At 43.7% G+C, this 144,179-nt stretch overlaps 1 protein-coding gene across 4 annotated transcripts; it reads right to left on the bottom strand.

The window, feature by feature from the left end:
- Nucleotides 1–30,500: 30,500 nt before the first annotated feature.
- LOC147445976 (Polynucleotidyl transferase, ribonuclease H-like superfamily protein) lies at nt 30,501–114,186 on the bottom strand. 4 transcript variants are annotated; one of them, XR_015189838.1, is made up of 7 exons: nt 113,957–114,186; nt 99,141–99,198; nt 76,224–76,295; nt 75,992–76,087; nt 68,804–68,893; nt 68,345–68,641; nt 30,501–30,837 (listed from the first exon to the last, which is right to left on the bottom strand). XR_015189838.1 is itself a non-coding variant. In XM_086525304.1 (6 exons), the coding sequence occupies exons 1-6, from the start codon at nt 114,088–114,090 to the stop codon at nt 30,791–30,793; spliced, it is 474 nt and encodes a 157-aa protein (XP_086381430.1). In that variant the 5' UTR covers nt 114,091–114,185; the 3' UTR covers nt 30,501–30,790. The 4 variants fall into 4 exon arrangements, 2 of the variants coding, with proteins under 2 accessions (XP_086381430.1, XP_086381429.1); XR_015189839.1 differs by having other exon boundaries at nt 30,501–30,814; XM_086525304.1 differs by lacking the exon at nt 68,345–68,641 and having other exon boundaries at nt 30,501–30,814; nt 113,957–114,185.
- Between the last annotated feature and the right edge of the window lie 29,993 nt (nt 114,187–144,179).

The raw sequence follows: 144,179 nt of genomic DNA, 5'->3' as shown, positions 1-144,179 counted from the left end.
CCTTAATTTGGGCACCCTACCCAACTAAGGGTTAGAGTCCGCAGTCAAGGGGACCTTTGGATTCAAAGATGCCAAGGGCACTATGTAAAAGGTGCAGCACAAGGAACATTGCAAGGGTTTCTTTGTGAATTTACTTGCATGACCTATAATTCATTACAGATTTCAAAAAATAAACTCAGTAACATCCAATTTGATTTCTTAGCAAGAACCAAAGAACATGAGCAAATTTTTACGGATGGACTCAAATATTTTTCATCGATTGTGCAAGACACAATTGGGTGCAGCCGATCAAATTCTAGGTATTGTGTTATCTATGAGCAAGGATTCCAACCATAGTTTGACACTCAACGGACTTGATAAGAGGGTTTTAGACAAATTTTCATAAGACTATGTGAAAATTGCAAGGTTACAAGATGAAAAAAATATCCAAGGGCCATTTCCTTATAAATTCAACAAGAAAAATTGCATGCGACAGGGCCGAGCACAATGGACCTAAGTACCCCAATCAAAGTTGTACAAGCACGAGGTGTTTTTCCGACGACAAGGCAAGTGGGCATAAGGAATTTATAAGGTACACAATCAATTTTTCCTTTTTTGTTGACCTAGGGCATGCAACAGAAATGTGTGCACTCTATGCACTCAAAGCACACAGGCATGGCTTGTGACATTTATCATAAGCATCTAATCTTGTTACAAAAATTGCTCACAAAGGCCCAGATGCCACATTCAAGCTAGGCTTGAGTACAAAAAAGTCTTGATCAGAAGCACGGCTTCTCTTCAATACCTTGAGCAAGTATGCTCATCAAAGGCTACGTCTTGATGCAAAGGCAAATCCAAATAGGAATGCTTTAAACTCTCAAGGAGATTGGCGTGTCCTACTGCTAGACTTCACGACGGGTGCAAAGTTGCTTGGCATGGCTGTTTATTTGACACCATCCCTAGAAGTTGGTGGCGAATACTTACTATGCGGCACTCATAGAAAATTTCAAGTATGCTTTGTGACTGTAAGTAAGATAAACATCAATTACAAATACTTTCATCAATTACAAATACCTTTATACTGCGATGTGCTATTTGACATGATCGTTTAACTGAAAATGTTCAACAAGATGAATTCTCTTTTGCCATGATATATGTCTGTCGGCATGAGTATTTGTTGTCATTGGCTATGAGCACAAAAGTACTTATGTAAAGCAAGGCTTCAATTTAGGTGTCTTGCATTGAGACTTCCTCGTTTGGAATATGCTATGAGCATACGAACTTGGGGAAACTTGACAAAGATTTCTGCAAGATTTTACATCACACGAGGGCGTATATGATACATATGCTAACTCATGGGAGTAGTACATATGGCTATGAGCCATATTAAACCAAATTACCAACAACCTGGCCAAAAGTGGGTGACAAGGTTAGTAAGTTTCAAGTTCTGCTTATTTCTTCTGTAAATTAACCTTTTATTTGAAAAAGGTTTCTCAATAGTGCAAAGCAAAGTGCTTTGCCACACTTCATGCAAAGCAATTTTTCTCTCATGTGCCAAAGTATTATCGGTTGGAGGCATGAAATATTGTATGTTGGATGAACCTTGAAAGGCCCGCAGCTGCTGCACGCTCCCCTCCCCCCCCTTGCGCCATCGCTCCCTCTCCCCCCCCCTTTTCTCCTCCTAACCCTCACGCTGCCCTTAGACACCCCCCCCCCCCCCCCCCCCCCCCTTTCGCCCTCGCGCCACCCTGCCTAGCCCGCCACCTCCTGCCCCCTGCTGCCCGCCGCCCTCCCCCCCTAGCCCTCCCGCTGCCCCCCCCACTCCTTGCCTGCCGCCCTCCCCCCCTAGCCCTCCCGTTGTACCCGTGCTCGCCCGGCTCTACAACACCTTTTCTTCAGAACAGGTGTTCGGCGTTCTCGGCTGCAGATTTTTCTTCTCCGTCCGCTTCTTCGACTCAGCAGTAGACACAGATGGAGGCTCCAGCTCCGCCACAGAGGGACTCACCTGAAGCCCCCTCGCCCGACCTCGCTGAGCCCACCATTCGACTTCCTCTTTCGCCGACAGAGCAAGCGAGCCTTGCCGCAGAGGTAGAGCGCTTGCAGGCGACTTCTGTCATCTGCAAGGTTCTCGGCACCCGTCCTAGCAGAGGAGAGCTGCGAGACCTTCTCCAGGCCCGCCTTCTCGCAGAGGTGGGCAAGATTTTGGATGTCCAGATCCTCGGACGGGGGTACTACCAGATCGAGTTCGAGACTTCCGAGATGGCCTCCAAGGTCATAGCTATGAGTCCACTGGCTATCCGAGCATCACGCGCCCACTTTCGACAGTGGCGACACGGTTTTGACCCGACTTTGGATGTACTCGTAGAGGAGGCAGACATCCCCATCTCAGTCTGCTTTCCGGGTTTACGGAGGGAGTACCTTCCATTGCTCTCCAAGATTGGCTCCGCCATCGGGACTGTTCTGGAGACACCTCGTACGACAGCATCAGTAGCTGCCAAGGCGGCCGGCATCCCTTCAGTTTGAGTTTTGGTCAGAGATACCCACACGCTCCCGAAGGTCATCCTTTTGCCTCGGGTGAGTGGGGGTTGGTTTAGACAGAGTGTGGAGTACTCGGGTCTCCCGAACCAGTGCTTCATTTGCAGATGGGCCACCTAGCGAAGGCCTGTCCACGGAGGAGACCACGACCTGCACCTCAGCCTCAGCCCCAGCCTGCCAAGGCTAGGCCGCAGCCTCAGCCAGCGACACAGCACACAGATTCTTAGCCACCCTCCGAGCCTGGGGCTCCAGCGGAGGAGGGGTGGCAGCAGGCCCGTGGTCGTTGACGCCAGGGGCCACAGTGACAGTCTGGCACTCAGAGTGGCCCTCAAGTGCCTACTCAGCAGTAGTGGGTTCCCACAGGGAACCGCTTTGGTCCTCTTGAGCAGGAGGAGCCTCCTACGCCAGCCTTCTCTTCCGTTTCACCCTCGCCAGCCCCTCCACCTTCAGATTTCCCCTCTTCCTCCTCATCCCCTCCCCCGCCCTTTGCTCCCGCCCACTCCCCACCTCGCCCCCCTGTCTCTGTCGTCCTGCCCCGCTTCTCTTCTCCTCCGCCCCCCCCGGCTCCTTCTCCCCCTCCTCCTGCTTCAGTACCACAGTCGACTCAGGAGACTGGCCCCTCGCCGGCGGCTAGGAGATCTCTTGGCAGCGCTTTTGCCACGAGTCGCCTAGCGAGAGAGGGTCAGCCCTTCTTGCGGCCCCCTTTGCAGATTCAGACATCTTCCCTTGCAGCTATCCCTCGTGGTCTGACGAGCATTGACCTCCGACGCCGCTGGGACTTCTTCGATTACGGATTCACTCGCTTTCTCAGCGATTCCGCAGCAGACCACGAGGCAGCCTGCTTCAGGGTCCACACTCTGTTCCTCGCCGCTAGGGGGACAGAGGCCTTGGACTCAGCAGTTGGTTTCTCCTTTCCTCTCTGCGGTAGGACCGAGATAGAGTGGTCCCTCGACTCAGTGGTGGGATGGTTGCATACACAGGTTCTCAAGTTCTCGCACCACATGGGAGAACTTGGAGTTACAGATTTGCTGCAGACTTTGTGGCCACTGGCCAAGTTTGCGGTGACACCCCCAGACTCAGCAGGATGTAGGCACATTGTGGTGTACTTTTTTGCTGATACACAGTGTTTGCCTTGCTATGTATACATACATGAGGACTCCTGGACAGAGGAGGTTGCTTTACGCTCAGCTCGCTCTGCTTGGGCTTGGGCCAGGCACTCACTACAGGCTCGCCTATCTAGAGGACGCTCGGATGCGGATTACTCCCCATCCAAGCCTGCCTCGAAGATAGCCTGTCTTGCTGCTGTGGCAACATCTATTCTCTCTCGCTCCCCATGAGGATCGTCTCATGGAACGTGCAGGGATTAGGTGGGCCCCAGTTTCAGTGACAGCGGGGCCAATTGCGGCAGGAGCTTCAGCGTTGCCTTGTGGGAGGAGAGATTGATCTCCTTATGCTCCAGGAGCACCATTTGTCTGAGAGCCGCATCCGGCGCTGTGGTCTGATTTTGCGTGGACGTTATGATACCTTTTGGTCAGCTGCTTTTGGACCTGGAGGCATCCAGGGTGGGGTATGTATGACTATTGCGGACTCATTGCAGCAGGCCACTGTGGGCAGAGGGATTATTGTGCCAGGTAGGGCTCAGTGGATTACTTTGCAGGTTCAGGGTGTCCTTGTGGGCTTCCTAAACATCTATGCGCCCAATGTGGCGAGTGCTCGTGCAGAGTTTTGGTCACAGATTGTTGAGTCTTTGCCACAGGTTGACCATTGGTGTGTAGGAGGGGACTTCAACATGTTGGAGGACCCTTCTGACAGGATCGGAGGCAGCCATGCTACTGTACATGGAGTCGAGTTAGCAGCTTGGGAGTCTGGGGGTGTCACCGCAAACTTGGCACTCAGAGAGAGGGTAGAGGCTCTTTGGACAGAGGGCATGGACAGCCAGGCTCTACCGGCAGACAGAGTGGCCTTAGGCCTAGCTCAGCTTAGCCACTTTTTCTCCAGGAGTCTTTGGCTCAACGGGCCGCAGCGAGAGAGGAGGAGCAGCGTCTCAGACGAGGCATTGCTTCACTACAGAGGATGCAAGAGCAGCATCCAGACAGTCCATGGCTGGAGGAGCAGTTACAGCAGGCTCGACAGGAGCTTGCTTGCACAGAGAAGAGGCGCCATGAGTTTGCCTTTCACCGACAGGCATCTCAGTGGACTCAGGTAGGTGATAGAGTGACAGGTGCCTTTTTTGAGACAGTAGGACCTCGGCACTCGCATGCCAAGGTCACTAAGCTGAGGAGACCCGATGGGTCAGTTGCTTGTGAGCCTGAGGATATGCGTGCACTTTCTACTGACTTTTACCGTGAGCTACTAACGGCTGAGCCCCAGTCAGAGAGACAGGATGCATACAGGGAGCAGGTTTGGGCGCAGATGCCTTGTCTTGTGACTGAGGAGATGTGCCAAAGGCTGGAGATACCTCTTCAACTTGAGGAGCTGCATACGGCTCTTAGGGCCCTTCCTCGTGGTAGCTGTCCAGGTGAGGATGGGCTGACTCCCAGCTTCTTCTTGGAGTACTGGGACTTGCTTGGCCCAGATCTTTGTAGTGCCTTTCAGTACATTCTGCACACAGGAGTGATGCCGGATAGCATGAGTGAGGGCCTGATTTACCTCATTCTAAAGGAGGATGGCTCCTTGGATGAGATTCGACAGTGGCGCCCCATCACCATCCTCAACTCAGCCTACAAAATTCTTGCCAAGGCTCTGAGTTTGAGGATTCAGCCACTTTTGGAGAGCCTTATACATGGGACTCAGACAGGTTTTGTCAAGGAACGCAGTATCCTTGACAACATCTTCACTTTCTGGGAGGCTTCTGCCCTGACACGTCTCCGTGGGGAGGACCTTGTGATTCTTCTTCTCGATTTTGAGAAGGCATACGACAGAGTTGACTAGGACTTTCTAGAGGGCACTCTTCGCAGGATGGGCTTTTCAGATGCTTGGATCAGAGGGGTGTCAGCTTTGTACAGACAGGCTCACAGTCAGGTGCTTTTGGCAGGAGGTAGAGGTGAGCGCTTCATGCTCACACGATCGGTCAGACAGGGTTGTTCTCTTGCCCCCTTTCTCTTTCTGTTCTATGCGGAGGCGATGAGAAGATTTTTGGTGTCACAGCAGGTTGGTTTGAGGGGCTTAGCACTCCCGATACGGGGAGATGAGCTTCTGGACGCTGAGTTTGCCGACGACTCAGCCTTGTACTTAGAGGGCCAGGAGGCCAATTTACACAGGTGTGGGCAGGCTCTTGAGACCTTCTGCTGTGCATCGGGCGCATTGATCAACTGGAGAAAGACAATGGATTTCTCGGTTGGCAGTGCTCCTGTGCCAGAGTGGATGCCAGGAGAGGGTTTCAGGTGGATTCCCCCAGGGACTGCAGTTCGATACTTGGGTTGTCAGGTTGGTTTGGATTTGTCCCCCGAGCAGCATATTGCTCCTCTTCTCCTGTCCATCAGGAGAAAGCTGTTACACTGGAGTTCAGCACGACTTTCGCTGGCTGGTAGAGTAGTAGTTGCCAACCAGGTGTTGTTGGCAACTATGTGGTACATCACTTCTTGCTGGATCTTCTCGAGTTCTTGTATCAGCCAGGTAGAGAGGCTGATCAGGAACTTCCTTTGGTTAGGTCGCGACACTCAGGTTGCCCAAGCCAAGGTGGCTTGGTCGGTCATCACACTTCCTTGTTCTCAGGGAGGGCTTGGGATCATTGATCCAGCACAGTAGAGCAGAGCCCTTCTTGGGAAGTTCGTCGTCAGAGGACTTCTTCCAGGCGAGGAGCCCTGGAAAGAGTTCTTGCTGCAGAGGCTTCGTGCTAGGGTGCCTCAGTCAGGAGGCCCTTGGCAACCTTCGACCAGATGGATCTTTACAGAGTTACGCCGAGTTGGTTTGAGCAGGAGACTGGAGGACCGATTCGCTGTGAGTTTGCTTCGCTCTTGGGAGCTCTTATGGCGTGGCCTAGAGCAGAGACAACCGACATGCACGGAGGAGCGCCTACGACAGCCCCTCGTCTGGAACCCCATGGTTAGCACTCAGAGAGGCCACTTGGTTGGGAGTAGGCCTCATGTTTCATGGGGTCCCATGGCAGCAGGTCCAGCGCGCTCTCTAGGTGACTGGCTAGAGTTCACAGGTTTGTCAGAGGAGGTGCAGGGTGTCCAGCTACAGGGCATGAGAGGGGTTCAGAGCATGTGTCAGGACATCTCAGAGTCATTTCCAGCTGAGTGGCTCACGCCTCTCAAGCCAGTAGCACCCCGATGGATGGGAGCCTTCACACGACTGGAGGTTCTCATCTCAGTTAGGGCTTGTTCAGAGATTGTCCCAGCCCTGTTCTTTGAGCTTCAGGGTGGGGATGTTTACAGCGAGTTACAGTAGAGGCCCCGCAGGTAGCAGAGTGCTGTTTCCAGAGGATCCGAGTTGTGGGCATCTGTGGGAGGACTTGCGTCATAGACCCTGACCCAGCAGCTCTCGAGACAGGACATTGGAGGCTATGGGCTTGGGAGTGTTGTCCACTGGCACGAGTACAGTGGGATCCTGGTGAGTGGCTTTGGAGGGACCCCTTCTCTTCTACAGACCGCCCAGGAGTCCCTTTCTTCCAGTACACTGTTCGGCTTGGACGTCATATACTTGCAGCGCAGAGAGAGGCCCGCCCCGCTGCAGCACGTCATTGGGAGGAGGAGGGTCTCACAGTTGAGTTCTTGGCAGCTTTTTGGCAGAGGCTGTGGGACTCCAGACAGCTGAGGAGCGTCACTTTGTTCCAGTGGTTGGTTGCACACAGAGCCACAACAGTAGGGAGCTGGCTTGTGCATAGTGGTCTCTCGACCGCATGTACAGCCTGTGACCAGTTGGTGGAGAGTTAGCGACACTATCTTTGGGACTGTCCTTCGGCCCAGCAGGTGTGGCTACGAGTTCTTCGGCTGATGCCTGCCCTCTCCACGGCTCGACAGTACACTTGGGGGGCAACGGCTTGGTCCACCCTCACGGGCCCGACACTACAGTTTGAGCTATCTTCCACCAGTAGGATGATAGTGATACAGGGGGGGCGACCTGCACTCCAGCCTGCTACAGACCTTACTCCACAGGAGTGGTGCAGTGAGAGAGAGGAGTGTTGGGAGCTCATCAGCGGACTAGCTCTTTGGTTCATCTGGCGGGCCCGTTGTTTCCGCATCTTTGAGGCTCGCCCTGTGCCACCAGCAGAGATTGTTCGTGACTTTTGGCTAGAGCTGATCCATACTCTCAGAGGATAGCTTGAGGGACTACAGGGCAGCTCCGACCGCATGCGGGAGCGCCACGAGGCTTTCCTTCGACTCTGGCACCCTGGGCCTTTCTACACCATGGTCCAGGGGGTGCTCAGATGGCACTACTGTCCACTTGTGTGGCTCTTCCCTCCTCCCATTTCTTGATTTAGCCCCATTGTATACATGCTGTTTTTTCATTGGGAGAGTCTCCCCATCATGCGTGTTGTAGCCCTCTCTTGCAGAGGTGGATGTAGCCCTATGGGCAGTTTTCATTAACTAATAGAAGGATCTTTTTCTTGGAAAAAAAAAGTATTATCGGTTGACTTCATATCAATGATAATGGCACGCATCTTTGGCACTACATGGATATAAGCTCACAATTTATGCAATGACACACAATGGTATATCCATGCATGTGTAATCGTGTAAGGCACGTATATCAAGGGCTCACATGGTTGAGACTATCATTGAATCCATGTGATTATTATGCTATTATTTGATATGTATGCATAGCATACTAGTACGATGGACGTATGACACCCCATCATTGTATACACTTTTCCACAACACTAGCTACTATGTCAGGATGAGGTCATTTATTGATGGCTTACAATATTTTTTATTCATGTTTATTCACAAGCAAAGTGCCATACTTACGTCACCCTGATATAATCATGATCACATACAAGGTAAGTGGGTCAAGATGTGACTTATGGTACCCCTCTCTAACGAGAGCGTGGTACAAGTACATTGTTGTATGCTTATAGGATAAGCTACCACACAACCATTTTCTCCACAGAGGCATACGCAAGGGGCATACAATACAGTCAAATAAGGGTTTTTTCTCAGCCCAAAACTCTCTCTCTCTCTCTCTCTCTATCTATCTATCTCCTTCCTAATTCTTTACGTGAAAGGTGAAATTAGGCATGGTATTACTAGAATCTTTCCATGTCGATATGGTAATAGGAAGGGCTAAAAGCCATTCATTTTTGAAGGGCTAAGAGCCACCTATTTTGGAATGTCTAAAAGCCATTCATTTTTGAAGGGCTAAGAGCCACCTATTTTGGAATGTCTAAAAGCCATCTGTTTGTAATCCATCAGTGATTTCTTTCAAGATCGAACAATATTATTCATTTGAGTACCCATCCATTCTAATGGAGAAGCAAGAGGCTTGCCATTATTGATTTTTTGGGTGTTATTTTAGCACTACATACTTTAAGTGTGAAGATCACGTTGACTTTTTGAAAGTCTTAAACTCATAAAGGCTTATCTCTACCAAGATGTATAGATGAAGCAAGCATTCCAAATAGCACGGGTGTTCACAAAAACCCGAGATTATGGAATTTTGGGTCTAGAAAAGATCCAGTTGTGAATACAATTCCAACTCAACTAGACCTCCTTTTTTATCTATAGCACTGAGAGTGTCTATACAAGTACAGTTTTGGGGTATGACCCAACTCGTAATTACTAAATCACCAATTAAGTGTTGATGGTCATTTCTTTGAACCTTCACACTTACACTTTCAAGGAAAGAAGTCCACAAGCTACCAAGGGGTAGTGGACAATTTCAACTTCCAAAGTTGACTTTAATTACTATTGGCTGCTAGTTGAGCAGTTTCATTTGGTGATGTAGATTTTAACCAAGGGGTTTAGATTGCAAAGGCAACACCTAGGGTTACATGTGCAATACTACTTGATTTTCTCTAATTCTCAATTAGTGTTCCTAGGCCTTTGCAGGTAGAAAACTTTGGGCATGTGTCTTTGACTAGAGGTAAGTGAACACTATGCTCAACCTCAAGTATGCATGTAATTTTGTTTTTTTTCTTCTTTTAATATGTTTTTGTTTACTTTTCCAAGTGGGGTGCATAAAATTCTATGTTTTCATCCATTTTTCTCTTTAAGAGACATGATGGAAAGGTCATGTAGGAACAAAGTATTTTGGACCATACTGTCCAATGTACATTCATGCATTAGGCAATGTTGTCACATGGGATACAACATGGTCTAGAAACTCAAGGAGTTCAATTTAGCTAGTGTGGAGCAAGGATAATAAGGGTCCCTCTCACTTCCGTCGTAGAGTGTTTGTAGTTACCTCCACACACCAGTACATCTTGTACTTAAAGATGTTATGAGTCTTTGGGACTGACATTGGCGTCCTCTATTTTAATTCTGTGTCATGGCAATGTGCTAGGTGCTGGTCAATTTTTTTTTACAGACCATTTTCAACACGTCGTATCAGAAACAATTCTAGTGGCCAAAAATGGTTGGATACATAGAACGACTTGTTAAGGTTACAAGTTCTACTAAACAACGTTAACGGATGGTTTTTTATGCATATAGCAAGGCTATGTGTTATTAATAAGAAAGTTTCATTGTTTGTACCTAGAAGTAACTCATAATTCACCTTCTATTATGGTTCAAATGTTTCAGCAAGGCTTGCAAGTGATTGCAGTTGAAAGTATTTAGTTTCTTTTCAATATTATTTACACTTCTCTTTCATGTATGCTAGGAGCACCACATTCTTCATAACTATTGGCAAGTATGATAATGGATATGCAAGTTCATATTTGTTTTTTCTAATACATGCACACTAGGTGTTATGGGTCCTAGTATTTAACAAAAATTGATTTGGAGCGGCATGCATATTCATCACATTAGTTGCTTATAAAGAATTTTGCACTCTATGTGCAGTATACCTATGACATTACTTTTGGATCTACCAAACACCAATGGAGGTCATGGCCCGGGGGATTCACTATGAGTAATGGGGAGATGTCACCTGCATGCAATTAGAGAAACCCCCCTATGTATGATATCTTACATGCTAGCTTACCCCCCTACATATGGACAAGATATGGATATTCTCGCAATGAGCCATCCCCCCTCGTACGAATTTCGTACGGAATGTAATGACCCACTGATTTATGCATACTAGTAACAAGACAATTTTAGAAGCACATGATTTTGCAAAAATACATGTTGAATTGCAAATGAACAGAAGTGTAGATTGTAGTGTGTTTTCATTTGAGAGAACAAACCACCATGAAAAGCAACAGATATAATGAATACTACATTAAAATAAACCAACCAATTCAATGTAATTTTTCAAAAAATGGATAGCATTTCTCCTGTAAACTGATACAAATCTCAATGTCAAGAAAAATGATACTAGCCACCTACTTAGTGGGCTTCCCACATGGGATTTAAGGCACATATGAAATGCATTGTTCTCTAAATAAAAAATTATGGCATGCTCATAAAAAACCATGGAAAACTTCACTTATCAAATCAAAACACATTACCAAACAACCCACCATTAAAAGATTAAACTTTTTTAACAAAAACATTGCACTTGAGAGCACTTGCTGCATCAACCTTAAATGATAGATCTTATGTCTACTATGAATTATTGAATAAACCATGATACATTTCTTATACATAATTCTTTTTATGCAAGTACTCTTATCTAGGTACTGAGCACAATACTAAGCCACATATGCTTCAAAGCGTAGTCATCCCTCATCTTTGCCACTTGCATCTAGTAGGCAAGTGGTGGCACTGTCATTGGGAGCAAGGGGCAATTAGATATGGTGTGGTAATGAAGGGCACGTCAATTGGTTGTGTGGAATGAGAGTGGCATGGGCGGGTCAAGAGCAAGGGAAATATGCTGACATAACGTAGCATTGAATCAAGCCATCAAGCATGGAAACAAGCTATGGGCACAATGGCGGCATGCATGGCCAACAATTTGCGCCCATAGTGGTCAAGGTGGTTGTGGATGGGAAGCCTTGGACCATTGCTAACAACAAAGACAAGACAGAGGATGCACGTCCTAACAGATGATGCAAAGGGTGCCAATGCCAAGCGTAGGAGAGGCAAAGGATTTCCCCATCGCAGGGACCGTAGGGGAAAAAGGATTTGCCCATAGCGAGGAGACCCAATTAGGTTTGACTCAAAGTTTTCATGAGTCAAAGAATCCTTCTTGGTCTTTTAGATTTTAACTTTTTGACTCAATAGGCCTTGGGTGTACTAAATATTTCTCTCTCTCTCTCTCTCTCTCTCTCTCTCTCTCTCTCTCTCTCTCTCTCAAACTTCAAATCCACCTAAACCAAAGATATAATGACTAACAGAGCCATTGGGCTTGGGAGAGCTAGATGCTTACATCTATGAGGACCACCGTGACATTGATGAAGCTTCATCATAGGATAAAGACTATTCTAGCACAACATTAGAGTCGTTCAATACAACTATTTATAGAGACAGAAATTAATGATGCCCTTCAAAGACTGGCACAATACATCCTCGGATAGCACCCAAAGTCAAACATCCTAGAACGCTCATGTTCTTTTACCTTTCATTTTACTTTATTTTATTTTAAGCCCAAACTTTGTATTAGCTCCACTAGGATTGTATCAATTTGATGTCACGCCTTTAGAAGACATTCAACATACCATTTCATTTCATTTCATACTCTCTCTCTCTCTCTCTCTCTCTCTCTCTCTCTCTCTCTCTCTCTCTCTCTCTCTCTCTCTCTCTCTCTCTCTCTCTCTCTCTCTCTCTCTCTCTCTTCTCTCTCTCTCTCTCTCTCTCTCTCTCTCTCTCTCTCTCTCTCTCTCTCTCTCTCTCTCTCTCTCTCTCTCTCTCTCTCTCCCCCCAAAATTAAATAAATTGTTGAAAAATGAGCTTGTAGCCAAACGATCCCTCTGGTACACGTGGAGCTACAGCCTACACCTTGTCCTTGGTCGATAGAGCCCGTTAGAGCAGCGGTACATCAACAAAGTTGTGAATGTAGCTGAGGGAGCGATTAGGATATGCGAGGGAGGAAGATGCGGCAGCTAAGTCTTGCAAGGGAGGAAGATGGGTGCAGCAACACGCGTGCATAGGACTTAGATTTGCAAGAGCGGTGTCTTTGCAGCAAGATTAACGAAGCAACAGATAGGACCAAGGCTAGAAAAATACAATTTTCCTAGTCCATGAAAATAGGCCTAAGGGAAAACTCGAAATTCTCCCCGTTTTTTTGGTCAAAATTTGGTAACTAAACTAAAACTTATGTAAATTTCTTGGTTTTCTTAAAGGTAAGCTCTCTCTTGAATAACAGGTCTTGAATTGAACTTTTTTCGTCAGATAGATCTTTAAGGTCTTTTGTGATAGTTTCCTATGACATTAAAATTCTCTTCTTCTTCTCTACCCTATCTCGTACTTGCCCTAACCAGTGTCAGAAAAAAATTGGGGTCTAGTGTATTTTAACCGGCTAAAATTGTAAAATCCCAGTTGGATTTTGAGCTTGGCTTTAAGAAATCCGGGTTATTTACATAATTTTTAGTGTAATTACCGACAAAAGCTTCAAATTTTGACCAAAAAACCAGGATAATTTCAAGTTTGCCCTTATTTTCACCGGTTAGGAAAATTGTATTTTTCTAGCCTTGTTCGCGCGGGGAATCACACTGGTGGTAGTGTCAAAACAAACCCGAGGTCTAGTGTGAACCAACTAATAATAAAATCTTGGTTAGATTTTGAGCTTGGCTTTAAGAAAACCGAGAAATTTACATAAGTTTTAGTGTAATTAATAGCAAAAGATTTAAATTTTGACAAAAAAAACCGAGAGAATTTCAAGTTTGCCCTTATTTTCACCGTTTAGGAAAATTTTATGTTTCTAGCCTTGTTTGTGTTGGCGCCGATCGCGACCTTTGGAGCTTGGTACAATGGTATCTAGAAAAATAAATACTCTAGGTATCGGGAAAAGTCAAAGGACACACGATCTAGGAAAATACTACCCAGGTGCCACCTTTCTATATAGTGGAAACTCCTTGTATTGTTCTAACGACCTTTTGAAGTTCGTCTCTTGCTATTTCGACTTTTGTTAGTGCCAATGCCAAACTTTCCTTACTCAATGTGGCTTTCATCTCTTGCCACCATTTTCATACTCCGAATCGATTTTCCTCAAATATTCATGCAAGACAACAACTTTGACATTTGCTAGTTCCTCTGTTTAAGGTGTTGACCAGGCATGCTCCTTGATAGTTGCTCATTCAACCCAAAGGTTCCAAAATCCAAGTTGGAAAATGCAAAAGGTTTGGATTGTAGCTGTCCACAGAGGAGGGAAAATATTGCCCCCAGTTAGATACACATGTGAAAGCTTTACATCAAGTTACACGGATGGAGCATAGTATACTGAGGAATAAAGAGCCCTGACATGCCTTTGTGTAAGCATTTTCCATAGGATTGGCAACAGTAAACCACGCTATGAAAGTAATCATCGATGGGCACGCACACACACACACATACACATGCCTACTAATTCACAACACACACAAGGCATCAAATACTTGCTATTCTTGGACAACGTATGGTGGAAGAATGATTACTACAATTTTGGCACGATGACAAACAAGGATCATATTACGCTAAGGATGTACAATGAAACCCTACATATCCACATTACCCTCTACACTTGCATGATGTATCCAAATGTGAGCAAAACATGATGTATCCAATTGGAGAATCATGTTTATGCATCCAAATGTGAACCCATGCATCTACCTAAGGAAACCTTGTATGGATCATGAACTGTTGATTCCATTGAGATCCAGGCATGATGTATCTTAGGAAATCCTAGGATGAAATCAGGTTTAAGGGGGGATTGTTAGGGTTTTAAACCTACTTCCATCCTATGCCTATGTGAAAAACCCCTTATGGTGCTATTCTCACACTCTGTAGTGGGAAACATGCCTACACCGAGCACTTCATTTACATGTCGCAAGGAGCAGACACTTGTCCTAAACCTCCTCGTGCACATCACACCTAGCTACTTATGTGGACGCATTAGCATCTAGAACCTCCACTGCTTGTATGTATTACTCCATCTATAAATAGAGAAGCATTGTACAAATAATGCACCTAATCAACTACGTATTTTGTATTTGGCTTGCTTGCGTCATTTAATTAGCGTGTTAATTTAACGTCTTAGTTATGAATGCAACTAACTATTTTCTGCCTTAACTAAGCCTTGCAAGTACCAACATGCAAAGTAGATGCACTAGGGTGCCTCGTAGGTCTGACAGCTAGCTGGCTCCCAGCGCATTCACCAAAAATGACTAAACCCTCCAAGTCTTACTAACATAGTCCAACTATCTCTAATACACTCTAAAACCCAATATGCGTTCTCAAATCTACTAAAACCAAATGCAAAACACATAATAATAATGCATTGCAAACTCCACTTTTACAAGCATTTCTTTTTGACACACACACCAACAAAGATCACATATATGTTCAATATCTCAATGTCTCAAAATATTTTCTTTATCACTAGAATCATAAACACTAGATTACACTTTCAAAATGACATATGAAATCAAAAATCAATAAAAAGTATGTTTTTAAATTTTCACAATCAAAATTTTATGCTCACTTTCCCATACACTTTCTCTTGACACAATAAGCTAATGAAATTTGTAATTTATTTATTCAAATGTTCTGATCTTGTCAAATTTCCCCAATCCCAATGCTTATAATATGCAATATTTTCTCAATTTAGGTCTCTACCAAACACTCATGGTGATGCAAAATCATAAACACATATGCAAATTTGATTCATGTTCAGTTATGTTCCAACTTTTATGCTCAATGTTCAAATTTTCTTATTTATTGGATGATTTTATGTTTTTATTTATTTTATATTTCAAAATATAAATCAATCTTTTGGTGCTTTAGACGTTCTCTTCATGATTTTTTATTGGACCGTCTTCGCAACCTCACTGCTCCATAGTTTGGCTTCAGAACGCTTGCCCATGCCAGGTTTTGTTTATGTATTTACTTTTGCTGATCACTTTTCTCACTTACACAAACTCTCACACTTCTCAACATATCTCTCTCATTGCTATCACTTCTCAACTAGGCTTTCTCTATCTAGAGCCTAATTTCTCTCTTAATTCTGATTACACGGATACATACATACTATGTTTCTCTCTCTACTCATTTATGACACACACTATCCTTGTTTTCTCCTGTGTTCAATCTCTAACTCTTCTTCTCTCACTAATTCTATCTCGCTCACTCTCGTTATTTAAGTGATTCATTCTCTATTTCTCTCATTATCTTTCTTTCTTTCTCAATTACTCTGACAAAAATATATGTGTACACACACATATAATATCGCAAGCAATCACACACTCAGAATTGCAAGCAAAATACTCTCTCTCTCTCTCTCTCTCTCTCTCTCTCTCTCTCTCTCTCTCTCTCTCTCTAACAAACATACATGTTCTCGATGAATCACAAACAATAATAATGAAGCCTACATTCTCCTGCATGCAAAATCAATATTCTACTTTCATGCATATACACACTAACGCAAACAACACACACACTTAATAACCACACAAAATGGACACAATACCTCTCTCTCTCTCTCTCTCTCTCTCTCTCTCTCTCTCTCTCTCTCTCTCTCTCTCTCTCTCTCTCTCTCTCTCTCTCTCTCTCTCCCCCCCCCCCCCCCCCTTAACGCTACAACAAGGAACGAGTTATCTCTATCTCTAACTCCAAAATTGCACATATGGCAATCCTCAGAGGTTTTCTCATTCTCAACCTCAAATAAATTTAATCTCTCTCTCTCTCTCTCTCTCTCTCTCTCTCTCTCTCTCTCTCTCTCTCTCTCTAATTTTTTGCGCTGCAAAATTTTCCTGGGCGATTCTCTCTCTTTCTCAACTTCAACATGGCAGCCTATTCTCTCTCTAACTCTCTCAACACACACACACTGGAAACCTCACGTTCCTATATTCTTCCTCTCTCACTTGCTCTCAATTACCTACAACCTAGTATTGTGGTGAAATTTCTCTATCTGTCTCCTCTTCGAGTGCACTGTTAAGAAGTTTGCGGTATTGCCAAGAAAGCACCGGGCTTTTGGCTGTGAGAGTTTGTGAGAGAACTCCAAAAATTATATGAGGAGTTATACCATAGATTCCATGAAGTCTAGGGTTTGGAAGGAAGTGAAATCAAAGAAATCCCACTCTTTCTCTCTTGCACTCACACGCACAAAGAAAGAACACAAAAGAGAAGATCAAAACAACAGAAAGATGAAAACATCAAGGCTATGGCCGTATCGTATCATGGGTAATATGAAAGGGTTAACATATAAATTAATGGCGTTCAATTTTTGCCAATTGTTCTTTGGAATTGTAATTTTGTGCTTACCATAATATATATGTTTTCTCTAGTGATCGAGATTGATTGTGTGTACATATCCTCTTGGTACATAGCAAGATAACTACACTTACGTCAAAAGAAAAGTTATAGTCTATAAGGTATAGTATGATGGGATCTGGTGAAAGAAGTATTTCATTGAGCCTTTTTGGGCCAAATAGAAACACTATACGTTGTTGAAAGTGTATTTTACAGTTAATCCATACGTTAATTGTAATAGATCGCACAGAGTGAAAGCGATAGAAATTCACATCATGTGGATTATTCATCTAGGATAACTCTAGTATGTGCAAAATGTAGATATGAAAGAAGTGAAGAGAAGAGAAGTTTCTCTCCCAAGCCCTATTCTTGCCCGTAGGCAATAAGGATACTTTAGGGAGAGATGTACATGTAGCGGGGAGAGATGTATCTTCTGCACTAGTATTTCTTTACAAGAAGGTTGTTGATAGAGCATTGTTGCTTGAATGCCTTCAAGAGAAACGATTAGGACACAAAAGAGAGATGGAGATAGGAGTAGAGGTACAAGTAGTAGAAGACATGGAGACATAGGTTGGGCTTAGAGATGAAAAACAAACCTTCAACAAAATAATAAAGCAAAAAAAACCTTGCTTATCAATCCCTTTGAGAGTATTTGCCAATTTGATGAAGATGGCAAGAGGTAGAAGACCTCGGCCTTGATTGACTAGAGTTGATGCTTACAAGGATGCTTTCAAGTTTAGCTAGCCTTTCTCAAAGGCAAGTGTAGGGCAAAGACTAATTTGGCATGAATCCTCTCACTCCCTCTTGAATGGATTTCAAGGAAGAAGAGGTCTCCTTTTATAGGTTAAGGGAACCCCCAAGGGTTGCACAAGAAAGAGAAGAGCCAGTGTGAATAGGAACTGGCAAAGTTTGAAATGGGTTCTCCTTGCATGATGTGGGCTGACTGGGGTCCAGACTGGGGTCCACCATTTTGATCATATCTCTTCAAGCGTGGCACCAAATAAAAAAGTAAAATTAGTAGGGACCAAAGTTTCAGCTCATAAGCTACGACCCTCATTTTATATATTTTTTTCAATTTGGATTGGAACGTTGTGTCAAAAAATCATCAAAAAAGGATACATTTCTAACAACAAAAGTCTTGTTGTGGGCCCCTTAGCTTAGACTTTCATTTGATTGCAATGGACACCTCATGCAATATGAAAGCATGACATTGTTCCTTGACAAAATTTTGTAATCATCATTGCAATAATGCATTAAAATAGGTGTATTTTTTAAAATCATGCAAGCTAGTGTCCCACTATGATTTGATTCCTTCCTAGAAATATAAGAAAAATATATAGAATATATATATATATATATATATATTGAAAATTACCCTAGATATAGGATCTAGCTATGATGTGAGATGATAATGAGATAGTAGAAAGAAAGAACCAATGTTTTTTACCCCAAGTTAAAGAAGAGGAGTTGTTGATGCTTTTTTCCATAGTACTTTCTAATGGTAAATTAAGAATATGTTACCCTTGAGATAAATATTAGGATAAGATAGAAAGATTATTATTATTCTTATATATGCATATGTACATTATAGCAAATATACTTATGTATCTAAAACAACGTTGCAAGATAGATCTTGTAGCATTCGTTCCCACTATCTACGTGTCACAACATGACATCCACTCCCTCTAAACCTGCACATCCTCTGGTATGTGCCATATATGATTTTCTACAGTTTCAATTTCCTTGTAGATCTTTCATGATTTCATCTACATTGATAGCTTCCAACGCTTCGTCTTCACTTTGATCTTCAACTATGTCTTTCTCTTAGGCTCCTTCTCAATATCTACTGGATCACTATCTCCTCTTCTCTTAAACAATTTGATCATTTTTTCTACAATGGGAATCTTTACTTTTGAACCATCAAGTTCAGACAAGGTGTAAGTAGCATTTTCATGCACATGCTTTACAACATACGGTTCAAACCATCTTTTTGAGAACTTACGCATGACTGTGTGTTGGTTATCAAGGCTACTATCATACACTAAAACCCAGTTACCTTTGTCAAATGTTGTACTCCTGAGGCGATGCCACTTATCAAAGTAGCCCTTGCTTTTCAACCTTGCATTTTTGAGTCATTCTTTTGCAGCCCAATGTCTCGAGGTCTTCTCTCTAGTTTCCTTATGTGCAATGCAAGGAGACCTTCCCTGCTAAGCCCTTCTTGTCAAGGTAGTGCATTCCATGTATCTTCAATCGGCATCACTGGCTTTTGACCATACGTCAGCTCCGCAGGTATATAGCCAGTTACTGAGCTATGTGCTGTACGATCAGCCCATAAATCATATGGCAACAATTTTGGCCACTCACGAACTCTTTCTTTGTAATCCTTGGCCAAATCTTTGATGATAGGAGGATGCCCTCTTTCACTCTTTCCATTGACCTCAAGGTTGTAAGTTGTAGTAAGAGAAACCTTGATTCCTAATCTAAAAAAGAAATCCCTTGCTTCCTCGGCATCCAGTTCACCTGTGTCTACAATGATCTTTCCCACACAACCATAATGGCAAATCACCTCATCGAGAAGGAATTTGCACACAGATTCAATGGTTTTAGCTCTTAATGCTCGTCCTTCAACCTGGTTAGTTAGGTAATCTTGTGCAAGAACTAAGTATCTCATCTTGCAGAGTCCTAAAGTCATTGTGACTAGATCCACAACCCATCTATAGTGCATGGCTAGTGGATATGTGGGGTGCAATCCATCACGATGTCGAACATTTGAATATATTTTACAAGTTACACACGAGTCTACAAATTGAGATACATCTTTATACATACCCTTCCATAAGTATTTGTTTTTCAACTTGGAGAAGGTTGCTCACACACCCCTGTGTCTAGCCCATAGACTCTCATGAAACTCTTGCATGAGCTTTACTTGAGTCTCTTTTTTTACATGTAACACTTTGTGGTGTAACACCCTTTTGTTTAGGATGCTTCCACAAGTAACCATCCCTCGAAAAGTACCCATATGCTTTCGTGCGTATCCTCTTGAATTCTTGTTCAGACCAATCATCTTGTTTTGTTAGAGTACTTCATAGAGCTCTTTTAAGAACAATTCAAGTGGATTAGTCATGCAGACATTGTTACCTTTGACATGAGAGATAGAATAGAACTTTGTGACTACATCATCTCCCTTGTCAATCATCTGTGACTCATCTTCATACCTTACCCTTGATAGCATATCTGCCACTGTATTGTTATGCAAGGTGTTTAAACTCGGGATTTAAGGACTTAATGTAGGCAATCCACCGCAACATAGCAATGTCCGGCATTGAGCAGCTTGTAATCATCCCAAGAAGTCATAGACAATTTGTTTCTACAATCACACATGCACCAATTAGGTACTCTTTTCCATTTTTCAAAGTTGTAACCATACCCCATAACTCTCTCTTTATATGTGGATAGTTTCTTTGGCAAGCACTTGGTACCTGTGCTCTAGATCTCACCACATACATGTGTCCTTCCTTGTCATCTTGCCCTATTTCCCATCCAATTCCTATAGGACTGGTGTCTACTGTCACAATTACTGGCCTTTCACACTCATAGTCTACCTATTTCAAAGTTGGTGCTGACTGGAGAAACTTCTTTAGCTTTTTCATGGCTTTCACATGTGCTTCTGTCCATTTAAACTTTTGATTCTTTCTAAGCAATTGATAAAGAGGACCAGCTACATGTGCATAATGTGGAATCCAAATAACATAAAAGACACATGCTCCCAAAAACCTTCTAACCTCAGTGATGCTAGTGCATGTTTCTTTCATTCTTTGGATGGCATCTACCTTTGTTAGACAAGATTTCCTACCATATGGCCCGCACATGTGCCCCACAATGAGCACTTCATTGAGTATGATGGGATCCGGTGAAAGAAGTATTTCATTAAGCCTTTTTGGGCCAAAGAGAAACACTATATGTTGTTGAAAGTGTATTTTATAACTATTCCATACGTTAATTGTAATAGATCACACAGAGTGGAAGCGATAGAAATTCACATCATGTAGATTATTACTCTCGGATAACTCTAGTATGTGCAAAATCTAGATATGAGAGAAGTGAAGAGAAGAGAAGTTTCCCTCGCAAGCCCTATTCTTGCCCATTGGCAATAAGGATACTTTGGGGAGAGATGTACCTGTAGCGGGAAGAGATGTACCTTGTGCACTAGTATTTGTTTACAAGAAGGTTGTTGATAGAGCGTTCTTTCTTGAATGGCTTCAAGAGAAACAATTAGGACACAAGAGAGATGGAGATAGGAGTAGAGGTAGAAGTAGTAGAAAATGTGGAGACGTAGGTTGGACTTAGAAATGAAAAACAAAACTTCAACAAAATAACAAAGAAAAAAACATCTTACTTATCAATCCCTTTGAGGGTATTTGCCAATTTAATGAAGATGGCAAGAGATAGAAGACTTCGGCCTTGATTGACTAGAGTTGATGTTTACAAGGATACTTTCAAGTTTAGATAGCCTTTCTCAAACGCAAGTGTAGAGCAAAAGGCTAATTTGGCATGAATTCTCTCACTCCCTCTTGAATGGGTGTCAAGGAATAAGAGGTCCCCTTTTATAGGTGAAGGAAACCCCCAAGGGTTACACAAGAAAGAGAAGAGCCAGTGTAAACAGAAACTGGCAAAGTTTGAAATGGGTTGTGCCTGCATGATGTGGGCATACTGGGGTCCACCATTTTGGTCATATCTCCTCAATCGTGGCTCCAAATAAAAAAGTAAAAATAGGAACAAAAAATTTATCTCATAAGCTACGACCCATATTTTGTATAGTTTTTTCAATTCGGATGGAACAATTTTCTAATTGAATAACAATGAGATTTGTTGCAAGGGATGGTATGAGATGCATGAGATTCCAAAGACATTGTTTTATAGGTGCGAGAAACAATTTGAAGTAGGAGTGTGTGGGAGCACATGCCATGTGACAAGGTCAAGGGAATAGAACGTGCTATTATTCAGGTGTTTTGTTAAAAATGATTCAGTTAAGATACTAGACTTCAAGAGATTTGTGAGAAGTCATCACCAGCTCCATTTTTTCTCACAAGTGTGGGAGGATGTCAATGCAATTATCTTCCCATGGATGAGAAAGGGACAACCATAGAATTCTAATAGAGTGAAGATCCGAAACCATGTTTTCGAAAGGATCAACATAACATGAACATCCCTTGAAGAAGGATAGGATGTTGATCATGGATTTCTTTTCGCAGTTGACGAGTGCACACCCATGAAACATTCCTTTGAAGTTTTTGACAGTTTATGTAATGCTCTAAAATTTAAATCTAACCCTTTTCAAAAAAGAATTCAAAGGTTGTGTTTACCACATGAGATAAAGACTCTTCTAATAGCGTGTGTGGTATTCAAGGTGTTTATCAATACCACATATCCTATGACATGGTGCTCTTTTCTAAATTAAAAATCATTCTCCAAGTGATTCGAACACATATTGAACAAGATGTCCTCGTGATTGAACAAAGCTCATGGTGTGTAATAGTCTTCAAAGTTTGGCACAATTGGATTTTCCCAAGATACATAGTGGGATGGGTTGAAGTTTAAGATTCCTACTTTATTGAGAATTTCCCATTTTTTCTAATACGATGTTCTTAGCTCTTTTCATCCAAAGTAAAATGATAAAAGCATCATCACAGTAAAATGCACAATAACTAATTATTTTGTCATGCTTTGCTTGGAAATAACATTGCTCAAAGAGTTTCACTCGGTAAATAGAAACTCATCTCTCAATTACGTAAAAAGCAACAATTGTATGTTTTCACGTACACATTTCAATGCAACCACAAGCAAGGCTATGCAACTTGAATTTCACATTGACAAATTCTTCATTTCAAGTTCTGGTCGTCTTCAAAAGCTCATGCTCTAGAAACTAGCTCAAGGAGAACTCAAGTTCTTGTTGTATGTCAAACCTTTCTCTGTATCTAGATTCAACCATATGAGGGTTTAGACACTTCCCTCGTGGTCACTATCACTTGCCCAAGAGGTAAGACCACCTCTTAATCACTATCACTCGTAGGTCACTCTACCTATACCTTATTAGAGAGACTTTCTGATCACGTGTACTCCATCCAATGGGAGGCTCTTGCAAAACTCTTGTAACACTCCAAGCTCTTATACTAACAACATAAAGAGTCTTTTTGCCTAACCTTCATAACACTAGGCTCTTCTACCTAGCATGAGCACGCTCTACTCACTTCACTAGCACCATCACCAGACGCTTCTTAACCTCTCCTCCAGTTGGCATTACCACTAGGGGTTTTTTTTTCTACCATTTCAATCATGTTCACTTTTTTTTTTGTAAACTTTGGCTTGTGGGAAGGGTTGTTTGGTAAACCTTAGCGTAAGAACCACTTCTATACTATGCTTACCATCACTCATGACATACAAAATGATATCATATCCTAAGAGATGCTCACAAAAAAGTGGGATGAGCAATCACGAGATGACCAAAAGAACTTTTTGATTTGTGACGGCAATTAATTATTCTTCGAATCCAACAAGATAGGTAATATAAAAGTGAAGGAATGATGATAGCTTGAATAATCATGAATGCAATATAAGGTGGCCATTCAAAGCAATGCCATGCATCCAACTTAAGAGTGAATTTTACGGTTTACCCAGATTGTGAGTTGTTTGGTGGAGACATCAACAATAATAGGATAACCCAAATGTCAAAAGATATGCTTTTTAGGAACCTTTGTCTCTCCCTACAGAAGATTGTCAAAAATCACCCTACACAAGATCGTCAAAATCAGAGGCATTAATGTCAATTAAGGTTGACTTATTAAGGTGGAGATGAAAACATTTACATTGATTTGGATAAACATCAGGATATAGCTTTAACTTTTGTCAACATCCAATATTCAAAGCATGGAAACTTGATGTTCAATGTTATAAAAACAATGTGAAGAAAACATAATGAATTCTTAGGTGGTAAATCTATATAATTATCTAGGAGGGAGAGAAAAATCCTACAATGACTTAAGAAAGAAGCATACTCCCATTAGAAGCTTCTTCAACTACAAGAGAGTGATAACAAGTTGGAGATAGATGGACATTCTAGATCGAAAGAAAACACTTCGTTTCAAATGGGATATCAAGTGCATTGCAAGCCCAAGACCCCCTTCAACTTGCAAATATTCAAACTGAAAATCTCTCATATCAACATCTACTACCTTCGGAGCATAATCAATCAAGATGCAGAAAAAGTGCTCCTTGCTTTGTCAGAAGAAGCACAAGAACTGCCAAGCAACATGTGGAAAAGGCGGAAATCCACAACATGAGTGCTGCTAACAAGCAAGCAATTGAGGAGGCTTGTGCGGAGGTGGCTAAAGCAGGAGAATTTATGGAAAAGATGCAGGGCTTGATCAACTCACTGCATGGGTTCGGGGTTGAATAGGATTCTGATGGTTATGTGTTGGGTCTTGGAACTTAATTCTGTTTGTATTTCTATGTCAGAACTGTATTTTGTATGGGAGAGTCTCTTGGACGTATCTTGTTCATCTTTTTGGTCCTCCTCATCAGAACTTAAGTTTGTTTGTATTTCTATGCAGAACTGTATTTTGTATGGGAGAGTCTCTTGGACGTATCTTGTTCATCTTTTTGGTCCTCCTCATCAGGGAGGGGTGATAATCTTGTAATTACTGTTTCTTCCTTATATTAATATAATCGTCTCAAAAAAAAATGCCCAAGATCCCCCATTAAACATTGAAGGAATGAGGAAATATGGAGAGAGTATGTCTGTTACTCTTCTTCCTCAACCTAGACATAGCCAACAATTACTTCCAAAAAAAGATCCAGGACATCCAAGGTTAGGTTATAACAACATGCGCTTCAAGCAACCTTTGCCTTTCCTCCGCGTGATGGCAACATGCGTTTCAAGCAGCCTTTGCCTTTCCTCCGCGTGCTAGGAGAGAGCAAGAGTTCTCTACCTCCTAATCTCTCCTGATTCCAGCTATACGTGCCTCAACTTCAAAGTGTAGGTAATCAAATTTACCATGCCGGGCTTTCAAGTCTTGCAGGCATGTGGCTTGCTCGTGTTTCCTTAAGGAGAAAAGAGAGTTCGACCTTGGCATACCTGTTGTAAGCACTATGCGTTGGTTGTAATCCATGGTTAACTGCCGCCCAGTGAGTCATTTGATGTTGGTCTCTCGGCTACCAGCTTGCCTGCATCACTCAATGGGGCCTCACTGGAAGACCGGGTTGCTTTCCTAACTGGCTTAGCCAAGGCTAACAGGCTGGTGATGCTACTAAGAAGGGTAATTCGGAAGACATATACACACACACATACCTCAATGTAGATGCTATATGAATGTCTACACAAAGGTGCACAACGGGTCACTTCAATCTCTCAAAATACACAAACCTGCATGCAATATAGCATGAATGGCAAGCAAACAAAAATGGCAAGCAAAACATTGCAAATTCTTGAAACGTTTGCATTGTCGCTAGGTCAAAATGCATACCATGTTGCTCCACATGATCACCCATGGTTACCCACAAACTCTTACCCTCGCAGATTTACGTTGGGTTCAACAAAAATATGTCAAGAAGTTTGCGGTCTTGCCAGAAAGCACCGAGCTTTTAGCTGTGAGAGTTTGTGAGAGAACTCCAAAAACTATATGAAGTAGTTATACCATAGATTCCATGAAGTGTAGGGTTTGGAAGGAAGTGTAATCAAAGAACCCCACTCTTTCTTTCTTGCACTCACACACACAAAAGAGAATATCAAAACAACACAAAGATGAAAACATCAAGGGTATGGTCATATCGTATTTCTTTACAAGAAGGTTGTTCATAGAGCGTTCTTTCTTAAATGCCTTCAAGAGAAACAATTAGGACACAAGAGAGATGGAGATAGGAATAGAGGTAGAAGTAGTAGAAGACGTGGAGACAAGGTTGGGCTTAGAAATGAAAAACAAAACTTCAACAAAATACAAAGCAAAAAGACCTTACTTATCAATCCCTTTGACGGTATTTGCCAATTTGATGAAGATGGCAAGAGATAGAAGACTTCAGCTTTGATTGACTAGAGTTGATGTTTACAAGGAAGCTTTCAAGTTTAGATAGCCTTGCTCAAAGACAAGTGTAGGGATAAAGACTAATTTGGCATGAATTCTCTCACTCCTTCTTGAATGGGTTTTCAAGGAATAAGAGATCCCCTTTTATAGATGAAGGAAACCCCCAAGGGTTACACAAGAAAGAGAAAAGTCAGTGTGAACAGAAACTGACAAAGTTTAAAATGGGTTGTGCTTGTATGATGTGGACAACAGACTGGGATCCATCATTTTGATCATATCTCCTCAATCGTGGCTCCAAATAAAAAAGTAAAAATAAGGACAAAAAATTTAGCTCATAAGCTACGACCCGCATTTTATATAACTTTTTTAATTCGGATTGGAACCTTGTGGGAAAAAAATCATCAAAATAGGATACATTTCTGACAGCAAAAGTCTTCTTGTGGTCCCCTTAGCCTAAACTTTCATTTGATTCCAATGGACACCTCATGCAATATGAAAGCATGACATTGCTCTTTGACAAAGTTTTGTGATTATCTTGCAATAATACATTAAAATAGGTGTATTTTTGAAAATCATGCAACATGGTGTCCCACTATGATTTGATTCCTTCCTAGTAGCTATTAAAAAGAAATATAAGAAAATATTTAAAGGTTGTGTCTACCACATGAGATGAAGACTCTTCTAATAGCGTGTGTGGTATTCAAGGTGTTTATCAATACCACATATCCTATGACATGGTGCTCTTTTGTAAATTAAAACTCATTCTCCAAGTGATTCGAACACATATTGAACAAGACGTCCTCGTGCTTGAACAAAGCTCATGGTGTATAATAGTCTTCAAAGTTTGGCACAATCGGATTTTCCCAAGATACATAGTGGGATGGATTGAAGTTTAAGATTCCTACTTTATTGAGAATTTTCCATTTTTTTCTAATACGATGTTCTTAGATCTTTTCATCCAAAGTAAAACGATAAAAGCATCATCACAATAAAATGCACAATAACTAATTATTTTGTCATGCTTTGCTTGGAGATAACATTGCTCAAAGAGTTTCACTCGGTAAATAGAAACTCATCTCTCAATTACGTAAAAAGCAACAATTGTATGTTTTCACGTACACATTTCAATGCAACCACAAGCAAGGCTATGCAACTTGAATTTCACATTGACAAATTCTTCATTCCAAGTTCTGGTCGGCTTCAAAAGCTCATGCTCTAGAAACTAGCTAAAGGAGAACTCAAGTTCTTGTTGCATGTCAAACCTTTCTCTCTATCTAGATTCAACCATATGAGGGTTTAGACACTTCCCTCTTGGTCACTATCACTTGCCCAAGAGGTAAGACCACCTCTTAATCACTATCACTCGTAGGTCACTCTATCGATACCTTATCAGACACTTTGTGATCATGTGTACTCCATGCAATGGGAGGCTCTTGCAAAACTCTTGTAACACTCCAAGCTCTTATACCCGAGAACATAAAGAGTCTTTTTGCCTAACCTTCATAACACTAGGCTCTTCTATCTAGCATGAGCACGCTCTACTCACTTCACCTAGCACCATCATCAGACGCTTCTTAACCTCTCCTCCAGTTGGCATTACCATTAGGGTTTTTTTTTTTTACCATTTCACTCATGTTCACTTTTTTTTCATAAACTTTGGCTGGTGGGAAGGGTTGTTTGGTAAACCTTAGCGTAAGAACCACTTCTAAACTATGCTTACCATCACTTGTGACATACAATATGATATCATATCCTAAGAGATGCTCACAAAAAACTGAGACGAGCAATCACGAGATGACCAAAAGAACTTTTTGATTTGTGACGGCAATTAATTATTCTTCGAATCCAACAAGATGGGTAATATTAAAGTGAAGGAATGATGATAGCTTGAATAATCATGAATGCAATATAAGGTGGCCATTCAAAGCAATGCCATGCATCCAACTTAAGAGTGAATTTTACGGTTTACCCAGATCATGAGTTGTTTGGTGGAGACATCAACGACAATAGGATAACCCAAATGTCAAAAGATATGCTTTTTAGGAACCTTTGTCTCTCCCTACACAAGATTGTCAAAAATCACCCTACACAAGATCGTCAAAATCAGAGGCATTAATGTCAATTAAGGTTGACTTATTAAGGTGGAGATAAAAACATTTACATTGATTCGGATAAACATCAGGATATAGCTTTAACTTTTGTCAACATCCAATATTCAAAGCATGGAAACTTGATGTTCAATGTTATAAAAACAATGTGAAGAAAACATAATGAATTCTTAGGTGGTTAAGTCTATATAATTATCTAGGAGGGAGAGAAAGATCCTACAATGACTTAAGAAAGAAGCATACTCACATTAAAAAATTCTTCAACTACAGGACAGTGATAACAAATTGGAGATAGATGGACATTCTAGATCGAAAGAAAACACTCCGTTTCAAATGGGATATCAAGTGCATTGCAATAAATTAAGAAGCCTTACAAGCCCAAGCCCAAGGCCCCCTTTAACTTGCAAATATTCAAACTGAAAATCTCTCTTATCAACATCTACTACCTTCGGAGCAGAATCAATCAAGATGCAGAAAAAGTGCTCCTTGCTTTGTCGGAAGAAGAACAAGAACTGCCAAGCAACATCTGGAAAAGGCGGGAAATCCACAACATGACTGCTGCTAACAAGCAAGCAATTGAGGAGGCTTGTGCGGAGGTGGCTAAAGCAGGAGAATTTATGGAAAAGCTGCAGGGCTTGATCAACTCACTGCATGGGTTCGGGGTTGAATAGGATTCTGATGTTATGTGTTGGGTCTTGGAACTTAAGTCTGTTGGTATTTCTATCTCAGAACTGTATTTTGTATCGGGGAGTCTTCCGGACGTGTTTTGTTCATCTTTTTGGTCGTCCTCATCAGGGTGGGGTGATAATCTTGTAATTACTGTTTCTTCCTTATATTAATATAACCGGCTCCAAAAAAAAAAAAAGGCCAAGACCCCCAATAAACATTGAAAGACTGAGTAGAAATATGGAGAGAGTATGTCTGTTACTCTTCTTCCTCAACCTAGACATAGACAACAATTACTTCCAAAAGAAGATCCAGGTTTCCTTTCCTCCGCGTGATGGAAACATGCGTTTCAAGCAGCCTTTGCCTTTCCTCCGCGTGCTAGGAGAGAGCAAGAGTTCTCTATCTCCTGCTCTCTCCTGATTCCAGCTATACGTGCCTCAGCTTCAAAGTGCAGGTAATCAAATTTACCATGCCGGGCTTCCAAGTCTTGCAGGCATGTGGCTTGCTCGTGTTTGCTTAAGGAGAAAAGAGAGGTCGACCTTGGCATACCTGTTGTAAGCACTCTGCATTGGTTGTAATCCATGGTTAACTGCCGCCCAGCGAGTGATGTTGGTCTCTCGGCTACCTGCTTGCCCGCATCACTCAATGTGGCCTCACTGGAAGACCGGGTTGCTTTGCTGACTGGCTTAGCCGAGGCTAACAGGCTGGTGATGCTACTAAGAAGGGTAATTCGGAAGACATATACACACACACATACCTCAATGTAGATGCTATATGAATGTCTACACAAAGGTGCACAACGGGTCACTCCAGTCTCTCAAAATACACAAACCTGCATGCAATATAGCATGAATGGCAAGCAAACAAAAAGGGCCACTTAAGGATGTACACACGCAAAGTATCAAACATGTCGTAAGTTATGAGGCAGGCATTGACCACTTCAATTAGCAAACCAATCCAAAAAACTTTGCAGTATATTAATACATGATTAGAAAGCCGTTGCAAGGTTTGCAACCTTTTCAATATAATTATGTTTCACAATCGAAACATCTCACACAGTAGTCTGTGTATTACATAAAGGGAGAATGTCCTTTAAGTGCATACATGTCAACAGAAGGAAAGCATATATAAATGGTACATACAAAAATAGTGCGAGTGCGATTACAAATGGGCGTTGTTAATACCCAATGTATGAATGATTAAGAAGACATAAGAGTCCAAGCTACTCTCTGCCAAACTGCACAAAGCCCATGCAAGACCCATACAAGTTTTGCTCTTGAAGAGAAAAGAGAACCTTTGCACAACTTGCACAAGCATATGCACAAAATGCTACTGCACGCGACACCGAACAAATATTTTCAAGCACTTGAAGTTTTATTGCAGCTAGAAGAAGTCCTCTCCATGTCTTGACAGAAGCAAAAAATAAGCATTTAAAGGCACACAGGCCGCATCCAATGGACCAGCCCAAAATGCGGTGCATACATCCATAAGTAATTCATGACATGTAATGATTCAATCTACCTAATGCTCCTGAAAATCAACATTCACTGAGCAACTTCATCATGTTAGAGACGTAGATTACGCACACTTTGAAACCGAGCAAGATACCTTTGTTTCATCGCCAACCTGTACCTAAAATGGTTTTCTTTTGAAATAGTCTCCAACAAGAAGAGAGAGAGAGAGAGAGAGAGAGAGAGTCTCATGTAAAGCTTTGCAATTGCTCCTACAGCACTAACTTAATACCCCAAAAATTGAGTTTATTCATGAAACCATTTCAAAATTGACTCCCATGTGAAGAAGAGCAAAAGTTGCTAATAGCACGAATACTTTGCTTGTATTTACTGATTGTTATAACCAGCATTGTTGAACTAAGATGTTCATTATGTCATGCGACAGCTCATTCAAACAAAAGCTCCTTTTTAAATACTGAAACAGTCTTCTTAATAAGTCCCTGAACAACTGGGCTCACCATCACTTTCATCAGCGAAGTCCACTTTCACAAGTTCAAGTGCTTCAAAGCCTATTCATGCGATCCAGGCAAGTCTAAATAAAGAGAGACAAGCAACATTCTCTCTCTCTCTCTCTCTCTCTCTCTCTCTCTCTCTCTCTCTCTCTCTCACACACACACACACACACACACAAACACACACCCACACAAATAAAATGGAGGGCTTGTACCATTTGTATTACATAAGGCCAAAACTCAACATTACAAAACACGGCCCTAGCCCAATGTCAAGATACAACCATAGGTGAAAAAGGGTCTTCATGGATTACAAAGCTGTGTGGAAAAACCTAAGGAAGAGAATAGAATAATTGATACAGGCATATTATACAAGGCATTATCTGGGGTATCTAGGGCACGAGGACTTCTATAGCAGGCCACTTGACGGGTGCGACATACTCTTGGGGTACCTTGGTAGCACAAGAACAGTGCCATGGTCAATTATTAGGCTACAAAAGCAACATTGAAGAATGAGAAGGTCAAAGAAATCATCCTTGATGTAAAATTAAAGGGCGAGTCCGTCCCACTTGTACATCAAGAACAAGATTCCAAAAACCAGGATTGATGATATCCTTGACATACTATTGGCTTCTTCGTGTTTTAGGAGAATCCTTTTGAAAAGTGGCTATCATCAGATCAGGATGGCTCCTGGAGATGTATACAAGACCGTGTTCACGACACATCCTTCAGATTGTATGAGTACTTGGTGATCCCTTTCGGTCTTACAAATGCTCCTACAATGTTCAACAGGACTTTCAAAGAGCATAGACAGTTTGTGGGCACCTTCTTTGGCGACATCATCATATTCTCCAAGAATGAAGAAAGGAAACATCTCTGTAGGTCTTTTGAGGAATTGCGGAAAACAAATTGGGGAAGAAGAGAGAGTTCGTCCTGCCCAAAATACACTTTTTGAGACACAAAGTCTCAGCAAAAGGTGTATAGATGGATCCGGCCAAGATAGAGACCATTTGGAATTAGCCAGATCTTAAGAATGTGCATGAAGTTCAAAGCTTTTTGGGTGTGTGCTCATATTGCAAGCAGTTCATTAGAAAGTTCGCGAAGATCGCTTCACCGTTGCATACCTCGACTCAGAAAGGCGTTCCATTCACTCGGAACCCTTAATAATTGCAACGTTCAAGACACTCAAAGAGAAGTTGACAACTGGTCCTTTTTTGACATTGCCAGATTTACAGAAATAGTTTCAGGTTTACTGTGATGCTTGTGGTACAGTTTGAGTGCGGTCTTAATGCAAGACAGCCATGTGATAGCTTACAAGGGTAGAATGTTTTCTACACCTAAGAGGGTTTCACAGATCTACAAGAAAGAGATTTAAGCAGTGATCCACGCTCTGACTTAGTGGAGGCATTGTCAGAATAGGTAACAAAAGATGGGATGAAGATAAGAATTGGCCTCTGATCCGGTAGACACCTCGATTCCAATCTAGCTCGACTTTGATAAGATCCCTGACACTAGAGAACACCTGCCCTGCAATGCCACATACATGAACAAGGCAATTGTGGAGGAGAGAGATCATTGAGGTAGAAAGAGATAGGACATCTGAGAGAGAGAGAGAGAGAGAGAGAGAGAGAGAGAGAGAGAGAGAGAGAGAGAGAGAGAGAGAAGTCTCTCCATGCTCATCACAAAGCTGCAAATACAAGTGTCCTAAGGAGGTCCGGCATAGATGCTACATGCCCTCAATGGAAAGCTCCCTGAGACACAAGTGACAACAATGCTACTGACACTGCCAAATACTCTTGCACACGAGACCTCTAGCAACAACTGGGAACCACCCGAGCAAACGTGAAACACAACGGATCTAGACCACCTCCTGGCAAAAGGGGACATGCCTTGAGGATCATCATGTATGGTACTGCTGCTCCGAGTGCCTGGAGAATGGGCTGCAACATATGTGGAAGGACCTCTTGGGAACTCACCGGCTATGCCTCATGTTGCATGTACCCTCCATCTACCGCTCAATCATGGCTGCCCAAAAATGCTGGAGAGACTGATGCCAAAAACGCTAGGCATGGCTGCTGCCTACTGGCCTCCTTTGCATGCCCCCAAGGGCACCCAAGAGAGGTACATCCCCCACTTGGACAATTTTGTCACGTGCACATTTAACTCTGTGTGCATGTGGACAAGTTGTACTTACTTCTAGGGTTTAGGTCAGCCTAGGAAGTGTTCTGGCACCTTTGTGAGCCTATACACAGGACGTGCATGTCCATGCACTTAAAGTAGCTGCATACCCTCTGATTGCACAACCCATTAGCATTAGCATCAATACCTATCACCACGCATCAGCATTTTTCACAGCAAGTGACCCGTCTCTGGAACTGCGTGTGAACCACCTCTTATAGTTTGTTTTTATTAAATGACTTCATTTTTTAAGGTCGTGGGGCTGTTGGGGAGCTTGCTCGAGCCAGCCTGGAGCAAGTATAAAAGCAACCCTTGGGGCAGCGTTTTCAGCCAGAAGAAGCAGGAGAGCCTAAGCATCCCTAGCACCGCTACCCGCAGTACCCGGCAACCTCCTAGCATTTTCTCAGCAAGTACCCAGCGTTTTTGCTCAGCGTTTTTAGCAGCATCAGCGTTTATACCTCTCTAGCAATAGAGAGAGGGCCCCTTGGAGGGGGGTTTGGGACAAGGTGGTGCCAAACGTACTGTACATTGTACATGGCGTATATGTACGTAGTACTATAATTTGTTTTGTACAAGAAAAAAATTTATGTACGTAAAAATACGTACTCTTGTAAAAAAACCACAAAGTACTAAATTTTCTAGGACATTTCCAATAAAAAACAAGAGAGAAGCCAACAACTTATAGAGACATTCAAAGACGTGTTTTACAAGACAACCACATACTGTGTAACTACTGCAAGAGACTTAGATTTATTTTTTTAAATCAGCAGCGTACGGACCCCAACACCAAATAAATAAATAAATAATATATATTAAAAAAAGCCGTACGGATCCATATAGAACGTCCGTATGGTACGGAACCGAGCCGTACGTACGTGTTGATCCAACCTTGGTTTGGGACCATCTCGTGTTGATCTTCCCTCTCTCTCTCTCTCTCTCTCTCTCTCTCTCTCACACACACACACACACACACACACACGCAGTTTTCTAGTCTCTCTTTTGTTTTGGACCATTGCGCAATCTCTCATTAAGCATACACCATCACTCACTTCCGCTGCACACAACAAATTTGCAACACTTTGGATATCTACCCTTGCCCCCCCCCCCCCCCCCCCCCCCCCCCCCCCCCCGAATTAATTACCACCAATGGGGAAATGGAAAAAATAGCCTACTAGCCCATAGGGCCTTGGGAAGGCAAGAGAATTTTTCGGGCAAACTGCCCGAGATTGCAAGGAGCCTGCATGGCCATGATTCTGAGCCAAAACCCTGAGCTAAAGATGGCTAAAATATCCCGACTTGAGAACACTACCTCACACTGGCCGAGCACAACCACAAAATAGCCCTCACTCCCTAACACCTGTCCTTGGGTGAAACTAGGACAAACTGGACAAATCCAAAGAGATTCCATAACTCTAACAAGCATTACTTACTTCGACCAGATTTCACAATGTTTATAGATGATAAGGGTTTGAGATATTCCTTGTCCTAGAAACAAGTTTTGGATAAGTAAATGAGATGGACGAACGTTTTGTCGCACCATTTCTAGATTGTTCACGTTATAGGAAAGAAGAATATGGTGGCCGATGCGTTGTATTTCAAGCCACAAATATCTGCCATCACGGCAATACATCATCAAAACTTGGAAGAAATGTTCGATCAATATGCTACAGATCTCGAGTTTACAGACATCTTTTTATTTTCCGAGAAAAAGATCCTTTTATTAGTCAATAAATCTGCCCATAGGGCTACAACCACCTCTACAAGAGAGGGCTACAACAATCATGAAGGGGAGACTCTCCCAAAGAAAAAACAGCATATGTACAATGAGGCTAAATCAAGAGATGGGAGGAGGGAAAAGCCACAGAGGTGGACGGTAGTGCCATCTGAGCACACCTTGGACCATGGTGAAGAAAGGCCCAGGGCGCCAGAGTCGAAGGAAAGCCTCTCTACGCTCCTGCATGCGGTCAGAGCTGCCCTGGAGTCTCTCAAACTGTCCTCTGAGAGTATGGACCAACTCTAGCCAAAGATCTCGAACAGTCTCTGCTAGTGGTATAGGGCGAGCCTCGAAGATGCGAAAGCAACGGGCCCGCCCGATGAACCAGAGTGTGAGGCTGCATATGAGCTCCCAACACTCCTCTCTCTCACGGCCATGATTAAGGAGAGGGGCTACACAGCAACAACAGAGATTACAGCAGAAGATTCGAGAAATACTCTCTCGACATCCAGAGTGCAGATGAGGATGGATTCTAGTAGTAGTATCTTTGTTCTAGTTCTTTTGTACCCAAACATGGTATTAGATTCACCATTTTGTAACAAATTGGTCTCATAGGTCATTTTGGCCTTTTGAAGACGTTATTATAACATTTCATTTCATCTCTCTCTCTCTCTCTCTCTCTCTCTCTCTCTCTCTCTCTCTCTCTCTCAACCTGCACCCCCTCACGCTGCGCATCCTCTCCCCCCGCCTGTTGCACCCCCCTGTCACAAAGTGATGACGTGTCTGCCCGAGAGCCGAAACCCTAACTGCTGCTGAAACCCTAATTTCTGGAAACCCTAACCCTAAAACCTGCAAACCCTAACCCTAACCCTAAAGGCAGCAGGGAAGGTCCCCGAAATAGCGCAAGCATGATGACGTGGCAAAATCCCAGAATTGCGGCGCTTGTTGCTTTTTGGCATGAGATTTCCAGAAATTACATGGCCAGCTTTTTGCTCTACGCAATTATCATGAGTGAGAGAGAGAGAGAGAGAGAGAGAGAGAGAGAGAGAGAGAGAGAGAGAGAGAGAGAGAGTTCTATTATCGTCCTCGGAGGTCAAATATGACCTATGGGACCAAATGAACATGTCACGTGGTGTGAGTGGAGTTCATAAGTGACTCTCGATGCTCAAAAATGGCTGAAATGAGCGTCGCAATAGAGAGTCCACATCGTGGTTGGGAGAGGAAGGTATGTAGGGAGAGATCATGGCTGAATATATGGGGAAAAGAGGACCTAATGTGGTCAAAAGCGGAGCACTCAAGTAGTGTGTGGTACTCACTCTCTCGCACTTGACGAGGGCAGAAGGTGCAAAGTCGATGACACTCCTCGCCAGTGCCCCAACGTCCTGTCTCGCAGCGTAGAGAATGGGAGCTAAGACGAATGGAGGCAATGGTGCGGATCGCACTCAACGGGATGGGCTCAAGGATGTAGGAATGGGTTCGGTTACCTCGTTCCGAGAAGAAGAGAGATTTGTAGTTTGGGGCAACGTGTGTGGTGTAATGGCTGAAGCGAGAACCTCCGGATTTCTCCCAAGCCGTGATACATTGGCGTTGTAAGAAGGCCTCATTAACTTGGGAGTCGATCAACGCATCCTTGACCAAGTGACATGTATCCCATCTTCCAAACCATTTCTTGATATCAAGCATCCACCCCGAACTTAGTATTTTGCTCTTGCATGTCTTTTGAACCATTTGACTTGCTTCATATGCGATTCTAGGAAGTCGATGCAAAGGGCTACGTTGTGTCTTACGCATATACTCCACAACCCTTTGCATGCCCAAGACCTCAATGGGAAGCAATCCGGACTCAAGAAGTAAGAGCATGGAGGGTGTTTGTGTCTTGACTTGGAGAAAGTTGGTGAGAAAACGCTTTTGGACATTCTTAAACTCTTTCCAAGTAGACTTCCCGATGCTTCCACCCCACACCTCCACTCCATAAAGAAGCACCGGTGTCACCAATGTGTCAAAGAGGTACTTTTTGAGAGCCCAACACTTGATCTCTCCTGCATTGCACATGTTCTCAAATGCATAATAGGCCCTCTTTCCGGCTTCCAAGCGACGCATTGCACAATCCTTCCATTTATGATTGGATGGAACCTCAAGGCCAAGGTACTTGAAGTGATCTACCACTTCAAGTTTCTCATTGTTATATACAATGCATGGATTTTCATCATTGAGGGTCTTTACAAGCATAACCTTGGTTTTGGATCCATTCACGATCAGCCCGCTATGTAGGCAAAAGCGTTCCAAGACACTCATAAGCTTTTGTGCATCTTCTAAAGTATGTGCCAAGAGCACTACATCATCGGCATAAAGCAAAAGCATGATCACCGCATTTCCAATCTTAACCTCTTCTATGCCTTCTTGCTGCATAAAGTCAAGAACCATGTATTCCAATTCATCAATGAGTAGCCCAAAGAGGGTTGGGGAAAGTGGGCATTCTTGTTTGACACCAATAGTGCTTGCAAAAAATTCTGAAATTCCATCTCCCATACGTAATCGACATATCACTTTTTGGTAGATGCGAAAGACTGCATGCATAAATTCTCTCGGCACTTGAAGGCTTTGCATACGTCTCCAAAGATTTCCTCGCGGTACCGTGTCAAAAGCTTTCTTGAAATCCACAAAGCAACAATACAACTTTTTTCCTTTCAATCGAGACGCTTCCATAAGAACTCGAAGAGTGACAAGGTGATCAATAGTGCTATGATGCTTTCGAAAACCTGCTTGGCCAAGTGCACGTTTGCCATTCTTTTCAGCCCATTCACTTATCTTCATCTCCATGATACATCCAAATAACTTTGCCATTAAAGAACCAACCATTATAGTGCGATAGTTGTTCACATTGTTTACATCTCCTCCTTTGTGCAAAGGTTTGATCCAATTTGCACTCCAATCATGAGGCATGCCATACTGAAGTGCAAAGTTAAACATATCGCATATCCAATATCGTGTTTTCTTGCTTGTCCATTTAATCATTTCAGCCTTGACACCTTGAAGGTCACCTCCCTTGCGAGTAGCAAGTTTCTCAAGCGCGCGGCATACATCTTCAATGGTAAAGAAGGGAGACATAAACGGAAGGGAGCTACAACACTCCATCTTATCAACATTGGGTTGCTCATAGAGATTGTTACAATGCATATACATATCCTCAAGAGTCAAGTCACCAAAGCTCTCAACGCGCTTGCCTTTTAGATTTTGCTAAAACTTGCCACATGCATGTGCTTTCTCTTGTGCTAAAAGAAGTTGTTTTTCGACTTCCCACCTTCTCCTCTTCTTTTGAACAAGTGCTTTGTATGTGTGTGAACATTCCAAGTAAACTTCCTTGTCTTTGATTGCATCCAATCTTAGCAAGTGTTTTCGGGCTTGACTACATTCCATGTCAAACCATTTCTTCTTGGTGCTACCCTTCTTAGACCTTTTGCAAGACATGTGTTTCACAAAAAAGCATTCCTTCGCACAAGAGAAAATTACTTCTTTGAAAACTTTCCACTTGCATTCTAATGTTGGGCTCTCTTGATGCTCTATCATGCTTAACATTTGGTCCACCATATCAGCATATATAAGTGCTCGTTTGAAGTCTAGACGTAGGTACAAATGATTCACATCATGATTGGAGACTACATGCTCGGGCCGTTTACCACGCTTGAGGTCAATACATAACATCCTATGATCTGATTCCGGATTCCATTCACCAAGTGTAAAGCTTTGTATGCATTCTAGAGTGGCTTCCGAGAACAACATATAGTCAATCACGCTAGCACCGTTGTGCTTTCTACATGTAAAGTCATTGGTGCCTTGCCATAGAGATACACCATTTGCAATGAGCATTCCGGTACTATTGCACATATGTAGAAGTGACTTTCCATAGTGATCCACTTCTTTTGCATCATTAGAACTTCGATTATACATGTATGAGTCATCCATTCTTCTTGAGACATGTGGCATGTCTACTTGTTGTGTGTCGTGTTGTAGCATATTTGTGCGAGCATTCATGTCTCCAAAAACAATGACTTCACCTTGATCCTTGATCCTTGTAATGAGCAATGTCTTCCTCTAGTTCAACAAAGGGCTGATCTCTATCCATATTCAAGCAAGCATAAAAGTTGGAGTCATAGTGAGGAATGTAGCAACCGGCCACAAACATGACTTGACCATTTGGTGGGCTGATTTTCAGCCATAAGTAGCGTTTATACTTATCTTCTTTGACAATGGAAACATCTTTCAAACCCTTTTTGGTCATACATGCTACGCCTCCTTGGCCTCTTCGTTGCTTTGCATTTTTGGCCCACATCAAAGAATGCACATCGTATTTGTCAAATCCAAGAATTCGTTGCGTATCATGCTCCCATGTTTCGACAAGAAGTATCACATCGGAGTCATTGATAAGCTCATCAATGCCAATTCCCGCATTCCATGGATACCCGTTACAATTCCAAAAGCTTATTCGCAAGCGTGAGTTGGTCTCATAGATCATGTGTCTCTATTTGTTGGGTGGACTTGCATCCTCCTTAAGTGGCTTTTCTTCTTGAGGTGATACCTTAAACTTCTTACTTCTTTCCTCATATGCTTTGCGACGTACATTTTGTTGCATAATAGTGCGATCCTCATATACATTACAACCTGTTCCTTTGAGGTAGATCCAACCATTATCAAGGATGATCTTTCTCTTTACCTCATCAACCATGGTACATACAATAGGTCTTTCTCCCGAGCGAGGGACTCCTTGTTTTCCAACTCGATGTGCACCATAAGCCATGATTCCTGACATGCCAAAGTGGGTAGCAAAAAACTCTTCAATAGCAACTGCAAGAGATTGGGGTGTTTCCATGCTTTCCTCCTTGATTCCACGAATGACGATGTTCTTTGAGCGTTTTTGTCGTTCGTGCAATTCTTGAGTGTCCACATTCTCTACATTCTTTGCTTGGACAACGGCTTGCGTGATAGGAGATGTAGAAACCACATTATCTTTACATATATCAGCCCATGATTTGGATGCATTTCTCATCTCACATACATCATGTCGTATTGTTTCCTCTTTCAATACATGATCACTCTCAACTTTGCTCAAGCGCTCTTTCAATACATTCATGTCAACAAGAGAGCGTTTACATTCTTGAACTTCATTCTCAAGATGCATCAAGCGTGTTGTTTGCATTTCAAGAACCTTCTTGAGGTGCTCATTCTCCACAACGAGAACTCTTAAAGTACCATTCTCTATTGCAAGTGCGCGCAACTCTTCACCTTGTTTGTTGACGGTTTCTTGTAACGAGATCAAGTAAGCCATGATCATTGCTTCCGTTGTTGTAGATGATGTGGTTGGATTAGCATCCAAATTCCTTGGAGATTTTGTATCATTCTCCATGGCGAGTGTGGCTTTTCCACCCTTGCGAGTTTTGTCTGACATTGCCTTCAAGTCGGCAACAAAAACGCAAAGTTTTGACAGTTTTTTCAATTCTGAGATGCTGTTACAGCAAAGCCTTCCATTACACAGAAAAATTCTGTCTTTACATCAATGCGTAGAGGGCTTCGTGCTCTTCGATTGAGGCTATAGATCACCTAAATCGGAGTTTGGACGAGCAAGTTATGGTCAAAAGAGTGAACTGCTGTCTACTAGGTCAAAAAACGGCACAGAGAGAGAGAGAGAGAGAGAGAGAGAGAGAGAGAGAGAGAGAGAGAGAGAGAGAGAGAGAGAGAGAGGAACTTTGCTTTATTTTTTATAAGCTCCAGAGAGCTTGTGAGAGAAAAAGAACCCTTGCTTTATTTTTAAGCTTTTGGGGCTCTGCTTTTGGCATCCCTTGTAAACATTAAATATGAGGATTGGGCTCCCACTCTACAGAGCATCTGATTCTGGACGCCGAGTCTGAGAGTGAGAACCCGACCTACTCTTGTACTTTGAACACTGATTAATACATAAAGAAATACCGAAAGGGGCGCCAGTCTTTGGGACCAATATCTCTAGGCACAGAACTCCGCTGGGCCAGTGCAAATCTATTGTGAACTGTTAACTGTTTTGAAGTGGTTATTTGGTGCTGTCGTGATTGATTCTTGACTTGGAGTGTCCAAGTCTGTTACAGTGGTATCAGAGCACGGCCGATTTCTCTTCTACGGGAAATCCGATCCCCAATTTTTTTCCGCGGCACCTATGGCTTCACGCAAGGATCACTCGACTCCCTCTGCATCTGGAGATGCGGACAGGGATCACAACGAAGATTCCGGCAGAGAGTATGGCCCGCCTCGGCCTACTCAGGCGGAGCAACGAGAGATGAAGCGTCGTCAATTGATCGGCGATGCAACAAAGATGATGCTCAATTTTGCGAAGGACCCAAAATTGGCAAAATATATGAGCGAGACTTCTTTTCAGGAAGTAAACGAGTAGTGGCAGAAAACCACAACACCACCCCCGAAACCCACTCTCAAGAAACCTTCTGCTCACAAGGAATATTCAGAGAAGCAATTAAAAGAGGTGGTTGATGCACGGATTGCTCAGCTTTGACACGCAGGACAAAGCTAAAAAGCACGGCAAAAAGCAAAAGAAAGGCACTAACTTCCCGGGTTATTTGGGTCGTCAATCGACATTTGATAAGGCAAAGAAACAGAAGAAGCGTGTTCGATTTGAAGGAGTACCCAGTTCTTCTTCTTCTTCTCACAGTTCTTCCAGCTCTTCGGATTCGAGCGAAGAAGACAAAAAGCGAAGCAAGAAACAACGCTTCGAAAAGGGCAAGAAAAAGGCAAAGAAGTCTAAATCTCGCCCAGTGAGTGACAGTTCTACAGAGGACTCGTCTACACACAGTTCAGACTCTGACGACGGCAACTTTTATGAGAACAAGAAGAATTTTTATAGAGCCAACCAGTATGACTTTCTGGAAGCTAAAAGCAAGAAAGTCCGAGAGTGGACAGTCAATTACACGTTTTCAGGTTATAAAGATACTTCGAAGGCTTTGTCTTTTATACAGCTATTTGACATCGCTTTCGCAGGAGGAAGCTACTCAGAGCACTCCAAGATTCGGAGAGCTGCCTCTTATTTTAAGGGAATGCTCGAACTTGGTGGTCCACGCTTCTTTTAAACAAGACTGCGCCAGTTAAATGGCTGAAATTTAAGAAGCTTTTTATTTCTTCTTGGCTGACTCAAGAGTATGAACGCGATATACGAGCTGCTTGGAACCATCTTCGGATGACCAAGAGAGATACAGTGGATGCTTATTGCGAGAGATTCTGGAGCTCTTTTCTACCCGCCTCTTCATTCAAGAAGATCTCGTTCAGAGAACAGATTGAGTGGTTTACCTTGGGTCTACCTACAGAGATCCAAGATCACTGCTTGGAAGTCAGCTTCTATTCAAGAGTTGATGAGTCATGTGAAGCGGGGTTTTGACATTCACTCTGGTAGTCTGACCTACCCCACCGATGAGGTCATGACACAACGAGCCGAACAGACTTCAGCGAATGAAAGTAGAAAGAGAAAGAGCAACCCAAAAAAGAAGGATGCACGACCCAAGCTTACTCCTCAGGAGAGAACTCGCTTCATCAGAGAAGGGAAGAGCTTTGGATGCGGGGAACATGGACATATCTCCGCGAAGTGCCCTAAAAAGGCACAAAAAGAACAGAATGACAAGGACGACGAAAGGCCTGAGAGTTCGAGAGCAGCTGAGGAACGTGGCAGAAAAGGCAAGATGAAAACAGGACTGGTTCCAGATTGTGTGGTACCGATCCCAACATCATGGACGAGAGTACAAAACTTTGCCGAGCTTGGGGCAAAGTGAAAGACCAAGAGGCCCTGATCTTCTTTGATGGAGGAGCCAAGGCCAACTTCATTTCACCGGAATTGGTGGCGCAGCTCGAGATCACTCTCGATCGGATGGGACCACTTGCGGAGGCTGTTCTAGCGGCACCCGGCAGGGACGTAGCCATTACACTTGTCATTGGCAAACTTCGGTTGCATTGTCACGGGTATTTGGGGCATGAGGACTTTTCATAATGCCTTTGGAAGGTTGTAATGTTCTCTTACGGATTCCCTGAAACCACAAGAACAACGCCGTGGTCGATTATCGGGCGAGGAAAGCGACATTGACTACAGAGAAGGGCAGAACCATTGTACTTGACATTAAATTGAAGGGCGAGTCTGTCCGTATTGTATCGGCTTCGGCCATTTCTAAATTAATGAAATCCAGCCTGTTTGTTTACTCGATCTTTATGAAAGAATTGAGCGATAAGGATAGGACAAATATGTCTAAACTTGATAAAGAACGCCAAGATTTTCTCCACTCTCACGCCGACTGCTTCTCAGAGGGCCTACCAGGCGAGTTACCACCTGCTCGTCCTGAAGATCATACCATTGATCTGATACCTGGAAGCACACCACCGAACCGGCCACCTTACCGTGTGAGCCGAGCACACAATGAAGAGATTATGAACCAAGTGAAAGACCTCTTGGAAAGGGTCTTGTCCAGCCTAGTACTTCATCGTATTGCTCTCCAGTGTTGTCGGTTTTGAAGAAAGACGGATCTTGGAGAATGTGCATCGATTATAGAGCTCTCAACAAAATCACCATCAAGAACAGATTTCCGATTCCTAGGATCGATGATATACTCGACAGATTACAGGGATCCTCGTGCTTTAGCACGATTGATTTGAAGAGTGGATATCATCAGATCAGAATCGCGCCGGGAGACGTCTACAAGACGGCTTTTCGGATGACTTTTGAGCTATTTGAGTTTTTGGTAATGCCTTTTGGCTTAATCAATGCTCCTGCGACATTTAACCGGATGATGGACATGATTTTTCGAGAGTACAGGCTATTTGTTGGCACTTTCTTTGACGATATCATTGTTTTCTCCAAGAATGAGGCAAAACATAGAGATCATCTGCTTCAGCAGCGGGAGTGCAAATGGATCCCACCAAGATAGAGACTGTCCGTGATTGGCCCGATTTGAAGAATGTGAGAAGTTAGAAGCTTCTTGGGACTGTGTTCGTACTACAGGCGGTTCATTCGGAAGTTTGCAGAGGTTGCTTCCCCTTTGCATATCTTGACACAGAAAGGAGTCCCTTTCTCGTGGGGACCCACAGAGGTGACTGCCTTTCAGACATTGAAAGAGAAATTGACTACGGGACTAGTTTTGACTTTGTCGGACTTGCAGAAGTCATTTGAAGTATATTGTGATGCTTGTGGTCGTAGTCTGGGTGCGGTCTTAATGCAAGAAGGCCATGTCATTGCTTATGAGAGCCGATTGTTCTCAAGGCCGGAAATGACGGCACAGATTTATGAGAAAGAGCTTTTGGCGGTTATCCATGCTCTTACACAATGGCGGCATTACCTACTCGGAGCGGATTTTACTGTCTTTACAGACCATCAAAGTTAGCGCTACTTCTTGTCACAGAAGCAGCTTTCAGAAAAGCAGATGCGGTGGGCGAACATCTTGTCACAGTTTCACTTCCAGATTGTCCATGTGCAGGGACAGAAGAATGTGGTGGCAGATGCTTTGTCTCAAAAGCCATTGATTCTGGCTATTTCCGCGATACATCATAGGAGCTTCGATGATATGGTCGACTAGTATGCCACAGGTACAGATTTTGCAAACGTTTTCACACGGATATGGGATGGGGAGACAGTAGCGGGATATTCCATTCGGGATAGCTACTTGATGAGAAAAACCATGTTGTGCGTTACACAGCCGTTGAGAGAAAAGGTTATGACTGAATGCCACTATCCACCTTTTACAGGTCACCGCGGCATTGCTACCACCATGAAAGGGGTAGAGAGATACTTCTTTTGGCCGAGACTCAAGAAGGATGTGGAAGAGTTTGTGCGCAGTTGCTTAGTATGCCAGAAGGTCAAGTTTGACAGGCATAAAGCACAGGGAGCCTTTACCCATACCCACCCGTCCCTAGGAAAGTATTGCAATGGATTTCATTTTTGATCTCCCAAGAACACAGAGTGGTCACGATGGTATCTGGACTGTTATTGACAGATTTAGCAAACAAGCTCATTTCATTCCAGTGAAGAAAACAGTCAAGCCAGATCACTTAGCGAGATTGTTTGTGGCCCATATCTTCAGATTACATGGCATGCCTGAGACGATTGTCTCCGACAGGGACCCCAGATTTACGAGTTTGTTTTGGAAGGCAATTTGGGAGAACATTGGCACGCGGTTGCAGTTCTCGTCATCGTTCCACCCGCAGACTGACGGGCAATGTGAGATTGCCAATCCAGTGGTTCTAGATTTATTGAAGTCTTATATCTCGGATCAGAAGACTCAATGAGAAAATGAAAAAAAGGCCGGGGCTCAAGAGGAGTAGCAGTGTTATTCAAGGAGGAGTTGCAGCCATTGATACATATAGCCCGCATGGGATGAGCAAGCTAGGTACATGTGGGTGAGATTGAGAGCAGAGACAGACAGATATCTTTACATTGCTATTTGCTACTTTCCCTCGAGTACGTCAGTTTATGCACCACCCAGAGGACAGTCCCCCTTTTCTATTTTGGATGATGACATATGGGAGTTCTCTAGAGATGGTGACATCATCATTCTAGGGGATTTCAATGCTAGAACTGCCCATCATCAGACAGTATTTTATGATACTTCACAGGAGATGCTGAGAGAGTTGGATGTTGCAGAGACGGGCCTATCCAGACTACCACAAGATGGAGAACACACTGAGTATGGACGACACTTGATAGACATGGGGACTGCACATGGATTGGCCATCTTGAATGGCCTACAGAGATTTCCCGCTGCGGGGGGTTTTACATGCTTTCCACACAGACATGGAGCCAGCACAGTGGATAATGTCATGGCACAGCTGAGCCTCATCTCTTGTATCCAAGATCTCACGGTTGGACCCAGACCTGTTGGTGTGGCAATGGACCATGCTCTTGTGTCGTTGACCATCTCTTTTCAGTTTAGTGTAGCACACAAGCTACGGGCAGTAGCCCCTACTCGCTACACCTTCACACGGGAGACAAACTCTGTATACATAGATGGGATCTACAGACGCCTGTGCACAGAGGAGCCAGGGCGACCTCTGGAGGAGCTTACTACTATACTGACACAGACACTACATGATGCAGCAGACGAGGCATACCCACATACCCAGCCTGAGCAAAGATGCCGTTCGAGGAGCATGCCCCAGAACAGTTGGTATGATGAGGAATGCCGGGACACTAGAGCTAGACTTCAGAGGGAGGTGCTTTTGGGGGACATCACTCACAGACAGTCACAGATTGACTTCCGACGCCTAGTGCGGCGGCAGAAGAGGGCATTTTTAGCTCGCCTAGAGCAAGATCTATACCAGCTATTCTTGAGTCAGGACTCACGTGAGGCATGGCGGCTCTTTCATGAGCACTCCCCCCCCCCCCCACCCCCCCTTGCCATCACTTCTACAGAGGCCTGGGGTCAGTATGCATCATCTCTGTACACAGTTCCTGAGCAGCCCCCCCTTCCCGACCCCCCCGATCCATGCCCACACACATGTGCCTTTTTTGCCGCTGAGATGGTGAGGAAGGCCATTGACAGGATGAGGACTGGGAGAGCATATGATCATGATGGCTTAGTGGCTGAGCATTTCACGAATGCCAGAGATTTACTAGCAGAGCTTCTAGCAGTTATGTTTAACCGTGCCATGTGTGAGGGCTTGTCTGATACTTGGAGCCTATCTACTATTGTACCTATCTTCAAATCAGGAGACCCTATGGAGCCTGGGAATTATCGCACTATCATGATTGGACACACATTGGCACAGTTGTACGCATCTATTCTTGAGCAGGAGCGGAGTAGATGGGCAGAGAGGGAGGGGATACGCGCAGCCGGGCAGGGAGGTTTCAGGAGGGGTTTTTCTACTCTTGACCATATCTTGACACTCTGAGCCATCATTGAGGAGGGCAGATCGCGTGGGAGACGGATCTATTGTAGCTTTGTGAATTTTCGCAAAGCATTTGACACAGTGCCCAGAGCTAGATTGATGCGCAGATTACAGCAATAGTACCCACAAAGCCCATTTGGGGGGTCATGGCATTATATAGGTCAGTAGTGGGGCATGTACGCACCCCAGAGGGTCTATCCACACCGGTTTACTCCACTATTGGGGTGAAGCAGGGCTGCCCGCTCTCTCCTACTATATTTGATGTATGTGGATGAGGTTTCTGACTACATTGAGAGAGATGGTGATAGAGGTGCACAGCTGGCAGGGACATGGATTCCACTATTGCTATATGTTGATGATATTGTGTTGATCTCCGACTCTCCGGACAGGATGCAACGTCACTTGGATGCTTTGCATAGAATTGCCCAGGAAAGTGGTTTGTCCGTCAACCTTGATAAAACCAAGGTCATGGTATTTAATACCACCCCACAATGGATTAGGAGTCAGCGCCAGCATTCACATACGGCCAGGAGACAGTGGAGTATACAGATGCTTACACTTACCTTGGAGTGGTTTTTAGTGGGCCAGCATTTTCATTGAGGAGGGCAGCAGAGACTAGATTGACCAGAGCCCATGCAGCATTAGGTAGATTGGAAAGGATGTGTTCACAGGTTCAGTTGTAGGAGCCTCGGACGAAGCTCTGGCTCTTTGACACTTTGGTGGCTTCTCCATTGCTTTATGGAGCTGAGATTTGAATTTTGGGGACCTTCACTTGATCATCATGGGAGGACAAGCCGCAGTGATGGATGGGGGGACATGGAGAAGCCTCTGGTCTCTATGATCTTGCAGCTCATTAGAGCCAAGGCTTCAGTACCACGTGCTATTGTACGAGCAGAGCTAGCTGCCCCCCCACTAGTGGTTGAGGCACTCACCAGATCTATCTCCTTCATGCACCGCATGTGGGAACTTTCCAGAGACAGATATGCCCGCCTTGCACTTGAGTCCTCTCGACATTTAGCCATGTAGGGAGATACAGCATGCTGGTATGGGGAGATGACATCATGGTTTTAGGCGCATGGGTTCAGCATAGACAGATTGCCTCCCTTCCAGTATTCACTGGATGCACCTTCTCTGACTCTTACACGGTCCGAGATCACCAGGCTCATCCGCCAGGACTTGACTCAACTAGACACCAAGAGGACATGGATACAACCAGCACAGGGGCTGGGCACGAAGATGGCTTTCTACAGAGAGCATCTCCTCCAGCTTACGGAGGATTGTAGCGCGGATAATGTGTCGTGCTCTCTACAGTGTGGGTGTCCCCCAGTGCAATGTGCGTGACAATCTCACTCAACAAACAGAAACTCTCTCAACAGAATAAAATACAAGAAACAATGGATAATAACAGAGACACAGCAGTAGACCAGAACATGTGGACTCGACTAACTCAAAGGACCTTGTACAGACTCTGGAGTGGCAGCACACTCAGGTCCAGCCCAGGACTCACAGGTACAAGATGGGGTGTCGAGGCTCAGATGTGCATGGATGGTGTAGCAGTGCTCTGTGTAAGACTCTCTAGACGACCACGTGCAAGATAAGCCCCAACTCCCCCAAAACGACTACTGATATGTACAACCATAAGAGCCACCAACGGCCCATAAATGTCCAGCCAGCTAAGTCTATCTCCAAACTGAGTGGTGGTGGTGACCTGGCCACGACGTCCACTAGACCACCGTAGGTACCCTGCCACGTGTCACTCCCAGCCAAAGGGTCCGTCCAATGTGAACCAGACCAACTGTAGCTAACTGTCCAACTGCCTGTCCTCTGAAGTGACACTGTAGCAGGCTACAGGTTGCCCGCCACAAGACTGGTCACCGTCTCGGTGAGCCAAAACTGAATGAAACTGCAAAAGTAACTATATGTACCATGAAAGATGAGGTAAGAGCACAGTCCTGTCACCCAAGGGAAAGGGTCGTCCCCACTGCTGCTCCAGAAGCTTCCGGATCGGGAGGAGCCATCAGATCAATAGTGTAACCATGCGGTTGCTGTCCTGTGCTTTGCATACCTTGATTTCCTGTGGTTGTAGCAGCCATCTGCTGCACAGCGGATGGGAGTACCTGCCCTGAAGTGAACTCCGGACGCCTAGTAATGCAACCATGGCGGTGTGCACCAGCAACACCGTCACAGCAAGGAACACTCTGGCTCTGCATGTGTGGCATCTGGATCTGAGACTCTTGATGAGTGAAGTACTGGACCTGGGACTGTGGGTAGTGTCCCATGAACTGCTAAGAGGGCTGAGAGGGACCTGCTGGGTAGTGTCCCATGAACTGCTGAGAGCAAGGTGGTACCAAACGTACTGTACGTGGCGTATATGTACGTACTGTACGTTGTTCCATACAGGAAAAATTTTTACGTACGTAAAAATACGTACTCTTGTAAAAAAATCGCAAAGTACTAAATATTCTAGGACATTTCCAATAAAAAACAAGAGAGAAGCCAACAACTTATAGAGACATTCAAAGACACGTTTTACAAGACAACCATATACTGTGTAACTATTGCAAGAGATTTGGATTTTTATTTAAAATCAGCATTGTATGGTCTTCCCACACCCAAAAAAAAAAAACGGCGTACGGATCGTTCCGTACGGTACTGATCCGTACATAACGTCCGTACGGTACGGAACGGATCAATACGTACGTTTTGATCCAACCTTGGCTGAGAGGGCTGAGAGGGACCTGCTGGCACTGCAAAGGTAGCTGGACTCTGGACCTGTATCCCTGGCCTAGTCCAGTACTTCACTCAGCAAGAGTCTCAGATCCAGATGCCACACATGCAGAGCCAGAGTGTTCCTTGCTGTGACGGTGTTGCTGGTATCATACATAAGCATTTCTTGAAATCCTTGCACCTGTGCTTTGAGGTCATCAATAATTCTCGACTTTATCTTCAATGCCTGCTGTAGTGCAAAACTCGTTGCATCTCGATCTGCGATGGCACTCTCGGCAACTCGCAGGGATCCCTCCATAGCTGCGTATGTGGCGGAGTGATGCTGGTGGGTTGCAGCTAGCTGCTCCACGCCTAGCTCGATGGTGGCAATAGCAGCTCTGGAGTCCTGAAGCAACTTCTCTGAAAGCTGAAACAGAGAAGTGGAGTCGGTCCTACCTGAAGATCCCTCAGATGGATGTGATGCTGGAGGGCGCACATGTGGCACTACCGGCGAGCTAAAAGTAGGTGCAAATGGTGGCACAATCGGCGAGCTAGAAGTAGGGACACTCGGTGTAGAAGGTGCCTCAGAGATTGTTGTTGTAGGTGCAACGAGTGATATGTTGACCGGTGTATGAGTGAAGATGGGAGAAGAAGGAAGAGGATCTTGTAAGGGTGAAGTGACCATCCTATCCTGAGGAGCGGCAGTTGACACTGGTGTCGGCACAGCAGAACCAGGTGTAGCAGTAGACGTATGACGCTGAAGATGTACCCTAGTCTGCTGTCTCTCAGAAACTGGCAAGGAGAGTAGAGACTTCACTGTATCCTTCATCACTTTCGCCTTGATCTTCTTTTTCTTGGTGACTGTGGGGTCTACTTGCATGCTCACGGGTTTCCTTTTCCCTTTCGAGGTTCCCTGTTCCTCATCCACTTCATTTATGTTAATAGGTATGTTTATGATCCATGCCAAGAGAGGCGCCGCAAAACATCTAAAAGTTAACTGCATAGACTGCACTTGGGCCCGAAATCTTTTAGCCCTAGACTGCAGAGAGCTGAAGAGAATTTGGTGGAATCCACATGGGATAGTGTGGATTAAACAGTATAGCCCGTCGCAGTGGGAGAATGTAGTGAGAATATCTGTTTGTACCTTGTCTTCTTTGGCATCCCGAGCGAGAAAGTAATACCTGAAGATTGCGAGAAGCCGTCTGTTTCGCTCATAATTTGGGTGATCCGAGCTCAATAGCTCTTTACATGCTTGAATTGTCGCGTCCTTGGACAACAAAGAGAAAGTGCGAGTAGTAGACTTCACAGCTGGAAAGTTGGTCATACCCATGGCATGGCCAAGCCTTGTAGCTGTTAGCTTGTGGCCCCGGACCTTTGGAAAGTTTTTCAGCAGTTGATGTATCAGTTCTGCTAGAATAGTATCAGGTAAATTTGCATCAGCCAATTCTGTGAGGCCCAGAGTCCGTAGCTGAGCAATCGACAGCACCTCGCTGAGAGATGGTCGAGGTTGCTGCATATGAAAATGTAATGAAAATGCTGTGCGATTTTTTGAAGAAGCAGGCCTCTTGATTTCATGAGTGATAATTTGCTGCTTTTCTTTTTTCTGAGCCACCTTTGAGTGTTCCTCTTGATCACTGGATGCACCTGACTCGGAATTGACATCGGAATCATCAGATGCTGCTGAGTCTGCTTTGTAGCTCTTATCACTTGGGTCACTGGAGGTAAAGTTCTCTATGTCATGGCTGCTGCTGCTTGCAGATACTTCATCTGCTTCGCTCTCTGATGCAACCAGAGCTTTCCTCCTCTTCAACTCTACCTTTTTCTTGCTACTTCCTTCTTGCTGTTTCTCCTGTTGCTTGCTACCCCCTGCCATGTTGAGGTCGGATGACAAACCGAGCCTCTGAGTAGTCAAGTGATGGAAAAGCACTCAGATATAGGCCAGGTTGGAAGAAAAGGCCAGGTTGGATTTTCTTCTGCAAAACGATTTAGGCTGGCAATGGAAAAGCACGTGATGCTTTAGTTTTGCTGCAAAACACAATTTAGGGCAGCAAATTTGAACCAGTAGGGCAAGTAGAGGGCAGGGCGAGAGGGGTGCTGAGAGAGAGTAGGGGCGAGAGTGGGAGGTTAGGGCGAGAGGGGACGGTTAGGGGCGAGGGTTGCTGTGAGAGGGTAGGCGAGAGGGTGTGGGAGAGGGTAGGGGCGAGAGGGGAGGATAGGGGCGAGAGGGGGTGCGGGAGAGGGTAGGGGCGAGAGGGGAGGGTAGGGGCGAGAGGGGGTGCGGGAGAGGGTAGGGGCGAGAGGGGAGGATAGGGGCGAGATAATAGGGTAGGGGCGAGAGGGGAGGATAGGGGCGAGAGGGGGTGCGGGAGAGGGTAGGGGCGAGAGGGGAGGATAGGGGCGAGAGTATAGGGTAGGGGCGAGAGGGGGTGTGGGAGAGGGTAGGGGGCGAGAGAGGAGGGTAGGGGAGGATAGGGTCAAGAGTTTAGGGTAGGGGGCGAGAGGGGTTGTGGGAGAGGGTAGCGCCGAGAGGGGAGGATAGTGGCGAGAGTATAGGGTAGGGGCGAGAGGGGGTGTGGGAGAGGGTAGGGGGCGAGAGTATAGGGTAGGGCGAGAGGGGGTGTGGGAGAGGGTAGGGGGCGAGAGTATAGGGTAGGGCGAGAGGGGGTGTGGGAGAGGGTAGGGCCGATGATCACACTCGGTACTCGGTACAAAGTGATAGCAGAAGCAAAGAGAAGGTACAAAGTGCTAATTTTTTAGCAGCTACAATTTTCGAGCAGATAAAAGGGAGGGTAATTTTGACTCATTGGGAGATTAAGGTTCCTGCAGTAAAGCCTATATTCTTCCCATAGACAGTATGGCATTGGGAGTCCCATCAAGCCAAGTCCTTGATTACACCTTGCTCATTATCCCAATTGCCATCTAAGCAGAGTCCCCACTAGTCTTAATACTTAACTGCAAATAACACTGAGGATAGAAACCATTAGAGGAATTAGAAGAGTGACTGATTATAGGAGGAGTCCAGTGAGGAGGAGTGACTCTTGCAGAAGTTCCCGATAATACCCAATTACCAAGAGGACTTAGTGGAGAAAAGATATCTTAGAGGAAAGGCGGAAACTTACAAACATAGCAAAAACTGAGACAGTAACAGAACATCTATTCTGGTGGAAGGCTCGAGGGGAGGAGAGAGATGGGCCATAGAACCTACAGATGGCGGAAAGTTGCATACCCTTTACTCAGAGGAGTAATAGCACTTGATTCTGGAGCCATTTACCAGTGGCAAAGGGACGCCTTCCAAAGTGACTAACTGGACAGCCCCCTGTGGCAAAACCTCCTGTACTCTAAAGGGCCCTTGCCAAGCTGGAACCAGCTTCTTTGCTTTTTTCAAAAACTTGGCCTGATAAAGTAGCACGAGTGCTCCTTGTGTTATTTGTGGCTTCCTGAGATGGCGATCATGCCAGGCTTTACGACGAAGCTGCTCTGCTTCTAGAGCCAGTGAAGCCAAACCTCGGCTTTCCTCCAAAATGAAAAGACGAGAGACTGCTGCCGACCCCAAATTTCTATTGGCACGAAGACTTCCCACTCGCGGGGACCCTGAGTTGAATTCGAAAGGTGCTATCGCTTCCAACCCGAACGCCAATTGAAATGGAGTGTGATTGGTTGTGGCTTTGAAAGAAGTTCGATATGCCCAAAGTGTACCGTGGATAGCTTGAGCCCAAGTTGATGGATGAAGATGACATGCTTTCCGCAGGAGTGCTATCAGAACCTTATTAGTGCTCTCTGCCTGCCCATTTGCTCTAGGGTAATAAGAACAAGATTTTCTGTGAAAAATCTTGTAGTTGGCCAGCAAGGTAGAAATTGTTTCATTCACAAAGTGACTACCCCTGTCACTGGTGATTTCCAATGGACATCCAAACCTGCACAAAATATTTTCATAGAGAAACTTGGCTACTGTAGTGCCAGTGCAGTCCGTTGTGGCAAGTACCTCTGCCCACTTTGTTGCGTAGTCGGTAGCCACCAAGAGATACTTCCGATTGCCGGGTTGGGCAGAGGGAGTAATTGGGCCTACAAAATCTATGCCCCACCTCTCAAAGGGTTGCCATGCCATAGAGACCTGCAGAGGACGGTTTGACTGTTTGCTTGGTTTAGGGCCACAACGCTGACATACATCACATACCTTTACATAGGCGATTGCATCGCGAAAAATATAGGGCCACCACAAGCCACACTGGAGAATCTTTTGTGCAGTAATATGGCCAGGGTAATGGCCACCAGTGGGACCACTATGGGCATCCTCTAAAATATACTCGACTTCGTGAGGGGAGACACACCGCCTCAGAACACCATCTTGCCCTGATTTGTATAACTGGCCCCCAATGAGAGTGAAAGGTCTAGACTTTAGCAACAGGCGTCTCTTCTGTAGGGGAGAAGCATTCTCAGGGTAGAGGCCCCTAGAAAGCAGATGCAAAACATCGCCGTACCATTCCGGTGTGGTATCCACCTTAAAAAGACTGCTGTCCGGAAAGTCGTCAGCAACCCCTGTTGCTTCTTCACCAGTGTAAACGCGAGAAAGATGGTCGGCGAGGACATGATGTTTGCCGGGCCTGAGTACCACTTCGAAGTCGAACTCTTGAAATAAGAGTAGCCATCGCCATACTCTACCTGCAACCTGGGGGTTGTTGAGCAGATATCTGAGGGCATGGTGATCAGTAATAACTGTGAAGTGGACCCCTAATAAGTAGTGCCGAAATTTTTGCAGAGCATACACAATGGCTAAACCTTCCCTTTCTGTGGTGAGTAGGCGACTTGCATAGTGAACAGGGCGATCCAGGTTATACTCCTTACTAGGCTGAGTCAGCACCGCACCCACAGCCAGTTGACTGGCATCTGTATGCACATGAAAGGTGAGAGACCAATCGGGAGCTACTAAGATAGGCGCCTCTGTGAGGCGTTTTTTAAGGTATGCAAAAGCTTTTGACTCTGCCTTTGACCATTGAAAGGGAACAGCAGCACTGGTTAGACGGGTCAGGGGTTGAGCCACCTGTGCATACATGCGTATAGACCTGCGATGATACCCTGTGTGGCCTACAAAGCTCTGTACCCCTTTTGGGTTGATGGGAGGTGGTAACTTTAAGATTGCCACAATCTTCTCTGGGTCAGGAGCTAAACCTTTAGCCGACACCACATGGCCTAGAAGTGTGCCTTCAGTAACCAAAAAATGACATTTGTTAGGATTTAGCTTTAGACGCGCCTCTCTGCACCTGAGGAAGACAGCAGAGAGCTGAGAGAGGTGTTCCTCTAGGTTTTCCACTGGGGTTGAACATTGAGCACCTGAGAAGGTCGAAAAATCGTCCATGAAGATGCGAAGATGATCCGTAAGCAGAGGACAAAAGATGAGATATACCGCCCTATTGAAAGAAGGTGGAGCATTTTTCAACCCAAAAGACATTCGAGTGTATATAAAAATACCCCAAGGAGTCACAAAAGCCGTTTTCAGTTGATCACCTGGATGGATGCCCAACTGATTGTATCCACTAAACCCATCCATGAAACTGTACAATACATGCCCTGCTACATCTTCGAGCACACGCTCGGTGAAAGGTGTTGCGAACCCATCTGGGATAGTTACCTTATTTAGAGCACGGTAATCGACGCACACGCGGATTTTGTTGGATTGCTTCTTCGGAGCTATCACCATGGGTGATAACCACTCAGAGTGCTCCACAGGTACTATGATCCCTGCCTCTTGCATTTTTTCTAACTCTGCCTTGACCGCCTCAGCATACTTCGGGTTGAGCTTGTAAGCTCGGCCTCTTACAGGCTTAGCCCCTTCGACCAGAGGTATAGTGTGGACACCCAATTCTGGTGGAATCCCCTCTAAATCCTTGTAGGACCAAGCGAAAACATCTTTAAAAGAGTGAATGAAAGAGACGACCTGATTGAGTAATGCGGGATGCTCCCATAACCAAGCTGCTATCAATACGTGCTGAGGGTTGTCAGGATCTCCCAGGTTGACTTCTCTGACCGGGTCTGGGGTTGTAGCTGGAGAGGGTGCTTCTGAAGATGAGAGGTGAGCTGCCTCTTGGAGCTTCAAGACATCATGAGCAGGGGTTTGATCGATTGGAAACTCTGCATACTCTTCTTGTAGCCATCCCTGTGGGAGCTCCTCGAAGGGCAAATCTTCCGATAGAGACAACCTGACAGAGTGCTTTTGCATGGGGTCCAACTTGGGAGATGCTCTAGAAAGAGGGAAATCTTTGGCTAGTGCATGCAGAGGAGATTTCTTCCCCCTTCGGTGATGTGTGATAGGTTCCCCAAGACCGAGGGCTTCCATCGGCGGTTCATTCGATGCATGAGAATGTGGGGCTGACACACTTACTTCTTCGACTGTTGTACTGTCTGCTGTAGGACTTTGGACATCGGTGTCCTCCTGAGGATTTTGAAGAGAGAGTGTAACTGGCGGCACAGGTAAATTTTGAGTAGAGACCATGTAACATGGCATTGAAGTGGTAGCTTCCAACCACTGTAGCAGGTCCTCGTCAGACCCGTCAGGTACGATGGGCTACTCAGGGTCAGGGTTGGACTGTACTGTCAGTGAGCTATGCTGGGCCACTGGATCCATCCCTCCTTCAAGCTGGATTGGTTGCATTTGGGAGCCGAGAGTGGATATCCACATGGCGTCGTTTCCCCAATCATGAAGTGCCTTAGTATGCCGTAACCAGGGTCTACCAATCAGCAACGGAAATCCTCTCTCCACCTGAGGAAGACTGACCACCACAAAATCCAAGCTAAAGGTGAAGTCTTGTACCTTCAAAGGCACCTTCTCTATTATGCCCACAGGATAGACTGTCCGCTGGTCTGCCAATGTAACAGTGAACGGAGCAGGGCGAGTAGGCTGCAGACCTAAGGCCGACATGGTAAATTCAGGCATTAGGTTGATTCCAGACCCACCATCCACTATGACGCCTGAGAACGACTTCCCTAGAATAGATACAGTAAGACGTGGACTTTTATAGTCGGTGAGGGGAGCAGCCGGATAGGAAATCAAATAGGACTCTGAGGGCTGTACAGGGAGGTGCCCGCCACTAGGCCCAGCCCCCGGGTACAGAGACTGAATGACTGACAGGGTGTCACTTCTAAGTGTTGCGTCGAGCCTTAGCATGTCGTATAGTGACACCTGCTGAAAAGTATTTTTCAAGATGGCTTCTGTTGTGGGCTTGGCACCTTCGAACTGGGCTCCTTTTGTGACCTTAATCTGTTCCAAGTCAGCCACTGCTTCTAAGAAGGCTCCATCAATGTCAGATAACAAGGAAGTTGGTTTGCTCTGAGCAATTTGGAAGGACTTGTCCTTTGGGTCAGGTAGACCAGAGTGAGGAAGTGGAGACTAGCGAGGTGGACCTGTGGGTAGACTGAGACCAAGAGCTGCTCTTTGTGCCCGAGTAAGGACACCAGTAGGCTCCTCCACTTGCAGAGGCTTAACCACATGAGTAGCAGGTGAAGGTTGAGGCACGGTGTTCACAGTAATCAAATTTATCTTCGGAAAGGTGAATTCGGGCTGGTTCTGAGTCGAGCCTGAAGACTTGGATGCCCTTTTCTTAGGACAATCCTTACTGTAGTGATCCTTCGAATCAGGGAAATGACGACAAGGAGGGGACCCCTCGGGTAAAGGACACTTGCTCTGATAATGCCCATATTCTCCGCATCTGTAGCAGAGTATGGGCCGATTGGAAGGACGAAACGGGGGACGAGGTGGTTGCTGCATGGAATTGGAGGCTGAGGTGTAGAAACTTTGGGGAACTGAGGGAGTACTAGCATGATAAAAACTGTGGGGTGCAAAATTGTTGTGCATACCTTGCTGCATAGGGGGTGTTGTCAGCAGAGGAGGCAACTGGTTTTGATGGCCGTAGGGTGAGACCATGTTGGATACAGGCGCTAGCCCTTGTTGGAGAGAAGGACCAAGATTTTGTTGTATTTGACGCAATCCCTTGAGGTAGTAACACTCTTTATCCTCATGTCCAGATTTTTCACAGAAGTGGCAGTAAACGCCAAGGGGGCATTCCTGTGGGGGGTGCCCCGGAGAGCGGCATGAGCTACACCAAACCATAGCCTTAGTCTCTTGCTGACACTTGAGCTCTTCTAACTCGCGCTTAATCTGTTCCAATGCCTCATTATGTGTAGGCTTCTCTTGTCTAAGAGAGAAGGACCTCTCCTCTTGAAGAGCTCGTTGTAGCTTTAGGGCTTCCAGTTCCCTGCGTAAAGAAGTTAAAGGATCAGTAGGACTACCTTCTGAGAACACAGAGGGAGTATCTATTTGAAGAGAGTTGTTGAAGAGCTTCCTAGCTCCCTCTATTCTAGTAGCAGCTGCGATGAACTCGTCAAGAGTGGCGTCGGGTCGGAGACTCTCTCGGAGTTTTTGCTGAGAAGTTTTGGAAAGCGCCTTCTCCACCCACTTTTTAACCATGAATTCACCGGGTTGTTGGGGAAGCTTGGCCACCAATGACTTAGTTTTAGTCATAAGCTCCGCAAAAGTCTCCTCAGGCTTGAGCACCATGTTGGCCAACTCATCCAACACCTTCTCATGGTAGTCACCCAGCTTGAAGGCTGCACAGAACTACTATCTTAAGGCTGCCCAAGTTGCAAAATGGTTCTCTGCAAATTGGCTGTACCATTTATCTGCTAGGCCATCCAGGGTGGATGGAAATAGTACCAAGTAAGCATCTTCTCTGTTCAACCCACGTCCCCTACAGAGAGATACAAATCTTCTTGCATGGTCGTCAACATCTTCTGAGGACAGCCCTTTGAAGGTAGGGAACTTGATGTTCACCTTGGCCAAAACACTAGCTAGTGGCTCCATGATTCCTTGCTGAGAGCAAGTCTGTTGCACAATAACTTGCTGTAGCAGAATAGGAGAGAGCTTTTCTGGAGAAGGTGATCGCGAAGATGGGGAACCTGATGACGAAGGAACGGGTGATGTGATATGTGGAGGTATAGGTGATGAGGTTGAAGGATTTCTACACGGCGTCAAAGGTCGTCTTCTGTGATAGTACTTCAGAGGGCTCAGTAGTGGGCTTTGACGCTCAACTGACCTCCTTGTATGTGTCATGCAGTGACCTCCAATCCAACCAAGCTTTGGGTAAGAGAACCTTGAACTGGCTGAAGACTGGTCTAGACTCTACTAGACCAGACGAGTGACTAGACCAGCTGGACCAGGGACGAGGGACGAGGAGGACTAGACCAGGGTCGAGGGGTCTAGACCAGAGACGAGGCAAGTTGGACAAGGGCGAGAGGGGACCAGGCCAGCAAGGCGAGAGACTAGACCAGCTAGATTAAGCTATCAAGGGTGAAACTGGACCAGACCAACAGGCTACACAGGCGAAGCGAAGAACCCAGCTACTCAACAGAGTGAGACTTCAATTGAGGTCCCACCGTGATCGCCAAAATGAGAGCACCTGTAGCGCGGATAATGTGTCGTGCTCTCTACAGTGTGGCTGTCCCCCAGTGCAATGTGCGTGACAATCTCACTCAACAAACAGAAACTCTCTCAACAGAATAAAATACAAGAAACAATGGATAATAACAGAGACACAGCAGTAGACCAGAACATGTGGACTCGACTAACTCAAAGGACCTTGTACAGACTCTGGAGTGGCAGCACACTCAGCTCCAACCCAGGACTCACAGGTACAAGATGGGGTGTCGAGGCTCAGATGTGCATGGATGGTGTAGCAGTGCTCTGTGTAAGACTCTCTAGACGACTACGTGCAAGATAAGCCCCAACTCCCCCAAAACGACTACTGATATGTACAACCATAAGAGCCACTAACGGCCCATAAATGTCCAGCCAGCTAAGTCTATCTCCAAACTAAGTGGTGGTGGTGACCTGGCCACGACGTCCACTAGACCACCGTAGGTACCCTGCCACGTGTCACTCCCAGCCAAAGGGTCCGTCCAGTGTGAACCAGACCAACTGTAGCTAACTGTCCAACTGTCTGTCCTGTGAAGTGACACTGTAGCAGGCTACAAGGATGGTTTTGTGACGAGGCCCAAATACATGGACACCCACTTGTCTCATGGGATACGATGTGCTATTGGCCAGATACGCACATCTTCACACCAGCTGCGGATCGAGACTGGGAGATACAGCGGAGTACCAGCAGAGGCCAGGACATGCCCCCTGTGTGACATCGAGTTTGAGACAGAGTTGCACTACACATGCCACTACCCCGTCTACTACGAGATACGAGGCCGCTTCCATTGCTTGTTCAGAGAGTGCTTTGGACCATTCTCTAGAGTCTGATGAGAGGAGAGGCTAGCCAGTCTCAGAGATAGATCACAGACTTCTTTAGAGCTGCCACTCGACACACGGAGGAGCTACTACCACAAGAGAGCTGGTCACCTCACACCAGAGGCACACTGATCGACCGAGCGACTGAGCTGGGGAGATCCAGACGCCCACGACTGCGGAGGACTACACAGCATCGACGAAGGCTGCATCAAAGGATTCGGATCACTTTGGCTCGACATGCACGACGCCCGGTCAGACTACTGACGATGGAGGAGATTGATGAGATCCGCCAGCGACCGATGCTGGATCTCTTGTGATCTAGCTATCCCAGTTAGCTGCTTAGCTGCTTAGTTCACACCTAGCAGTTTCGGATTCCATAGTATTTTATTTTGTCATTTTGTCAGCTTGTTACTCTGACTTTGTATCATATCCACCACACCACATTGTAACTTTCTGGTCTCATAGGTCACTTTGGCCTTTTGAAGACGTTAATATAACATTTCATTTCATTTCATCTCTCTCTCTCTCTCTCTCTCTCTCTCTCTCTCTCTCTCTCTCTCTCTCAAACCCCCCCCCCCCCCCCTCCCCCCCCAAGAACCCCGAACAAAGCTCTGCTAACGAGAGCAACTACAAGAAGCTCGGTGTAGGGCAAAGCCCGCCAACTAGTAAAATCTGAAAGCAAAAGTTCAACAGAATGGCACAAGGTGGATAACAAAGCACTGCACCGGAGCACACAAGGAGCTTACATCCAGAAGAGCGAGCCCCGCTGGCTGAAGGTGGCTCTTGAAGACCATAACTGAAAAGGGAACTCCAAGGAGACAGTGTAGGAGGCTCTGAAACTGGGTCCAAATGAAACCGTTTGAAGAGTCCTCGGAGAGCGAGCAGAGAGAAGAGAAGCTTTTTGATCACCAAACAAGCCACAAACAGCAAGCAAAGCCAAAACAACAAAAGCCCCAAAAACCCCACCCAAAAGAGGATGAAACAAACAAACAAAAGCAACAGAAAGGAAAAAACAAGAACAGTAAACTCGAACGACATGCATCCACACACACACACACACACACACACACACACACACACACCGAAAGATACAATCAAGAACAACTAATACACTCATCAGCTTAGTTTAGGATTCCGCAGTATTTATATTTTGTTATCCTAGTTTAATTTATTTTGTTAATCTGACTTTGTATCAGATACACCACATTGTAAATTTCTGGTCTCATAGGTCACTTTGGCCTTTTGAAGACGTTAATATAACATTTCATTTCTCTCTCTCTCCATTGAAAGTGGAGCTTTGACCCTTTGCATTACATAAGAGCCATCCTTAAGTCCATATACAAGAAATATGGGAAAGACCCTAATGAATGTACAATGAGAACATGGGGAAAATCCCATAACAACTACAAGAAACATATGGGGGAAAAGGTACTCTAACCAGGCGGTGTAGTGTAGATATCTGGATAGTAATCAAGTCTATAGAAATCTACCCAAAACTCTTTCCACCTCGGGCAATGTAGCGAAAACCACCAAGTCCAATGTTGTTTATCTGATTGATATAAAGCATCCGTTGTATAAACCTCCTATAGCCGCTCACAAAAGCCAAGGGACATGAAACCCCTAGGCCAATTTAGGGTTTAGGGTAATTCATACTGCTCCTAAACTGTCATCGATTGTTGATCCTCCTCTATCTCTCTATCCAATTGCTCCGGTACCTCCTCTTGCTCCTTGTCTGGTCACCTCTCCTTTGGAGGTCTATCTTGGGGTTGCTCTGCCTCTGCCAACCTCTGTCTCACTACCCTTCTATAAGCAAGGATAGGTTGTGCCTGAATCTGTCTACTTGCTTGTCTCTGTCTCTATCTTTGTGTCTGCTCTCCAGTGTGCCAATGATGAGCACTCTCCTTCTGCTGACTCTATGCCGAGTCTTGCTGCTATGTAGAACTCTGCTGAGGTTGTGAGGGTGGTCTCCTTCTCTGACCAGTTTGTCTCTGTTGTCACACTTTAGGAAAATCCCTCACCAAGTGTCCCATCTCATGACACCTAAGGCATTTGTTCGATATGTCCGTGACCACGATCCTCTGTGAGTGCAGTACACGATCCTCTGTGAGTGCTGACTCTGCGCGGAGTCCTGCTGTTGTGTAGAACTCTGCTGAGGCTGTGAGGGTGGTCTCCTTCTCTGACCAGTTTGTCTCTGCTGTCGCACTTTAGGGCAATCCCTCACCAAGTGTCCCATCTCATGACACCTAAGGCATTGGTTCGATCTGTCCGTGACCACAATCCTCTATAAGTGTAGTATATCTTTCCACTCAAAAGTGATAGTATCTGGAAAAATTGTGGAAGGGATAGTAGCCACCTTTATAGATGGCAAAGATGTCTCGGTTTGCACTAAGCGCACGAATGGTACGCCAAAGATCAAGCCCATCTACCTCAACATGTCTAGCAACCAAAACTATACTGCCCTTTAGAACGAGACATCTGTCCTCAAAAGCAGCTCAAGAAAAATCCTCCTACCACAGGTGCAAAAAAACCAATCTACCCCCGAAGCTCTAGAGATAAGTTCCCTTGATAAAAACATAGCAATGAAAGTACCTCTGACGAGCAAAATGATATCCTTTACTTTGCTTTCATCCGATCCTTTGCACAAGAGCGACTTCCGGATGTTGACAAGAGTGTAGTAACACCCCACTAGGTGGCCAACAGCCCCCTTTGAAAGAGAACTGTTAGGGAATAAAGGCCTAAGTGCCTTGTACTTATTAACTTATAAGTTAAAAAACTTATAAGTGAGGGGGCCCAAGTGTGAATGGCCCCCTAGTCACTTACTCATATACTCAAAGGTCAAGCCCAAAATATCACTATCGTGACTTTTCCCAAACTTCTACGAGCTCTCTCTCTCTCTCTCACGTCTTTCTGCGTGTGCTTCTTCTGCGCCACTCTCCTCTTCTCCTTCACTCCCATTGCATAGAGTAGCAAGTGGGCTCTCTCTCCTGCTCCCCCACACATGGTATCAGAGCTTTAGGGTTTCCAAGAGAGCCATTTTTCGCAACACAGATCAGAATTCTGTTCTTGCTCGCTGCGGGAAGGATATTCAACCGTTTTCGATCAACTCTGTCGCGAAGGGATCCTCTCACCGTGTAGAATCGACCTCCGGTGACAGTTTCCCCAAAATTAGGGTTTCAAAAACTGGCGAACAGCAGCCTATTTCTGCTGAAATTGACCAATTTCGAGGTCAATTTGATGCAATTTCATTAGGGCAAGTCTCACAGGTCAATCTTACAGGTGTTTCCACCAACGAGGTTCTGAAAATTCAGCAAAACAGATGTTTACAGGTCTGATTTTTGCCCTAAAACAGGGAATTTCAGCAAGCAAATGATGTATACACCTTGTGGAAACCTTTGGTAAGGGTTTGGCAGTGAATGTACGCCGTTTTGGGGTGATTTCGCGTGAAATTTGCTCGCTGTTTTTCTGTAACAGCAAGCTGTTTTTTGCCCGATTGCGCACATTTGGGTGTGTTTAGGTCGGCAAAACAGGGTTTCAGTGTCTGCAATCACTCAGAATGGCTTCTAGCAGTGAAAGTGGCAATTTGTTGCACATTCGCAAGCTTGAAGGGGCCCATAACTTTGCTATATGGAAGAAGCAATGTTATAATGTGATGTTGCAGAAGAAACAGGCGAAACCTATTAAGTTACAGGGTGTGAAACCGAATGATATGGAGGTTGAAGAATGGGAAGAAGTGGACGAGTTGGCTCGCTCCACGATCATGCTTTCGGTGTCTGACAATTTACTCTTCAATGTAGAGAATGAGCAGACAGCATGGGGCATGTGGAAGCGTTTAGACGAGTTGTATGCACAGCAAAGTGCTGCCAGTAAAGTGTATTGGCTTAAGAAGCTTATAGATCTCCGCATGAAGGAGGGCACGCACATGTCAGTGCACCTCAATGAATTCAACTCTATTTTCAGCCAGCTGACAGAGCTGAAATTCACGATTGATGAGGAGTTCAAAGCTACTTTTCTGCTATGCACATTGCCCGAGAGTTGGGATGTATTCCGGACAGCTCTTAGTAACTCAAGTGCGTCACTTAAGTATGCAGATGTAGAGAGTTCTCTCTTGATGGAAGAGATGAACAGGAAGAACACCACAGGTGGGTCTTCTAATGCATTGCACTTGAGAGGCAGGTCTCAACAGAGGGAGAAATCTGACAGTAAGGACAGGGCACGCAGCAAATCTCGTAGGAAAGATGTTGTGTGTCATCATTGTGGAAAGAAAGGGCATTATAAACGGGAATGCTATGAGTGGAAGAAAGAGAAGAACAAGGGTGCTGAAACTGATGCAAAGGACAAGGGAAATGCCAAGAAGAGCACTGTGTTGATTGAGGAAATCAATGTTGCTAGTAGTTGTGACAGTGACAGCAGCACTGATGTACTCAATGCCTCTTCTGTGGATGCACATACCCTTGCTATGGGTTCTGATGTGGACATGCATACTTGGATTCTTGATTCAGGTGCCTCCTTTCATGTAACACCTCATAGGGATTGGTTTACACAGTACTCAGGTGAGGTGCAGGGCACTGTTTATTTGGGAGACAACTATGCATGTGACATTGCAGGTATTGGCAGTGTCCAGTTTTCCTTTGCTGATGGTATGACTTTTGTTTTGCACAAAGTGCGCCATGTGCCACAACTCAAGAAGAGTTTGATTAGTACAGGGCAGCTAGATGATGCAGGCTATCACACCACTTTTGGTGATAGCAAGTGGAAAATTTGTAAAGGGGCCCGGATTGTAGCCAAGGGTTGTAAATCGGACACTTTGTATCCTTTGCATGTATCTAGTGTGCGTGACCATGTTGTCGCCGTAACCGAGCAGCCAAGTGTTTCTTTGTGGCATGGCCGGTTGGGACACATGAGTAAAAGAGGAATGGAAACTCTGTCTCGTTGTGGTTATTTGTCGTGTTTGAGGTATGCTGATTTTTCTCATTGTGAGCACTGTATTTATGGTAAGCACAGTCAAACACCGCACAAAAGGTCTCTTTCTTTGAAGTCTGACAGGTTAGACTTAGTGCATTCCGATGTATGTGAAATGCCACAGTTGTCCTTAGGGGGAAAGAAATATTTTGTCTCGTTTATCGATGATGCTACACGTAAGGTGTGGGTGTATCCAATACGTGCTAAAAGCGATGTTTTGGATACTTTCAAGAAGTTCCTTGCGTTTGTTGAGAATCAAACAGACAAGAAGCTTAGGTCTTTGCGCTCAGACAATGGGGGGGAGTATGTATCAAAAGCATTTATTGACTTTTGTGCTACTAAAGGTATTAAAAGAGAGCTCACGGCTCCTTTTAATCCCTCTCAGAATGGAGTTGCAGAGAGGTTGAACCGGACTATCCAAGAGAAAGTTCGGAGTATGCTGCATTACCTCATGGTTTTTGGGCAGAAGCTATGCAAACAGCTATTCACTTGATTAATCGCTCACCTAGCAAGGCTTTGGGTGGAAAGGTGCCTGAGAAGGTGTGGTCTGGCAAGCCACCCTCATATGCACATTTAAGAGTGTTTGGTTGTGAGGCCTATGTTCACATCCGGAGTGAACTGCGCACCAAACTAAAACCAAAGTCTCATAAATGCATTTTCCTAGGATATGGTGAGGATGGTGAAATGGGGTATAGATTATGGGATCCCGCATTACGGAAAATCATACGCAGCAATGATGTCATCTTCAATGAGAATTGCATGCACAAACAGCCCACAAAGGTCGAGGAAGTGCGCCGGGTTGTTTTTCGTGAAGATGTTACATATGGACAGCCAAGAAGGCCCAATGTTCAGCAGCCTTTACATGCTGAAAATGGTGCTGAAAATCAACCATTAGCTGCTGAAAATCAGCCCCAACAAGTTGCCATTGATGCACCACAGGTAGGGGAACAGGTTGATGCTCCTAGACCGCCCGTTGTTGCGATGCAACCGGCTGAACAGCCTGCTGTTTTTGATGGTTTACAGGCTGAAAATCCACCTGTTATGGATCATTGGGTGCGTAGGTCTACTCGGGTGACAAGGCCCCCAGATAGATATGAACCGTCTTTGGACTATGTCATGCTTACTGATTGTGGTGAGCCGTCTTGCTATAAAGAGACTATGCAACGGGAAGACAGTAAGAAATGGTTCAAAGCAATGGTTTCGGAAATGCAGTCTTTGGAGAAAAACCATACATGGGACTTGGTTGATTTGCCTAAAGGGCATAAGGCTCTGCCATGTAAATGGGTTTACAAGACCAAGGTCACATCTGATGCTTCTTCTAAGTACAAGGCACGTTTGGTTGCTAAAGGGTACAAGCAAAAGCATGGTGTTGATTTTGATGAGATTTTTTCTCCTGTTGTAAAGCTTGCCACATTACGTCTTGTTTTAGGCCTGGTTGCTTCTGAAGATATGGAGTTAAAGCAAATGGATGTCAAAACAGCGTTTTTGCATGGTGATTTGCTTGAGATGATCTATATGATGCAGCCAGAAGGTTTTGTGTCAAAGGGGCAAGAGAAGAAAGTATGTAGACTCTTGAAGAGCTTGTATGGTTTGAAACAGTCTCCCCGTGCATGGTATCACAAGTTTGATACATTCATGAGGTCTCAAGGATACAAAAGATGTAATTCTGATCACTGTTTGTATATCAAAACGGCAAGTGATGGATCTCTTCTATTGCTGATTTTGTATGTTGATGACATGCTTATTGCGGGTAAAAATGTCACGGAATTGAATGCATTACAGCAAAGCTTAAAGAATCGCTTTGACATGAAGGATCTTGGTGATGCTAATCATATTTTGGGCATGCGTATCTCTCGAGATAGACCCAACAGGCGTCTGTATCTATCTCAACGAGATTATGTTAATAAGGTGCTACATCGTTTTCATATGGATGGGGGAAAGGCACTTGGTACTCCGCTGCCTCCATATGTAAAACTGACTGCACATGACTGCCCAAACACAGATGATATGCGGGCTGAAATGGCCAAGATTCCTTATGCATCAGCCGTTGGCAGTTTGATGTATGCTATAGTTGCTACACGTCCGGACATTGCATTTGCGGTGGGAGTGGTAAGCAGGTACATGAGCAATCCTGGCAAAAAGCATTGGGAAGCAGTGAAGTGTATCTTGAGATACTTGAAAGGCACTAAAGACTTGTGCATTTGTTTTGGGAAGAGTGAGACATCTGTGCATGGCTTTACAGATGCAGATTTTGCTGGACATCCAGATTGCAGGAAGTCTACCTCTGGATATGTGTTTACATTCACAGGAGGTGCAGTTTCTGGATACTTCACCTCTATGTGCTTTGTCTACCACTGAGGCTGAGTATGTGGCTGCCACTGAGGCATGCAAAGAAGCTTTGTGGCTCATGCGTTTGGTAGAAGAGCTTGGCATTAAGTCACCGGTTCCTGTGCTACACTGTGATAGTCAGAGTGCTATTATGCTTGCAAGGAATCCTGTTTTTCATGCCAAGACAAAGCACATAGAGGTGAAGTATCATTTTATCAGGAGTGTGCTTGATGACAAGAGCATTACACTTGTCAAGGTGCACACAGATGACAATCCTGCAGATCTTTTGACCAAGAGTCTTCCAGCAGAGCGGTTTGCATATTGCCGTCAGATGATGGGTGTTGGATGAGTAAGTGCATGATCAGCTGATGTATCATAGTTAGCTGATTCTTTGATCTCCCAAGGTACATTGCCTTTAGGTGGGAGGTTGTTAGGGAATAAAGGCCTAAGTGCCTTGTACTTATTAACTTATAAGTTAAAAAACTTATAAGTGAGGGGGCCCAAGTGTGAATGGCCCCCTAGTCACTTACTCATATACTCAAAGGTCAAGCCCAAAATATCACTATCGTGACTTTTCCCAAACTTCTACGAGCTCTCTCTCTCTCACACGTCTTTCTGCGTGTGCTTCTTCTGCGCCACTCTCCTCTTCTCCTTCACTCCCATTGCATAGAGTAGCAAGTGGGCTCTCTCTCCTGCTCCCCCACAAGAACTTCAATATGATCACCAATCTTACATTGTAGATCTTTTGGAATAATCATAGAAGGTGCCATAGTACTTGAGATGGGTCGTGGCAATTAAAGCCCTATACACCCAAGGCGGGAGCTGTGAGAGGAAGGGCTAAGGTTTCAATAAGCTAGGTGGCTGGGCAGGAAGGGCTGAGCAGACAACTCAGGATAGCGGGGGTCAACAGGCCAACCGTGGGCAGGTGTCCAGGTTCATGCAAATGGGACAAGGCGCGGCACGGGCAGGCAGGTCAGGCGGGGGCAGAGCAGGCAGGTGAGCAACACGAGGCAGACACGATGCGTAGGGCAAGGGGAGCGGGGGAAGAGCAGGGGGAGGGTGGTGCGTGAAGGGTTAGGGTTTGGAGAGATAGGGTTAGGGTTTTCTCGATGCAGGACGTTCCCCCCCCCCCCCCCCCCCCCCCCCCCCCCCCCCTCTCTCTCTCTCTCTCTCTCTCTCAGGCGGGGGCAGAGCAGGCAAGTGAGCAACACGAGGCAGACACGATGCGTAGGGCAAGGGGAGCGGGGGAAGAGCAGGGGGAGGGTGGTGCGTGAAGGGTTAGGGTTTGGAGAGATAGGGTTAGGGTTTTCTCGATGCAGGACGTTTTCTCTCTCTCTCTCTCTCTCTCTCTCTCTCTCTCTCTCTCTCTCTCTCTCTCTCTCTCTCTCTCTCTCTCTCTCGTCATTTTTGTATTACTGTGTATACAGATCCCTAGAGATGCAAAATGCAGTTTGTCTCGTGGGGTCTACAAAATGGTATACATGAGAATAGAAAACAGTAGACGGCCTAAGTCTCCAACGAGCTATACCTCAAGGTGGTTTGATTGTAGTAAGAAGCACTGAGGTGCCACTGTATTTGTTCCCAGGAGAAGGTGAAAACATAACAGATTTACACCAGCGACTGAGAAAAGCATATCTCCACTCCCCCGCTGCCACAACTGATGCATCCCACTTACTCCAAAGAGAGTGGTTTATATCGAGCCAAATGCTGATGAAAACCTCCTTTAAAGCCGACGATGCCGCACTCAGAATGTGGAGGCAACTAGCCTTCCAAGCACTCCACATTGTGATGCTGACTTTAGTCATGTGAGTACCTTTAAGAACACCTTCAAGAAAAAGACATCATTTTCTATCTGAAAAAAGCAAGAGGGCAACTAGAGGATCTGCAGGAGCTTTAACGAACTCAAAAGCGACCAATCCATGCCATTTGATAATCTTTACAGCCCGTACCAACACACATCCAAATTTTTTGACATCAGGAAACTCACTTGTAGAATATTAACTGCTGAAAATTTGTCCACAATAGGCTTCAAAATATGGCGTGGAATCTCATAATCCTTCAGCATACTGCTAACAACCTGCAGTGAATGCCACTTGTTAACCAAATTATTTGACAAATATCTACTTACACATTACAAATCCAAAAGATGGCTGCAACTATATCTACACCTTTTTCCTCCATCATCAACTCTACCACCAAATTCACACTAGTTAGAGGTGAGAAAATTAGGTAAACATCGCTGAAGGTTCCAAACAGATTGCACACACAAGTATGTACGCACTCTGCACTTTCCATACGCATGTGTACGTGTGTGTCCTCAACATTTTTGCACCACAGATTGCATGAAAATGCCTGTTCCAGAATTTGAGTCTAATTGACATAAGACCTTCCATTGTCAGCTAGCATGTTGCTATAACTTCTAACTAATTTTGTGACACAAAGTCCATAAGTGAAACCAAAAGGTAGACAAGCAGGAGTGGTGCAAAGGGAGAGAGAAAAGAAGGGAGATGATACAAACATCCACGAAAGGCTAAATTGCTTTATGAGAAAAATCCAAGAGCTAAAAATGTACATGTCGGTATGTACCAAGAATAACAATCTACAAAATCCCGTGCTCCAGTAATCCTGGGCCCAAGGCGCCACATGCATGTCTACTCTATTATGCTATAAAAACTAATATACACGTATTATGCTACAAGGGAATCTCTATCACACTGCTCATCCCAAGAATGTCTCAAGGTGAAGAATGAAGTGATATAAGCCTTCTTACAGTTAATGTTAGTGGTTTAATATCTTGATGTCTGGCCACAATCTCCTGATATGTTGCTATATCTGACGAGTGCACATGGTCCAGTGGTTGAGGGCCGTTACCTAAAGAGTAAAGTCACTCGAGTGGTCTTGGGTGATCCACTAATACTGTAGTAGTAGACATCTCTAACCTAACATGGCGGTAGAAACAGTGCAGCAATACAGAAAAACAGCAGACTAAAATTGCAAGAGAACACTTGAGAGGAGACTTAATGGGGGAGAGTTCCCCACTCAGATATTTTGGCCACTCCAGCAGGCATCCCTTGCAGCAGTTCTTTCAAGCCGTCGGTTACAAACGTTCCTATGAGCCTACTCACAACAATCTGTTCGCTAATGGCACCCTGGCAACTAATTTATAGGCACATGGCCCCAGAAGCGATCCACTTTACTGCTAGTTTTACAGCAGCACCCAAAAGCACTGCCAAAAAGCAATCCTGGAAAACAAAAGTGCCACGTTAGCACCTTTCGTACGCCTGCCACATCAGCATGCCATGTCAACGAGCTAAGATCACAACGCAACAATCAAAACACACCACAAATAATCACTCCCCTCAATTGACTGGCTCCCAACGCGTTATCCTTGCTTTGACAAGTACTGGAGCGAGGAGACGTCTTCTTGCACTCCAACATGACCTATGAGACCAAGATGATACAATCATGGTGGATCTAATACAATGTGTGGGTACAAAATTAAATGAAATAAAATAAAAGCTGAAGTGAGCACCAGTGTTTGAGGATGTCTGGCATCGGGGGCTGTCCGAGGATGTACTGCATCGGTCGCTGAAGAGCATCGTCAATGTTGGCCTCTGTAAATAGTCGTACTGGGCTTCTCCCATGTCGTACGAGAATAGTCCCAATCCTTTGATGGAGCCTACTTCGATGTCTTAGTGGCCCTCGTAGACGTGGGTGTCTAGCTCTCCCAAGCTCAATGGATCTGTCAATCAATATACCTCTGAAATAGGTGGACTTTGAAGCCTGCTGCAAAGCTTGCTCATCTGACTGCCGAGTCTCTGCTCTAAAGAAGTCAGTGATCTCCCTTTGTGAATGTCTCCCATTGTCTAATCTCCTCAAGAGACTCTCCGTGTGTTTGTGCGCTCTACCAAAAACAACCCAAGGCATCTCTGATCTTGATATCTCATGACTCTAGCTGTTATACATGCTTGGATTTCTTGAAAGCATTTCAGTAAGTCAACAATTTTGGGGTAACCATTATTGTAGAGGGCCAAAAAGGTAACCAATGTTGGGGATCACATTGGGGTAACTACACGAGCATGTCCTCACCCCACAAGATAATTAACGGTAATTGGGGAAAAGCACCTACAAATTGGACCCAAATCCTAAGTAAGCATTGGCTCCCTAATTGGGATTGCAAGATGGAGCTAGGGAATTCACTTGTGGGCTTTGGCCTTAGAAGACATTCAATACAACATTTCATTTCTCTCGTAAATATGTGCAACCCTCTCTGACTGCACGAGAATACAACTCTCATAAGCTACTGCGTGGCCATCTTGCATCTATACCCCTCCTAAACTCCTACAACATGCATCGCAAGCACCTCAAGAGGCCTCTACAAGTCTTAGTCGCTCAAATGTCATGATCCAGGTAGGCCCCCAAGTGAAAAAAACTCCGTTCTTTGTAAGGGCGTGCAATGGTGAATCAATCTTTTGCAAAATGTTTGCTAAACCTCTTGTAGTAGGAGCACAGTCGCAAGAAACTCCGCACTTCATGCACGTTCTTCAAAGGCGGCCATCTGCAAATAGCCTCCACCTTGGCCAAATCCATACAAACACCCTCAAGAGAGAGACAAAATGTCCCAAGAAGTATCTCCTGCATAGAAAACTTGCTTTTATTTCCAGTGATAAGAAGAATGTGCTCTCCCAATGCTCTAAACACCCGTGCTAGATGCTCATCCTCAGACTTGGAGAAACAAAGATGTTGTCAAAGAATGTGCTCACATACTGCCTATGTAGTGAAAACATCCGATATTGAATGTTGCATGAGCAATGCTAAGCCCAAACGACATCACCAAAAACTCATAAAATCTGAAGGATGTCCTGAACCCGATCTTGTATATATCTATACGAGTGAACCTGATCTGATAGTATCGGTTATGTCTCTATCATAGAAGAGGGGACCTACTTTGTGACACTGTTGGGATGGGTGTCGTGTGTCTGAGCGGTCGTAGTGTGAACTCAACCAATCTGGCGGGTCACTTTTATAAAAGGAGGCCAAGGCCTCATTTGCAAGGGACAACTTTCATTGGCAGAGTGCCGGTGGTTAGCCCGCGAGGCTACGAGTGTGCAAGGTCACCTCGAGGAGGTGAGGCCAGATGGTGTGCGTCACAAGTTTGGTGACATGGCAACCCCTAGGTCGTTAGAAGACGAGGGGACTCCAAAGTCATGCTGACATGGCCAAACTCCTAAAATCGCGGACGTGCTAACGTGGCCAAGGTGTAACGACTCATCCCAGATTTCATGGAACCTGCTGTCATGGCCACTCAGCGAGGATCTGTAAGTTGGTGACGGCTTCTTCTTTTTCTGCTTCTGCTAGGGTTTAGGCCCTTGGACTGAGATCTGCAGGTTGGCTAGGGTCTTCAGTGACTTGGCACGTTAGCAGTTTGTGACAGCTTTGAGGAAGTCTACAAAGCAGTAGTGTAGTCTCTTCTTCCGCACTTTTGACCCATCAATGAGGTAGCGCAGAACAAAGTTGTGATCTACGATAGAGAGGCTGCTTTGAAACCTATCAGGCTGGGGGCTCTAAGTCCCTCCCTCTCTCCATATGAGCTGGGCTCTACTTCAAGTACTTCTTCGTCGAGTATGTTTTGGAAATTTGTGGATAGGTACAATAGTGTCTAGTCCACTCCTCTACCATAGCCCTGTTCAAGATGTGTGTGTGTGTGTGAGAGAGAGAGAGAGAGAGAGGCAGAAGAAGAAGAGAGAGAGAGAGAGAGAGAGAGAGAGAGAGAGAGAGAGAGAGATGAAATGAAATGAAATGTTATATTAAACGTCATCAAGAGGCCAAAATGACCTATGAGACCAAACTGATACTGTCCTTGTGGATCTAATCCAATGTTTGGGTACAAAAATAAAATGAAGTAAAGTGAAAGACTAAAATTGTCAAGCTAAAATCGTTAAGACAAAAATCATCATCATCATCATCCATGCCCGAGGATGCCCGGCATCGGGCGTTGTCCGAGAAAGTATTGCATCAGTCGCTGAAGTGCTTCGTCAATGTCCACCTCTATAAAGTCGTATTGGGCGTCTCCCATGTCATGCTAGAATAGTCCTGATTCTTTGATGGAGCCTCCGTCGATGTCGTGGTCGCCCCGGTAGACGTGGGCGTCTAGCTCTCCCGAGCTCCATGGCTCTGTCCACTAATATACCTCTGGTAGAAGTGGGCTCTGAAGTCTGCTGTGAAGGATGCCCATCTGGTTACTAAGTCCCTGCTCCCTCTTTGAATGCCTCCCATTGCCTGGTCTCCTCAAGAGACTCTCCCTGTGTCTGTGCAGCTCTAGCAAAAACAACCCGAGGCATCTTTAATCCTGATATCTCCTGACTCTAGCCAACGGTCCAAAGCCCTTTCTGAATAGAGAATGAAAGCGGCCTCGTAACTCATGGTTTACAAGACAGTCACAAATGTGATGTAATTCTATCTCTGGCTCTGTATGACACATCCTGGCTTCTGCTTGTACTCTCCTAAATCTGTCAGTTCAATCTCTAGCTGATGCGATGATGTGCCCATCTGACCAATAGCACATCATATCCCATAGGATAAATGAGTGTCCATATAGGCCGGTATGATCACATAACCATCCTCTATTAGTTGGAGGAGATGCTCTCTATAGAAAGCCATCTTCGTGCCCAACTCTTGTACTGGCTGTATCCATGTGCTTCTATCTAGTTGAATCAAATCCTGACGTATAAGTCTAGTGATCTTTGTCCGTGTGAGAGAAAGGGAGGGTGTATCCAAGGAGTACTGGAATGAAGGCAGTCTATCCATGCTGAATCGATGTGATTGAAACCATGATGTCATTTACCCATACCAACATGCTGTGTCCCCTTGTAGTGCTAGTTGTTGGGATGAGTCAAGGGCTAGCCGAGCATATCTGTCTCTGGGGAGGTCCCATAAATTATGCATGAAGGAAACTGATCTAGTAAGGGCCTCAACTACATGAGGGGGGGGCAGCTAGCTCAGCTGGAATAATCTCATGTGGCACTGAGGCCTTAGCCTAAATCATCCAAGAGATCATAGAGACTAGAGGCCTCTTCATACATCTCCATCCATCAGTGCTACCAGATCTGCCCTGGTGGTCCGTTGAGGGCCCCCAAATCTGAACCCCATAGAGCATAGTTGAAGCCACTAGAGCGTTAAAAAGCCACAGCTTTGTTCGAGGTTCCTGAAACTGAACCTGCGAACACATCTTCTCCAATCCTCCCAAGGCTGCATAAGCTCTCATCAATCTAGTCTCTGCTGCTCTCCTCAATGAAAATGCCAGTCCACTGAAGACCCCAAGATAGGTGTATGCATCTGTATACTCCACCGTTTCCTGGCCAGTGTAAAAGTGGGTGCTGACCTCCTGACCCACTGTGGTGTGGTGCTAAACACCATAACCTTGGTTTTCCCCAGATTAATAGGCAATCCACTATCGTGGGCAAGTGCGTACAAAGCATTTAAATGACGTTGCATCCCCTCCAGGAAGCCAGGAATCAACACAATATCATCGGCATATAACAATAGTGGGATCCATGTCCCTGCCAACTGTGCTCCTCTATCACCATCCCTCTCAATGTAGTCAGCAACCTCATCCACATACATGCCAAATAGTGTAGGAGATAGCGGGCAGCCCTGTTTCACCCCAACAATGGAGTGAACCAAATCAGAAGTCCCCTCTAGAGTGCATACATGCCCCACTACTGACTTGTATAGAGCCATGATCCCCCAAATCAACTCTTTGGGTACCCCCATCTCCTACAGTCCGCGCATCAATCTAGCTTTGGGCGTTGTATCGAAGGCTTTGCGGAAATCCACAAAGCAACAATAGAGTCGTCTCATGTGTGATCTCCCCTCCTCAATAATGGTTCTCAGTGTCAGAATATGATCAAGAGCTGTCCTGCTGCCTGCACAACCTCTCTCTCTACCCATCTACTCAACTGCTGCTCAAGGATGGGGATGCGTAAAACTGTGCCAATGTGTGTCCAATCATGATAGTGTGGTAATTCCCAGGCTCCATAGGGTCCCCTGACTTGAAGATAGGTACAATAGTGGACAAACTCCATATCAAGTAGGCCCTCGCACATGGTACGGTTGAACAGCACTGCTAGAAGCTTTGCAAGCATATCTTTGGCATGTATAAAATGATCTGCTACCATGCCATCGTGATCATATGCCCTCCTAGTCTTCATCATGCCAAAGGCTTTCTTTACCTCTCGGCGGTAAAGAAAGCACATGTGTGTGGGCATGGCTATGGCGGATCTGGAAGAGGTGGGTGCCCCGAGACTGTGTAGAGAGATGATGCATACTGACCCCCATACCTCTGTAGAAGTGGTTACTAGTGGGGGAGAGTGTTCATGGGAGAGTCGCCATGCCTCGCCTGAATCCTGGCTCAAAAACAATTGAGATAAATCTGCTCTAGCCGAGCTAGAAATGCCCTCTTCTTCCGTCGTACTAAACACCGAGACAATCCATGACTGCCTGTGAGTAATGACTCCTAGAAGTACCTCCCTCTGAAGACAGGCTCTGGTCTTTCTGCACTCCTCATCATACCAACTATTTTGGGGTGTGCTCCTAGAACCTCGTCGCTGCCCAGGCTGAGTGTGTGGGTATGCCTCTGCTGCTGCATCCTCCCCCCACCCCAACACCCCACCATTAAGGAACACAAAACAAGAGGATTATTTCATTACTTTGTTGAAGTTCACAAGCGCATTGATTGGAAGTTGAGGCATTCCCACTTTCAACCCGAAATCTACACTAGCTTCAATCTCAGACCACTTGCTTGGTAGCAAGACCTAACCACAACTCTTGGTCTAAGGATCGGCACCCTACCTAAAAGAAACTCAATTTCCTCGACTAAATCTAGATCTGATCAGGAAGATCACCTGGCAGAATACTCACATGTGCAAACCTTCTAATGCTATTGCTAGTGGAAAACTCCTCCAATCCAATGAACAAGAAGCAAGATAATAGTTAAGAAGAAAACTGGAAAGAGAAGAACACTCAAGGAAATTTGGCAAACGCCTACAATATTTTGAGTAACTTCAATGATCCTTGTTTTTCTGTTCGAACATTGATAACACACCATTTAGGCATTTCCCTTGAACAATCTGAAAACGATCAAAGTTAGAAAAAGACGTTACAATCTTTAAGTAACCTGAGAAGTAAACCGTTCATCCTCCCAAAAGTATAGGAGACCTTCAAACTTTTCTGTTTTGCGCATTATTGCAACAAAGTTGTCAACTTTCACTGCCTGCACCATCAGCAGAAATCAAAGCAGAGAATCCAACACCTTTGAAAAGATTGAAATGTAAAATATGCGGTGCTACCATGAAAATGCAGCTAGCCTGATATCAAAATATACACACGAAGATAGTAAAAGCTCTTACCTGCTTACACCGAAGTCCTGCTATACTAATTGGATAACCGATGACAAATCCAGCCACATTGTAGTCCTTCGCCTACAGACAAGCCAATCACATTATAGTTCAAAAAAAAAAAGCAACCAAAATACCCGCAATTCCATCAATGTGGGCTGTAGAAGTCTTTTATTGAAATTAAACGCATAACATGAAGTGTCTACTGTCTATTTGACCATTATCAATGTAGTTCTGAAGAAATTATTGGTAACCCCATGCTTGCATATGAGGAATTAAAACAGTAACAAAATGACAAAAGATGGACGAAAGGGTATAATGCTAGTAAAATACCATATCGTGGGTAATCCAAGGCACTTCATCTATTAAAACCACGTTACTTTGTATGAAACTCCATCTAGATGATCGAGATTGCAAGGTTTGTACAGGAGGATGTGTTGCAGGAGATCGTCTCATGCACTGTATATCCTTGTACCTGTTCTCTTTGGGAGATGATAAGAGCTGTCCTATCAAACTTTACAAGGTTTGTACAGGAGGATGTGTTGCAGGAGATCTTCTCATGCACTGTATATCCTTGTACCTGTTCTCTTCGCGTGATGATAAGAGCTGTCCTATCAAGCTTTACATGGCCTCTTGGTTTCAAGTGGTGTATCCCTTGGCAAAAGGTGGTGATGTGCTGTAGATCCAGCAGGAACTTGTCATCTTTTCCTGGGTATCTCCATGTCCTGGTGGTCTAGATTCTTGTTTAGAAGGCAGGATTATTTTGTTATCTATGCTTTGGTGAAACAACTAGCTTTATGAAACGGGCTGGGAGGTGTTTAAGTAGAGTGCTCTATGCTTCAGTGAAACAACTAGCTTTATAAATTATGATACGGGTTGGGAGGTGTTCAAGCAGAGTGCTTCAAATTAAGTGTGGTTTGTACCTCTTGCCCAGACACACTGTATAGTTACAAGAGCAGGATCCCTCCTCACAGATAGTATGTCTTGATGATTCCTCTCGATCTGGTAAAAAGGCAAGACAATATTTTCCTTGTTCTACATGTGGTATAGAAGAATGTATTCTAATGCATTACCTGAACAGGCTTGGTGCGATTGTTTTTGAGTTTGTTAGCCATACTACTTTTTATTTCCTCTGGTACTTTTCTCAAATGGTACTTGAGTTCCAAAAGAGGATTCCAAGCTTACATTAAAAGACTTGGGAGAGGGATAGGCATCTAGTATCTCCTTATAGCAGCAAGCTAATGAAGTTGCTTGGTGAACTTACAGGACCTATTCAATTCTTTGTGGATGCTGCGGCAGATGAGGCGTTGACAATTGTCCACATTGTGATCCTCAGTAGTAGGACACTTATACTATGTTGGCTTTTAGCATTGTGAGCATGGATATAAAGCATTTGCTCAACTCACTCCCAGAGGAGGTGTGACTTACGTCTTACACTTTCGACTACTTATAGCTATCCATCCCATGTCGTCCCATGGCCTAATGTACAAGCAATGGATTTCTAGTCTGTAAGGTTGACCTGGAATTCTAGATCCTGACAGACAGTAATGGCGGTTTTTGTGCACACCTTTCCGTGCCATTTTCTGAGACTATTCTCTCTCCTTCTGGCCGTGGGCATGTTCCCAGATTGTGTCCGTTGTTTTGGTTCTGGATCAATGTGCACCCTAGTTTAGCATTGACCCTACATATACCCCTTATTTTGGGGTTGTAGGTGATTTACGGGAATCCAACAGCTAGGTCACTTTCTATTTATCGGGGGGGTTGTGGGCTCACCTTCACACCACCTTTAGGTCACATCTTTGGATGTTCATTGTATCTGGTTGTAGCAGGCCGGCAATGCATGCTAACCGGAAAATCACAAATACAAACTCAAAACAAGAAAAGAGCGGAACAACTTGACAATTGAGCTTTGGAGACAACATGGAAGAGGCAACACGTGCCACAACTCAGGACCGTACTCCGAGCAAGAAAAACCAAGCGACACATCTTTCCGAGCGAAAGTTCTCAAAAACTCGATACAAAATGCATATTTACTCAAGCTATATATTCGATGACAAAATGTAGCTATCTTTTTTCAAGCTAGCGGTGAAGCCAACCTTGGTGGCAAAAAACTCTCCCAGGCTGAAGATTTTGTTATTTCTTTAAGTGAAACGAGCACTATACGCAAAATGGAATATGGTCACCGCTTAAGTCATACCCTTTTGAGTTGAACCATCAGTGCTAATGTGGAAAACATGCGATGCATTTGGCACCAATATTACCTCCCTCGCCAACTTTGCTTGCATGCGTCTTCCCAATTCAATCGGTCATGGAACTCCTTGGTTAGTTTTGACCTCCATCTCACTTGTTTTCCATCTCTAAACTTTGCACGAAAAGAACGACTGCGGCCCATTCTGCCTTGAAGGGTGGTTTCCCATAGGTGTGCATGCATTGCCACCCTGCAAAACAAATCCATTCCTTTGAAGCATCTCAACCTCCGAAGGCAAAAGGAAAGTTCCCTCATCCACAGTCCACGTTCAAGGGGCAGGTCCAGGAGGTCCAATAATCATGTCATCAATATTCCAAGCATGACTGTTGCTACAAAACCAAACAAATCCCTCAACAACCCCTCCTGGTTTAGGGCCTGCAGCTGGATATCTCCTCCTTCCCCAAAAACAGGGTGCTGGAACTCCAGTTTTATAGTTGCTTGAAGTCTCATTTATAAATCTACAACAACGTACTGTCTCACCAAGCAGAACACCGAAACATGTCATTTTCCTGCCAGGCTCAGTTCGCCAAATTGCCTAAACTGTCCTTGGTAGCTTTTGCTCTGGCCACATCTTTGATGTCGCAAAATTGGCCGACTTGTTTTGTGCTCTACAACTGATTGGTGTGGTAACTGTAACAAACTCAGGTCTATGGCTATCCTCCTCGAGAGTTTCATCAAGGTTGATAAAGAAGGTCTAGTTTGCACACACTCTTTTTCCTTATTGAATCTCTATTCATCTTCGGGCTTGGAATTTGCATTTCAAGAACTATCGATGATGTTGCATCTCCTAGTTTTCTACCAGAGCCACTCCCAGATTGATTACTCATAAATCTTGCAGCAAGATCTGCCATGACTGGTCCTGTAGACATCTGTACACCCTTCAAGTAAGCATTGTAACGCAAACTTTGTAAAACTACCACAGACAAATCTGCACACGGGGCTTCATAAAGACCTATGTTCGATTTTTAACCAATTGAAGCTGGCATACTTGCATGTTTCACCTCTGATAGATTTGTTCTTGGAACGAAAGCTCCCGTTTCATCTTGTGCAATAAATGTCCCCCCAATGAGACACTCTAACATCCCACCATGATAGCCAAGTTTCCAGAGCACGAATCTCTCCTACAATTGCATGTCCTACTCTCCAGAACTGTCTGAGCTCCTCCATACATACTTTTGAAGAGTGTTCAGATGTAGCATGCAACCATTTATGACACAATAGTTTATGCTCTTCTTGAAAAGATGGACATATACACTTCACAGTGTGCCTAATCATGCTTTGTTCCCAGTGAAAAACACAAGATCTCTCCTTGTCCGGCATCCTTTTCTTAGCTCCACCAAAGTAAACAGTGCGTTCTATCCAACATTGGCCTCATCTGCCATGAACCCTCTAAATTCAGGCTTATCATAACCTTTATCAGCCGCAACTTTATTGAGCATGTTCCAAAACTCTATTTGAGCGTGTTTGTTTTCCACAGTGAACTCACAAATTGCCAAAGTCAACAGTTCTCTAACGTATGGGGTCATAAACATGTGCTAACATTGTAGGCCAACCTTCCACACGATGCACATGATCGAAGTGCATCCACATGTCTTGTAAGTTTCCTCCCGAGCGCATGCGGTTCACTAGGTCAACACCACTTCCTGGCCCCATAGTAGACATCTTAAATACATGTGGTTGTTGCCCTAGTCCTAGCTGTCCTGGAAAGAGAACACTATGAATAAAAGGATACCTTGACTTTGCTTTTAGACTCAAGATGGACTCAAGGCCAACAGATGTAATGCTCTTTGCTCTTTTAGGAGACTCCAAGCTCCTTTGTACTCGACGCTTATCCGACAAAGGTGTGACAGCATCGAGAAAGCTAGAGGACTCTTGATCACCCATCGGAGTATTAACATCACATGTTTGCGAGATAAGCTTATCCATAATAATTTCTTCAACAGTAGCTCTTTCTAGTTGTTTCGCAGTTGTCATGGGCTCAAAGGCCGCTCTATGCAACAGAGCATCTAATATTGCTTGGTCTGATATTGCTTGGTCCGTACTTCTGCTCTTCCCTTCAGCAACAGGATGTTTATGAAAACCAAGGTGTATAGCACATCTAGACATGCTAGTCTTTTCAACAGGAATGCAATAATAAATTACCGCCAGACAAGTTCCAATGCACTCAGGCATTTGACGATAATGAACACAAACTAATTTTCCATTATCTGCATCCAAAATACCCTTACTAGGAGCACGTGATAGTCTCCCCCGCCATTGAGACTCATTGTATGTCTTTCTATGTTGAAAATAAGGACAATCCACATTTGGGCATCACAAATGGCCACTACAACGACTAAAGTGAACCATCCCCTTGAACAAATCACTACTACATGTTACATATTCTGTCCAAGCATGCCCATCATATCTCTGCTCCATTCCATACATGGCTGACAATTGTTTTTGTGGAGGGAGTTCAAAAGCAATGTAGCCATCATATAATGTTGGCATTTCCAAAACACTCTCAACCTTTTGTACAGATGATAGTGCAACATTTAGATTAGTCTGCAATGGAAGTGCCCGAACGACAGCAAGCACACTTTTAATACTTGAATGGCTAGCATGTATATTTCCGTCATCAACAAGGATTGGTGACCACTTTGAACCTGCAGAAGGAGAAGCTTGATGACTATTGACTTGAATCTTGTAGAACTGTGACAGCTCGTGGTCTAGCGTGTAGATCAACTCGTTTGCTTCATTGCAATCACGTTCAAGCTTAATCTGTTCACCAAGTAATGTCAATGGCCGTAGAGAGAAATCTCCCATTTCAAAATGATCTTTCAAGGATTGTACTGTGATAGTTTGATATCGACTGTCAAAGACAAGAACTAACTTCTGTCTCCGGGAAGGGCCGAAGATGGTGATATGACCACTCATTTCCTCAGACCTGTTTCTTGCAGAGAAAGCTGCGACACAAAAAACGAGAGCAAGTCTTTTTAATGAATAAGAACTATTCTTGAAAAGGGCAACCTACCAACACGATGCAAAGCCTCCATCAAGGCCGGACAAATTTTTAAGAGTCCAAAGAGTTAAACTCGGCAAGTTTGAAATAAGGTAAAGCCTAAGAAAGTCCTCTGTCATTTTTCATAAACATATATACATAAACATACGTTTGAATATTAAAAGATACGTGTATTGTGTGTTCATACGTTTTTGCACACACTCTTGACTCTTGGCTTGAATTAAGGCCTCTTCAAAATTTCATCTAAATGTAGGTATACGCGAGAGAGAGAGAGAGAGAGAGAGAGAGAGAGAGAGAGAGAGAGAGACTCTTTGGGTTCGAAAAGAGGCCATGTTTTTGAATGCTCCTGCTCGCAAAATATATTGATGGTAGGCTGCAGCAAGAGCAGCTCCAAGGAAAGGTCCCACCCAAAAGATCCACTGCATACACAACAAAATAATGAATCTAGTTTTCGCCCAAAATTTAAACGCTTAGGTCTTATTGAATCCAGGTTATTTTTCATCCTTAGAACAGATTCAGCTCTGGGGGCGCAAACACAGACAGAGAGTAGCGCGCGCGCGCGCACACACACACACACACACACAGACGTGCCCGGCTCCTGCTCTACTCACTCAACGCGAGCCACACCTGTCCCGGCTCAACATCGACCCTACACGCACCGCTGCTCAGCACACGCTGCCCGAAATGCCTCCCAAACGGTCAATAGTCATTACAGCAGGGCACATCAAACACCCTCGGATACTGCTCGAAAGTATGCCGCGTTGACGCGGGATAGTTTCGAGCAATGTCTCAGGGTGTTTGATGCGCCCTACTTCCCCTTTTCGCTGTGTGAGTTTTGGTACAGAGTTGCATGGTATGGTAGTTTTTATATGGTAGATATTGCATGTGATGCGTGGTCATGTGATTAGGAAGATTATGTGCCCACATTCTAGGGCATTTTCCATCTCGAGTAGCACAAGGGGGTTTTGGTCTAAGCTCAAAAGTAGCACAAGGGGGTTTTGGTCTAAGCTACTGGCAATGTGCGGAATCTTTTTCTGTTTTGGTCTGAGCGAAAATCATATTGGAGGTCTGCATCTATTGCCTCAATTACTGCATCTGCAGTCTCTCCCTCCCTTCCAATCGCTCACAATTAAACATGCCTCCTGCTATCCCGTCTCATGTCCAGCTGAATATGCAACACAGATTGGTAGTATGTTGCCAACCCGTTATGTGCTCTCCCTTCTTTGCGCCACTCTCGATCAGATCAGCACAGAGAAGCCCTCCCCATTGACAAGGAGCTGCAGACCACTATGTCATATGAAATCTCTCTCTCTCTCTCTCTCTCTCTCTCTCTCTCTCTCTCTCTCTCTACATATATATATATATATATATATATATATATATATATATATATATATATATATATATATATATATATATATATATGTGTGTGTGTGTGTGTGTGTGTGCGAGTGAATCCGCTGGAGGTCCGCATCTATTGCCCAAATTTAACCTTTATGTCGAATGTGGCAATGATGGATAGATGCCCAGGTTTTCTTTCCGAAACTTTACCGCGTCGACACGGTATAGTTTCGGGCAGAAAATCCGTCATTCTTCCCCCGGATGTTGTCAAGATGGCAGCATAAGAGGACTTCACAAATTGCGCCAAGATGATCAGTTGTTCCCTCTCTTTACATGTTAATGGGAGTATTCAGGACAGTTATTAGGTGTCTCACATTGGCTCATTATGTGCAAGCCTTGTGCGCTGATTATAATTGCTAGAAACTAGCCAAGGCTCCTCTTTGAATGATAAACTAGTCATGACAACTGATGAGCAGCTTTAATGCCCCAAACCATACTGCATCGACGCGGTATAGTTTCAAGCAGAAAACCATTGAAGGTGGGTTTTCTGCCCCAAACCATGCCGCGTCGACGCGGTATAGTTTGGAGCAAAAAACTATCGACTATATGACTTGCCAATTGTTAAATTAGTAGAATATTTGGTCAAAAATCTTTACAAAATCAAAGCTTTTTGTGTATGCAGTACTTCTTCTAGAGTCGGTTCTAGAAGACGTGGTTGAGGTGCATCTACACCATTACCAATGTGCAGTGACCACGTTAGTTCGGTTGCAGAGACGCAACTTCATGATGAAATTGATAGCCAGGATCTAGGACTTGGATTTTTGCATGAGATAGATCAAGAGGAAGCAACAGTTGAAGCCTCACTATAGATAGTACCTTTTGAAATGAGACCAGATATCCAACCAGGTGTTATTGATGATAACGACAGCTCACTTCATTTAGATAAGAGGGGAGGATATCCTTTCGAAAACCAGAAGTTTCAGCTGCTTTGAGTGTCCTCCCGTGCCATTATGTCATCTCATTCCGCATACCGAAGTTCAAGGCTTGAGATCAGATGTCAATGGTTTAGAGTCAGCATTTGCTAGAGAAGGATACATCAAGGAGAAGGGCGCATTTATTGTATCCTTGACCACATGCCAAAAAGAGGAAGCTTATGTGACAGGTATTTTTTGTTGGCTACTCTAGCTTTTTAATTAAAAAAAGAAAATTGCAACAATTTTTTTTCTAATTATGCTACTTTTGTTTTCTACTTAAGATGCTATTATGGAGGAGTGGGATCCTTTATGAAGACAAATTAACATGGAGTATGAAGAAGAGCTTGCTGCTCAACCAGAATTTGAATCTCTTTGTCAAAAGATGTTTTTTGTGTGGGAAGGAAATCATAGAACTGTGGCGTGGCAGGCTACCATCAAAGAAATGTACTCCACCAACAAAGATAAGCATTGCCATGTTTTGTGTATTGTTATTGATGCTACAAAGGTGTCGGAGATAGCTTTGCTGACAAGTTTGCAAAGAATGAATTTGTGAGTTCATGGCTTAATTTTGAAAAATTTTATCTGCTTATAATTCTATTGTACACAAACTCAAATTTTGTGTGGCTTTCTCTAGTATGAACACACATGCTTTGGTGTCCTCTCACTTGAGAGATGAGCTTGTGAACTGCGGTAACATATGTGCAGCCGATCATGAGGGTTATCTTCATGCATTGCCCGAAATAGATCAGAAACTCATTGAGAAACTTCGTAGAAGAGGCACGAAAGGAGAACCATGGTATCCAGATATCTAGCACGACTACTATTTGATGTTAAGTACTTTTTGATAATTAAAATTTCATTTTCATATGGTATTTTATATTCGGTTTTTTAAGTATAGATAGATGTTAGTTTTATGGTCTTTTTAAATATATATGAAAAGGTTCAAATGTCCAAAGAGCTTCATAGTAGATTGGATAGCAAAGAAGGATATCCTCTCTCCGGATGATCTTAAGAAGTAAGAGAAACGCATAATTGGTGAGTTGTACGGCAAATATGGAGATCGTGTTGGAAAGGTATGTTCCCTGTTTGTTTCAGGCATTAATAATAGTCTCTATGTTTTATAAGTTTTTGCATAATTTTAAACTGTATGTTTCGGATTCTAAATATAGTAGATTCTCGCCTTGGAAAAGAGTGGTATGCTAAAGTGTTGAGTTTAAAATGGGATAATGATAGTTGGGCTACACTAGAAAAACTAAACCTCATAGCATTACACGACGCAAAGATACAGAATAAAGTTCTTTGGCTATCTTTGTTGGAGGCTAGCAAGATTACTCGAGCCTCATGTGGTTTGTCCAAAGGTGACTACAAATTTCGTAGGTGAGTCCAAAGAGTTAAATTTTTTGCTTCTTGTGCTTTTTTATTGATCATTTGCATTAAAATCTGTGTCAAACATGTGTGTGTATAGTTGACTCAAGAGAGAGGGATCCATTCAAAGAGTCCTCGATGGTGCTACTGCGCTCTTGATAGACTATGTTGATGTGCCGGGAGGAATCATTATCCACCAAACTCCACGCTAGATCTTTACTACGGGGAGATTGTTGTGGAGGCAAGGAAATGTCCCTAGAGAGCAGAAATAGTGAGGTGGAGTTGCAAACACTAAAAAAGACTGACTATTATCGTATGGCATCTCAAAGGCTTCTCTACAGGTGAGTTCATCACTATTAAACTACTTTGACATTGTTAGCAAGCATTTGGTTCTTTTTTTACTTTTGCTTGCTAAACGTTCTATAGATATTTCTATCATTTACTTGGGATGCGGCATATTGTGGCCATTCCTCTGCTAGCACGATCATGGGCTCAGCTTGATAGCGGAGAGGGATGCATGTATCCTTCAGCTATGCATAGTCGTCCACAATGGGAACTAGATCATTGTCCATGGTGGATAGACTTGGAGCAGGGATATGTTATTGTGTGAGAGAGAGAGAGAGAGAGAGAGAGAGAGAGAGAGAGAGAGTTACACTCTGCACAGATGAGAGCAGATTGCATAAGAAACGATGACATAGCACCTGACACACATGGAGTAGATCCTCAAGAGACTCGACAAAATGTTAGATCCAGTCATACTAGTGAGTATTTTATAAAAGATTTTAATGAATTTGAAACTAATGGTGTGTTTTGTGTTTAATTTGTGTATGTGAAACAATATCGCTTTCCAAGGATAAGGGAAAGCAGCATGACATGGGGCATGGGCCTGACACGGCAGGTGCTAGCCTAAAATATCTCTCTTGTATGTCTATACTGTATAACAAACGATATTAAAGTTGTTCTTGCTTGACAGCTATTGGTGCCACACGAACCTTGCAGCGTTCATTGCGATTTGTTTTCCCCAGTGAGGAGCCTATTTTGCATGCATCCGCCGGTCATAGATGCTTAGCTCTGTCCGGAGATTACATTTCTATTGCTAGCGAGTTTCGTTCGGGTGTGCAGTCACCGACTTGGATGCCGCTTCATGGGCATATGGCGAGAGTACAATCTACAGATTTTATTTACAGAAGGGGTGGTCAACTCATTCCTTGGGCAACAGACTTTATTTTCCTAGATTTGCCTTTTGGAGGAGTTTTGTACTCTTCTCCATCGCAGCCACGATGGGATGCATTCACTGAGGAGCATGTGAGAGCTGCTATCCATTTGACACATAGTACATTGGCAGATTCCGGATGGCTGGTTGTCTTGGTTTCTATTGCAGGTGACAAACAAATTTGCTTGTAGTTTGTGTATTAATTGTTGTGTTTTTAGTCTTTGTCTAACACATTGTGTTTTTTGTTAAAGGTGACGACCTATTTTGGATAGAGAAGGTGTGTAGAGCACTTATTCATCGAGTGTGGTAGTTATGCATCACTCTCCTTACGGATATGTTGAGGTTGGCGGAGATCGTCATGAGGTTGTGGCTCTAGTATATGATATATATATATATATATATATATATATATATATATATATATATATATATATATATATATATATATATATATGCATATGCATTTAAGGTTAAATAATACTATTCTTGATATTTTACGCTTTTTGTTTTTGCAGTGCGACAGTTCGATGTTGTTCTTCATTCACAGGCACGGAGTTCTACCACCTGTTTACATTGCTGAGAGTACACCCTTTTTTCATGCCGTAGGTATGACTCCTACAGATACCATCATGCCGCACTACATGCCAGAGACAGCATATGCGATGATGGATTCCGATCTACCTTGGTGTGGGTCTATGCAGCGTTGTTCTTCATTTATTTCTTCCTTGATGGAGCTCCTTTGTCGGCCTAAGGGCATATACTTAAGAGTTTGGTTGTGGGACTGCTCTAGTTCTTCGGGCATGTTTATTCTATGGTTGTGCATGTGCATCCTTGGATAGTGATGCGGCTTTGATTTCGACGTCTGTGTTGCCTATACTTCAGTCTCAGTCTAGTGGGTGAGAGAGACGGGAGGCATCGACATCTGCAGATGGTGGATGAGCGAGACATACGATTGGGCGGAAACCCGCTTGATGACTTGTGAGCATTTTACCTTGTCATGGATTCTTATGCACATGGACATACTTCATACTACATACATGTGTTTTCCTTATTGTTATCTCTTTGACATACATTTGGGTTTTAGGAGACTAGTATATTTACCTACCATTGTATGACAGCATAGTAGGTTGTTGATGTAGTTATGTGTATTTTTGTGGTCATTTCTATTGGGTTGATCTTTGATGAATTAATTTTTGTTTCATTGAAGTGCCTTCCCGGTATACATTGAGGCACAAGCAAGAAGGATGGTGCGAGATCCAAGATACGATATGCGTCCTCTCGACAATCCACATAAAAGACATGTCTTAATTGATGATGAGTGTGATTCGTCATCATAAAAGTTTGTTGAAATGAAGAGACAATGTTTTTATTGAAATGACGTTTTTTTATGTTCGTTGTAGAATTCTTGTATTGTCCTTATTTTTGGAAATTTCATGCGTATAGAAATTGTTTACAACTCTCTCGCTCTTTCTCTTGTATGCCATTTTGTATGCGATGCAGTCCAATGTTGCGATACAATAGTGTTTTTAAGAAATGATGTTACTTTTTGTTCGTTGTAGCTATCTTGTAGGTTCCTTAATTTTTCCTTATCTTGTACAGAAATTGTTTAGAACTCGCTCTCTCTCTCTCTCTCTCTCTCTCTCTCTCTCTCTCTCTCTCTCTCTCTCTCTCTCTCTCTCTCTCTCTCTCACACACACACATTATTTGTAAGTAAGTCTCGCTCGGTCAAGTTCGCTCGGTGTATGGTAAGACTCGCACTAGGCAAGGCGAAGTAGGCGAGGCTAGGTAAACCAGCTAGCTCCTCGATTTGTACCTCAACATAGAGTGAGACTTCAGTTGAGGTCCCACCGGGCGTGCCAAAAATGAAAGCACCTGTAGCGTGGATAGTGTGTCGTGCTCTCTATAGTGGGTGCTCCTCAGTGCAATGTCCGTGACATCTCACTCAAAACAGAATGAAAACACAGGATACAACAGATAACAGCAAATCAACACAGAGACACAACAGCAGACCAGAACATATGGACTCGACTATTTCAAAGGAACCAGTACAGACTCTGGCATGGCAGTACACTCAGCTCAAGCCCAAAACTCACGGGTACAATGGGGGTGTCGAGGCTCAGAGGTGCAGGGATGGTGCAGACGTGCTGTGTATAGACTCACTACTCTAGACGACGACGCTGGACCATATATGAAGAAGATGATCGTGATGACCCAACAGCTACAGCTCGTATGTACAACCATAAAGAGCCACCAACGGCTCATAAATGTCATCCATCTAAGTCTATCTCCAAACTGAGTGGTGGTGGTGACCTGGCCACGATGTCCACTAAACCACCGTCCGTATCCCTTCCACGTGTCACTGCCCGCCCAGAGAGTTCGTCCAATGTGAACCACACCAGATCAACTGTACTAACTGTGTGTCCTGTGAAAGTGACACTGTAGCTTGCACTAGGCAGTTTTGTGAGCATCTCAAAAGACTGCCAACACTAGTTTCATCAACTAAAGGCATTGAAGGTTGGGCAATTTTTGAGCCTATCCAAAGGGTACTGTATGCAGCTAGTTGGTGTTTTTTGAGCATCTCAAAACACTCAGAAGTCAAAGCCAAATGGGCCTGTAAACAAAAGTATTTCCAAACCTCCTTTGGCAAAGGTTGATAGTGTTTCAAAAGCCATCTCTTGGGGGTTTGTCTTATGCTTTATGGCTTCAAAGGGGTTCACCAAGAGGTGATATAACAACAGAGACTAATCCCATGAGACAAGTTGTCCTCACACAAGGTAATCTGATAAATGAAAAGCACCCAAATCGAAGGTTTGCAGCAACAAGATGCATATGCAGAGTACAGCAAACTATTTTTCTTTGTTCAGTGTCATAGATTTGTCCGCTTTTTGTCTTTTGTCAAAACAATCATACACTTTTTTTTTTAGTTTTTAGTCAAAGCCTCTTTTATTGTATCTATTGTCAGTCATGCCATGACATAAATTGTACGGGCTATAGACACTACCACACATGAGTGGTAAGACCTCCCAAAATACCAGTTTTTGTTCTCCGTCCATTTTTTGTCTCGCTTCTTGTGGGGTTATTGCGTACACCTTAAACCCAAGGTTTGGCAATAAACCAAAAACTCCATTTATTGGTAGCTAATTTTTTGACCTAAACCCTAACTGTTCAAGGGGGGGTTTACTATCATAGCACCAGGTTATGGATACACCAAAAATTATTGGTTGTGAGAGAACCTAAAACTCACGGTTGACGAGTACGCCAAAAAAACTCAAGGTATCATGAGTGGTCTGTTTAGTTCGAGCTTGAGGGGGGATTGTTAGGTGTCAAGCCCTCCCCGTGGGAATTACCCCTTATGGAGCATGCAAAAGAACTCCACTTCATTTAGAAGTGTGCATGGCAATTTTTAACTATATATGTAAAGCTTTGATTAATCAAATACAGCGTTGCTTTTTGTTTCCTCTGTGTCGACTCTCTCTCTCCTCTCTCGCTCGTTCTCTGATTCTCTGCGCTTCTCCACACCATGGCAGCTCCAAGATATCATCCACCCTAGCTCCGCTCACAACATTTTCTTCAAAAACCCAACCAAGGGTGGGCTCCCACCAAGAATCCCTTGAACACCATCTTCCCATGCTCGCAAAGCTCCCCTCTTTCGGTAACTTGAACCCACAATTGGGTTCCAAGAGCAGCTACAATCTTTTCCCCTCATGATTGACCTGGCGTTGAAGAAGGTCTGGAAGTGGACACAACAGAAAAAAATGGCATCTGTAGGAAACCAAATTTCATAATCTGAAATATTTACAAAAAAACCAGAGTTGGACCACAACTATCCAACCCCCTTTCTCCTACCGGCAGCCTATTCGCGACTCCGACCATGGCTGCTTGATGCTGACTACAGGACAAGCCTATTTACATACCCATCACACTATACATACAATAGCTACAGGTCGTCTTCAAACTCATGACCGTCCCCTCCACCTCTCCCATCTTCCTTCACTTCTCCCCCTGCTTCGTTGCCTATTCCCTCCCATACCCCACCACTGGCTCAAGGGATCAGTCACTCTTCAATAACTCGGAGGTCTCTTGGCATTGCATTTTCCACAAGCTTCTTGGTGCAAGAGCAGCAGCCATACCTACAGAAGCCCCTTTTGGTGCAGTCATCGCCCTTTGCGGCAGCTCCTAGTGGGCTCACCGGTTTTGACATCCGTTGCCGCTGAGACTTCTTCGACTACGACTTCACACATTTTCTCGACGACTCTTCTCCCGACCTTGAGGCGACTTGCTTCAGAACCCATGTACTATTTTTAGCAGCCACTAGGGCAGAGGCCCTTGACACAATGGTTGGTTTCTCCTTCCCATTGTGTGACAGGAATCAGACTTGCATACAGTGTTGGACTAGCTCCATGTGCAGGCTCTTCATTTTTCTCACCACACGGGAGACTTGGGGGTGACAGACCTTACAGACTCTCTAGACGTTGCCAAGTTCTCTGTGACACCAAGGTCCACTAGATACAGCAAGATGTAGACACATTGTGATACACTTTTTTGCAAACACTCAGAGTGCACCCTTCTATGTATATGTTCATGAGGATTCATGGACAGAGGATGTAGCTCTACGGACTACACAACCTGCTTGGGTATGGGTCCGACGAACTCAAGGTCGCTCGGATGCGGATTACTCCCCATCCAAGCTTGCATCAAAGATTGCGAGATTGGCTGCAATGGCAGCATCAGCCTTCTCTCACTAATCCCATGAGGATAGTCTCATGGAATGTGCAAGGGCTGGGTGGACTCTAGTTTCAATATCAAAAAGGTCGGCTCAAACACGAGCTCCACAGATGCCTTGTGGGTGGAACGATTGATATGCTTATGCTCCATGCGCATCAGTTGTGTGAGAGCGGTATGAAGCGCTCTGGACAGATCTTGCATGGTTGCCATGAGACCTTTTGGTCAGCTAATTTTAAGGTTGGTGGCATTCCGGGAGGCATTGTGGGCAGAGGCATCAGTGTGCCAAGCAAGGCCAGTGGATCGCTATGCATGTACACGGCTGCCTTGGCGGTCATTATGCAGGTACCAGCAGAGTGGCACACGCCTCTCGAGCCGGCGGCTCCGAGCTGGACGGGGGCCTTTACTCACCTTGAGTTCCTCATCGCAGATCGGGCCTGCTCCGACTCGGGCCTTGGCATGTTCTTTGAGGCTCACAGAAGGGGTCACCTCCACGAAGTTGCTACTGAGGGACCAGAGGTAGCAGAGTGTTGCTTTCAGCGAATTCAAGTTGTAAGCATCAGACGGAGGATCTGTGTGCTTGATGTGACCCGACAAATCTTGAGACTAACATTGGAGGCTCTGGACTTGGGAGAGTCGGCCTCTATCACGAGTGCAGTGGGACCCTCGTGAGTGGTTTTGGCCAGACCCTTTTGCTTCAACTGATCACCCAAGGATCTCTTTCCAATACACAGCACAACGGGGGGGGGGGGGGGGGACAACCTGGCTGCTCGGAGAGAGGCCCACCTTGCTGCAGCAGGTCGCTGGCAAGAGGAGGGTCTCACAGCTAAGTTCCCAACAAACTTTTGGGAGCGCTTGTGGGACAGCAGAGAGAATCACCATGTTCAAGTGGCTTGTCACCCATCAAGCTACCGCAGTGGAGTTGGACCACAACTATCCAACCCCCTTTCTCCTATTGGCGGCCTATTCGCGACTCCAACCATAGCTGCTTGATGCTGACTACAGGACAAGCCTATTTACATGCCCCATCACACTGTATATACAATAGCTATAGGCTGTTCTCAAACTCATCACCGTCCCCTCCACCTCTCCCATCTTCCCCCACTTCTCCCCTTGATTCGTCGCATGCTCCCTCCCATACCCTTGTGTCATAGACTTGGGCACCCCAAGTCTAGAATCTGTCGCGACACGAGAGAGATATTCACTAAAAATACTTCACAACTTTAAATCACAGTTCAATTCAAGACGACACGGCCCAAAGTAGTTATGTGCCCAGAGGTATTGGCCCCAAAACTTGGCGCCCCTTTCGGTATTTATTATATTAAATCTTTGAGCAAAGTACAACTCTCGTAAGGGTCCTCTGCTCTCAGACTCTGCTCCAGATGCTCTAAGAAGTGAGGCCCCTAGGGTCCTTATATTCTTACAAGGGTTGCAAAAAGCATAGCCCCAAAAGCTTAAACTCAAAAGCAAAAGAGTCCCAAAAATTGGTCAAAAATCTGCCAGCAAAAAGCATCAGCGCAATTTGCGAAAATCAGTACAGCAGTCACGTCATCAATCAGCATGAAAAGCAGAGATCCGTACAGCATGCCACGTCAGCAGTCCGAACTGCCTCCCCAAGTCAACAATCCGTACTTCCTGCCACGTCAGCAATCTGCCAACGGACGTCCGTTCAGTCGTCATGACACGTCAAAATTTTGTGACATACCCTCCTCTTGAAAGAATTGTAATTGCCCTCGATTACGCCTGCAAAACAGACAGAGGCCATAAACCAGTTCAGTAGATACTAACTCTAAGTACCGACGCACTAGACGACCCAAATCCAGCACTTGTACAAAGACAACAGTCACATCACATCACATTCAGATCACAGTCAGATCACATCACATAGAATCTAGGACTATGATTCCTGACGACATATTTAGCAATCGCATCTAGATCCGCATCGGACCTCACTGATGTCGATTAACTAATCCCATATCGCGATCACGTCCATGGATTCTGAGACCGAAATGTTGCAGTCATTTTGTCAATCATTCCAGTCAAGCACTGTCGTGTGCGAGTAATCTTTTTCGGGAATCTTATGTCGAAGTACTTCTCTCATAAATTCATTCAGTAGAATACTGTCACCACATCAGTATCCCTGAAACCAAAAGGGAAATCAGTGACTTTATTCTATCCAGGTAATCTGTGACAAAGGAGTGAAGTAACTCCCCTCTTGTGCAGTCTCGCTTGCACCAGATTCAACCCGCTGATCTGTGGGAACTCTTGGAATAGCCACAGCTAGACCAAAGCGTCGAGGTAAAGTTCCAAATCTGAGGAGTATCTGCTAGGTCCTCCTCCTCCATCCAATTCGCATTTAATGCCGGATGGTTCTTAACTAAGAACCACCGTTCACTTTACCTTTCCATTCTGTCAGTCATCCTTATTCTTGTGCATTGTTGGGGCACCGTGCGGCAATATATCCTAGTTGTCCACATTCAAAACATTTTCGTGCTTTGAAATATTCATCTTTCAGGTCTTCTGTCAATCGAGATCGTGTATCTTTTTGTTCTTCTGTCAGTCGAGTTCGTGTATCTGTCTGTCGTCTGTTTCTGTTTTGACTTGTCGAAGGTTCATATGGTGGGTAAGTCAAGTTACCCGAATGCATAGCGAATTCCCGCTTAGCATGTCCCATCAATTGTTGAATGAACTCTGACTTCTTCTCAAGACAGAAGTCGCAAAATTCTTTGGGAAGTCCACAACAAAACCTCTCAATCTGCTCCTTAAAATTGATCTTCTTAAAAGAAGAGGTCGGAAGGAAAGTATCCCAAAATCTTTCACAGTAATCATCCAAAGTGTCACCTCTGATCATCTGAAGGTGGTTCCAATCGGTTCTCACATCTCGTTCATACTCTTGAGTGAGCCATGAAGAAATAAAGAGTTTCTTGAATTTCAGCCACTCTGTCGGTGCTTCTTTTCTTAACAAAAGAGTGGACCACCATGTCCATGCATTGCCTTTCAGAAAGGATGCTGCCCGTCTAATCTTGACGTGCTCTGTATAGCGGCCTTTAGAAAATGCTATCTCAAACTGTTGGATAAAGGCTAAAGCCTTAACATCTCGAAACCTTGAAAAGGTTTCAAACTTTACTGCTTATCCACCCTCTTTAAATTCCTTGGCCTTCTTGCCCTTGTCACCGAGAAAATCATATTAATTAGCACTGTAAAAGTACTTCCTTTTTCTATAAAACATATAGTCTGCTCGTCATTTCTTGCCCTTTCTGTCCTCATCACTTGAGTCAGAAAAGGATGAGCTATCCGAGCTGTCAGAAGAAGATGAGGACGAACCGGACAATGCTTCGAAGCATACACGCTTCTTCTGTTTTCTTGCTTTCTCAAACGAGGATTTTCAGCCAAAGTAACTAGGAAAGTCAATTCCCTTGTTACGTTTCTTTGATTGCTTTTCCTTGACCCAAATAGTTGGTTGACTCGGTTTTCGACAATGTCCTCGAGTTCATCTTCAGTAAACATTTGTGGGACATGAGGTTTCTTGATTGCCGGTTTTATTGGTAACTCAATGGCTTTTTGCCAATGAGTATGCACTTCATCTATCGCGTGCCGGGTCAAAAATTTGGCATACTATAGATCCTTGGCGAATTGAAGCATCTGCTTTGCACACTCCTCAACCTGCTGTTGACGTTGCATCTCCATGAGTTGATACTGCGAAGGCCAAGGTGGCCTGTACTCGTTCTCTGATAATCGGCTTGAATTTTCCCTACCACCTCCCGCTTCAAAGGTGGCAGATAGAGTTTGCGGAATCCATATGTGCCACGAGAAGAAGGATCCGATTTCCCGGTAGTAGAGAAATCAGTCGTGCTCTGATACCACTGTCACAGACTTGGGCACCCCAAGTCTAGAATCTGTCGCAACACGAGAGAGAGATTCACTGAAAATACTTCACAACTTTAAATCACAATTCAATTCGAGACGACACGACCCGGCGTAGTTCCGTGCCCAGAGGTATTGGCCCCAAAACTTGGCGCCCCTTTCCGTATTTCTTTATTACATTAAATCTTTGAGCAAAGTACAACTCCCGTAGGGATCCTCTGCTCTCAGACTCTACGTCCAGATGCTCTAAGAAGTGAGGCCCCTAAGGTCCTAATATTCTTACAAGGGTTGCAAAAAGCAAAGCCCCAAAGCTTAAACTCAAAAGCAAAAGAGTCCCAAAAATCAATTGGTCGAAAATCTGCCAGCAAAAAGCATCAACGCAATTTGCGGAAATCCGTACAACAGCCACGTCATCGATCAGCGTGAAAAGCGGAGATCCGTATAACATGCCACATCAACAGTCCGTACTGCCTGCCACGTCAACAATTTGTCAACGGGGGTCCGTACAATCATCATGGCACGTCACCATTTTGTGACACCTTGTCAATACACTTGAGGTGTTGCTGCTTGGTCCATCCTCACGGGCTTAGTACTTTATTTTGAGCAGCAGGATGATTGTGATATAGGAGGGCCGGCCTACACTCCAGCCTATCACAGAGCTTGTGCCCCATGAGAGGAGCAGTGATAGAGAGCTTTCTTGGGAGCTTATCTGTAGCTGACTCTTTATTTCATATCAAGAGCCCATTGCTTCCGCATCTTCGAGGCCCGCCCCATCCCACCCGTGGAGACTGTACGAGATATATGGCTGGAGCTGATCCATACACTTCGAGGTCAGTTCAAGAGGCTGCAGGGCAGCTCCGATCGCATGCGAGAGTGCCACGAGGCATTCCTACGACTTTGGCATCTAGGGCCTTTCTACACCATGGTCCACGGGGCTCCTAGATGACATTACTGGCCATCTATGTGGTTGTTTCCTCCACCCATATCCTGATTTAGCCGTCATTGTACATCTCATTTTTTCATTTGGAGAGTCTCCCCTCATGCTGATGTAGGCCCCTCTTGTCGAGGAAGTTTGTAGCCCAATGGGCAGTTTCACTAATTAGTAGGAGGATCTATTTCTTGGATTAAAAAAAAGTTTGTAAGTGTGCTAACACACTAATCAAAGCCAAATTTCAATGCACAGAAATATCAGCAAGTGCACACAAGACTGCACAGCAGACTCGTCCTTCGACGAACTGGAGCAGACTAAATTCGACAACATGATACTTGTGTTTTAGCATCCACAACCAGATACATATGCTAACCCCAGAAAGCCTTAGCAATTCTATCCTGCACTCCTTCCAACTCCTGCAATTCTGTTGTCTGTGTTCTTGAATACTTTGACATGAGAGTCAGGGTGGGGCGCGAGAGGAGACCCCAAAGCAAAAGCCAGCAAAAACGTTGATGGTGATGGGTGAACAGTCCAAGGTTGCATAGATTCTGTGTTTCTCTTGTGTCTGTGTGAAGGGTGCGCAACTATGTCACCTGACAATAAGACGTTATGCAGTAAAAACTTATACGCTTAAGTGTTTTTAGAATAATTTAGTGTTGGCAGATTACGTAAAAATGCCACGTAGGCTGAGAAAGTCAAAGGGTGAACAGCATAGGCGAGAGAGGGCCAATTGCCAAAGACTAAAGGCAAGAAAGGGTGACTCACCTGGGCGAAAGGCGAATGGAAAAGAGTCCAGCAAGAGCGAATGTCTAATGGCAAGCAAGGGCGAGAGACGAAGGGCGAGCAGCCAGGGGGAAAGGCAAGAATGTGCGAGCAGCCATGGGCGATCAAAGGCGAGGTTACAGACAAAGGCAAAGCTGAAGTGTACCTACAACTGATGAGCATAAAAGATGCGACATCATATGCCTCTATAGCAAAGAACTCTCACGGATCAACTTCTCCAAGCAAGTCAGGCTTTAGAAACTCCCGGTCAATTGATGACCCAAACAAAACCTCTAGGGAGCCACCCAAAAAAGCAAAGGTATATCAACCCAAGTACTCAAAAAAGCAAAAGAGAGTCAAGCAAGTGCTTCTTCCAAGCAGTTTAGTAAAATTCAATGATCCAGTGTGGATTGAAGACGACAAATCAACACAGAAAGACAAACACATGAGATGGATAGAATCACAATGGAGTTTAGAGACACCACATAACAAGGCAAAGACTTTGTAGCTCCAACCACTCAAGTAGGTCCTCCTCTGGCCCATCAAGTGGGGTAGGTTGTTCCAGTTCGGGGTTGGACTCCATTGACAAAGAACTATCATGCATTACTAGATCCATGCCTCCTTCATGTCGAATAGGTGTCATTGGGGAGCCAGGAGTGTATACCACATGGCATCATTGCCCCAATCATGTAGCCCTTTAGTGGATGAGTACCTTGATCTGCTGCAAGTCAGCCACTGCTTTCAAGAAAGCCCCATCAATATGAGACGGCTTACAGGTAGGTCGGCCTTTGGCACTAGTGGATGGCTTGTCAATTGCTAGAGGCGGACTGGGTTGTGAAACTGGGGATGGAAGAGTTGGACCTCTCGGAAGACTGATGCCGAGTGCTGCCCTCTATGCCCGAGTGAGGACACCCGCAAGCTCCTCCACCTATTGCAGCTTGTCCTGAGGGACGACCACATGAGTAGTAGATGACGACTGAGGGATGGTGCTCACTGCTATCAAGTTGATCTTTAGAAACGTGAGCTTTGGTTAGTTTTGATTTGGGCTCGAAGACATGTTTGCCCTAGTTTGGGGCAATCCTTACTGTAGTGATCCTTAGCCTCAGGGCGATGACGGCAAGGAGGCGGCCCTTCAGGCAGGGAACATTTTGCTTTGGTAATGCCCAGATTCCCCACATCTGTAGCACAAAATGGGCCGATGGGACGGGCAAGTCAAGGGACGAGGTGGTCTCTGCTCTTGCTGCATGGAGGTGAAGGCTGAGGCATAGAAACTCTGAGGGGTTGAGGGAGCGTTAGCATGATTGAAGCTCTGAGATGGAAAATAGCTATGAATACCTTTCAAAGGAGTTGTAGTAAGCAAAGGTGGCATGTAGTTTGGACGGCCATAGGGGGAAACCATGTTGGATGCAGGTGCCAACCCTTGTTGAAGAGTAGGAGCAAGGTTTTGTTGTAGTTGCCACAATCCCTTCAGGTAGTAGCAATCCTTGTCTTTATGTCCAGATTTTTCACAGAGGAAGCAATAAGCCCAAAGGGGCATTCTTGTGGAGGATGCCCCGAGAGCGACAGGAGCTACACCAAACCACAGCCTTAGACTCTTGCTAAGCCTTGAGCTCTTCTTGCTCCCGCTTGATCTGGTCCAAAGCCTCTTGATGTGGAGGCTTCTCCTATCGAAGAGAGAACGATCTCTCCTCTTGAAGAGCTCAGAGCTCATTGTAACTTCACTGCTTGTAGTTCCCTGCGTAAAGAAATCGAGGTCAGATGGACTTTCCAAGAGTATTGAGGCAATCTCTACCTGAGGACGATCGTTGAATAGCTTCCTTGCCCCTTCTATCCTAGTAACAGCAGCAACAAACTCCTTGAGAGTGGGTTCACGTCAGAGACTCTCTCATAGTTTTTGCTGAGAAGTCTTCGAGAGAGCCTTCTCCACCCGCTTCTTGTCCATGAATTCTCATGGTTGCTAGAAAAGCTTGGCGACCAGAGGCTTTGTTATTGTCATGAGTTCTACAAAAGTCTCGTGTGGTTGGAGCACTAGGTTTGCCAACTCATCCACGACCTTCTCTTGAAAGTCACTTGGTCTGAAGGCTTCACAAAATTGTCGCCTTAGTGTTGCCCAAGTAGTAAACACACACACGCACAAAACAAACACGTACACATCCAGGAGATGCAGCCCCCCGCTTAAAACATCTCCTCTTCTGAAGCTGATGGTGTAATTGCCCTACTAGAAGTAACGTTCTTACTTACTCTCATATTAATATTGCCCTACTAGAAGTAACGTTCTTCCTTACTCTCATATTAACATTGAGATAAATTCTACGCAGCATAAAATATAACTCCCACTCCATCTGAATCCAAGCATAAGAAGTCTTCTCTCAAATAGAAGAATATCAGGTAGATAGTATCATTTTCAATCTGATGTCAGGACTGGGTTGCAAAAAACACAAACCCAAATCATCAACAACTAGAAACAGTTTTTTCAATTAAATATTTGAAGAAGAGCTGTGCACATACCATTGATTTCAACTTTTCTGCGCTCTTGGAAAATGTGGACTGCGACAACTGAAGCACACTGCACTGGAACACAATTCTCATTACATTCTGGGGGGGGGGGGGGGGGGGGGGGAGTTCAAACAACTCACTGGTTTCTGTTATAATGATTGCAGGAAATAACTGTTAAAACTAAATCCAATTACTATCTTAAAACTTTTGGCCTCCAACAAAGCCTTCTGGTACCAAACACCAAGCTTTGAAGAGGACCGACTAATTACGGTAACAGTCGAGAAATTACTAGAATAACCCCCATGAGAAGTCAAACTTTGCCCAAATCGTCATATAAAAGATCCCATGCTCAAGTAACATTCGTGTGTGGTTAATAACTAAATATTCAATACGCATATTCAGAACAACCCACATCCCTAGAAGAAAGCCTCAGAAGTACCACCAACAAAATGACTTCAGCTACCTTCAAGAGCTATGTGTGAGTGTGTGTGTGTGTGTGTGAGTGCGTGCGCGCGTGTGTGCGTAAGGGTGTGCATGATTGTAGGCAATAATTGTTAGAACTAAATGCAATTACTACGCTAAAACTTTTGGCCTCCAAAAGCCTTCTGGTACCAAACACCAAGCTTTGAAGAGGGCCAACTAATTATGGTAACAGTCAAGAAATTACTAGAATAACTCCCATGAGAAGTCAAACTTTGCCCAAATCATCATATAGAGGACCCCTGCTCAAGTAACATCCGTGAGTTGTTAATAACTAAGTATTCAAAACTAATACTCAGAAAAACCACATCGCTAGGGGAAAGCATCAGAAGTGCCATCAACAGAATGACTTCAGCTACCTTCAAGTGTCTTGTGTGTGTGTGTGTGTGTGTGTGTGTGTGTGTGTGTGTGTGTGTGTGTAGCTATATTAAAGATAATACTTAAACACAAAAGAACGCAATGTTCAAAGGACAACTGGCTTTTAATATGAGCCCATCACAACATAAGCCAATACACTAGCTTGTCTTTTTCCTACCATGCATCATTTTTAAATTCATATCGATCCTCTTATTAACTTTAGTCAAAGGCTGCATGGCATGCTTACATCCACCAAAATGCATTTACTTTTGGAAGCAAGTGACAACTTAAGCAAACCTAAGACTTCTAAAGCTAAACCACGCTAGATGAATTGGTAAAGGGCATGCGAGAGATGAAGTTGAAATTGGCAAGACTGGAAGAAAAGGGGTCGGCCAACCGTCGGGACAGAGCTCCAAACGAGCAAAATTTTTGTAAACAAGTGCATATGGTGCGATAGCACTGATCATGCCAAGAGAGATTGTGACACCTCTAAGGATGCTTTGATCAAAGACCTTGTGTTTTTCAAGGATGGCAAGATTCATCTCATAAAAACAGGAATGCTTTTGGGAACCAACTTTGGGAAAGGTGGAATACGAAAGTTAGTCGAAGAAATGGCCACAAGCCAAGCTATTGCTAGGATTGAGACAGCAGTCTATGGAATGAAGATGGAGCATGTGTCAAATAAAGATCTAAGCAATGATAAGCATGTATTAGATAGGTTATGGCCATATGTCGTGAAATCTGCTATAAAAGAAAAGGTACCTACAGATATAGTACAAAAAGCTGGAGATTGTATTCGTGAAACAACAAGGTGGAATGATCCAGTGGATGCTTTGTCAATTCATGCATACATTACAAAATGCCAAACTCGTGAAGCTATCTTAGAAGAGAAGCGCAAACGAGAGAATGGAGATGAAGGGATCTCAAAAAGGGCTACCAGAAGTGAGAAAAGGAACGATATTATTCCTCCTAGGAAAGCTTCATCGCAACACGTTCTGCCACCTAAAATACCCATGGAGGATATATCACTTGAGAAGAAGTGGACAAAGAGCAAAGCAAAGATTCTTGCATATAAGTTGCAATCTCATATAGAGGCTCCTACAAATGTGAAGAAGGTACTAGAAGAGAGAATTTTGAATAGCAAAGTTGAGTTTACATTGGGTGAAGTTCTTGGGATTGCAAAGCGGGAGTTCCATAAAGAAATCATAGACATAATCAAAAGGAAAAGACAGGCATTGGGTGAAGGGATTACTTCAAAGGTACAAGAAATACAGGTAGATGACAATGACCATGACGAAAGCATAGTAGGATGCTACCATTGCACTAGGAGCTCAAAACATGTTCGCCTTCTCTATGTTGAGGAGGATGATGCTATACACAGAAGTCATTATGCAAGGAGCCATTGGAGAAGAGCCACCACAGAAACCTTGGTCAAGGTGGGAAGTCTGGATGAGTTTTATGTAGCCTTGATTGATCATGGCTTTCAATCAACCTCATGTCCAAAAATCTCTACATAAGGAGAAGTGGCCAATTGACACAGATCATGGATGGATGATAAGAGCTACAAACAACTCCTCCGGGGATCTATGTGAAGCTTGCTCTAATGTCAAGGTGACTATAGGTGATGTAAAGGATGAGCAAAATTTCTTAAAGCAGGAGATGTCAACTTACCCACTCATCTTAGGGCAACCATTCATTACGGGAGAGCGGATGGAGACAAAGGTGATGGATGATGGATCAGCCTACGCAAGGATAAAGAGTAAGGATGGTAAGAAAGTTGTCCAATTCCTCACTGTGTGTGAACCATGAGAGAAACCGTAATAGCCTACATGAGAATCCTCTTCCAAAGGCAACCAGGGAGTTTAAAGATAAAGTAAGAGTGCAGTGGTACATGGGATAACAGACTCTTGCCTGATCCAAGTACACATGAAAATTTTTCCACATGTTTTCTTGGGTTGACAGAGAATGGATCAGTATGCTTCACAAAACTTGAAGAAATGAAGAGAAGTGCACGACAGTATGTACATAACGTACAAGCGGGTTTTAAGAACATTGAGTTGGTAGAGGATAGTGAATACATTACAGGTGTTTTTGAACGGCTTTCATTTGTGGATACAATGGGTGATCTTAAATCTATAATGGTCTCTAGTGACCACAAGAGACTGTAGTTTGTTGAACTTCATCTCACTGGAAACTGCAGAATGCTTGGGCCTCACACGGGCTCAGCTTGGAGCTCCAGTCACTTCCCGCGGATTGGCATTCGAGGGGTTGACAACCAATGCAACTCCCCTGCAAGGACACTCAATCTTTGGATTGGCAAGTACAAGGACCACGAATGCTTTTTGATGGCACCCATTGAGGGATGTGATATCGTCTTGGGTATGTCATGGCACTACCGTATGCTGTAACGAACTTAAGACACCCCAAGTCTAGGTTCTGTCGCGACAAAAGAGAGATTCACTTAAAACACTTAAAAAAAAATTTGAGTCGACACAACCACGCGTAGTTCCGTGCCAAAGACTAGTGCCCCTTTCGATATTTCTTTTTCTATTAATCTTTGAGCAAAGAACAACTCCCGTGGGTCCTCTCAGACTCTGCGTCCAGATGCTCTGAGAAGTGAAGCCCTTGGGTCCTTTTTATTCTTACAAAGGGATGCTAAAAGCAGAGCCCCCAAAAGCGATGTAACTTAAAAGCAAACTGGCCCAAAAGCAACTGGCTCAGAATTTGCCAGTAAAAGCAGCAACGCAAAAAAGCGAAAAACCAGTACAGCAGGCACGTCAGTATGTTAGCGCAAAAAGCGGAAAATCCGTACGCTGTGCCATGTCAGCCTGTCAGTGCGATTTACGGGATCCGTACGGCCTGCCACGTTAGCATCCGTATAGTCTGCCTGCATGTACGTCCGGTAGAACTGCCACGTCATCAATTTGTGACATACCCTCCTTTTGAAAGAATTGTACTCACCCTCAATTACGCCTGCAAAACAGACAGAGGCCATAAACCAGTTCAGCAGACACTGACTCTAAGTACCGACGCACTAAATACGACACATCTAGCACTTGTACAAAGACGACAGTCATATCACTGCACATGACATCAGAGGACATCACATGACAAATCAATCACAAAAAAATTCATTCCAAATCTCAGACCATGACTACCAACAACGTATTTCGTAACTGCATCTAGATCCATCCCTGACCTCACTGATGTCGGATTAACTAATCCTTATTGCGATCATGTCTATAGAGATTTATAAGACCGAAATGCTACAATCATTTCGTTTTTCAGTTCCCGCACTAAACAAGTCACATGACAGGAACGAGTATCTCCTCGCTCTCTTCCACTTCCAGTTGCCATCAGGCTTCCCGTCAACTGGCACCTCACCTTTAAAAGGTTTCAAGACACATGGAATACATTGTGAATCTTCCAAGTATCTGGCAACTTGAGTCGAAAGGAGACGTCATTTATCTTTTCTATAATCTGGAAAGGGCCATAATACCTCATGCTAAGCTTTGGAAAAAGCCACTCCTTTTCCTTTCGTTTCCTTAGGCGTTCCTTTTCAAAACGTAAGAGCACCCAATCGTCTTCCTTTAATTTCAAGTCCCGTCAACTGCCTTCTCGTCTCATTCTTGAGACTTCTCTAGAGCCTCGCAGACCTTGGCAAAAGCAGTGTCCTAGTCCCTCGTGTACTGGTCGGCTTCAAAAATCTTGTCTTTAGTTCTGAGAAAGAAAGGAACCTTCTGAGCACCTTCAATTATCTCAAATGACGCTTTCCCCATCAAAGAGTGAACCATGTTATTGTAAGAAAATTCCGCAAAGGCAAAAAAAAATTCCATTGAGTCTTTTGATCAAAGATGTAAGACTTCAACAAATCCAAAACAACTGAATTTGCGATGTCAGATTACCCATCTGTCTGCGGGTGAAAAGATGCCGAGAACTGCAATCGTGTGCCAATGTTCTCCCAAATAGCCCTCCAAAACAAACTCGTGAATTGAGAATCTCTGTCAGCAACTATTGTCTCAGGCATGCCATGTAACTGAAATATCTATTGTAAGGTGTAGCGGAAGTGAATGTTGAACTTTGCTCAAGATGAGTACTTCAAACTGTGCTCAAGGGTTCCTTTAACTTGCGGAAGGGAGAGCCTTCCGTTTCTTTAGTGAGAGAGTGCAAGTGATCACAAAGTGGATAAACACTGTGAATGAGGGTGCTGAGACTGAGAGATAGAGAGAGAAGAATATGACACCAGACAAGTTGTCAAACCCTCCTCCAAGGGCCCCACTCTCTATGGCGAGAGCGGTCTACTTTTGATTGCACAAATCTCTACAATGCTATGGACTTGCCGACGATGTCGACGACGATGAGGACGACGACGATGAGGGCTGAAATCTGAAACCGCTACTGGCTGAAATCTGCAAATCTTTCTCTGCTGAATTCTGACTCTATGTTGGTGACAACAGCGATGAGACGACGATGCGATGACGACGACGCGCTGTAAACGCAGATGCTGAAATCTGCGTTTTCCGGGCTGAATATGCAAACTACGCTGGATCTGACCGTGCGGCGAGGATCTGCTGTAGGAAGGTGAGATCTGCAAGGTTCGGGACTTGTTCTGTGGAGTCTTGATGCTGAAAACTGAAAACGCTGATGCTATTCGGGGACTTGTCACGATGAATCTGCAAAATGCTAGTAGGTCATGCTGATGCAAAACGCTAGGGCTGAATTCTGATCTTGCTGAGGAAATCTGCTAACCCTAGGGCTGATCTGCTATCCTGCTGTTGCCGGGGCTGATCTGCAATGCAAAACGCCAAGGCTGGTCTTGGTGGCAAAAACGCTAGGCTTTGCAGATGACTGAAAACGCTAGGTCTGTTGCGGGAAGGTGGTCTTGCTGAGAAGGTGCCTGTTGTACGCGAAGTTCCTGCTGCCTCTTCTACCAAAAAGTGCTAGCGCTAGGTTTCTTTATATACATGCTTGCTCATTTTGCCCTGTCTAGTTCCCAACAAAAGTCACTTAAAAATAATTAGTGAAAATTGGCTAAAATAGGAAAAATAGGTCTATGCACTGTAAAAATGCTCCTAATGGAATCTGATGGTAATCTGATGATCATGCTATGTGCAACAAAAGGATATGCATCTATTCTAAGTGCCTGAACATGCACGGTCTGCGAACAGACTCACAAAAGTGCCAGGTCACTTCCTAATCTAACTAAACTGAATCCATGTCATGAAGTAGCTTGTCCACATACACATACGGTTAGATGTGCACGTGACATTCCCTCCTTTTTAAAGTGAGGTACTGGTACCGAACTGTATGGTGTTGAGGGAGATCGCCAACAGTGTCTGAAATCCTGGAAAGGACTCTTCGCTGGCCCACTCTGATGCATGGGTCATGCGATACTTGAACTTCATAAAGGTCTGCAATGCTTGCTTCTTTGAGCCGCGCCGAAAGCAACACAAAGTCATATGTGGCTCCTTCAATGCTTCAACTTCATCTATAGTCATGCAGACGTCTATCTTCTTCAAGAATCTCCGAGGCTGAAAATTCCTGAAACCACTTCCAACACAAAAACATGAACATACCTATTCCACATAAAGTGACTGGAAAAATTATAGTCTTCCTAAAAGACAGTGCATGCAATGTAGATGAACATAGAGACGGAGTGCCAAACCGTTCATCAAACACACGCAAACAATGGAGTCGAATCTTGACTTTCTGATATAAATCAATCAACTGTGGCAAATCATAATGGAAATGCCCATCCTTGATGCTCAAGCCTTCTTGTGCTCTTTCGAATACTGTGTCGTGCCAAGAAAGAGACATGGAATGTGAATTCCTTGAATGGAAACATGTCATCTTTCCATGAGTAATCCGCATACATCCGTGCTCATTCATGAGTGAATCATGCTCATCGTACAATATGTCATGCCTATGAAAAGGGATCACATAAGGACGATGACTAAAATACAAGAAAGCATCACGAATGAAACACCCGAACAATGTGAGCTGACTAATCATTCGAACACATAATACTTCCTGTGGGGGTTCTTTGGACCTCGACTCGAGAGCCAAGATCGGTTCTTCGCGATCGATCAAATCTGCAGTGAGGTTAGCTTCACTAGACAAAGTATCAACTAAACCATCGAATGCCCAAAAGCATATGACATCCTGAAAGAGGAGACTACAAATTTTCTACGGAAGGACACTTGTTGAACAGTGAACAAAACATCAAGGCACTCTTGCGTGATCAGAGAGTCCATACCGGGAGAGAAGCCTGACACCTCGAAAGGAGATGTCTTGCGAACCTCCAAGTGGGCTCTTTCGACAAGAGAGTCACTAATCAAATCATGCATCCTGCCTGGGTCAAATAATATGACAAAACACTGACCCTTCACATGACCATAACACTTAATGAGAGACTCATCAATGGGAGGATCATGAGAAACTTGGGTCACACTCATGTTCTCATTTATTGCATTGACAGAGGAAGTGGGTTCTATGGGTTCTTTAGTTTCAATAGACTCAAGAAAACAACGACCTTCCTTAGAATAAATGCTTTGTTCTTCCGACGTGATGTATCCTCCTCAAATGCCTTGTTCTGCTTTTTCATCTAGAGTGAGCTTAGGTTTAGCAATTGTGTTAGCTTTACCCTTAGGTTCATTTGGAGAGTTCTTTTCTGAGAGACTATTGGAAGATTGGTTAGAAGAGTTACCGTTCTTACTAGTCTTACCGTTCTTACCATTCTGAGGGTTCTGAGAAGTCTGAGAGGTACTTGTGGAAGTCGTGTTTTCCTTAGGCTTTCCCTTGTTGTGCTTCATCTCCTGTGCAAGAGCAATCGCTACCACCTTGATGAGATTGATTGGGTCGAGAACTTCGACATGAAACCTGATACAGCCGTCCAATTTCGACATCAAACCTCATACAGTCGTCCAACCCAAAAATGAAAGCGTCCTTGTGTTCATCATCCGAATTGCGTAATTGGGTGTCGAGCTGCAAAACACGATTAGAGAAAAACAAAACTAGCATACCATTTTACTTGAGACTGCGTCAATCGTCTTTCAACCGTGCTAGGTACTGTGGTGACATAAACCGTGCCTTGAGCTTGTCTTGGAAGTCGACCCAATTGAAAGAAAGGGGCGCGCCATCCTCGGCTTCCTCTAGGTGTGCGGTCAACTGTGCCTCTTGCCATGCGTGGTACCAATTAATGGCATCATCGGCAAGGTACATAGCTACCGTCAAAACCTTGCTACTTCCTATCTTCTTAGTTGTCGCAAAATAAGCATTAAATTGATGCAACCAAGAATGAATAATCGTAGCATCCATCTTACCATCATACTTACTGAACTGGATCTTCTTTGTGATGAGGTTGTTGGAGTCCGAATCTCAGCTTGCGCCACTTGATGAACTACCAACATCTTTAGCTGGCTCGGACTTCGAGGTGAGAACCTGTCGGATCAACTCTTGCATGCGTAGTTCTCTCTGTGCCTCACGCTCGGCCTCTAAGGCCGCTTGTCTTTCTTCGGCCGCCTCCTTTCTTTATGCTTTTCTTTCTTTTCGTTCTTCGGCCGCCAAGCGTGCTTCATGGTCCAAGGTTTCCTGTCTGTTTTGGCGTTCACACTCCACAGCAACGCGATTCACTTCTTGTTGTTATGCCATCATGTCCATCATCGACTTGACCAAAGCCTCCATAGGAGTTGGTGCAATCCGTAGCGTAGATGGGGAAGGGGGAGGGTCAAAAAAACCTCCTGGTGGGGAAAATTCTTCTTCGCCACTACCGTGCTTCCATCTCCATGCGAAGTATCCATTCCGCTTCACGTAATGACCATACACTGAAGTCGTGGGTTCTTAAGTTCACGAGGAACTTGGGTTCTTGTGGGTCTTGGTTCTAGGGTTCTTGAGGTTCTTGAGGTTCTTCTTTCGCTCGCAATCCGTGTTAGAGAAGGATCTTCTCTTCACCCAAGCTCTTCTCTTTTCCGCAGGCGCACCCCTTGGCGGCCTTGCGCTCACAACAAAGTTGCTTTTTCCCACCTCATGTCGATTGGCCGGCCGCTAAGTGCACGGTCCGCTCTCAATGAGTGAAAAGAGAAACAAGGGGAGGCTGGACAAGCCCTTCTTTCTTGGGTTTCCTGTCACTCTTCAAAAACACGATTAGGAATCGATATGCCCAAGAGGACTTGGGTTACATGCGACCGCAATAAGCAAAAAAGTTATGTGATTCTTGTGGTTCTTTCCTTGAGTTGATACAGAACATTGCTAAAGGCAAAACGCCAGGGCTGGTCTTGGTGGCAAAAACGCTAGGCTTTGCAGATAACTGAAAACGCTAGGTCTGTTGCGGGAATGTGGTCTTGCTGAGAAGGTGCCTGTTGAACGCAAAGTTCCTGTTGCCTCTTCTGCCAAAAAGTGCTAGCGCTAGGTTTCTTTATATACATGCTTACTCATTTTGCCCTACCTAGTTCCCAACAAAAGTCACGTAAAAATAATAAGTGAAAATTGGCTAAAATAGGGAAAATAGGTCTATCCCTGTAAAAATGCTCTTGATGGGTTCTGATGGAAATCTGATCATCATGTTGTGTGCAAACAGAGGATATGCATCTATTCTAAGTGCCTAGACATGGACGGTCTGCAAGCAGACTCACAAAAGTGCCAGGTCACTTCCTAATCTAACTGAACTGAACCCATGTCATGAAGTAGCTTGTCCACGTAGGGTTAGATGTGCACGTGACGTCTGTGCAATGAACAGTCTGCTAAATGGTCCGGCCCGACTGTTTTCTTCATTGGAATAAAGTGAGCTTGCTTGCTAAATCTGTCAATGACAGTCCAAATGCCATCGTGCCCACTTTGTGTCTTCGGGAGATCAAAGATGAAATCCATTGCAACTTTCCGAGGGGCAGGTGGGAATGGGTAAAGGCTTTAGTAATCCTTGTGCCTTATGCCTGTCAAACTTGATCTTTTAGCATACTAAACAACAACGACCAAAGTCGTCCACATCCTTCTTGAGTCTCGGCCAAAAGAAATAATACTTCACCCCCTTCAAGGTGGTGTCGATGCCACGATGACCCATAAATGGTGGACAGTGACACTCTGTCAAGACCTTTTCCCTCAAAGGTTGTGTGACACACAACATCGTTTTCTTCATCAAGTAGCCATCCCATATAGAATATCCTGGAGCTGTCTCCCCATTCTGAAGTAAAAACATCGGTAAAGTCCGGATCTATGGAGTACTAGTCAACCATATTCTTGAAGCTTCTGTGATAAATCGCGGAAATAGCCAAGACGAGGGGTTTCCGAAACAATGCATCTGCCACTAAATTTTTCTGTCCCTAAACATGGACTGGAAGTGAAACTATGACAAGATGTTAGCCCACCGCATCTGCTTTTGTGAAAGCTGCTTCTGTGACAAGTAGCGCAGACTGTAATGATCTGTAAAAACTGTGAAATCAGCTCCGAGTAGATAATGTCGCCACTGTGTAAGAGCATGGATCACTACCAATAGCTCTTTCTCATAAATTTGGGCTATCAATTCTGGCCTTAAAAACATTCTACTTTCATAAGCAATCAGTTGCAAGCATTTTATTTATTTATTTATTTATTATGTCACATTTTCAAGGTCGTGGAGCTTTAGGGATGACTGCTCGACCCAGCCTTTATCAAGTATATAAGCAGAGGAGGGGGACGCTCATTCCCAGCAAAAGAGGCAGCAAAAGAAGTTCTAACAACTTGCAATGCACCTTCTCAGCAAGACTGGCAGAGAGCCCTAGCGTTTTTAGCCAATAAGATCAGCCCAGCGTTCTCTGTTGCTGATCAAGCCTTTTCTGTTGCTGATCAGGCATGGCGTTTCGCTTCCTACAGAACCTCCTTGCGTTTTGCAGTTTCCATCGCCAGATCAGCCTAGTCAATTAGCTTTTTCAGTTTTCAGCCCTTAGCCATTCCAGATCCAGTCCCTAGCTTCGCAGATCTCACCTACCCGCAACGGATCCTCGCCGTACCGTAGGATCAGCCAACATTTCCAATTTCAGCCCACAGTTTTCAGATTTCAGCATCTGCGTTTTCAGCGCATCGCCATCGAGTCGTCGTCATCGCCATCCTCGCCGACATGGTGTCAGTATTCAGCAAAAAGTCAAAAAATCCCAGATTTCAGCATTTTAGCCCTAGCGTTTTCAGTTTTCAGCCCGTCCTCGTCGTCGTCATCATTGTCGTCTAGATCGTCGGTAAGTCCATTGCATCTAGTCCATTGTACCAGATTTGTGCAATCTATGGCATAGACCTCTCTCGCCATAGAGAGGTGGAGGAGGGTTTGAGAACCGTCTGGTGTCATATTCTTCTCTCTCTTTCTCTGTCTCAACACTTTCACTCACAGTAGCATTCACTTTGTTTGTGATCACTGCACTCTCTCTCTAAAGGAACGGAAGGCTCTCTATTCCGTAAGTAAAAGGAACCCTTGAGCACAGTTCGGAGCACTCATCTTGAGCAATATCAACATTCACTTCCGCTGCACCTTACATTGGTATCAGAGCTTTTTGGCAGTGTTCAGTCAAGAAAAGAACCACAAGAAATTTTTTGCTTGTTGCGGTCGCACGTAACCCAAGTCCACTTGGGCGTGTCGATTCCTAGTGTTTTTGAAGAGTGACAGGTAACCCAAGAAAGAAGGTCTTGTCCAGCCTCTCCTTGTTCCTCGTTTCACTCATTGAGAGCAGACCATGCACTTAGCGGCCGGCTAATCGACATGAGGTGGGAAAAAGCAACTTTGGTGTAGGGGTGCGCCCGCAGGAAAGAGTCGAGCTCGGATAAGAGAGAAGCCTTCTCAAACACCGATTGCAAGCTAAAAAACTCAAGAACCCAAGAACCTCAAGAACCCAAGTTCCTCAAGAACTTAAGTACCCAAGATCTCAATGTATGGTCATCACCCGAAGCGGAATGGATACTTTGCGTGAAGGTGATGAGAGTGGAGTTGGTGAAGAAGAAGTTTCTACACCAAGAGAACTGTTCCCCGATCCTCCCCCATCCCCATCTACACCACGGATTGCACCAAATCCTATGGAGGCTTTGGTCAAGTCGATGATGGACATGATGCTACAACAAGAGGCGCAACACGCCACCATGGATTGCGACCGCGAAGAAAGACGGGCAGCTATGGAGCTTGAGCGTGAGCAAGCACGCGAAGCTCAAAGCATAGCGGGCGAAGAAAGGCGAGCGGCTATGGAGTTAGAGCATGAGCAGGTAGCACAAGTAGAGATGCGGACTCCAGCAATCCAATCGTTGAGAAGTTGACGTTCAGTAAGTATGACGGTAAGATGGATGCTAATGTTATTCATTCTTAGTTGCATCAATTTAATGCTTACTTTGCGACGACTAATAAACCGAGAATAGCAAAGTTTTGACGGAGCCATGTATCTTGCCGGTGATACCTTTATTTGGTATCACGCATGGCAAGAGGCACAGTTGGCTGCGCACCTAGAGGAAGCCAAGGAAGGCATGCCCCTTTCTTTCAATTGGGCCGACTTTCAAGACGAGCTCAAGGCAAGGTTTATGCCATCTCAGTACTTAGCGCAGTTGAGAGGAGATTGGCACAATCTCAAGCAAAATGGTACGCCAGTTATGTCTTTCTCTAACCGTGTTTTGCAACTCGACACCCAATTACGCAAATCGGATGATGAGCGCACAGAGGCATTCCTTTTCGGGTTGGACGAGTATATCAAGTTTGATGTCGAAGTACTCGACCCCATAGATCTCAACAAGGTGGTCGCCATTGCTCTCGCACAAGGGATGAAGCACAACAAAGAAAGCCTAAGGAGAACAAGTCTTCTCACAGTACCTCTCCGACTTCTCAGAACCCATAGAACAACAAGAACGGTAAGAATGGTAACTCTTGTAGCCCATCTTCCTCTAATCCTTCGGAAAGGAACTCTCAAAATGAATTTAAGGGTAAAGCAAAAACACCTGCTAAACCTAAGCTAACCCCATATGAAAAAGCTGCACAAAGAATTATAGGAGGATACATAATGCCAGAAGAACAAATCATTTATACAAAGGAAGGTCGATGTTATCAATGTCACGTCAAGGGTCATATATAGAAGGCTTGTCCTAAGACAACACCACCTAAAGAACCCAGAGCACTGCACCTACCACAAGCACTTCGGTGAGCCAATCTGATTCTCCACATGTTTCTCACACACATTGGTGAGTCTCTCTTTAAATGTTATGGTCATGTGAAGGGTCAGTGTTTTGTCATTTGTTTGATTCAGGCAGCATGCATGATGTGATTGGTGACTCTCTTGTAGAGAGAGCCCGCCTGGAGGTTAGCCAGACAACTCCTCTCGAGGTGTCGAGCTTCGCTCCCAATATGGCTTCGCTCCCGGTATAGACTCTCTCATTACACTAGAGTGCCTTGATGTGTTATTCACGGTTCAGCAAGCTTCCTTCCCTAGAAAATTTGTTGCGTCTCCTTTCTCAAGATGTGATATGATTTTGGGCATTAGATGGTTTCGTGAGCATAACCCTCTCATTGATTGGACAGACAATACGCTCACTCTAAATGCCAAAAGTGAAGTAACTCTCCCATGATCATTTGTGGTGAGGAGGGTCTGCATTCTTTATCTCTCATTTCTCATGTGCAGGAGAAGCGTGAATTACAAAGAGGAGCACAAGCGGCATTCATCTATGCCTCTCCAGTTACTCATAGCCTCAAGGCTCAAGACAAGTATTCAGCTTTGTTTACCAAGTATGAGCACCTCTTTTTGCAAGATGATCTTCCACCCCGTCTCCCTCCCGAGCGGCCGGGGCCCGGAGGACCATCGCATCGAACTCACGGAGAGAGCACAACCAATCAGTAAGGCTCCCTACCATTTGAACAAGACCCGAGAAGAAGAGTTAGAGCGACAACTCGCGGAGTTGGTGGCCAGAGGATTCATACGCCCTAGTGTAAGTCCTTTTGCTTAGGGCGTAAGTCCTTTTGCTGCTTCTATTTTATTTGTCCGCAAGAAGGATGGTTTGTCTCGTTTGTGTATTGATTACAAGGCTTTGAACAAGATGACCATCAAGAACAAGTTTTCGATGCCTCGCATTGAGTATATTCTCAATAGACCCAATGGGGCAAAGGTTATCAGCAAGGTCGATCTCAAAATTGGATACCATAAGGTAAGGGTATTCAAAGGGGATATTTACAAGACTGCCTTTCGCACAGAGCGAGGGTAATGGGAGTATGTGGTTATGCCTTTTGGGTTGACAGGTGCCGTGGGTACATTCAACCATCTCATAGTAGGCCAAATTGAAATAAGTTAACGCAATGAAATCTCTTGCAGATGCCCTCCCAAATTGTGTAAAGGTAAGCCCTACACAATCCTATAAAAGAGGGTGTGGGTCTCAAGCCCTTATGTTCTAACTTGAGATAGGTGCAAGTGAAAAGAGAGAGAGAGAGAGAGAGAGAGAGAGAGAGAGTGTCTATAAAAAAAAAATTGTGAGTGTGGGTGTCTGTGTTTTGAAGTAAGGAGGGGGCACACACGTGTCCTTACTAAACCTAAAGGATGGCTTGAGACAAAATGTTGGGCTGAAACATATACACTCAACCAATAATGATCCACAGACCTTGACCATCTATAATGTCTTTCAAAAAGACAGATATTGATGGTGCTGCTCTTCACAGCTCCAGAACCTCTGCTCAATTTTAAGGTTTTTCCCTTCAACCAGAAAACCATAACACAAAAAGCAGCACTTTCTTCAAATTTTCATTAACAAACTAGATCCTTCTTCCATTACCATTGGTTGCTTACATTCCAGAGTTTCTGCTAAATTCCAATGTCTTTTCCTTGGGCTCAAAAAAATTTATGAGCACTTTTTTCTGATTTTAAAAAGCCAGACCCCTCCTAACTGTGTTTTGACTTGCTGAAAAATGGTGAGCCCTAAAAAGGTTTGATGGGACAACCTAACAAAAGCTCTCTCTCTCTCTCTCTCTCTCTCTCTCTCTGTGGACAATGTGACAAAACCGGTAGCAGTAAACTTACTCTAAAGGGATGGCAATGCGGCAAGCTGGGTCTGACACAGCAACGCCCACGTACTTGACACCCACGTCCAGACCCAGGAGTCTCTTGCTGCCATGCACAGCCGTCTGCAAGCCATGCAAGCTGGCCAGCTTCATCGCTCGGTCGCTTAACCGGCTCGTGAGTCGTAAGCTGACATTGAGAGAGAGAGAGAGAGAAAGAAACGGAGAGACAGGATCACTTGCAACGCACTCAATTATTACAAAGTGAATTCCATACGTAGATTAGAACTTAAAATACTTCTAGGAGAAACTAGGGTGCTTGGTTAGCCCATTTGTATTGAATTGAAGTGGGTCCAAGGGTAAGAGAAAACAAGAACCTAGAAGAGAAATGTAGAGAGAGAGAGAGAGAGAGAGAGAGAGAGAGAGCTTGTGCTTTGTTTTCCACAAATCCTATTACCTTAAGTTAACATAATCCTATTTTGACAATGCGATGATCTTCATGTCCTAATGTTGATATGTTTAAATATGTTTTTAGATTTTAGATTGTATCAATTCTTTAAGTCAATCTCGCTCTATTGTCTGAATTCTTGTCATTTGTATATGCCACTTCAACATTTCTCAAATGAAAAAAGCGCAACAAATTCTGTTATTTGATGCTATTAATTATGTCTTAAGATATTTATTAATTGGGAGGTGAGACATTAAAATGAAGGAGAGAGAGAGAGAGAGAGAGAGAGAGAGAGAGTTTTTTTATCAAAGAGTGCTAGATTTTTTTTACCTAAGAGCGTGTTTGGGATACCGATCATAGTGTTTCAGAGCTTACCTTGCAAAAACCACAAAGAGGGTTAGGGTTTTGTCAAGGTCAATGTTTGTAATCATAGAAGATGTCAATGTTATTAATTGTTTGTTGTTCCATTTTTATGTTTCAAAAAAAAAACATGCAATTCTCTTTGCATGGGGGAGTTTGCACAGTCCTCCCCAATTTTTTATAATACGAGGGAACGTGCCATTCCCACGACAGTGTGCAATTTTCGGGTTGTTCATTAACTGCGTTCTCAATGTCAAAAATCAAAAAATGGTAATGCTTACTCACTGTGTAATTATCGTCGATGCAGATTACATTTAACCTTTCGTATCACCGCACTGCTCTGAACAAACATGATAGTTGAGGTGGAGTGGAAGCTCCTCGAGCACTTTTCGTGCGTTCTGAAGAGCACCATATGTGATGTACACATAGTCCCATGCAAAGCCAAGCACAACTTCTTTCATGTATCGCTCATTGGCCTTGCTCTTGTTGCGCACATCCCACAGTGAGTGCATTCTCCTTGTCCACATTGTAGATAGAAAGATGAAAATAGACTGGAGCTTTCTAGGCTTGCTCTTACGATGTGTATTCCACTACCTATGCATTGAAAGAGGCGCCATTCCCATCAATTAATGCATTCGACAAGCAACATTTCGGACAAAATGCTCATGAAGAACATGAATTTCAGAGCTTCCTCACCTTCCCTTACTTGGCATAACTGGATATAAAAGCACTCCAAGAGACTTCGGCTAGTGAGAAACCGTCACTTTTCTGAAGCGCAACACATGTGTCAACTGACCAAAATTGTGCCAAGCGTGACATCTTCTTTCAACAGCCTCTGAACAACAATAAAAAGGTTATTTTTTGTGCCCGTATCAGCCACTTGCCATCTCTTTTCGAGAGAAATTTGCATAGAGCCACATGCCTGCAAGATGCACACATAGGTGATAGCGTCTGGAGAAAGGCCCTTGCTTTGCATGTGCTAAAAAAGGCCCAGACCTTGCTGGCCCGGCCATTGTTGGGCATACCCTGCAATCAGTGCGTTCCAAAAGACGACATCCCGCACAGGAGCACCACATCTGGCATACATATCAACCAAGGCATTGCCAAGCATGGCAATTGTTTGCAACAGCCCCTTACTAACAATATCAAGTTTGCCAAGCATGATAACTTTTTGCTGAAGTGTCCCACAATTGGCGTACATTACCACAATCAATGCACTCAAAGAGATGGCATTCGGGACATGAAGCTCCTCAAGCACGTTTTGTGCTTTCTGAAGTGCACCACATTTAGCATACGTATCGACCAAGCGATTGCCAAGCACGACAATTTTATGAAAACACCCTAGTGAAAGTGTCCCACATTTGGCGTACGTATCAACAAAGGTAGTGCCAAGCACGCCATCTCTTTTAGAGAGCCTCTTGCATAGAGCCACATGCCTGCAAGATGCACACGTAGGTGATAGCATCTGGAGAAGGCCCTCGCTTCACACCTGTTCCAAACAGCCCATAGATTCCTGCCCGGCCGGTGTCGGGCATATCTTGCAATCAATGCATTTCAAAAGACGACATCCCACATAGGAGCACCACATTTGGCGTACATATAAACCAAGGCATTGCCAGGCACAACAGTTTTCTGTAGCAACCCATGACTAACAACATCAGAGTGAATCCCATATTGGCATCTTGCGTACAGACACATGCCTTGTAGATGAACGCATATGTGATTGCATTTGGAGAGAGGCCCTCACTTTGGATCCGATGAAAACAGCCGAGAGCTTTCTGCCCCTGCTCTGATGCACGTATCTTGCAATCAATGCACTCCAAGAGACGGTATTGGGAATAGGAAGCTCCTCAAGCTCGTTTTGTGCTTTCTGAAGTGCACCACATTTAGCATACATATCAACCAAGGTATTGCCAAGCACGATAATTTTTATGAACAACCCTTGTTGAAGTGTCCCACATTTGGCATACATATCGATCGAGGCATTGCCAAGCACACCATCTCTTTTTGAGAGCAATTTGCATAGAGCCACATGTCTGCAAGATGCACACGTAGGTGATAGCGTCCAGAGAAACTTGAAAGGCCCTCGCTTTGCACCTGCTGAAAACACCCAGAGCTTGCCGACCCGCTGTTGTTGAGCATATCCTGCAATTTGTACGTTCCAAAAGATGGCATCCCGCACAAGAGCACCACATCTGGCATAGATATCGACCAAGGCATTGCCAAGCATGGCAGTTTTTTCAACATCCCCTTACTATCAATATTGGAGTGAATTTTTAAGCCCACAACAGCATCTTGTGTGCCTTCAAGATGCACGCTTATGTGATTGCATATAGAGAGAGGCCCTCGCTCTGCATCCGTTGAAATTAACTGAGAGCTTTCCGGCCCTGCTCCTATTGCACGTATCTAGCAATCAATGCACTCCAAGAGATGTCATTCAGGACAGGAAGATCCACAGCCACGTTTTGTGCTTTCTGAAGTGCACCACATTTAGCATATGTCTTGTCCAAGGCATTTCCAAGCATGGCAAAGTTTTGCAACAGCCCCTGACTAACGATATCAGAGTGAATTTATATATAAGCACATGTCGGCATCTTGCGTACAGCAACATGCCTACAAGATGCACGCTTATGTGATTGCATCTGAGAGAGGCCCTCCCTTTGCATTCGTTGAAAACAGCCAAGAGCTTTTTGGCCGTGCTCCTGTTGCGTGTATCCCGCAATCAATACACTCTAAGAGATGGCACTTGAGACAGGAAGCTCCTCAAGCACGTTTTGGGCGTATTCTGCAGACAACGCATTTCAAGTGAAGAGCATGCCTATAAAGACATTTCATGTTCCCATGATGGCACCACATTTGACATACATATGGACCAACGCATGGCCAAGCAAGGCGAGTTGATTGTGAATTCTCTTACCCATATGACAGTCTTGCGTAAGAACATATCCCAAGTACAGCAATTTTTTGAAACAGCCGTAACTGAAGTGCAGTTGGCGTTCATTCCCGCAATCAATGCACTGCAGGAGACGGTATTCGGGAGTAGAAGCTCCGCAAGCACGTTTTGTGCTTTCTGAAGTACACTACATTCAGCATACATATCGACCAAGGCATTGCCAAGCAGGACAACTTTTTGAAAAATCCCTAGCTGAAGTGTCCCACATTTGGCGTACATATCAATGAAGGCAGTGCCAAGCACGCCATCTCTTTTACAGAGCATGTTGCATCGAGCCACATGCCTACAAGATGCATACGTAGGTGATAGCATATGGAGAAAGGCCCTCGCTTCCCGAATCGCATTTGTTCAACACAACCCTTCAAAACAACCCATAGCTTCCTGGCCTGGCCATTGTTGGACATATCCTGCAATCAGTACATTCCAAAAGACCACATCCCGCATAGGAGCACCACATTTGGCGTACATATCAACCAAGGCATTGCCAGGTTCGGCAGGTTTCTACCGCAACCCCTGACTAACAATATCAGAGCGAAATTTTAAGCCCATATTGGCATCTTACGTACACACATGTGTCTTCAAGATGCATGCGCATGTGATTGTTTCTGGAGAGAGGCCCTCGCTTCGGATCCTCTGAAAACAGGTGAGAGATTTTTGGCCCGAGATCCTGATGCGCTTATCCCGCAATCAATGCATTGGGGCAAGAAGCTCCTCAAGCTCGTTTTGTGCTTTTTGAAGTGCACCACATTCAGCATATGTATCGACCAAGGCATTCCCAAGCACGACAAGTTTTATAAACAACCCTTGCTGAAGTGTCCCACATTTGTCATACATATTGACCAAGGTAGTGCCAAGCACACCATCTCTTTTTGAGAGCAATTTTCATAGAGCGACATACTTGCAAGATGCACACATAGGTGACAACATCTCGAGAAAGGCCTTCGCTTTTCACCTGCTGAAAACAGTCCAGAGCTTGTTGGCTCGGCCATTGTTGGGCATATCCTGCAATCAATGCGTTCCAAAAGATGACATCCCGCACAGGAGCACCACATCTAGCATACATATCGACCAAGGCATTGCCAAGCATGGTAGTTTTTTGCAACAGCCCCTTACTAACAATATCAAAGTGAATTTTTAAGCCCAAACCAACGTCTTGTGTGCTTTCAAGATGCACGCGTAGGTGATTGCATCTAGAGAGAGGCCCTCACTCTGCATCTGTTGAAAACAGCTGCTCGAAACAAACACGATACTGGAGGAAACGGAGGGTCTCTCTCCACATGCAATTGCCTACGCTTTCATCAAAGTCTCTTTCATTCTGCAATCAAAGCGCTACAAGAGACATCCCAAAAAGGATGTCTTACGTGCTTTGGTGAGGGCACCACATTCGGCATACATATCGAGTATAGATATCCTAGAGACGATATTCTGGATAGGAAGCTCCTCAAGCACTTTTTGTGCTTTCTCAAGCACACCACATTTGGTATATACATCGACCAAGACAGCGCCAAGCACGACATCTTTATTCAACAGCCTCTAACTCACAATATAATTGTGAATTTTTGTGCCCATATCAACATCTTGCATAGGGCCACATGCCTTCAAGATACATGCGTAGGTGATTGCATCTGGAGAGAGGCCCTTGCTTCACATCTGTTGAAAACAGACTAGAGCTTTCTCTTCATGGATTCTCTTTGAGTTGTTGCTGCCCTACTGCTGGGTCAAGACGTGCCTCAATTCAAGGAGTTGCACTCTACAACAGAGAGCTTCTTAGATTCAAGGAGCTGCTTAGCACTACATTCCAAGAGTCCACACTCTTGATAGGAAGCTGAAAATAGCCTAGAGCTTTCTGGCCCTGCTCCTGTTGTGCGTATCCCATGACCAATGTATCTTAAGAGACATCATTCCAAGTGATCCTTACATGGGGATATAGAGAGAGCTTGCTTTGCATCCGTTTAAAACAGCCTAGAGCTTTTTGGTGTTGCTCTTGTTGCACACGCACATCACGCAATCATTGCAATCCAAGAGACGACATTCCAAACAGGAATCTCCTCAAGCAATTTTTGTGCTTTCTCAAGCGCACCACATGTGGCATACATATCGACCAAGGCAATGCCAAGTATGACATCTTTTTTAAACAACCTCTGACTTACAATATACCGGTGATGCTTATAAGATATTTTATCCACCCCCGCAAAGATAATCATGGAAAGGATACCCATCGAGAACTTTTGTGCTTTCGTGAGATTCTCACATTTGACATACATATTCAATCAAAGCACCGCCGAGCGCACGATCTCATCATGAATTCTCTTTGAGTTGTTGTTGCCCTACTGATGGGTCGAGACGTGCCTCAATTCAAGGAGTTGCACTCTGCAAAACAGAGAGCTACTTAGATTCAAGGAGCTGCTTAGCACTACATTCCAAGAGTCCACACTCTTGATAGGAAGGTGAAAACAACCTAGAGCTTTCTGGACCTTCTCTTGTTGTGCGTATCCCGTGACCAGTGCATTCCAAGAGACATCATTCCAAGTGATCCTTACATGGGGATATAGAGAGAGCTTGTTTTGCATCCACTGAAAACAGCCTAGAGCTTTTTGGTCCTGCTCTTGTTGCGCACATCCTGCAATCATTGCAATCCAAGAGACGACATTCAAGACAGGAAGCTCCTCAAGAACTTTTTGTGCTTTCTCAAGCGCACCACATGTGGAATACACATCGACCAAGACAGTGCCAAGTATGACATCTTTTTTAAACAGACTCTGACTTACAATATACCGGTGATGGTTACAAGATATTTTATCCACCTCGCAAAGATAATCATGGAAAGGATAATCATCAAGAACTTTTTGTGCTTTCGTGAGAGTCTCACAGTTGACATAAATATTCGATTAAAGCACCACCGAGCACACGATCTCATCATAAATTCTCTTTGAGTTGTTGCTGCCCTACTGCTGGGTCAAGACGTGCCTCCATTCAAGGAGTTGCACTCTACAACAGAGAGCTGCTTAGATTCAAGGAGTTGCTTAGCACTACATTCCAAGAGTCCACACTCTTGATAGGAAGCTGAAAACAGCCTAGAGCTTTCTGGCCTTGCTCTTGTTGTGCGTATCCCGTGACCAATGCATTCAAAGAGACATCATTCCAAGTGATCCTTACATGGGGATATAGAGAGAGCTTGCTTTGCATCCGCTGAAAACAGCCTAGAGCTTTTTGGTGCTGCTCTTGTTGGGCACATCCCGCAATCATTGCAATCCAAGAGACGACATTCCAGACAAGAAGCTCTTGAAGCACTCTTTGTGCTTTCTCAAGCGCACCACATGTGGCATACATATCGACCAAGACAGTGCCAAGTATGACATCTTTTTTAAACAGACTCTGACTTACAATATGTCGGTGATGCTTACAAGATATTTTATACACTCCGCAAAGATAATCACGGAAAGGATACCCATCAAGAACTTTTTTGTGCTTTTGTGAGAGTCTCACATTTGACATACATATTCCATCAAAGCACCACCGAGCACACATCTCATCATGAATTCTCTTTGAGTTGTTGCTGCCCTACTGCTGGGTCGAGACGTGCCTCAATTCAAGGAGTTGCACTCTACAACAAAGAGCTGCTTAGATGCAAGGAGCTGCTTAGCAGCATTTTGAGTACCAGGACCATCGCATGTGAGCCATGACGCAGGCTGAGACTAAATAAAAGACTAGACAGGGTGGAGGTAGCCGTAGGCAAATAGAGCCAGAGGACCCTCAATTTGCACCTGGATTCTGCCTGGAGCCACATGCCTTCAAGATGTTTGTGTAGGTGACTCTTCGCTTTTTTTTGCCTGCATAAAAAAAATCTTGTGAATGTTAATAATATGGATGTAGATGTTACAAAATGCTAGCCACGTGGACGAACGTGCTTCCAGATTTGCGATTTTTCCTTCTGTGCTAACAAAGTAACTAGGGATACTTTGGCTCTATTATCTAGAATCTTTTGAGATTCCTCGCATTCCTTTCTTCTTTGCTTGCAACCTGGACAAAGTTCTCATCTGGTAGTCGGAGTCAAGCTCGGCCCGTTTTGTATTGCAGTGAGGTTACTTTGCTAACCAACCGTCTTCGTTGTGCAAAGCGTGAGCCCTTTATCATTAAAAAAATGCTTCCTATCAATATATATTTTGTTATCTTGGCACATTCTTTGTTGGAATTCGTAACATTTTATATTTGAATGTCAGAATGAAGGATTTATAGTTTCCAGTATATTTGTTTTTTTTTATAAATACTCATTTATCTCGAGCAAAACTTGCTTGACAAAGACTATCGCAAACTATAATATCCAATCCGCCGAAGGGTTTATAATGTACATGTTATATGGCATGAAATCTTGCATCAATTTGTTCAAAGACACTTTGACTAACATGAGATATTTCATCGATAACAATCAAGTGTAAATCTATGTAATGCAGTGATAATTCATCATGTTTTTTAGCATCATGTTAGTGGTGATTAAAGGCACATGTAATACAGATTGTAAAGTTATTCCAATGATATTAAATGCTGCTTTTTTTGTGTATGCCATCAATAAGATTTTTTTATTTACAATATTTTTTGGCAATTGAAAATTGTAAAAACGTAGCAAAGCTTGAAACAATAATAGGAATAAAAATATTTTTTATATTTCAGTGCCTCTTGTCAAGAATAAGTGCAATGGTTCGTATGGAGAAATACATTTTTTGAGCATGATGTCATTTAGAAAGCATTTTTGTTCATTGTTGGTAAAGAGTGTGCAATATAGACAAGTTGTTAAGCACTTAGTCGTTACGTATTTAAGATTGTGTTTTTGATACATCGTAATGTTTCAAAGGTGCTTGTGTAAGTTGCAATGCAGCCATCTATTTCTACATTTACTATTGAGATAAGCATCGTGTTATTCATTTTTCTTATATATAATGTACAGTTTGCAGGTGCACCATATACATTTATTATATGTTTAATATCTATATTAACATTCTATAGATTTGTGATTTTCACATTGAAGTTATTTATGTAAATATCACATGGTTTTCTTTGAATCGTCATTGTTGGTGATGTAATTTTTTATCTAATACGTCGATATATTGTGCAATTGAAAGGTCAAGGGTCGTTAACCATTCCATGAAATTATCGGGTAGGTCAATTGGGTCTTCTGATTTGAGCAAAACTTGAATTTTTCTTAGATTTTTCTTTTTTTCTTCAGAGCGGCACTCATTATGCTAAATTGGTTGGAGTATCAAAGTGTATGGCATTGGGTACCAAGGAATTCAAGTTTTATTTTTCTTGAAGCAAGTTTTTTCAATGTGCATGACAGTGGAGTTCTTGTAAACTTTCATTTAATAAAGCTTTATTCATAGTGATGCATTTATCGATGAGATTTATGATTTTTTTGTTATTTGCATCATTAGTTTGCAGAGATTTTTCAATCTAAATAAGACCATGATCATGTTGACTACCACGACTTTGAAATTCCGTGACAAAAAAAAAAAAAAACTTTATCTTCCAAGATATTATGGTCCATGAAATAATTTTTTGAGAGCTTGAAATCAATGAAGATAGTATCTAGAGCATGTAACTAGGTCAGAACAAATAAGACGTTGAAGATATATACTTTTTGTTTTGTTATATTCTTATGTTAGAAAATTGGATGAGACTTTCAACTATTTCCTTCCATGGCTTCTCGGCTATAGAAAGTGTGACGAAGAAAGTATGAGGGCCCAATTATTTGATCATAGCAAATACTTTTTTTTTTCACTTTCTCTTTGTAATTTGCAAATGTATGTAAAGACTCATGATCTCTATAACCTATTCTTGAGTTAAGTATTTTTTTTGTATTGGTATCTTTAACTATATCTCTACCGTAAAGTCCATGGTTCTGTAGTTATCCTTTTCTCAAACGAAACCAAATTGACGAAACAATTGTTTTTTACAAATTTGAAAGATAAGTTCTCAATATTAAGAGTGAAGCATCTGTCATTATGTAACAACTTCCATTTTGCAAGTTTTTGATAATTTTTTAATGCTAAATCTTGATATTTACATGGTTCCCCATAAAAAAGAGTAGGAAACTCAATTCTTCACAAGATTCATCTTTTAATAATCCCAATTGACGATTTCTTTCACATGGTACAATGTAAGTAATTTTGTCGTTGCAGTCAATAACTTGTTCTGTATATTTTTTCATCATTGTTTTCTTGCATATAATGCTCAGTTTCTCGAAAATGATGTTTTTGATTCAGTAGTTTTATTAGCTTGAATGGCATAAAACATGTAACAGATAATGTGTAGTGCGATCAAACCATAAAGCAAACGGTAAACTTTTAGGCCAATCACCAATATGCCCTTGGCATGCCTTTGCTAGAGATTTAGCAATAGGTGGATATCCCCTTTTGCTTTTTTGAATACCCTCTAAATTGTATGTTGTAGTGAGAGCCAATTTCATATCCAAACAATCAGTAAATAACTCACAAGCTTCATCTGCATCTAGCTCTCCTCTATCAACAATGATTTTACGTCCAACACATCCATACCTAGAAATCACATCTTTCAAGCAAAAATCTGAATGCAGAACTTGTAGCTTTTGTACGCAAGGCTCTCCCTTCAATCTGGTTAGTAAGATCTTCTCTAGCAAGAACAATGTGTCTCATTTGAGACATATTGACCTTGTAATCAGGTCCACCACCCACTTGTAGTGCATAGCCAGTGGATAAGTGGGATTCAATTCATCTTGATGTCGTACATTAGAAGATTGTTGGCATATTAAAAAAGTCTTCGCAAATTGAGCCACATCTTTGTACATACATTTTCACCAATATTGATTCTTGATCTTGACAAAGGTTACCCATACTCCTTTGTGTCCAACCCATAAGATTTTAGAAAACTCTTTTATCACATGTTGTTGAGTTGCTTTATCACAAACAACCCATTGTGGTACTCCTCCTGGATGCTTTGACAGCTTCCATAAATGACCATCCCTAAGGAAGTAGACATAAGCCTTTTTCTGGATCCTTTTATAATCTTGATCACTCCATTATTCTTGCCTAGTAAGAGTATTAAGGTTGTAATGGAAATGGCCTATGAGCTTTGAGAGTAGCGGAATTAGGAAATTAGGTGAAGCACTTTTGTGAGATTACTTTGTGAACATAGAGGGTGAACTTAATTGATGGTAGCAACATAAACATGGTACTTAGTTAACTTGGCATGAACAATACTTTTGCAAGAGAGAGAGAGTCTAGAGAACATGACAATAGTTGAGGACCGGATTCATACGGAGCCGGTCCCCCCTCTAATAGGCATTTGTATTATAGTTTCTCCCATCAAGAGAGACTTGGTACAATACAATCTTTGTGTTCCTTGTGACCTAGGTGATGCAATGAAGATGGAAAGCTTCATGCATCACAAGCATAACATAAACTTTGTAGAAAGCATTAACTCAGTCCAAGGCCTCAAACACCTTCGAAGGTGGAGAGAGCTAGCGGGGAATGAGGATAGGGAAGAGGAAGAAGAAACATTTCATAGGAGAAATAAATAGCTCCTCACTTATCATCACTCTTCTTGCTAGCATACATAATAGCATAGTAATGAAGATGGAGAAGATGGCAAGCTTAAGCATTGAAGCATGGCTCTTGTTGGGTTTGCATTCCATAGCCAAGAGTGTTGGTGTAGGCTCTCACTTCTCACAAGCTTGGAGAAGGAGGTGGAGTTCCTCAACTTTCACCAAGTGAGAATGGCTCCTTAAAATGAGTGTGTGGTGTATATCCCCCTAGCACCCCCCTTGCTTGCTTGGGGCGAGTTGTGACTTTTCCACATGCTGCAAGCTCATTGGACCCCTCTCCCCCTAGCCAATCACATGCAACATGCATTCAAGTACATGGGTAGTCTTTTGACAAGTGTCCTCCTTACCCCTTAGAGAGAGAGAGAGAGATTGAAAATATCTAGATATTTGTTGGATGGAATTAGAAGCTCATTGGACCCCTCTTTAGCCCAACCAATAGCATTCAAGCACACCATGTGGTTAAGCTTAGGAAGAGTCTGACATGTGTCCCATGTGCCCTTTGAGAAAAGGGGTGCCCTTTGGGTGAGTGGAAGGTTAGTTCAAAGATTCCCCTAACTTTGGGACTTTCATGCATAGGAAGCTTCTGAAGCACCTTCCTCATTAAGTTTGTAGGGTCTCTTTTTGACTTAAGCACCTTACCCCCCATGCATGGGAAGCTTCTTGAGCACCTTCCTCATTAAGTATGACAAGTACCTCAAGTACCTTAGTCATCAAGCATGACAAGCACCTTAGGTGGAGTTCCTCAAGCTCAACCCTAGCTTGCCTAAGGTCAACCCTAGCTTGCCTCAAGCTCAACCCTAGCTTGCCTAAGGTCAAAGGCAAGTTTAGGTCGGGTTTCCACCTCAAGCTCAACCCTAGCTTGCCTAAGGTCAAGCCTAAGGTAAAAGGACTTTTAACACTAACCATTGGAGGTTTGTAATGAAGCTAACCCTAAGGTCTTTTAAGCTCCATTAGTTAACCTTGCTCTTTGACATACCATCTCTCATTTGGGTCCCTTTACCATTGTCCCCGTGTTGAGATAGATCCGTAAGCACATGTCTATATTCTAACCCTTGTTCCCGTTTATTATCCCACATTAAATGATCAGTTTAATATGAGAAAATCATTTTGGTTGGTTAAATATTAGATTTAATGACAAAGGTAGTGATCGACCAAAATCCACTCTCCCTCATAGAATTCTACAGAAAATACTTCAAAAACATGAGCAAGAGTACCACAACTTGCATGTAAATAAGAAGAGATGTAGAACTTTAAGCCCACATCATCACTGGTGGTAAGCATCTCCTCTTCATCTTCATACCTTCCCTTGACAACATATCTACAACATGGTTATATTTGCCTACAATATGAAAAAACTCAGGGTTAACAGACTTAATTATCCATTGCAGCATGGCAATGTTTGGAGTAGAGAAATTGCAATCAGCCATATCAATGGCAAACAATCTATCTCTACCATGACTGAAGCTCCAATAAAATATTTTTTATCCAATCTTAGAGTAGTAGCAACATCCCAAAGTTCTCTCTTAACCTGTGGGTAATTTTGTTGACGAGCATTGAGCACCTTTGCTCCAAATCAAACTACATACATATATGTGTCCTCCTACATCATCCTGACCTATAGCCCACCCAATACCTATCGGGCTAGTGTCAACTACTAAGATCACTGGCCTTCCACACTTGTAGGCAACTTTTCTCAAGGTAGGAGCCTCGAGAAGCATCTTCATTATTTTTCTTGATAGCCTTTGTGTGAGCTTCTTTCCATACAAACCTTTTACCCTTCCTGAACAAGTGATAAAGGACATTTGCAACATGAGAAAAATGTGGCAACCAAATAAGGTAGAATACACATGCACCCAGAAAACAATGAACTTCAGTAATTTAAGAGCATGTTTCTTTCCTCCTTTTTATAACTTTAGCTAGACTTGGCCTTCTACCCTCTGGACCACACGTATGTCCCACAATTAAAATCTATTTAGCACCAAAAGTTGGTTTTTTCTCTAAAAGTGTCAACTTCATCAAGCGTGGATAAGCACCATGGCATGTGAGGAATTATGAATATAGCCATAGGTGAGACAACACTAGCATTTACACACCCAATCTCACTTGGCTCATAAGTAAAGGCTTTACCATGTTTTTCAAGCATACCTTAAAAGCATTTGATCTCTTCTTGTTAAGAAAATAGTCTTCTCCAATCTTCAACTGCTTCAATGTCTCATTAGTAAATTTATGCTCAATATTGAGAGGCTTCCTTTATCACTCCATCACTCCCTTCTGGTAAAGGTGTAGCCATTGGTCTTACTTTCTTTGCAATAGTTTTATACTTCGTCTCCACTAGGCCTCAATAGCATCACCCAAATCTTCCTTCCCTTGTATAAGTGCTTCATATATATCCAATGCTTCATACATATCCATTGAATGCACCTTAACAACTTCCGTTCCACTTTGTAACATGTATTAGTTGATTTCTTCTAGCTCTCACATAGTATCCATGTAGCATACTCAAGATTTTTCAATAAAAACTATTTTAGTTTCTTTGCAAAAGTATTTGAGGTTCACATTTTTGTTAAATCATAGAGAGTTTTAACGAAACAATTGGATCAAAAATTGGACTCCAATATCATTAGTTATGGCCCTTACGCTTTTAGGAACAATAGATTTCTATGGAAAATTTAAGCCTTAAGACTATGTTTAGAGTTGATCTTTAAGAAAGAAAGAAAGAAACTTTTGGCTAAGTTTTAGGAAAGAAGCAGTATTTTTAGGAAAGAAAGAGCGGTTTTAGAAAAGGAGGAGTATTTTTAGCAAAGAAAGAGTATTTTTAGAGAAGTAAGTCAAGATTAGAGTTTTTTTTTTCTTTTTCTCAAATGAAACAAGCTTCTCCTAAAATTAGGGTCTCCAAAGCGTGCATCAAGACGCGTGCATGAATTAAAAAAATTATATATATATATATATATAAAATAAACCACGAACACGCGTAAACTTTTCTCTTTGATTTTCACCATTCTTAGCTTCCCCCCCCCCCCCCCCCCCCCCCCCTTGAGAGCCTATATAAAGGCCCCTCTTCCCTCAGTTTCAACACACACACAAAAATTCTCAGAAGTGGAAGCTCTCTTGCCCTGACCTTCTCTTCCTCAAGCTCTCACCATCAACCCATCTCCTCCATCTCCAACTCCATCTCTATCGCCCTCATGTTGTCCCTTGGATTGTAGAATTCTCTCTCTCTCTCTCTCTCTCTCTCTCTCTCTCTCTCTCTCTCTCCCCCCCCACCCCATCAACTTTGCTTTTCATGGCAAAGATTTTCCTCTTCTCCATCTCAACATAAAGGCCCCAAAGTGAGTGTATGAAGCTCCAAAGACGTTCCTATCATTCCACCTCCAAGGAAGGTACAAAGAAAGACATCAGCTACTCCTATTGTAGCTCAAGCGGAGGTATCAACTGCGAAAGAAGTTGAAGCCGACCAACCTCCAACACAAAAGGTAGTCGAACACGTTACTAATCCAGTAAGACAAATTTAAAATTGTACATCATTATACATACTTCTCGGTAAGAGAAGCTTAGGAATTTCCTTAAACCGTCCAAGAAACGTGATTGTATCATAAAAAAAGGAGCAAACAATTTTGTAGAGTAATGAAATATTTGTTTGATAAGTTGTCACTGTTTAATATATTGTTATTGTTCGATAAAATTGTTACTGTTTGATATTAGGAGTTAGTTGTTTGATATTAAGATTTGGTCAATCATGTTTAAAGAATCACTTGAGGAAAACAATGGCTAAAGGAACATCTTGTTTCTAATTGAAACTCGCGATTAGCAAAATGATCCCATGGTTACCAGAGAATAAGCTAATGTTATCAGCTTTGTTTTTGTCCCTTGTGGTTAGCAAGATGACTTGCATTTAGCAAGATGCCTCGTGGTTAGTGAGATGCCTGGCGGTTAGTGAGATGTCCCTACGATTAGCTATTGAAAAAGTTGTATATTTTGCGGTTAGCGAATAAGTAAATCTTTTGTAAAGGCTCTCTTGGTTAGATAGAGAAAGTCCACGGGTAATGACAAAATTATAAGAAAATTGGATTATTCTTTTAGTTGAAATATAGGACTGTCTTCATTAGGCCTTGTTTGAGAAAGAATTGTTTTGGTGATGTTTTAATGGCTGTATAAAAGAACATGTGCCCAAAATTAAGAAAGGGACCTTGCTTGTGTATGAAAAACAATCTGGTAGTAATTAAAAAACGAGAGGAATGGGTGAGTGTGGTGTGGAAAGTGGGAGACTAGTATCCAACAGAACTATGTCTACAGACGGGTAGACCCAATTAGTCAGGTACTTTTCACAAAACTATTAGTTATTTAAGTATAAGCCTCATGTCACGTTTAGGATTTATGAATGGTAGTTGTGCCTCTTAATTGTGGAAAAAAAGGTGTTGTTTATAGATCCTAGATATGTCAATGACATTTTATCTTTATGATATAGGAATTAGCTTCCATTAGAATAATTTGGTTTATCGACTAGCTTATGGTGTATGACCCTTACAACCACAATCGTGATAGATAGATGTCTTCCTCTCTTCTGTTGCTTGTATCCTTGCTTGGTGGAATCGGAGTAGGGTGTCATCAATGGACCTTGAGAATAAAGAAAGGCTAACTATCAAGTTGCCCCAATCTTTTGGGGTTGGGGACCTCCCAATTAGCATCAAAGCCTTAAGTTTAAAGTTTGTTTTTTTAACAGTCTACACTATTGTTGGGATTGAATGCATGAATATATAGCTTAGCACTGTTATCATGTTTGTCTTATAGCACAAATTTCTGGACACCAACTATTTAACTATCTTTAAAGCAATGTATCACATTGCTTGCCAATCACCAATCTTCAAATTCCGAAAGAATGTGTTCCTCATTCTCAACAAGATTTTTGTACCTCACATAAATTTTGACCCACCAAATACATGGTTATATACAAATTGTTGGGTTCGTGGAGCAACCTTCGCTATCCGAGCACATCACATTGATCACTTGAAAATTGACCTACACCAAATCAATTGGACTAAAGACTTGAAGGTGGTTCGACACTTGTAATGTTATGAAGCACCACTGACCGTCATGGATTCTGATGGAGTCACGATCCATAATTGATGGCTTTATGACCAAGTGATATCAATTATCCGTGCCAATCAAGTTGTTATCAACAATTACACTCGATCAACCTTCAAGGAAGAAGTTTTTATTGGTTACCTAGAGCTTCCTCGTGTGTATCGTTTTATACACCCATTTTCCAACCCATCGGAATATTACGACATGCCAGCTGATGTGTATCAGAGTTATGGTCAAAACCTCTATTATGTTTTCTCATGGAGAGATCTTTTGTAGACCTCTATATGGATTTTTGATGATTTTATGAATAAAAGATTAAGTTGTTTTCTCTTCAAAAAAAATGTTTGATTGGTTAAGTCACGTGATTGAGTTTTTAGTGGATTGGATAAGTCATGAGTGATTAATTCATGTGATTGGGATAAGTTATGATTGGTTAAGTCATGTGACTGAGTTTTAATGGACTGGATAAGTCTAAGTCTAAAAAATACCTTAATGTTTTGAGTTACTATAAGCATTGATACCCAAATGGACAAACAAAGGATGGCTATGGAGTTATTGGATGTAATGTGGCTGTAGCTTGTCAGGGATGTACAAGCGAGGTTCCTTTCCTTTTTGTACAAAGTACAAGAGGTCGTCTATGATGATGAAAGATTTTTGATGGTGACGAGGTTTGTGAGATTTCAGGTTTCTAATGATGGCTTGAAGGTTTTAATCCTTATGCTGAAGGGGCTTGAAGGTGAAAAGATTAATGGGTTCCCCTACGTTTTCTATTTGAGTATGTTGGTCATGGCATGTGCAGGACAGGCCATCCGCGAGGTAGTTTGTGAAGCCTTTCCTATAGCAAATATTGAACTGGTACTCTTAGAGGGCTAATGCCCAATGAAGGAGGCGACCTGGTGGATGATTCTTTTGGAATTCTTAAGCTTGTCTTACCAATCAATATGTATAACGATGCATGATTATAAATTTGTATTACCAGATTAGCAACAAGCTTGACTACCTTTTGTGTTGGAGGTTAGGTTAGGTGGCTTCAACTTATTCAACAGTTGAAACCTCCACTTGAGCTACGATTAGAGTAGTTGATATCTTCCTTTGTATCTTCCTTGGAGGTGAAACGACAAGAGCGTCTTTGGAGCTTCATGTTACTCGCTTTAGGGCCTTCACATTGAGATGGGGAAGATAGAAAGCTTCGCTGGGAAAAGCAAAGTTGATGGAGAGAGAGAGAGAGAGAGAGAGAGAGAGAGAGAGAGAGAGAGAGAGAGAGAGAGAGAGAGAGGTCTGCAATCCATGGGACAACATGATGGGGATAGAGATGGAGTTGGTGATGGAGATGGATATGGATTGATGGTGAGAGATTGAGAGAGAGAAGGTACCTTCAACGTTAGGGCAAGAGAGCTTCCACTTCTGAGAATTTCTCTATGTGTGTTGAAATTGAGAGAAGAGGGACCTTTATATAGACTCTCAAAGGCAAAATCAAAAGCAAATAATAGTGAAAAGAAAATAAAAAAATTTACACGTATTTGCGGCTTACATTGTAGCATAGTGATGTGAAAGGTTACGACGGTAGCCTAGTCTAACTGATAACCATCTTGTAACTAACTAGATTCTTGGTGTGTAACATGGCGCCTATTAAAGGCAAGAGTCTGGAACGGAAAGTAGGCCATATTTGGGTTTGTCTCTGAGTCTTGGTTCGCACTTCACATTGGTGGAGACGGCGGGGTCTCTAGATTTCACCTCTCTGCTCTGGGGTTACTCCGTCAAAATGAGCCACAATGCCTTTCCATGCTAGACACCTAGGTCTCCGCAATACGAAGATGCTTCGATGCATCCTGAATTCCAATATCCTCCATCTTTTGAATACATATGACAGCTATGTCCAACCTCCTCTTGCAGGTTAATCACACAAATCATTCCCTTATAGCGTTATTGTCTGAGTAGCAAGCTCATCAGCACCGCATAGATTCCAAGGTCCATCTGTGTCCTTTCTCAGGACTAACCACAGAGGACGTGCTGACATTGTTAGATCATTGCTATCATCCTAGAACGAAGAATGCAAGGCATCTGAGGTTCATACACTCCTGGAAGGGATAGCCACCACGTCGTTTGTCCAGCAGCCCGACCAAATCAAAGGTACATGGCAACTTTTAAAACAAATTCTTATTCAAAACTTCTTGCCTTGCAACAATTAGATGCTTTGAGACAACAGCCCCACGAGCGGCCAAATATGGCTCAATTCATAGTCAAATTAAATCAATTGCTCCTGCAAGCAGACCCCTCAATGTCTGAAGACATGAAGTTGTATTTTTTTGTGGCCTCCACTGCAACATGACATAGCTCGGCGCGTCAAAGATCAGGGACCAGCCACATTTTATAAATCCATACAAGTGGCCCATCGTAGGGTAACAATCTCCAAGAACTTCCATCTCATCAACAAACTGCACTAGCACAACCAACAAATCGTCCATTTCAAGATCGGCCAATACCCATGGATGTCGATGTACAGAAAGTGCAATTTAATCAGCACCCCAATTCAACATCTCAAGACTTGCAAGCTAGAAGAAACTTTCCAGATAGAGATGCATAGGGCTGCCCAAAATGCCTTTACTGCAACAACTATGGCCATATGCAGAAACACTATGGTAGACAACTTCGAGCTCGGCATAACCAAGTACAAAATACCCAAATCAGAGTGGACCAGAGCTACCAGAAAACACTTTCATGAGTGGTTGATGGAAGAACGCAACTCACATGTTTGTCAGCATCCTCTGCCGGCCGCACAGTATGCTCTACACTAGTCCACATCAAGGGGACCCCTTCAAAAGATCTCCTTGACTCAGGTAGCACAATTTTCTCCATCAGCCAAGCTCTTATAGACACACTCCAATTACCAGTTAGGACATCCACACCCATCTCTGTGATTTTTGGAGACAATAAGACACTCTATCACTCTCATTTAGTAGTTGTAATTTCATTTTTTCTTGGATGTGTCCAATTTTCTCACGAATTTTACGTTTTGCCTAGACAACTATTTTCTTTAACATTCGGTTGCAATTGGTTTGTTTAGCACAAAGGACGTTTGAATTTTTACACACACACACACACACACACAGTCAGCTTTCCATGTACGCTCCCCGTCCCTTTCCTGTATTCATCCATGGGTCCCAATTTTGTCCAAGCACAACACACGTTGTTAAATCCGAACACCAAATCACATGATGTTAAAGCACTGCTGCATAAATTCCCTTCTCTTTTCACAAAACCCAGCACACCATCCACAATCAATTTCCCTGTCACACACCAGACCCGCACTGGATCTTCCCGTCTAATCAAGATGCCCATCCGTCGATGTTCTCCAATGGAGATGCAAAGGATCAACAAGGCTGGCCAAGAAATGTTAACACAGGGAGTCATCACCCCTTCTCAGAGTGATTGGGCATCTAAGCCCCATTTGGTAAATAAAGATGATGGTACCTTTTGATTCTGTATCAACTTTCAGCCCCTGAAGCAGGTACATCATTATCCACTGCCACGGCTGGATGATCTCCTATCAATTAGGACAGTCTAGATATTTTACATCCTTGGACCTCACATTCAGGTATTGGCAGATCCCTTTAGATCCCAAGGATGCGCACAAGACCACATTTTGTACTCCTAAGGGTCTTTTTCAACCCTAAAGAATGCCTTTCGGATTGTCTAACGCAGATAGTATTTTTCAACGGACAGCTAACACCATTTTTCAGGATCATTTAACAAAAGGTCCTAGTAATATACTTTGATGACATATTGATTTACACCCAAACATGGTCACAACATTTGACCATTTTGGAGGAGGTTCTCATACGTATCCAACAATTCAACCTTCAATTACAATTTCGAAAGTGAAAATGGGACAACCAAGGTAAAATTTCTCGGCTATATAGTCTCTGAGGCACGTGTGCAAATAGATCCCAGCAAGGTGTTAGCAATTACAGCTTATCCACCCCCCACTAATGTGAAAACCTTGTAATTTTTTTTGGGCATGGCTACTTTTTCGCTTCATTTCATCCCCCACCTAGCGCAGATCACCTTAAACAATTCAAGAAACATAATTGTATCACAAGAAACAAGCATATGATTTGGTAGAGTAGTGAAAGGTTTGTTTGATAAATTGTCAATGTTTGATAAGTTATTATTGTTTGATAAAATTGTTACTGTTTGATATTAGGAGTTATTTGTTTGATATTAAGATTTGGTTCATCATGTTTGAAGAATCACTTAAGGAAAACAATGGCTGAAGCAATATCTTGTTTCTAACTGGAACTCGCGGTTAGCAAAATGATCCCACATTTAGCAAAAAATAAGATGAGGTTATCAACTTTCTTCTCCTTTGCGGTTAGCAAGATGCCCCACGATTGGTGACATGCCTTGCGGTTAGGAGATGTCCCTGCTGTTAGCAATTGAGAAAGTTGTACATTTTGCGGTTAGCAAATAAGTAAACCCTTTGCAAAGGCTCTATTGGTTAGATAGAGAAATTCCGCGGGTAGCCACAAACTTATAAGAAAATTAGATAATAACTTATAAGAAAATTAGATAATTCTTTTTGCTGAAATATAGGACTTTCTTCATTAGGCTTTGTTTGAGAATAATTGTTTTGGGGATGTTTGAAGGGATATATGAAAGAACCTGAGCTCGTAATTAATAAAGAAACCCTATTTGTATATATAAAACAATGTGGTAGTAATTAAAAATCAAGTGGAATGGGTGAGTGCAGTGTGGAAAGTGGGTGACTAGTATCTAAATGAAACTATGTCTATGGACGGGTGGGCCCGATTAGTCAGATACTTTTTTGAAGACTATTAGTAGTTAAGTATAAGTCTCATAGCACATTTAGGATTTTTAATTTGGTGGTCGTGCCTTTTAAACGTGGGAAATAAGGTGTTGTTTTTAGATCCTAGGTATATCAATGGGATTTTATCTTTATGATATACAAATTAGCTTTCATTAAAATGCTTTGATTTATTGACCTGGCTAGTGGTGCATGACCCTTACAACCACAATCACGATGGATTGTTGGAATCAGGGTTGCAGAGAAACGCACACAGCTTGGAGAAGATGAAGGAAGCTCAAGGCACATAATAGAGAGTGTGTTACTTAGTGTGCAATGGAAAGATTGATAGCCCTAGAGTGATGGGCATATATACAATGCACGGGGAAAAAACCTCCTAAAGAGGGAAAAAATGCCCCGGCGGTCCTAGTGTGTTCACACACATCACTACCACATGTATATGGTAACAAATCCCCCCTGGAGTGATGTGGTGAACAAGAGCTGGCACATGAGTAAAGGAAAGTGCCATGTCCCGAGGACATGATTAGTCCACAAACGGGAGTAAGCCCAAAGCTTTGCGAAAAGCTTCAAGCTTCTCACGAGACAATGCCTTTGTGAAAAGATCTGCAAGGTTGTCCTGTGTTGGCACATAAGCCAAGCTGATCTCTCCTGCTGAGAGCCTCTCTTTGACATAGTGGTAATGCACCTCAATGTGCTTTGTGAGAGCATGAAAAACTGGGTTCCTCGCAACCGCCAATGCGCTCTGACTGTCAGTGTAGATAGTGTTGGCAGTGTCCTATCCAACACCCAAATCAGTCATAAGGCGTATGAGCCATACACACTCAATCATAGCTGTGAAGATTGCCCTGTACTCAGCCTCACAACTCGAAGTGTCCACAGTAGGTTGCTTCTTGCTCAACCATGATATACACAAATTGCCAAGCATGAAACAAAAACCACTTGTGGACACTCGCGTGCAAAACAACCAGCCCAATCTGAGTCCGAAAAAGCATGTAAGTCTGGCGGCAATGATCCCCCCTTGGGATAAAACAAGTCAAGATGTAAAGTGCCACTAAGGTAGCGGAAAATCCTCTTGACAGCGTGCCAATGCTTAGACCCTGGGCTATGCATAAATCTGCTGACCTGTGAGACTACAAAATGAATATCCGGCCTTGTGTTGCATACATAAATGAGGAAGCCAACAGCAGTTTGATAAAGGGTGACATCAGCAGGGTCGCCGGCATCATGTAGACTCAACCTCAAACTTGTTTCCATGGGAGTGGCAATAGGTTTGCAATCCTCAAGTCCAAACCTACATAGCAATGTCTCTATGTAACTTTTCTGACACAAGGCAATACCACCATCACACTGCTTAAACTGTATACCCAAGTAATGATGCAACAGTCCCAAATCTTTCATCTTGAAAGTAGCATTCAAATCAGCCTTAAATTCAACAATATGTCTCTCATTTGGTCCAGTGATCAGCAAATCATCGACATAAAGAACCACAATGAGAAGTACATCACCCTCACGCTTTACATATAATGTGCTTTTTGTTGGACTGTTGCGAAAGCCTCATTTGACCAAATGAGTGTTAGCTTTCTCATACCAAGCATGAGGAGCTTGCTTCAACCCATACAAAGCCTTCTTACATTTGCACACTTTGTCCTCTTGTCCTTTTATGACAAAACCGTGAGGCAGCGTTACATAAAATTTCTTAAATATGTCACCATTCAAGAAAGCAGTAACAATGTCTGATTGATGTAAATCCCAACCAAAATGAGCTGCCAATGCACATAGAAAACGCATAGTAGTCATACGACAAGTGGGAGGAAATGTCTCTTCATAATCTATGCCTTTTTGCTGTGCATAACCCTTATGGCGATCGATCTCACCATCCGGCTTGCGTTTCAACTTGTAAACCCACTTTGTACCAATGGCCTTTTTGCTAGGAGGCAAATCACATAAAGTCCATGTATCATTTTTGATAAGTGCATCATATTCTGATTGCATGGCAGCCATCCAATTTTTTGAATTATGTGCTTCATCAAAAGACAGAGGCTCCTCAACATCATGTAAGCTAGACACAACCAAAACATAACAATCTGATGCATAAGATGCATGGCGAGAGCCTGAACGAGTACGACTAGACAAAGGTGCATCCAATTTACTGTAACGCAAAGTGTGCGCCAGCCATTTTGGCATATCTCAAGCCTGCTCATTTTGAGCCCTTTCCTCATCAAGTACATCATGTACATCTGCATCAGTAATAGGCTGATCCGTAACATTTTCAGAAACCCCCATAGGCTATACATTTGCCTCATTGGAACTTACATTTGTATTTCCACCACCGAAAAGAGGCAACAAAGTGTCATAAATGTCGTGTGAGCTTACATTACTGTCTCTAGTACATGACAACAAGGGCTGAATAGAATCTTCCACAAACACTACATCCTGTGAAACCATAATACGTTCTGTTTGCAGATGATACAACCAGTAACCTCTGCTTTCAGCACTATAACCAACAAAAATACATTTGACAGCCTTATCATCCAATTTTCTGCGCTGTGTTTGTGGCACCAAAGCATACGCCAAACAGCCAGAAACACGCATGTGCTCAATAGAAGGCTTTCTATCATGCCATTCTTCATATGGAGTAATAGACTGCAAAGCTTTCGTAGGACACTTGTTTAGTACATAAGTGGCACACATGATGGCCTCAAGCCAAAAAGAATGCGCAAAGATTGACTTTTGACCATACATCGTGTCGTTTTCGTAAGTGACCCGTTTTTTCTCTCAGCAACACCATTTTGCTGAGGTGTATAAGGCACTGTACATTGGTGTTTTATCCCACGACTAGCCAGAAATGCATTGAATTTATGAGACATATACTCCCCCCCTCGATCGGAACAGAGGGTGCCCATAGTACATTTCGAGACATTTTCAGCCATAGCTAGAAATTGTTTGAAGCACATAAAAACTTCGGACTTCGCTTTAAGCGGAAATACCCATGCATGCTTGGAGTAATCATCAATGAAAGTCACGAAGTAAAGGTAATTGCCCAAGGGCGGAGTTTGCATGGGCCCACAAACATCACTATGCACAAGCTGCAACCTGCATGTGGCCCGAACTGAACATCCTTTGGAAACTTAGAACGCTGCATCTTACCCAAAGTAAAACCTTCACAAACATGTTTGACAGGTGCTTCAAGAGGCGGAAAAGAAGCAACCATATCAGATTTTTGCAATCGCAGCAAATTGGCAAAATGCAGATGACCAAAACGTGCATGCAAAAGTTTTGCATCTGAAATAGCCCTTGAATCTACAACAGCATTTGCAAAATTTTGTCCACACTTGTCAAATACAAAGTGAGCATGATACAGCCCACTACACAAAAGGCCAGATGCAACAATTTCGTCACCAAAACTAAGATCATGAACTGTACATCTATCATCCACAAATTTGACTACAAGTCCAAGTGTAGCAAGTGCGGATACAGACAAGAGATTATTCTTGATCCCAGGTACATAAAGTGCATCAACAAGTGTGAAGGAACTGCCATTTGCAGTAGTAAGCACAATCTTTCCAACTCCCTGAACCGGATAAGAGGCATTGTTGGCACAAGTGACTGAATTCCCATGAGGGACAGACTCAAAAGAGGTGAACAATTCACGATGTGAGGTAATGTGCTTTGTAGCACCACTATCGAAATACCACACATGTGAATCTGCAGCAACTGACAAGCATGCACCATGGACAATAGGATTGTCTGCTCTAAAAGCCCATTCTGCATCAACATCAGCAACACAGTCTCCTTTCACAGAAGACTCAACAATGGCTGCATTTGTAGTGGAACCAGCATTTGCAGTGGAACCACCCTCTTTCTTCTTAGCCTCTTTGGCCTTCAACTTAGGACACGACTTGATCAAGTGATCATTGGCTTTACAATAATGGTAACGCATCTTCTTTTTGCCCTTATCACCAGAATTTCCAGACAAGTTCCTGCCAGCAAAGCATTAGGAACATAATTTTTGCCACTCGCAGTAGAACCATAAGAGGTGGCTGTATTGTTGTTACCACCCTTTCTTTGAGAAGCAATAAAAGCCTGTTCAACTGCACGCTGTCTAGTCCTGTTTTTTCTAGAAAGTGACTCTTGCAAAAGCAATGTGCATAATGCATCAAACTTGACAACTTCTGGATTTCCTTGGGTCATAAGTCTCCAAGTAGTAGCAAAAGTCTGGTAAGAATCTGGTAAGGCATCAAGAACAGTCTGCACAAGGGAACTGTCTGAAATGACTTCACCTGTAGAAATAAGTTGCTCATTGATATCCTTGACACTAGCAAGGAAAGTGTCCATATCATCTTCCTCATGCATAATCTTTGACTCCAGCTGTTTATGCAGCAAAGCAATTTTAGCCTCATTGCGACTTGCATAAAGACCAGCCAAAATATCCCAAGCATGTTTTGTAGATTTTGCTGAACGGATGTGAGGAACAATGGTGCGCTTCACAGACAACACAATCAATGCATGAGCCTACGCATCCTTTACATCCCAACGAGCTTGTTCTGCTGTAGGTAAAACAACTATAATAGTAGCAATCCTTGCAGCAAGACCTGCAACATCCTCAACATCGCCTACATCCTCAGAACCAGGATGTACATCAATGCGTTGCACAATATTCTAGATGCCCTTTGACACAAGAACATGTTGCATCATATAAGACCATGTAGGGTAATTGTCCCCATCCAACTTGTTCTCAGCAGCAAACATCTTGAAGACATCTGTGTTGTTGTTAGCCATGGTAAATGCTGCACCTGATGTGAAAACTGCCCAAAAATAGAAGAAACGGAGCGGGAACAACACGTGCTATATAGCACAAACCGTAGAAGGCTGTAAAGCACATGTTATGCTGAAAACGGCACTGACAGAAATTTTGCACAAAATGACAAAATTGCCTATGTAGACCTGCCTATAGTGGAAACGGAGACTGAAATGAGTCCGAATCAGAAATCTGAGCAGACTAAGCTCTATGAGCTTGCCCAAAATATTTGTCGACCTGCAAACGCTCGCCAAACCTCACTGTAATCGGAGAAAGTGAGCAGGCGTGTGCTGGAGCAGCTGGCGACTAAGCCCGGGAGGACCCCGGGGGATTCACTCTATATACAAAATGGAATGCCACCTGCGAGTGGACAACTTTAATAAAACCCCTATATACGACTCATATTAGGGAACATGGCCCCCTTTCTACGCTTATACAACAATCCATGCAAAAAACTATCATACCCCTATCTTACATATAAAATTTAGGTCTTACATGATCTAAATGAGTAAAACTAGTCAAAGAGCATGTAGCATAGTGACTAGCAACGTACTAAGGAGCCACTTCTATTGATAACTAGATGTACCCTCAATGTGTCTTAGTTTGACTTTGAAACTATGTGCGCGATCAGCCTGCACTCTACCCACTCGTCCAATTCGGGTCCAATTTTGACCCATCTAAATTACTCCAAAACCGTGGTTATAAAGTTTTGCTAGGTTCTCCATGTAAATTTGCATCTATACAAACTCAACAAATGGACTATATACAAAGCAATGTTAGTTCTTGCATGTATCTTTGTAGCTATTGACTCACAAGTTCAAGGGAAGAATCTTTTGGGAAGCCATGATTTTGAAACACAAAAACTTCCTCTCATTTTTCCCTTTTCTCACTTCTCTCCCCCCCCCCCCCCCCCCCCCCCCCCATAAATATGATACCCCTTCCCTTATTTTTAAGCTTGGAAGATAAATTACTGGAGGCCTACCCCTAACTTATACACTTATGTAACTTGTAAAAAACCCCCCCTCTCCTGCACTTATGTGGTGTGGTAAGTTTTCCATGGTGAATCCCCCGGGGGGAGGACGTAACTTGCTCTGATACCAATTGTTGGAATTAGGGTTGCAGAGAAACGCACACATCTTGGAGAAGACAAAGGAAGCTCAAGGCACACAATAGAGAGTGTGTTACTTAGTGTGCAATGGAAAGATTGATAGCCCTGGAGTGATGGGCGTATATATAATGCACGGGGGAAAAACCTCCTAAAGAGGGAAAAAAAGAGGGTCCTAGTGTGTTCACACACATCACTACCACATGTATATGGTAACATGGATAGAGGTCTTCCTCTCTTCTATTGCTTGTATCCTTGCTTTGTGGAATTGGAGTAGGGTGTTGTTAATGAAACTTCATAATAAAGGAAGGTTAACTATTAAGTTGCCCCAATCTTCCGGAGTTGAGAACCTCACAATTCACAAAGGAAACCTCTTCAAAAATTCTTGAAATGACATTATCTCCTTCAAGTATATCACATCCTTGCAAGCATGATCAATACATGCAGTAAGAAATTGAACATCTCTTTTACTATCTGGACTCAAAATCCTTGCATAGGCCAAGTTGTCATCTAGCACCTTCGTTTCCATACTGTAGGGCTGTCCCAAAATACGTGGATAGGAGGAATTCTCTTGTTTTTTTTTTTTTTTTTGGTTCATCACAAACATACCCAATAGTTACCTTAACATTTTCACATGCACCATAAACATTGCCTGGAAGCATGTTGATAGCTTGTATCCGCCAAAAACCGTGGTGCACATTAATAGGCCACTTTCCGTTCTGGTGCAAGCTCTTTGCCATAAGATTGATTTTTGAACCATGGTCTATAAGTGATAAAACAACTTCTTCAATGTTGTCTAGCTTTACAATGGTTTCCATTGTTGCTCTTGCCCAATGAGTCCTTGAAAAGTGACTCCTGGGTACAGTTTCACTGTCTCCTTCATCATTAAAATGAACATGTCTTACCTCAGGTACAATTAGATTTGAAACCACCATAGGTTTTGGCTCTTCATCTTCAAGTTCTTCTTCATAATCATCTAGAATTTCTTCAATGTGACGAATCATTTGGCTCTTAATTGATTCACGCTCATGCTTCCTTGGTACTTGTTGTTTTCTTTTGATGATATTGATGATCTCCTCATGAAACTCACGCTTGGCAATTCCCAAAATGTCACCCAACATGAGATCCACTTTGCTATTAATAATGCTCTCTTCAAAGAACTTCTTTAGATTTTTAGTCAATTCAATGTCAAACTTCAACTTATAAGAGGGCCCCTTGGGCTTACCTTGCTTCTTATCTTTTGTTGCTTCTTCCATAACCACTTTGAGAGCAGGTTTGGGAGTATGCCCGTCTTGCCTCTTATTGTTGAATCTTGTTGCCCTTTTCGACGTCCCTACATTGTCTTCATCCCTCTTCTGCTTCTCTTCCACCATAGCCTCATTAGCTTGAGACTTAGCAATGGAGCGTACACCAAAAGAGAATCCAGCGGATCAGTCCACCCTATGGTTTCTCAAATGCAATTCCCCACCTAATGTTATTTGCCATGAGTCACCTTGCTTGCTTCTGCTGTCTTCAATGCATGAGGCCATAATTGACCCTTTACACTTGCACCTTCATCGTCTCCCTCTTTGTAGACATGCAACCCATATGTAGCTGCTTATACAAGAGCAACATTATGTTGTATTTTCTCCACTAACTTTCTCATTCTACCCCTTCCAAAATTCAAGTGGAGCGGCTCACTTGTTGTTTGTCGTGAGTTGAATATTCTAGTCTTTCCAAAAAACCACATTTCTTGGTTTAGCTTCATTAAAGTCATCACAATCCTTACCTGTATGGTCTTCATTGTCGCACCACATGCATTGATCATCCCAATCTTTGCATGGAGGTTGTTGCTTAGGCTTTGTAGATGCCTTTGTAGAGCTACTCCTTCAAGTTTTACTGCTTTTAAATTCAAATTTCACTCTTGTATACCTTTCACCAATTCCTCAAGAATTGGCTCCTCCACTTTGGGTGCTATGGAATATGATTTCTCCTTAGCTTCTTCTTCAACAACATCCATACCATCGGCCACAATCAACTTATCAACCCTCATCTGACATTTCACGATCATATTAATTGCTTCAGAGACTATCTTCCAATCGGATGTTAATCCCAATTTACTGTTGAGTCCTTCAATAGTTGTACTAAACTCTTTTAGGTTCTATTTTTTCATCTAAGCTCATTTGCTATTTATTATTAATTATACCCTTTTGGGCTTCCTCAAATGTTGCTCTCCTTTGGATAACTGCTCAGATTTCTTTTCAAATTCCTATAACAGCTCTCGTGCATATAATTTTTTATTCTTCTTCTGCACCAACTGCATAAAACTTTGTGTTTTTTACCCTCTGGAAATCCTCAAGAAAGTACCCAACAAATCAAAGGTATATTAGCCAAAGTACTCAAGAAAGCAAAGGAAAATCCAAGAAGTTTAGTCAAAGTCAATGATCTGGTTTGGATTAAGGACAAGAAATCAACACATAAAGACAAACAAATGGGATGGATATCATCACAATGGAGCTGAAAGGAACATGAGTACTATAGAGGTAACAGACATATATGGATACCAAAACCTTAGGTAAGGGCATATGAAGTAACTTCAAATCCCTCCTAAGAAAGAAGGCCCACAAGGTATCTACCTCGACAATATCCTAGGATACCTAAGAAGCAGGTATACAACAGAACAACATTGAAAGATGCTAAAGTCTACCACAACTCTCAAGAGGATATAGAACAAAGGTGGATCTCAAAGAATCTTCCTCTTGGACAAGGATTCTACATAGGTTATACAAAGATTTGGATACCAATCAACCACAAGCCAACTACAACTACACCATACCTGCATGAAGATCTCAAGAACTCAACAAGACCTAGAGTGAAGCAAAGTCAACAAAGGAGATACAAAGGTCATCAAGAGATTTGGATTCCTAAGTCTTCCAACACTCCAGTCAAAAGCCAAATTCCAAAAGTGAATAGAGGCCTACAACAACATCAAAGACTCCTATCAACATGTCTAATTGGAAAATCAAACAGATAATGGAGTCCTCACAGTCGAAGAAGGACAACCTAACCAAAGCGAATGTAGATTTGAAGAAGATAAAAGAGGTATGGCAAAAGAAACCTTC

Source organism: Adiantum capillus-veneris, chromosome 12 (assembly GCF_014529385.1).
Source record: "Adiantum capillus-veneris isolate H3 chromosome 12, ASM1452938v2, whole genome shotgun sequence".
In the NCBI taxonomy this organism is placed as follows: domain Eukaryota; kingdom Viridiplantae; phylum Streptophyta; class Polypodiopsida; order Polypodiales; family Pteridaceae; genus Adiantum; species Adiantum capillus-veneris.
This window is presented reverse-complemented; position numbering and strand designations above follow the sequence as displayed.

Excerpts from the sequence above, each read along its gene's own strand:
- LOC147445976 (XM_086525303.1), bottom strand. The coding sequence starts at position 114,090 with ATGAAGCTGGCCAGCTTGCATGGCTTGCAGACGGCTGTGCATGGCAGC. Across the intron at positions 99,199-113,956 it reads CGCATTGCCATCCCTTTAGA|TGTGCTTCAGTTGTCGCAGT; the intron begins GTAAGTTTACTG and ends GTTCCAGTGCAG. Across the intron at positions 68,894-75,991 it reads ATGAACGGTTTACTTCTCAG|GTTGTTAGCAGTATGCTGAA; the intron begins GTTACTTAAAGA and ends CATTCACTGCAG.